The sequence below is a fragment of the Centropristis striata genome, chromosome 13 (genome assembly GCF_030273125.1).
Source record: "Centropristis striata isolate RG_2023a ecotype Rhode Island chromosome 13, C.striata_1.0, whole genome shotgun sequence".
Lineage (NCBI taxonomy): Eukaryota > Metazoa > Chordata > Actinopteri > Perciformes > Serranidae > Centropristis > Centropristis striata.
Window position 1 is genome coordinate 21,160,456 of NC_081529.1, and position 129,889 is coordinate 21,290,344.

A 129,889-nucleotide genomic window follows, 5' to 3' on the forward strand; every position below is an offset into this window, starting at 1 on the left:
GAAGTTAAGAGATGTTTGAATCACATACTTTGGTTTCACATGGACACCAAAACTGCCCAAAACTTAATTTTTACATTTTTTTTGCTCTTTTATTACTTAAAATAATTTTGTGTCTTTTTGGTAATTATGTGTTTTTGTAATTTTTACATATTTTTGTTCATTTTGTGTTTCTTTCATTCTTTCTTTTATTATGTTTTTAGGTAAATTTGCTTTTTTGGTAATCTATTCATTGTGTGTCTCTTTTGGTCTTTTTTTGGTTATTTGTCTTTTTTTTGTCTTTCATTTTGTGTCTTTTTATTTGTCATTTTGTGCCATGTTTCATTTTTTTTTTTACGTCTCCTGGGTTTGTTTGACCCTGACACCCTAAATGACACTTCTGTGCTTTATACTTCACTTCACCGTCATTCACCACATCCTCCTCAAACATTAAACATACTGTAGCAGACATGCAAAACACAAACTCTGCTCTGCCTTTCATTCCCCTCCACCTGCTTCTGTTTCTGCTTGCATTAACTTCAAGTCAGTGATGTTGAGGGGCCGCCAGCCTCCACACACTCAACTGAGCTAACTCATTCAGGTTTATGAGCCTCCTCCTGCAGCAGCTGCAGCATCAGGGCTGAGGCTCAGAGAATCTGATTTCTCTGCATAATAAATCATTTTGGGATGATTGGTGTCATTTCAAACCATTTTATTTCCTACTGAAGGTAAAGCTGTGAGTACATTTAGTCTGCTTTCTGGTCAGATGCACTGTAAAAAAAAAAATCATAAAATAACAGTGAACAATAACAATAATGACTTATTTTACAGATCATTTCTTCAAAAATCTGGATAATATACAATAAATATCTGCATTTAATCATCTATATATCTTTAGATTAACTAAAGATTTTTTTCTTTTCTAGAATGGTAAGTGTTTGGAAATTTTTGCTGCCACTTTTTACCGTTTGGTGGTTATTTGCATTAAAATTAAATATGAAAATATTTATTTTTTCATAGAATTTACTGTAATATGTCCTTCAAGAAATTAAACATTTTTACTGTAAAAATAATTTACATCCAGCAATATGTTGTGTATTTTTTTAAATGGAATTCACTGTAATGTATTAAGTAATTGAATAATACTGTAAAAAAATAATAAATAATAAATAATAAATAATAAAAAATAATAATTCACAGATTTTATATAGACATGAAATATCTGTAAATATCTGTATTTAATATATATATGTTTAATAAATAAAGTTGTTTTTAATTGGTAACTTTTGCTGCCAGACTGTTTTTTTGTTGTTGTTTTTTACATTAAATTTAAAGCTTTACTATAAAAAACACCAAATTGCCTTAATTTTACATTCAGCAATATGATTCACTGTAATTTAACATTCAAGACCATTAAACAATTAAATAATACTGGAAAAAAATCTTTAAACTAGAAAAACCCTGTAAAATCTTCCAGTAAATGTCTGTAAACAGTGTGGATAGAAATGTTGCTCCTCATCTCTTGGACTGTCTTCTTTCTTTCTGCTGCATCATCCGGCGTCTCCGTGATTCATCTCGTCTCGGCTGACAGTGAGCCAACTCGTTTACCTAGTTTAACAGGAAAGTTAGCAATTAGCTGGTCTGAGCTGCTGCAGCACCTTCTGCTGCTTGAGACTCACATCCAAGAGACTGCAGAGGCTCCAACAAATTAACAAGACACGCCCCCCATCCAGCTGTTAACAAACAAAATCTCTCTGAGTGTCTGTCTGTGTGTTTGTGTGTGCGTGTGTGTGTCTGTGTGTGTCTGTACTGAACGACCAGACCAACACATACACACACACGGAGACACACACAGAGTTGGCTGAGGAGCCCGGGGCATCTGGGACTTGGATTAGAAACCATGACAGGGAGATGGAGGGGGGATTACTCTGCCTGCCTCGTTTCAGCTTCCCTGCCTCCGTTTGTTTGCATGAGTAAGAAAGAAGAAAAAGAAGAAGAGAAAGAAGAGAAAGACTGAGAGAGGCTGAGTGTTCTGGCCTGAACGTCTGCTCCACTCGTGGAAACATAACAGACGAGAAAACCTAAACTAAAGCTGAGAAAGTGTCTGAAAGCAGAAGTTACTGTAGATGATTTGCTGGTGAGTCAGTGTTTGTAGAGGAGAGAAGCAACAGTTAGCTTCAATGCTTCCTGAATTATGTATGTTATCCTGCCTGACAGAAACATCGATATCGGGCAGTTCTCTATCGTATTGAGACTCTGTCCTCACAGCTACATATTCCATCTGTAATGTCCCCATCTGCCATATGACGAGGATCATTGTTTAAGGCCCAGGTGTGTGTGATCATACTGATCTTCACCGATCGATTCTGAGCGACTTCAGGGTGGAGAGATGGTCTCTTCACTCAGAGAACCGTGGTTAAACTGTAGACCTTCAGTTCTGCAAAAAATGCATTAAATTTAAACATAAAAACATTTATTTTTCCATAGAATTCACTGCAATTTAACCTTCAAGATCATCAAGCAAATTAATATAACTGTAAAAAAAAAAAAGATGAAAGAGATGAAAATGACCGATCCATGAAAACAATAGCACACGGATAATTTAGTATAAACTAGATGTTCTCCTCATTTTACCTCTAAGTTGTTAGATTTGGAACCAACATTTAAAACTCTTAACTAAGCATGATTGTGTTCTGAAGGTAACATTTTCAAGATCAGATTTTGTTTTTTTGATTGTTTTTGGGGGTTTGAAATGTTGATCCAGTAAATCAAAGTAAAATAAATAATGATCAGGTCATATATGTGAGGCTGTGCTGAAAAAAGAGACAAAATACCCTAAAGATCATAATAACTTTATTTATATAGCACCTTTATAAACAGTGCTTACAAAAGGCAAATTTGCATCAAGGGGCTAAATAGTGCAAAAAATAAAGAGTAAAAGTATACAACAAGAAATCAAAGACGCAAAAGTTGACCGAAGGCAAATTAAATAAGCATGAATTATCAGGAAAAAAATACATAAACGCAAATCAATTGCAATTTAGACAATAAAACAGTAAAAAGATTATTTTTTAAAAAAGGAAATGAAATGAAATCTTTTTTGTTTATTGTTATGTTCACTGACTTGTTGAATTGGCACAAAAATGTTATTTGTGGTGTAAAAATGTCCAACAGCTGTTGATTGTGATGAAATGTTGCTCATCGTTTCTGTTCCCTCGTGGATGAATGAATGACTTATCATCGTGTACCATTATCAAGATTTTAATGGGTCCAAAAACTGTGGTTTTATGACCAAATAACTGCAGAACGAATATACGAACAGAAAGTAAACTGTTTTCTTATTATTACTGATTTATCTCATTACTATAAAAACACTTAGTAATCAAATTAATTTGCCTGTAACATGTGTAAACATACTGTAAAATCCACTTCATTATCAAATATATGCCATAGAAGTCATATGATACATTTACAGACTTACTGTTAGAAAATTATTTATTTTCTGCATTCTTTGTTCATGATTTTGACTCTTTCGCAGCATATTACATGACTCTCATGTCTCCACTTGATCAGGTTTAATAACTATCCAAACAGGATTCCTTTAGGATGCTTAGCTCCAGAGTATTTAAGTGAATAATGAGAGAAAGAGTGAAAGAGGCCGCCAACATTTAATTACTTCATGGCAGATAAATATTTAGTTGTCTGCAGGGTGCCACTGTGATTTTATCGCTGCTGATCAGAAGTCGTTGCCCTTTAATAACCATCGCCAGCCACACAATGCTCATCATTTATTATAATTATTATTATTCAGCGGAGCAACAGATGCCGAAACAGACTGCACAAGCAGCTCTGGGCTGTTTCCATGTTTCCTCATGACAGTGAAAACAGCAGACACACAAAGGAAATAAAATGCACATTAAATATTAAACTTTGTGAAAGTGTTCCAAAAAGTCACATTTCAGCCTAAATGTGTCTTAAATACATCCATGCACAACCCTCACAAACAGTTGGTGCAGACATGTCATTAAAATAGAAAAAAGTTGAATTTCTGTGATGAATTATTGTTTAAAAATTGGAATACATTTATATATAAACACTTTTCCAAGTTCCCTCAAGTGTCCTGAATGTTGTAAAACCAGTTTTCTCCACATATTGAAGTATTGTCATGTTTCCAGCCTCTCCTGTCCTCTCCTCTCTGCTCTGTGTAAACAGATTTTCAGTGAAAATTTGTCGCGTGACCATTGGTCTCAGCAGAATCAATCATGTCTTCATGTCCCCGAGGAGCAGAATTTAATGTTTTTAGCAGGATCTGGTTAGTGCAAACGCTTTATTTTAAATGACACATGTAGAATAAAGAGATTCTGACACAAATTTCAACATTTTAACACAAGTTTTGGTCACTTTTTATAACAGAAACTTTTGTAACTGATGGTCGGAAAGCTAAAATTCTGCTGATCATGCCTGTTTCTTTACAGTTTCTTTCTATGATAAACAGTATATTTGGTAATCTTACAAAAAAAAACATACTTTCAAACCCATCAAGTTGGTGGGCTTCAGAGTGTTAAAGTTATTTTAATACAAATAACTTAAAATACAGTCTTGGAACCAATGGCTGGAGAAGAGCTTAGACTCTTGATTTAAATAAAAGTAGATGTGCTCTGTAAAAGTCAAGTCAAGTCAAATCAAATCATACACAAATATAGTATTGAATAAAAACAATGAAAACAATAAAATACTAAAAACAGTAAAACAATAAAATAGTAATACAAAAATAAAATAAAATAAAAAGACTGTGACACATTTTTGTGCATTGGGAAGCTAGAAGAACAGCAGCTAAACCGGCGGAGATGTCAACAAATAATCTCTCTGTGCTCAGGTCAGTTACACTAATGGAGTTATTAAAACTGTCTTTTTACACAGTTTCTTGTATTCCGCTTCATCGATTAATTCATGTTTCATCACTATGCATGAGCATGCATGGAGAAACACTTTGAACCCTGAGTTGAGTGAATTCAGACGATAAAGAGGTGTGATGATCTGCACCTGATCATATGAATTCAGAGCAGGAAACTGATGTCTGAACAGAGCTGAGGACACTTCATAACGTTTTATTGAGAAAAGCAGCTAAAACTCAAAACTGTGATTTTTTTAAAGGTAAAAATTGTAATAACAGAGTAGATTCTGTGTGATCTGACTCCTGCAGCGATGAACGGAGCAAACACTTGATCCTGAGTGAAACTCTCTCTGACTGCAGCGAATGCAAACGAAGCCTTTGATGCTGTGCAGCTGCTGCCTGGAAAGTTGCAGTAAAATGACATCAGAGAAGTGAAGAAGAAGAAGAAGAAGAAGAAGAAGAAGAAACACTTTGGAGCTCAGTGGAACGAACCTCAGCACAGGTGGAAGAAAAGAGTGCATCCAGAGGATCAGAGCAGACGGGCTGAGACGTTATCACACTGTTGAACGGACGTTTATCAGCGATTAACATGCGAATGAGAGCCTCCTCCACCTGCTGGTAGGTGCAGCAGGTTGTTACACACTGTGACCTCAGAAAATATGTTTTGGGCTCTAGCTCAAGGATTAATTAATAGATATTCTGAGCTGCAGGGTGGTCGGTCTTTGAGTTTGAAGCATTTTCTTCTGTCATGGCTTCATGAGTCTGCACAGACATGGACATAAACTAAATATTATGCTCATGTAAACAGCATGAACAGATATTCTTTAACAGAGTAAACCTGCTATCCCAGCTAACTTTTTATACAATAATCAGTTTTCTTCGCCGTATGTTTACCAATAATCAGGTTTCTTTTGTTCTTTCACATCTGTGCATGTGTAATTTCACTGAGGGGACACAGGCAGGGCTCATGACATCCTTCATCAGATCACAGCTTCACAAATGATCCCTGCAACATTCTGAAATCCTCCCTCCATCTGATCTGAGAAGTCCTTGAGGAGCACTCTCTGCTGCTAATGTGCATCCAGCAAGCGCAAGTTTGGGGTTGGGGAGGAGGAAGAAAGTGGCAGATGCTTGAAGAAGAAGGGCATTCTGCATGTTTTGCAAAACTGACAACTCCTACATGCAAGATCTCCAACCTAAATGACAGAATAGACTGTAGACAGCACCACCCATAGACTCATTTGAGCATTTGGCGGCTCATATACAGAGCCGAGCGTTCTAAAAACACGCCATTGGTGGTGGTACATTTACTCAATGACTAACTTAACTAAAATAAAAAATTGAGGTACTTGTACTTTACTTGAGAACTTCCATTTTTTGTAACTTTATACTTCTACTCCACTACATTTTGAGACAAATATTGTACTTTTTACTCCACTACATTTAGCTGACAGCTTTAGTTACATTTCAGGTCGAAATTTAACATTAAAAACATGATACATTTAAAATGATTCAGCGTGTTTATAAATTAAACCACATGAAAGTATATTAAGTACTTAAAATGAGCTCCTTGAGAAAATTAAAACGCTGCTTACATAAATGCATCAATAATAATAATAATACAGTTTTATATTTAGAATATATTTAATAATCTTAGTTGTTCCATTCTGCTGAACGAGTACTTTTACTTTTGATACTTTTTGATGGTGATACTTTTGTACTTTTAGTTAAGTATGTTTTGAATGCAGGATTTTTACTGTAGTGGAGTCATTCTGCAGTGTGGTAATAGTACTTTTACTTCTGATCGGATCTGAAAACTTCTTCCACCACTGTAAGCTGCAGTTTCTGTGGATTTAGGCTACAAAACCATTGACCTATAGGTTAAGGACAACAAACCTCCTGGTTAGGCATTGTGAAACAGTTTAAACAGTACATTTTTAAAACGTAAGCTATGTAAAAAGTAATTTACTTGTTTTCACACTGGACATGAACCCGTTCTCCTCCTGAAATTCCTCCGTTTGTTCAACCCTCCCTCCCGGAGTGTGACATCTACCATTTAAACTCGGCTGCACCGTCAATCATTCCTACGACGTCAGCAAGATAATGGCGGAGGAAAATCCAAAACATAAATATGAGTCGTATTTTGCTGCCTGTACAAACCTATATTGATGTTTACATAAGAACAGCCCTGACCGACAGAAACAACATGATGCTGCTGACAAAAAAAAAGTGTTTTAAGTCATGCACTTGGAAATAAATCCAACTGGTCTGACTGAATCATGTTACTGGATTTTTTTTTCAGTTAACTCATTTAACAACTTAAATTGTATCTAAACATGTGAAATCAGATAATGACCTAATCATTAGAGTTAAGGTTAAACTTTATTGTCCCCAACATAAAAGAGAAACATCACTTTACATTGACAATTTGACAAGAACTTGAGAAGCATTAACATGGTACTACTTCACAAGACAAAAAAACATAAAAACAAAAGAAAAAAGGACGTTGCTGACAGCATGTTACTTAATTATCTGTAAGTTTAAGTGCAACTTTTAAAGTGGTTGTTTCACATTGCTATATTTAGCTATGGTTTGAAAGCTCTAGAAAGTGTATTGAACATTGCTCTATTGCACAAAGATTACAAGTAAGGTGCAGAGTGATCCTATATTTATTGCACATTGCTCAATTGCACATTGTGGATTGTGGAGTGCATGTCCATATATTGTCAATATTGAAGTTTGATTCAGATGAAGGAGAGAAATCTGGTTTATGACGCTCACTTTTCTCATTTTGGTTGCATTTGAAAGAGCAGCGATGTCCAGTTTAAGTCAGTGTGGACTGGAGAGTGTTGGACGGTCGCTCTGCAAACAGTTTGAAAAGCGTCTTCCAACACACACAGATTAAAACCTTAAAATGAAGCAGGGGAGGGTCTGTCACATCCCTCCCTGTCTCTCTCCCCGGGCAGGGCCGCAGATTTAAATGTTATCCGAACACGAGCCAAGAGCTGCAGCTTCTCAAACGATTTTCCTACCTCTCACTACAAATAACACAGGAAACACATCGAGGCATCTACAGAAGAGACAAAAACTAGGTGCCGGCTCCTGTTTTCCATCCAAGTTTAATTTATTCATGTAAGACGCAGCTGAAATTGAACCTTCCAGAAGAGAAAAGATGTTTTTGTGGACTCTTACAGCTGACAGATCCACCTGCAGTGCAATGTTCCCGATCCACTCTCATCTCTCACACCGCCATCCAGCAATATCTAATAAAAGTCTGTTTACTTTATCGGCCAGGCGTCTGTTCTTGATTGCAGGGAATGCAAACGTCAGCAGGAGAAATGATGCAATCTCCACTTTTTTTCTGGCCGACAGGTGAGACTGAGAGCTGCTGAGTTTTACAGCCGGTCGTACAAACTGTTTACATCATCAGATCACCTTCGGACAGCGACTTCCTGCTCCTGGAGACGAACAAGCTCATGGACATGGAGATATTATAGAGCTCTGAGCTGTAAAAATATTTGTTCCTCAAAGTATTTATCAAGTCCTGTGATATTTTTCCTATCCAAAAGACTAAACAAACACTGATAGAGCTTCTTCCTCTGCTCCATTTTTGTCCAAAAAAATATTAAAGACAGCCATTCATCAGCATGAACACACATGCTTAGTTTATTTACAATCAGTCACATACACACACACACACAGTTTGTACCATAGACTGTATAGATAATGAACGTAGTGATGTCATCCATTGGTCTGTGGCCCGTTTGAGGCATCGAGTTCAGCATTTCACTCGTCGCCATATTGTTTCTGAGACGGAATGCTCTTCATGGAGGAGCAGCATAGTTTGGTAGACTTTGCTCTGGGAAGGCTGCTGGTCCAGCTCACAGAGATGGGAGTGGATCTTTCCTTCATCTCCTGGATCACAGATTACCTGACAGGAAGACCACAGTATGTCAGGTTGGGGAACTGTGGTTCTGGGACATTAATGAGCAGCACAGGGGCTCCACAAGGCACTGTTCTGGCTCCATTCCTGTTCACACTGTACACCTCGGACTTCAAATACAACTCTGAGTCCTGCCACATCCAGAAGTACTCGGACGACACTGCTATTGTGGCGTGTATGATGCTGATACTTCTTACTTTTACTTCAGTAAGTTTTGAATGCAGGACTTTTACTTGTATTGGAGTCATTTCACAGTGTGGTATTAGTTCTTTTGATTAATTAAGGGATCTGAATACTTCTTTCACCTCTGCTCCTCACTCACTGGTGGCAGCTGAATGTAGTGGAATTGAAGTACAAGGTTACATAATGTGGACATACTCAATTAAAGTACAAGTACCTATAAATTGTACTTAAGCACTGTACTGTACGGTATTAAAAATCATATGTTCTGGATTTCTAAATGCCGTACTTTAATGTAATGCTGCCAAGCCTAGCAGTAAGTTTTAAAAATGGTCTTTAAATGAGTTATTGACAGCATCATTTAGTGTCCGGCTCCAGCAGCAGTTTGAAGGTCAGTTAAAAAGACTGGTGGCTTCATTAGGACGAGGGCAGCCTCTCAGATGGAGGTGATGCCTCCCATTGACCTCCAGATCCAGAGGAGGCCAGCTGATGCGCTGTAAAATCAATAACCACACCTGATTGGTTGAGCCCTGTGATTTACGTGACACCCGGTGATGAAGGGTCAGGGGTCACAGAGAACAAGATCGACGAGATGTTTTTTATCGCTGTCGGATGAAAAGAAGAAGAAAAATGAGCTTCAGAGAATATTATAATGCCTCAGCGGGACGATCGGAGACAGCAGAAAGTTTCAAAGTGGTTCTTCTTCAGTGAGAGAGCATGAAATGTGTTATTGATCAGAGCTCCTCTCCGACACAGGGATGTGACGAGGACAGCTGAAGCCGCAGCCGCTGATCCACTCCTGAACTGGTGGAGTGAAGCGAACCAATAACACCGTGTGTGACCATGAATTATGGCGTGAAAGTGAGTCCCCCCGCTCTCTTTTTTCTCTTTCTTTTTCCACTGCCGGCCGTCATGTTGTATTCATCACATGATTTACTGTACGGTCAGTCCATCAGCGCACACAGAAAGGCTGCACCTCATGCTTCAGTTTGGAGCCGTCACGCACAAAAAAAGCAACAAAAACATCTCGACAGGTGCAATTTGTACCTGGATCAGCCACTTACTGCAAACTGTATTTATTCTCAACACTGTTTGCTCGATACCACAAATGCACATTTAATTTTTCTAATAATAGCAGTGGTGGAGGAAGTATTTACATCCCTTACTTAAGTAAAAGTACTACTACCACAATATGAAAATACTCCACTACAAATAAAAGTCCTGCATTCAAAACTTACTGAAGTAAAAGTACAAAAGTATCAGCATCAAAATGTACTGAAAGCATCAAAAGCAAAAGTACTCGTTATGCAGAATGTTTTACATATTCCACATATATTATTGGATTATTGTTATTGATGCATATATGTAATTAGTGGTTTAATTTTCTCAAGAAAGGGCTACTTCATACACTGTTATGAGGTTTAATTTTAAAAAATGTTGAATCACAAATGTATCATGCTTTTTATGTTAAATCTCAACCTGAAAAGTAACTAAAGCAATAGCCTCAAAATTGTAGTTAAGTATAGTACTTGAGTAAATGTATTTAGATACAGGGGATATCATCTGATTTATGCAGTTCCTCCTGTTCCTCATTTAGAACACATGATAAAAAAAATATAATTTCAAACAAGTGTAATCGGAAATGCATCCCCACGCTGAACTGCTTTTCTATATGTTGAGTATATATTTAAAAAAAACATTTAGTTTGAGAACAATGAAACTTCCCTGCCACCTTCTTTGACTTCTCACCTCAGACGCTCAGCCTCGCTCACATTAAATATGCTAATTTCTGTTTGAAGTAAACGGATAAAGGTGGATTACTGCGGTGTTTGTAGAGCTCTGTGAAGAGACACATGAAATGTTTGATGTGTGATTAAAAATCAACTAAAGGGATAAAATTCATGATAGTATATTTGATAATTTATTCATTTATAAAGAATTACATCATCAACTTTATATCATCAGTTATAAAAGCATTTTATGTATATTTCATCCAAATTTTCTTATTATTTTTATGTATTCTTATAATACTTATCTGTTATTAATCACAATTTGATTTCCACTTTTGTTTAAAGCTACAATCATGTTCTCTATTATGTCGAGATGATCTCTCCACTCCGTTACATATTCCATATATACGGTAGCTGGAGAGTCTCTTCACTCAGAGAACCAAGTTACAATGTAAATATATGCTGTTGTCTTTTTATATTAACAATGGATTAAACTTCACCGGTTGTTTTCTCTGCATTATCTTATTTATAACTCTGCATCATAATTTATAAACTCGTCACATTTTGTATGTACATTTTTAATCACAGAGTAATACTAGTAACCAGTGAAAAGTAACTAAGTACATTGTACTTAAGTAAAGTTTTGAGGTACTTGAATATTTTCCATTTTATGCTACTTTGTACTTCTATTTCACTATATTTTGGCAGTATTTCAGTGTTATTGCATGACATTTTTGGCAGCTTTTAAATTTTGCAGATTATAAATACAAAATATAAATCATCCAATAAAATATGATGAAATGTCATATATTAATCTACCCAGAAGTGTATAAACTCATTAAAACAAGCTTCATATATACCAGCTGCAACATGAATGTGATGAAAAAATTGATATATTCAAATTATAATAAAATATATATTAATCTATATTATAAATTCTGTAACTACTGGTACTTTAAGTAGATTTTGTAAAAAATGTTCTAGTTTCACTGAGGTAAAACAGGTTTAAGTATTTTTACATTGTAGTATTGCTACTTTTACTCAGAAGGGAGATTTCTGAAAACAGCTTAAGTTTAAATTCAATAACTTTTGCTCTCCTGTGTGTTTTCAATGATCAGAATATTGCACATCCAGTTGTCTCTGGATTTTCCTGCGTGACATTTTAATAAAAGTGCGAGCTCTCACTGACACTTTCCTCTCCACCTCCTGCAGCGTTCTTCCTGTTTCAGCTCCTCTGCAGGACGGTTCTCACATGTGCTCCTGCAGCCAGTCAGAATTGAGAGCATCGCCAGATTACACGCAGTGTGTTACAGTATATGTGGGATTACTGATATTTCTCTCAGTGGCTCTGATGTAATACAAACTGGGTCACAGCTCAGAGACCCAGATACAGTAGAGTCTGGATGGTGCAGTATATTTAGAAGTGAAGTGACAGATTATATTTCATGCACTCAAATCTTTACTTATTCTTTGGCAATCTTCTCATTTTCGGTCGACAAAACCAACTCAAATGTCTAACAAAAGTGTCAAACAAACTTTGACTTAAGAGTCAAAAAGTTACAAACGCTGCAGGAAACTTTTCTAAGAGGTGGTGGATGTGACGTAAAAATGCTCTAGTTCTTACCTGATAAAAGGACTTTTACATTATTATCAGCCCAATCTCACCAATCTGTGTCCAAAAAACATGACTTAAGACCTTCAAATTTCCTGCAATGCAGATGTCAAAATCCAGTCCTGCGTGCATATGATCCGCCAATCCCTCCTTCAAACAAACCCAGGACTTTTGCCAGGACACATAAGAAAATAAAAATTATACAAAATGACCAAAAAAGGTGTAAAAATGACCAAAAATCCACAAAATGGCCCAACAAGCCAACACAAAATTACAAAAGTACACATTAATACTAAAAAATGACAAAAAAGTTCATAAAAGAGTAACAAAAAAACATATTATGACCAAAAATACAAAAAATTAACAGACCAGCCATGAAAGAGCATCAAAAGACATAACATAAAAATACCAAGAAAGGAGAAAAAATTTGAAAATGACCAAAAAAAGAATTTAAAAAGATCAACAGAAAGCCATAAAATGACCCAAAAAAAGACCCTAAATGAGAGGAGAGCAGCGTTGGTGTCCCATGTTAAACCAAAGTGCAGCATGTGATTCCTGCATCACGTTTTTACTGAGCTATTTCACTTCCAGCAGTGACATCGTCCTCCTAAATACTTCACTTCCAGCATTTACATTATTTATTTCCTGTTTAAACTGTCCGACCTTGCCAACCAGGAACTGTCCCTAACCTTAGAGTTGTGCTGACGGAGCACAAACTCAACCAAACTGAAGCTTATTTTTTTTCACCAACAAACCTCACATTTAAGCATAATGACTTGACCTTCTTGCAGACAGTCCTGAGGGTAAACTCCTCCCATATGAGATGAAAGAGCGCTCAGATAAAGACTTTAGACTCTAACAAACACTACAGGCTGAAAAAGATGAGACAGTGGAGTAATACTCGTTGTTGCCGATCAAACATTGTTCAGATGTTTCTTTGCAATAATAAGTCTGATTAATATTTCCTCATTTGCTAGAGACAGACCGTTAATGGACATGGAAACAAAATCTCCATCTGGTTCGTCCTCCTCATAACCACGGTGCAGCTTTTGGCACCCAACCGGGACAGTTTTAAGGATGGGAACATGACGTCACCGTGCGACCAATGTTTGCTCAACGAGAATGAGAACAAACCACAGATTCCCTCTTGTTTTGGAACCAGCTTTTCTTCACAAACACAAAAAAACGGAAAGAAAAGCGAGTGGAGCATCTCTGCAGATACAGACTCCATTAAACACTTCTAGGGAATTATTAGTGATGAGTGAGAGGGATTACTTTTGTATGAGTCGATACATTGTTGTTGTTTTTTCACGAAAATCCTGCTCATGGTAACCCTTTAACCTTCTTCAGCTGCTCTGTGAGGAAACAGTAACTGAAATGGTGAATGAATGCAAGAAGTGAGTTTATTTGAAGCTTGTGTAATTCAGCAGTAAGCCCAACCAACAAGCTTGTTTGTCCAAAAAGTATCCAGAATAAACAGTGCTAACAAGAGCTTTCTGAGCATCTCAGCTGTGCTACAAAATACAAGTTATGACTCAGCTCTTAAACTACAACAAACAGGAAGTCTTTCATGTCAAATCCCTGAAAATGTTCCTTTATGAGGAAACTGGGTGCTTCTTTTTATACATGTTCTTTATTTGTGGTCCACATAATATATGAGGGACATCTTTTATTTGCCGTAGATTTTAGATTTGTGATATTAAACTGTGTTACATATTTAAATTTTAGGTTTTTGTGTTTTATATTGGGAGAGTCTTGGTACAAGAATAGAGGATTAGCTTTAGCACTGTCAGATAAGGCAAACAGAGATATAAACAGCCTGAGAAGAAGAGGAAACATGAGGAAAGAAGGAGCAGATCTTAGGACGCGGTGGCCTTCTTCTTCACTAGCCTCCTCCCAGCCTGCCTGGGGACGGGGGGCGCGGCTGGGACGGGGGCCGGGCCGGCGTTGGCGTTGTTGGCCTTGAACTCGTCAATGAAAGTTTCTATGGCGGAGAACTTCTCGGTCAGGTCGCCCAGATGAGCTTTGAGGGCGTTGAACTCCTTATAGAGGTCATCTAAAGCCTCAGACAGCGGCTGGATCCTGGAAGGACACAGAGACGTTAGTTCTGACTGACCTAATTACTTACTTACTGACTTATTTACTTACTTACTCAATACCTTACCTCAATACCTCAATATCTCAATTACTTACTTACTTACTTACTTACTTACTTACTTACTTTCTTACTTACTTACTTACTTACTTCCCTACTCACTTATTTGTTTACTTACTTTCTTAATGACTTAATAGCTTACTAACTTACTTGCTTACTCACTGACTTGTTTACTTACTTACTAACTTACTGACTTACTTACTTACTTACTTACTTACTTACTAACTTACTGACTTACTTACTAACTTACTTACTTACTTACTTACTTAGTTACTTACTTTTTTACTTATTTACTTACTTACTTTCTTACTTATTTACTTTCTTACTGACCTACTTAATAGCTTGCTTACTTGTTTACTTACTTTCTTACCTACTTACTTACTTATTTACTTACTGACTTTCTTACTTACTTCCTCGCCTATTTATTAAGTTACTTACATTCTTACTTTCTTAATGACTTACTTACTTGCTTGCTTACTTGCTTACTTAATTTACTTACTTAATTAATTAATTAATTACGTACTTACTTATTTGTTTACTTACTTTCTTAATAACTTAATAGCTTGCTTACTTACTTACTGACTGACTGACTGACTTACTTACTTACTGACTGACTGACTGACTTACTGACTTACTGACTGACTGACTGACTGACTGACTGATTGACTGACTTACTTACTTACTGACTGACTTGCTGTCATCCTAGTAATCTGGTTTGGTCCCAGAACACCACAAGTTTTACTGTCATTCACCCAAACCTTCCTTCCTCTCTGATGAAAACCTTATTTTTATTCATTCATTTATTTTGTGGTGATTCACCAATTTGATCAGATAGAGACTCTTCTGAACTTTACTTTAATTTAAACCACATGCGTTTAGGTGTGTCCTTATGTTATGAGTGTCTGGATTTTTGATACACGGTATATCAGAGACTTATTATAGGAGCTTAGGTTGTGCTTTCAAAATTCAAAAGAGAAAAAAGAACTGTCCCCAGTGAGTTTAGCTCAGTAGCTCTTGTCACCTCTGACAGTCTCCTGTGTGTTTTGAGTGAGCAGAATATTCCACATGAGTGAAATAAAACAGTAGCGAGTCCCCACAGGAATGTGGTTTATCCTTCAGACTGAGAATAAATCCAGGAGTGTGGTGGGTCTGTTCTGCGGCCGATGCCGTCATAAGAGACTGCAGCTGAAACTGCAATTTAAAAGTCAAAATAGAAACGTGCTGTTATTCAGAGTGAAAGAAAAACCGGCTCGAGTTTTCCACAAGGAAGTCTGGGGTTTCCTGCCTCTTGCCACAGACGTCATTATGGTCCAGAAGTTACATAAACAGTGATGGAGGATACATGTTTATGTTCTCTGCCTTACTTTATTCTCATTTGGCCTCTCAGCTTCGCCTTTTCTCACATTTTTATTCTTCTGTTTCTGCTGCAAATTTTGCTTATTTTACACATTTGAGATTATTGAGGATTTTTTAGGGGCCCCAGTATACAGCAATATAAAATACAATATGTGAAAATAACATGTTTTACTGCATGGATTATTATAAAGTGGGCGTGTCTGTAAAGAGGAGACTTGTGGGTACCTAGCCCATTTTCATTCAGATATCTTGAGGTCAGAGGTAAATCAACCACTTAAAAAACGTTAAAATTTAACATAACTTTGGAGCATTTTTTCACCCACTTCCCGACAATATATTGTTGTCGAGTTGGACCAATGGATTCCTCATATCTTTGAAAAAAAAATTAGCTACTACAGCCTCTGAAAGTTGGAGAGTCAGCAGAGGGCACAGACGGTCTCAAGGGGTCGAAGAGGTTTTCATTTTGCAGTTAAAGTTAAAGTAAGAACTGATCAAGTGACAAAGGATTTCTCTGACAAACTCATCTGAACTGATTTTAATATGTGAAGAACACAGTGTTAGTAACAGTCCTTGGACACCATTGTGCTTCAAACCAAACGTTTTTTGCAGACTTCACTGAAACTGATCTTTTGAACTGCAGGGAGCCTGAAAACATCCAAAACCCAAATTACAACCTCGCGCTGCGGATGGGCAAGGAGACTACAGACAGAACGCACTCTTTAGTCACAGAGCATAAAAAGGAACTCAATCGAGAGTCCCATCACGGCTTAGATGAAGCTGATAAAGATGATGTGACGTGACTGAAAGCACCATAACCTTTGTGAAGCCTTTGTTCAGGATCTAGAAGTGTTTACAAGGCGTCTGCCTCCGTACCTGGCGTAGTCGGGCAGCAGAGACTGGTGGTCATTCTGCAGGAGCCCTCTCATCTGGCTCAGGATGTCGAACCTCCAGTTGTCCAGAATCTGAGTCAGGTTGGCCACGCCGCGCATGTTCACCTTCTCAGCTGGGACAAGAAATCACAATTATTCACAACTAAAGAAGTCCCTAAAGTCACTCTGAGTTCATGTTTCCTGCTCTACCCAACTGAGAAAGAGTTTAAAGATGATTCAAAACATTTTGGTAAATTGACAAACCAAGAGTCCCATGACAAACTGCAGCCTGGTATCACCAAATTGCATTAAAACAACACTTCAATGTCTTAATTTCACATGCTTTTATGACACAGTTTTTGCTTTTTGTATGTCATGTCACAGCAATATTGGAACTCAAAACAAAGTGTTACCGAAGTTGGGTGACTTAGTATAAAAAGCGATAAAGTCTGCATAAAGAAGAGGTTGGGCTGAAACACACATTCAGTCCGTCAGTATAAAACCAAAAGTTATCGACTTATTTGCATTGACTACTAACTTACTTAACTTATTTTACATAACAATCACATATATTTAGTCCAAACCATGATCTTTTCCAAAACATAGAACATGATAATCATTTGTGTTTCCTTCAGCTGCCACGTGACAAGGGAACGTGCTGTGTGAAAATGAACCAATCACTCATGAAGACTACTTATTATTAGTCATATAAAAGATTTTAAAAAGTTTGTAATTGGTAATAGCACCTTGAAGGCTAATGCTTCAAACCTGTTTGAATAAGACTCAACTTTACGAAGTTCAAACAAATATTGAATTCTGTCAAATTTCTGTCAATGATCCCTTTTCATGACCCTTTTCTGACTTTTTTGGTATGCCCCTTTTCTGTTGATATAAATCAAGGTTAGAACATGGAAACATCCATTCACACACGGACAGACAGCTTTGCCTTCACCTATAAAGCTCTGACATCACCATGATGAGCCCTGATCTTGACCTTTGACCCCGAACAAAAAACACAGAGTTAATCTGGGTGCTTACAGCCGTCTCTGAAGTTCCACTCGTTGGTGGACGTCGACACGGACGGCTTGCGCCTCTGGGCCAGGACGCTCACGGTGGCACCGGCCAGCAGCAGCAGCAGCACGCTCAGTTTGGAGGCCATGATCAGACCGGCACCTGGAGGGGACGAGGGAGCGGGAGGACACTTTCTGAACATGAAAATATTTCATCATCTCAGCTATCATACTAAAGGTTCTGTACCAGCAAGAGATGCTCAGAAACCTGGATCAGTACTTAGCAGATCCAGGTTCCTGAAACCAGACTATTTATCTTTAGCGATTTTATGACCAAACCAAAATGTTATTTTGGTGTTTTTTGTTGGGTTTTAATGAAATTGCTTTTACTTGAACCACATGTCTGGATCAAATTACCATAAGTATTTTTATATCTTTTATATCACATTGTGGTTCATTTATATGTTGACTTAATCTTTGGTTCTCCCAAGGAACAATTTAGTTTTTTTAATTTGGCTGAGACAATGCATCATGGGATATGGGCAGGTTTTGGAAAGGGTGTGAGGTTTTTTGTTTTATTTAGTTGGTGAAACCTGAGCTCGATAATAAACTGAGTAGCCATTACGTCATAAAGTCGTGCGATCGGATACATCAGGCTTTTTATGTGATTTTTTTCCCCATAAAAACCTCAGTAGCATTATGTAAAGAAACAAAAGTTTAGTAAAATGTATAAATATGACATGGTTATGATCAGAACTGAAGTTGATTTAAAACTCAAATGCAGTTAAATTGTAAATAATGTTAAAAATATATTATTTGACCTCTTTAAAAGAGTTAAACAAGGGTTTTTTTAGACATTTTAGACCATTTTTTTGCTTTTTATGTTTTTTTAATTTTACGTCTTTTTTTTAGCCATTATGTGTTTGTTTTTTTATTTATTCTGCTCAGCTTGTGTCTGTTTTGTGTCGTTTTGTGTCTTTTTGAGGGGTAATTTTATGTATTTTTGTGTCTTTTTTTGGTGATTTTATATTTTTTCTTTTGGTAATTTTCTTTTCTATTTTTTTTACAACATTTGTGAAAAGTGTTTATATATAAATTCAATTTTATTAAAAAATATGAAATGTTTGTCAGAGAAATTCAATTTGTGTTTTTTGTTTTTTATGATTTCTGTCTGTGTTGTTCTGCACAAAGACATGTTTGAGTTGTTCGCACTTCGAGCCATGATTGTGCTGATTCCATAGAGCTGCAGGACTCATAGATTTATAGAGATTTTATATATTTTTATATATTCTAGTGTAATAAAAGGCCAAAGTGAGTAAAATTGCCCTGAAACTGCTTGTTGGGGCTCAAAGGTTTAATATCTAATCAAATCATGTATCAGTGCTTCTTTTCTGGTTTCAGTCTTCTTGAAGTTTCCTCTTCTGTACTTGAGGTGCATGATGTCCTCTGCCTCCTGTGTGCCAATCTTTATTCTAGTCTCTCTGAGTCAGCACGCTGCAGGAATTACACGACTCCTCGGCTCGGAGTTAAACCTTGTACAGCTGGCTATCAATTCTGATAAAGGTGAGAGAAAAAAGGAAATCTAACTTTTGTGAGAACAAACTTCTAAGTCTTCCAGGCGTGTCAGAGGGTGGAACAGGAAAAGATGCCCCGGGGCTAAACTCTCAGCTCCCGCAGTCAGCTCACATTAAGGAATGAGTCCGAGCAGCAGTCAGAGAGTGGAGGCACTAAACTGTACTGACAGAGAGAGCTGCAGAGACATGTCGAGAACAAACCACCTCAGCAACTTCATGTTTATTCCTCTAACACACACACACACACACACACACACACAGAACTCCAATAACATACACAGGCTCAGGTAGACTATACAACTGAGCTTGAGTCGGGAACTGATGGTGACAAATTTCAGATTATTTTTCTAAGTATGATAACTTGGAGAGCACAGCTTAGTTTCAGGAGTTTAGAATGGATTAAAAACATATTTACAAACTTTTCAAACCTCTTGTGCAGCACAAAACACTCCTCTGTTTATCTGTACTAATAGTTTGTTCCAACAAGTCACAAAATGTGAACGTCTACATGTGGATTTTCCAATTACTAATTACAACTAATTTTTCAGTGACCAAAAACACAGTTTGCATGTTGAAAAATCTTTAAAACAACACATCCTCTTGACAGGGTTTGTATGGTTTCCTAAATGGTAAATGGACCTGCACTTATATATCAATTTTCTAGTCGTTTTGCGACCACTCAAACAGCTTTACACTACAGTCTGCGCTCATTCACCCATTCACACAGGTGGCAGAGGCTACCCTAAACGGTGCCACCTGCCACCATTGGGAATTAATTCACACACCGATGAACACAGCACCAGGAGCAATTTGGGGTTCAGTATCTTGCTCAAGGATACTTTGACATGTAGGCTGCCATGGTCAGGGATCGAACCACCAACCATCCAATCAGTGGGAAACCACTCTACTGAGCCACAGCCGCCCCCCTAAGACAGTGCATTGTGAAAACGTGGTTTTCAACATGTTGTTGAAACGTGACATCACCTGCTGTAACCTATACGTCATAAACACTGTCTCTGCGTACACGTGGACTTAAAAAGATCATAGTCGGATTGTTTTGAGCATCATCTAGTGGTCAGTAAACTAACTGCGGCATAAAAAATAAAAATAAAAAATAAAAACTTTTCAACATAGCTGTAGAATTTGTACCACATATGAATAATGAAAATTTAAAGCTCAGTCCAGAGTCCCAGGACAGTTTTGCATTGCGATTTGCATGATCAAATTGTGACGTGAACATCTCGTTGACACGTGACGTCAGCTGCACTTAAATAGATCATATTCGGATTGTTTGGAGCACCATCTAGTGGTCAGTAAATTTCATATTTGATTGCAACATAGCTGCAGAATTTGCACCACATGTGACTACATGGTCAGTCTGCTGACTTTAACCTCAGGATAACGCTGGTGATATTTATTTTTGTCAACAAATCACATGAAAAACAACAAAACATGCATTATTTTGACTCAATCCCACTTACACCGTCCGGCTCCAACAAATAATTAGTGCGTTCCACACTGCATTCTTTCTCTTTATACTTTTAGTACATACAGTATGAGTAATATGGGTTCATACTAGGGGTGCGTACATCAGAGCCCCAAATGTGGATTAATCCCCTGCCGAAAATAGTCCCCAATAACTGCACTATATTCTCCTGTTTGTTTGATAAAAATTACAGTGACCAGCTGTTTGAGGTAATAACTGAGAACTTTTTTTTAATGTAAATATGTATTTGTGTTTTTGAAGATTTAAGTGGTTGGTATGAGCCAGTGAGCTCAGACAGGAAGTCACAAAGTACTTAAAGACAGATTAATATGTGCTTATGTTGCATTTGGTCTTTTCATCTTTTCACCAAGATGATTTTGATGTCATCACTTAATTCATGAATTAACTATCCCCCCCAAAAAAGCTAGTGGTGTTCCATGAAACACCATAAACCCAGACTGACCCTGCAGGTTTGCACACACACACACACACAAACAACCACAACTATTTGAAACACTCTCTGCTGCAGGTTTTCTCGAACCCTTTCTCACTTTTTTCAAGCAACCAAAAATCTCATCAGCTCTAACCATGCTCAATCTGGCAACCATGAAATAAGCTTCTCCCCGCGGTGAAAGAAGGATCATGGAAGAGTTACAGAGTTTCCTAAATTCATTCAATATTTAAACGGCAGATGCCTTATTCAAATTCATGCTCAGCATTAATAAAGAGTCCCATTCGGTTTCATCTTAAGCAAGCGTCACACTTACAACACAGTCATGATTTCTTTAGAAGCAGCAGCGTTGCTCGACTACATTGCATCTCTGTTTCTTTATTATAAATTACTGAAATCACGTTTTTTATATAAAAAAGATCAACATCTTCAGTGGGAACCAATTCATTTAAGATTATATTTTTCAAATATCTTTTTAATGTTGTTTGTTTTATTTACAATTCAATTAAATAATTATTTTCACAAGAAGAGCCAAAAAAATCAAGCTGAAAACATAAAGTAGTTTTAAAAAAAAAGTTTGTGTCTTAAACATCTACATCTTCAGTAGGAACCAATAAGCTTGGAGAAAAAAATATTTTGAAGATTTTATTCTATAATAATTATTCAACAAGAAAAAAAATCAAGTTGAAAACATAAAGTATTGCCATTGACACCCCTCCCTTATGGCAGGCTACAAAAAACATAATGGAATCATTAATAAACATGATGCATATGTAAATAAAGTCCTGCTGTCTGCACATACCTGCTTATCGATAGTGTGTACCTGTTGTTTCGACGCTCCTCTTCTGCAAAGCTTCCTACAGTCCCAACAGAAGGCAGTGACAGGCATGCAGAAAGTGCAAAAAGAGACAGAGAGAAAACATACACACCCACGCTGCACACAAGCATGCATGCACATGCATATAAAAAAACACACTCTCACTCTCACTAACCCACACACAGACACACACACACACACACACACACACTCTTTCCCCCTCATTATGGAGGCCTGGTGGTCAGAACAGTGTGGTTTTGGTTTGAGGCGAAACTCCAGCACCTTGGACAATTTCATCTGTTTTGGCCACAGTGTGTGTGTGTGTGTGTGTGTGTGTGTGTGTGTGTGTGTGTGTGTGTGTCTGAGTCTGACCCATCACAGTCCTGGATCCTTCAACAATGACATCATGGTGGTTTTTACCAGCCTGTGCTTGTACTCAAAGAGAAAGAAAGAGAGAGAGGAAATTTAATGATAGCAGAGTCGTTGCAGGTCTAGATCATTTTCATTATTTTCATCAGACTTTATGAGTGTGAAAAGGGTTTCAGTGTGTAAACTTTGGGGCTGATGAAGGTTGATATCAAACAGATTACAGCTTTAGCATCTTTTAAATCCCTGCTTAAAAGCACAGACTCTATAAAATAAAATAAAAAGTTTATTAAGCTTAAACCTTTATTTTATCGTACAGTGTTTATGAATATTTACTTTGTTGCCAGGTGTTATCAAAATTAGTTTTTTCTCATACATTTCAACTTCAGCTCCACTTACAGACACTAAACTTAACCAGTTTTATTCCTATCTATATTCTGAATGTTTTTACAGAGGGGTTTGTCTACACATCATTCATACCCTGATTTATACAACATTTTGTTTCTAAAAACATGATGAAAATAGATTTTTTAAAAATCCTTTTGACAGTGTTTTCTGATTTATGAAATGATAAAAGGAGATACCCCAATTTCATTTTGTAAAAAACTTTGAATCTAATACAATAACACAATAAAATAATAACTTTGAAATTTGCTTTATACAATGTTCAGATTTATGTCCTGGGAAAATATGCTAATTAGCACATGTTTAATGAGTTTACATCTCATTTGCATATCTAAGCATAACATTTCAGTAAAACTTGTAAAGCAAAAAAATATTGTCTTAATGTAAATAACAAAATGGGGGAGTTTCATGATGAGATCTATACGTTTTAAAAGTTACCCTGTTCACCTGGAGTGTCTCCTCTAATTTAAAGGATTTGGGGGGAAATGGAGGGTTGGCCAAGCAAATTCTTACTCCTTTCTCATTGGATGTTACAAACGTCTGTCAAAATATCCCTTTCCGGTCTGTTCCGTTGCTAAGTAACAGCTGCTATGCGCTGCGTCCGTCCGCTAAACAGAAGCTAGTCGGATGACACACAGATGGATGTTTTATTTAAGATTTTATGAACACACAAAGTTAAAAGCTATTTATTTTTCCTTGACACATATCGTGTGAAGCCATGACAGCCATAAAAGACGGAGAGTACACGGCTACAATCTACAAACTGGTGAGAATATTGTTGAGTTGAGGATAGCTGTTCAGCTCGGAGCTAAGCTAGCGCTACCAAACTTCATTCAGAAATCGTTTATTTTAGTGTTTATAGATTATTGAAAAACAAACCCCCGACACATTAAAATTTTCCGGAATTGCCATGGACGTAACGTAAATTCTGCATACATTTGATATAGCAAATACCAAATCATATAGTAAAAAATGTAACTTTTGTGGTGTTAAAGTCCGTTAACATAACTATCGCACCTCTAAATAATCTCAAACTAACGTTATCATTGCCGCAGTTCAGTTTAACGTTACATAGTTACAACGCCGTAACATTATTTTTTACAGCTTCTTTCAGTAGCGGTATCGTAGTTATGTAACGCTATTGTTAATAATGTATATCGTCACACTGTTAAAGTAATCGTATAAGTCATTATTTGTCAAAATTGGTTGTTTTTTTTGCCTAAATCATCTCCTCATGACGCCGGCCACCTATGGTAAAATCGCCTACATCCTCAGTTGATCAGATCATGATTTTACCCCTTTAAGATCATCACTTCTTTGACAATTTGCCACATTCATAGGCATCAGATAAGAACCCAGCAAAGAAGAGCTAGACTCGAGGGAGATTGTTTAGTTATCAGTTTAGTTTATCAGTGTTTTATTGTAGACATTAAAATTGGTAACACTTTACTCTAAGGTGTCTACATAAGAGTGACATGAGCGTGTCATAAACATGACATGGGATGTGTCATGAACATTAATGACACTTTGAAGTAACATTAATGTTCATGATACTTGTCATGTCATGTTTCTGACAGGCTTGAGACTCTATGACTCTTATGTAGACACCTTCAAAATAAATTGTTACCATATCTTGCTTAAGTCACAAAGGCATGTTAAAAAAATTGCCTAAGTCATTTATTTCTCTTAAGTTATATAGTTTACACCCAGTGTTATAACTATGCCAATGGTCATCCTTTGTTACATCCTTTTTGAGTGAAAAAATCAATAAATGTCATATGTTACACTTTTGGTGAAGTTTTATGTGTTTCCTGCAAAACTCGAAAAAATTAGTTAGGCGATTATTTCAACAGGGTGACGATATTTAAAATGAATGCTGTATATCAATCCATTACAGTTCATTTTCTGTCTTTTAGATTAAAGATGGCCAGTATGTGGAAGCAATTCACATCCTCAACGGCCAACTGCAAAAACACACCAAGGTAAGTATATATAGTGTTTATTTTCAGCATGTCTGCAGGTCTTTTAGAAGTATTTTATGACAAATTTTGGGCCCAAAATGTACTTGATTTGTTCTAAATTCATATCATATTTTAATATTAACAACAGTTTAAACAATTAAACAATCAGTATAACATTAAACTTCAACTTTTTTGATGATCAGTTAACTGTTTTAGTCACTCATCAAGCAAAAATTCAAATCATTTACTGAGAGGATTTGCTGCTATTCTGTGTCGAGAAACTGTTAATATAATACTAAATTAATTTTTACTATTATGAGTTATTTTCAAAGCAATGACATTATATTTATGACATTTTATTGACAGAACAAAATAATCAATTGACAAAACAATTGGCATATTAATGGATAATGAAAATATTTGTTGTTTTCTGAATATCTTTGGGATTTTAACCGTTAGTCGGACAAAACAAAATATTTAAAGACATCATGTTGGGCTTCAGGACATATAATTGACCAAATTATTTATCAATTACTCAAATTACCAAATGAATCGGTAATACAAGATTAGCTATATTTGCAGCCCTGTTGGCAATTATGTGAATTAGTCTTTATTCGAAATAATAATTCGAAGAAAAACAGGCTTACCCGATTTATATTCATCACTTATTTATGATTTATGGGTAGTTTTAAGCCTACATTTCATGCAGTAATACTTGCAGACATCCTGGTTTATACTTCACTGTTGCTGTGTCTTTGATACTTAGAGACTGGTGTCATTATTTTTTATCCGCACAGATTTATGTTTAAACTGCAGACATCAACAGTTTAAGTCACTCTCATTTTCCTTTGTGTCACAGTCCAGGGCGGCACTGTCGCTGTTGGGTTACTGCTACTACCATATCCAGGATTTCACCAACTCTGCAGAGTGCTACGAGCAGCTCACCCAGCTGCACCCGGAGGTGGAGGAGTACAAGGTGTACTACGCTCAGTCCCTTTACAAAGCTGGTGCTTATCCTGAGGCCACAAAGGCCTCCTTCGTGCTCGACAACCCCAGCAGTCATCTCAAGGTACTGCATGGACACTCTGTCGATCTCAAAAAGCAGGATGATGTGGAAACTTGTATTACCAAGATGCCGACATTTTCGGACTTTTTATCAGCACCTGAAGGAGTTTGGCTCCAGGTGTTCCATCACTGCTTCAAATTTGTTATTTAAGAACAACTCCAACTTATTTACATGGAATTGTTTCACTCTGTTCCCTCCATCTGTTACACACTTTATATCACTGGGAGCTGTTGTTCAACAGAAGTGCTCTAACAAATGCATATGGGCCATAAATTCACAGCGAATGAAATAACACAGGCAAACATGTGTATAGCTCAGCAAAAGGAAACACATATTTATTACCAGTAAGTCAAAATAATGCTGTCGTCAATGGAACTTAAGTCTATTTGATGTTTATAAGAGGACATATTGAAACATTATGTACAACCCCAATTTCAAAAGAGTTAATAAAAACAGAAGGCATCACATTCAGAATTTTGAGTTGATCATAACAGGAAATATATTGTTGCTATGCAGGTGTAAAGTGAATATATCTCAGAAAGGATCAGCAAAATATCACATTGATTGATTGATTGATTGATTGATTGATTGATTGATTGATTGATTGATTGATTGATTGATTGATTGATTGATTGATTGATTGATTTTATTTGACCATTCTTGATATAAAAAATATGAAACAGCAACCTGTGTCATACGTAATATAAATAGATAAAAAATAGTCAGGTATAACACAATAAAGCCCTAAGGCTTATTTCCATTGTGGTCCCCATTCTGTTTTATTCACCTGTTGGACATTTTATTGGGAACTTAGGATCAGAATTCTTGCAGAAAGTATCTGAATTAATGGCAAAAAAAAAAGTTTGGATGATGAAAATGAATTATAAATGTTTGGATCAGAGTCTAAGGTTTCATGTTATTGCTTAACATTTTTTGCCCCGAAGTCAAACCAGCACTAAGATTTACCTTTATCTTTGATACCTCTCTCTCTCTCTCTCTCTCTCTCTCTCTCTCTCTCTCTCTCTCTCTGGCACAGATGGTCAAGCTGCAGGCTTGTATCAAATATTGTGAGGAAGATTACTCTGCTGCCAAGGTGACAAGCCTCCTCAAATTATCTGTTAATGCATACAAATTGTACCATTTCGGTTAAAAATGGTGGCAGTGTGAATCATAATTATCTGCAGCCAAACATACACATCCATTCATATTTAACTAAGTGTGTGTGTGTGTGTGTGTGTGTGTGTGTGTGTGTGTGTTTACAGTCGCTGCTGGAGCAGCTGCCCCAGGAAGACCCAGACTACGTCTACAACATGGGCTGTTTGCTTTACCAGGATGGCAAGTATGAGGAGGCCTGCAAGAAGTTCATGTCTGCCATGCAAGTGCTGGGATACGTGCCAGGTAGCTATCAAGGACACACACATGAATATACCTGCAGTGGCTCTTCTACATAATACTGCACATTTTTATATTGAGACAACACTGACTTTCACGGACATGAAATGACAAAGGCTGCATTCACCATCTTCTTGTATCTAAAAATGATCACAAGAATATCTGATTCAGATGAAGTCACGATAATTGACTGATGTTTGCATCCTATTCTTTTTTGGGGTCAATAATTAGAGTAGCCAATATTTAAGAAAAAGGAAAATCTTCTTTACAAACTGGCAAAAGTGGCAGCAAAACTACCAATTATTTTATCACAAATTTTAAGGAGTTTGGTCAGGTTGAGATTAGATTAAGAATCATCCCTACAGGCGCCATTTAATGTTTTATTATCTGTCTTTCTGCCCCTCTTCTCTCTCAGCGCTGTCATACAACATCTCCCTGTGTTACTACAGCCTGAAGAACTACGCTCAGGCCCTGAAATACATTGGGGAGATCATCGAGCGAGGCATCAGGGAACATCCAGGTAGAACCGCCATAATCTCACCTGTGTTAATCAACAAACCGACTCACTCTTGTTTACAGCATTTAGAATGACATTTTGATTGAAAGTTTTTAAGTTATAAAAGTTTCTGTGCACCAGAGCTGAGCGTCGGGATGACGACTGAGGGCATCGATGTTCACAGCGTGGGCAACACGCTGGTGCTGCACCAGACAGCCCTGATCGAAGCCTTCAACCTCAAAGCTGCCATTGAGTACCAGCTGAAGAACTGTAAGAACCTCACTCACCTCACTTCAGTCCTCCGAAGAGGGAGAGATAAAAGAGCCTCATACAAAATAACCCGGCCATAAAAAACACAAGTCTTTGACTACTCTCCAAAACTAATACAGCCCAACAGGGATTTCACCTGTTCCAGCCTTCATCTTTTTAATTGCTTTGTGAATTAATGTATTATATTGTTTGTTCTACTTAAAGTAACACCAACGTTAAGGTTCCTTGTGGAATTTCCTTTTTACCATAAAGACATAGAATATATTTTTACACAGCACAGACTAAAAGCTGTCAAACATCAATGTAAACAATGTAAACCTTCAGGACTTGAGTGGGTTCCAAGTCTTGAAAGTTAGTATGTTTTCGAGGTTAGGAATGTGTTTGAATTTGAATTAAGTCCTTGAAAAAAATCTTAATTTTCAACATAACCTGGTGTTGTATCAACACAATCACTCATGTAAACTAAAAACTTTTAATATTTGACAAATTTGGCGCCTCACAGCACACAGTCTCAGCTATAGTAGTCCTCTGTTGATCCCTTATTCTGGAAGTTTTCAAGCATCAAAACTTGCAATGAAAATTAATATACACAGGCGGTAACATAAACAGTGACCGTTGTACGTATAAACTAGTTCTGTAAATGTTATTTTTTGCAATAACAGCATTAGTAACTATTGAAATGATAAAGGCTCGTAGAGTCTGTACATTTTTGGTCTTGTTACCTTGAAAGTGCTAAGAAGTTTTACTCTTATTAAGGTGTTCAAACCCTTGGTTCTGACATTTAGTTCATCATAGATCGGTAAAACGTAAGTAACATAACCTGCCTACTCATCAATACCACCAGGTGTTTTATTCTGCCTTCATTTGCACATGTTTCAATTGAATATATGTCAAAAATGATATAAAAAATCCTCACATTCTATTTTATTTACGATTTAAACTCTAGACATCTTTTTTGGAGTTGAGTACAAGATTGAGTGTTGATTAATAAGAAAAGTGTTTATGCTAATCATGTATTCAAACTAAATCTAACTGATTTCTATTCTGTTTTGTGTTCATGTTTTTCCTGCAGTAAAAGGAGCTCAGGAGGCTTTGACAGACATGCCTCCCCGATCAGAGGAGGTAACTCTTACACACATTGTTCTCTGCCTGTGTGTGTGTGTGTGTGTGTGTGTGTGTGTGTGTGTGTGTGTGTGTGTGTGTGTGTGTGCCTGCCTGCCTGCCTGCCTGCCTGCCTGTCTGTCTGTCTGTCTGTCTGTCTGTCTGTCTGTCTGTCTGTCTGTCTGTCTGTCTGTCTGTGTGTGTGTGTGTGTGTGTGTGTGTGTGTGTGTGTGTATTCTGCACACCCTTTGGCGAGGTGTGATTATTCAGATATAATCTGAATTAGGGCTGTCTGGACCTGCCCCGCTAACAGCCTGGAGATAACAGAGATTAATAGAATATTAGAACAGAGACATAGGTGTGTGAAGGCTTACATGGAGGTAATGATGATAGTTTTATCGTCTTGAAACTGCTTCATTAAAATTAATGTACAGATGGGGCACTGTCCTTGGTCCAGTCTGTAAGTGCCACTGAGTCATGACTGCCTGTTTTACCTGGGAGAAGTGAACAACTAGTTCCACCTAGTGGAATTTAAGACCTACTACATTTACATACTTTGTTTATAAACAAACTACAATTTCATATTTTAGAGTCATGTACCGAAAAATGTCAAGCTTATCAAACTGCCTCTCTTTCTCTAGAATATTCTTTACTAAATACTGTGCTTTGTGTGTGTTTATGCAGGAGCTGGACCCAGTGACACTCCACAACCAGGCTCTGGTGAACATGGACACGAAGCCGTCGGAGGGTTTTGAGAAGCTGGCCTTCCTGCTGCAGCAGCCCTCCTTCCCCCCCGTCACCTTTGGAAACCTGCTGCTGCTCTACTGCAAACACGAGGTAAGAAACAGGCTCCAGGTTACTGTCCCGCACCTGGAAGGTCCCACTCTGGATCCACTGTGGCACACTGGAGCACTGAATCCTAACATCCTAAAATCTTCCTAAAAATTTGGTTTATAACCAATTTCACTCTATGTTTTGGATCTCAAATATATCTACATTCACACAAATACTTTTATCTGTAAAATAGGTGATTGCTGACCATGATCAAGCCAAAAGGTTTCCCCTGTCCTCCTTACTTTGTTTTTTTGTAATCTTCCTGCCAACAAAATATAGGGCCTCTTTGAGCTGGAGCCTCTTTGCAGCTCACTGAAATGAAAAGCTTCTCACACTCCCCGACGTCTTTAAGGACTTGCAGAATTACAAAACATTAATTTGCAATTCTACAGCGAAAGAAACCTTTGTTTGAAATGAAGGAACTTGCCAAGCATTAAAAAGCAGTGTATAAAAAGACATGGACATAGCCACGTGAAATAGCCCAGTGATTTGTGGTTGTTTTCCATATTGACCATCACCATCTTGCTTTTTTTGGGGCTAGAAGTGACCATATTTGGACACAAGAGGGGGGAGCCAAGTTATCAACTAATGCTATTGCTATCTAGCAAGCTTGGTTAACTTTACATTAACTGTGATATTAATTGGGAAACTAATTTTGTCTAAAGAAAAACAGACCTGAACAGACCTGTTCAGGAAAAATAAACAGCTGAGCCCTTAGAGTGTCTTTCAGAGCAACAGAACACTGAACGAGGCGACCATACTGTTTCATTTAACTTTGAACTCTGTGAAACGGTCAAAGTTCAAATACTAGCAATACACGAAAAAAGAGTTTAAGAGCTTTTTGAATGTACACAGTGTTATGGATAAGCTTTGTTACACTTCTGTCCTGATTGACAGGTTGCTGTGATTGTGACAATCAAAAGGAAGTCCCGCCCTAAAGCACATCATGTTTCATCGTCCATTTACTGTAAATGGGATCAAAATAATAGTAATAGTAAATTAACATCATGCTGTTTTGAAGAAAACTTGAAACTAACAACCGAGATCATAAACTTATTATGAGAACATTTAGTGAGATAATAAATCATGTGAGAAGTAGGCTTTATTTTCTTATACACACTTACAGTTGAAACCAGAAGTTTACATACACTATATAAAAAGACACGTATGCTTTTTTTCTCACTGTCCCACATGAAATCAGACAATCACTTTTCCTTTTTTAGGTCCGTTAGGATTACCAAAATTATTTCTATCTGCTAAATGCCAGAATAATGAGAGAAGGATTTTTTAAGACATTTTTTTATTACTTTCTTCAAAGTCAGAAGTTTACATACACAAACATTATCATGCCTTGAAACAATTTGGGAAAGCCCAGATGATGCTGTCATGTCTTTGGAAGCTTCTGATAGGTTTATATTATAGAGAAAGTCAAAAGAAATCAGCCAAGATATCAGGAAGAGAATTGTGCACTTGCACAAGTCTGGTTCATCCTTGGGTGCAATTTCCAGATGCCTGAAGGTGCCACATTCATCTGTTCAAATAATTATACCCAAGTATAAACACCATGGGAATGTCCAGCCATCATACTGCTCTGGAAGGAAACGAGTTCTGTGTCCCAGAGATGAACATGCTTTGGTCCAAAATGTGCATATCAACCCAAGAACAAAAGCAAAAGACCTTGTGAAGATGCTGGCTGAAGCTGGTAAGAGTGTGTCATTATCCACAGTGAAACGAGTACTGTACCGACATGGGCTGAAAGGCCACTCTGCCAGGAAGAAGCCATCACTCCAAAAGAAACATAAAAAAGCCACATTACAGTTTTCAAATGCACACAAAGACCTTAATTTTTGGAGACATGTCCTGTGGTCTGACAAAACTGTAATCTGGCTTTTTTATGTTTCTTTTGGAGATTGAGCAGCCTGCCGCCTGTGGAGCTCACTTCATTATTCAGAGAGTTATTGTTCACAAACATGACTCCCCTCTGTTTTACAGAGGGACTGTGTCAGCATTTTCCACCATATGGAGCCAGTGAGGGTCCATGCAGGGAGTAGCAGTGTTTTGAAAAGGGTTTGGACTCATGTGGTGTGAGACTTAGTGGAAAGAGCTCCAAACACACAGAGAGCTGCAGAGAGGCGTGGGTCTTTCATTAAAATGGTATTAATGTCACTGCTGGACTCTCTCTCTCTCTCTCTCTCAGTACTTTGACCTGGCAGCTGACGTCCTGGCAGAGAACGCACATCTCACTTACAAGTTCCTCTCACCTGTAAGTTACTGGACTGATTCCTGTAGTTAATAAACATCACACCAGGTCTTGATGCTCCCTGCAGCCACTCTCTGTGTCTGTTTACCTGCAGAAACAACTGAATAATCATGACAGGTTTCATATGGCAGGATCCATATTTAAATTGTGTTTTTGTCCTTTTCAGTACATGTATGAGTTTCTTGATGCCTTGTTGACCTGCCAGACAGCACCAGAGGAGGTACTGAAGAACATTTTATTATTACAGCCACATTTATCAATGTTTTTTTACTAACAGTGGATTAAATGACTTGTGTATTATCATCAACGCTGCAATTGTTTAGCATCTTTCAGCTCATTCTTTTGTGTAGTGATGCCCAAAAAAGTATCAGTCGATAATAGGGAAATTTATATTTTTATGTTTTATTATTATCTGATAAATTATGATTGATAATACAAAACCAAATTGCCCACATGCACAGCATCTTCATACTCAGATACAGCAGGTAGCAACTGCTGAGTATTTACTAAATTCAGAAGTCTGATTTGTCAAAGTATTTCATTTTAACTCTTGTGCAAAATACTACATAAACACTTGTGTTTGTCAAGTCTGTGAAGAATCAGAATTCTCTGTTTATGTTTGTTAATGATAGTGATTTCACTTATATCTGGTTAGGTCAGAGCTGTGAGATATTAAATCATCCATCTTTGCTTACTTTATCTCAGACTTTCTTACCCTCAGCTGTGCATAAACAACAAGTTATAAACTTATTTTTAAAATATGAAAATGTGAAATTATTGCTTATCTTATCCGTATCAACCATGCAAAGCAGTTCATTATCTGTTATCGTGCCAGTGGGAAAAAATCCATATCATGCATCCCTGCTTTTGTGTTTTTATTTAATGTTTTTTACACTGTGTGTGATTCAGTCTCAGTGCTCTCATCTCATCTCATCTCTTCAGCTTCAAGAAGCAGAGTTTTATTACCAAACTATTGTGAAGCTTGTGTTACTGTAGGCAACATAATATGTTTGTTTTATTTTCACAGTGCAGCCTGAAGTTCATTATGTTAAGTTTTGTGGCTGTTTAGTTGTGTTTTTCATTCATGAATAAAATCATGTTTATACTCTGTTTGTTTGTTCCACAGGCTTTTAGGAAGTTTGACGAGATGAACGGCAAACTGACAGAGCAATTACGCAAGCTGGCCAAGCAGGTTATTTACCTCTTTGTCTTCCACTCTGCACCTTTTATAGAGCTTTCTTTCTTATTTGTTGTGTATTTTACTATTTTACTATTTTTTGCCTGTTTATTATTTATTATTTTGGCTTTACCTTTGACTTGCTTTCAACTTAAACACTGACATCCTGAGTTGCAGTATTTTAATGAGATTGTTAAAAAATGTAAATATTTAAAAGGGAGTTGTTTTAAATTACATTGCATTTATTTAGCTGACAGCTTTATCCAAAGTAACTCACAATAAGTGTGTTCAACCATGTAGGTAAAACCCTCAAAAATGCCAGAATAGGCATTATTTATAATTGGCTGATTTACTTCAAGTGCAAAATGTTCACCATAGAGACAATAGGGAATGGAGAAAAAGGTTTTTGGTTTTATTCTCAAAATGTTGCGATTGTAAATAAACATTAGGTTTTAATGTAAAGAGACTCGAAGAGTTTCGTCTGAATGTGTTTTTGTCCATTTTCCCTAAGCTGCAGGAAGCCAGGCTGGCTCGAGACGATGAAGTCCAGAAGAAAGCTCTGCAGGACTACGACCTGATGCAGGAGAAGTGAGGACACACACGCATGCATGCACACACACACACACACTATATCAAAATTTGTCTAATCCTTACTTTCTAAACATCGACATATTATGCTTTACTGTTTTAACCAAAGGCATCAATCCAGTTAATTCAATTTCATCCAAAACTATGTTGCAATCAGAATAACATGAAAGCCATGTAACTGGCCCGGTCATGTCTCAGGTACATCGTGGTCCTGATGGCTCAAGCCAAGATCTACTGGAACCGGGAGAACTTCCAGATGGTGGAGAAGATTTTCCGTAAGTCTGTGGAGGTCTGTAACGAGGACGACACCTGGAAGCTGAACGTCGCCCACGTGCTCTTCATGCAGAACAAGTACAAGGAGGCCATCGGCTTCTACGAGCCCATCGTCAAGAAGCACTACGATAACGTGAGTGCTCCGGGCGGCTGGTCACAGTCATATGAAAACTAATGTGTGGAGGGGTGAGAAGATTACAGAATATAGACACTTTAATACTTTATTATATACTCAGATACAGTGCTGTTAACCCTCTGAACACCAAGCAGTTTCAGGTTCCGTCACATTTTACTTACTGTGGCATAATTTTTCACTGCAATAAATAAAATGTATATAGGTATAAATATATACCTCTATTGAAACAACACAAGCATGACTAGAAGTAAGGATAAATACCTTTTTGGTCCAGTATTACACACTTCTATTTCTTCTGGGAAAAAATAGAATCTATATATTAACAACATTCTTCCAAGTGTCCACAAGTGCTACAGATATTCGGAAAAGTGTTTGCTCCACGTACTATACATGTACAAACTATTAATTAATCATTTTTACGACTTCTACTGCCAACCTCTCTCGTCCTCTCCTCTGCTCTGTGTAAACCACCCCCATTTCAAGTTTTACTGAAGTTTTGTCAAGTGACTAATGGTCTCTGCCACATCTTTCAGAGTGCTAAATTTGAAGATTTTATGTTTTTTTTACTTTAAGCTTTATTTTTGGACAAAATTGTGCTGAAATATCACTATTTTTGCTAGATTTGTTTTTTGTTTGTTTTTTATTACAGAAGTGCCCGTCACACATGGCTCATTAAAGGACAGTTGTAAATTCAAATATCCAATATTGTTTTTCTATTTTTACAGTTCCTGTTTCATAAATGGTGTAACTATGAGGGATCAGAGGGTTAATTGGCCCACTGACAGTCTCAAACGTTGACAGTTTGCCTTTCTGTCCAGGTGGAGCAGTGTAACATTCAGGAGTGTCCCTGCAAGTGCAAACCTTCGGTAAAAACAGAGACCAAACAGCTCTGTACTGATTCCTCTGCAGTGTCTTCACATCTGTGCATGATTCCTACCTCGATGATTTTATGCTGCTGCTGTTTTTTTTGTTTGTTTGTTTGTTTGCAGTGGTGTTCCTATCATTCTCTGGCATATGGAGATTTTTACTTTTGTCCAATTTGAAAAAATGAAGTCACGATAAATTGTGTTACTATTCCTCACTGAAAAATTTAAAGTTTCAATTTCTTACATCAATGATTTTCATTGAAGACATTTTAATTATTTTCTGTTCTGAATAACAATAATAATAATAATAATAATAATTAAGAAGCCTAAAATCAGTTTGAGGAAACTTGCACGCACCCTGGGTTGGTTTCAATAAAGGTTTCTTAAAGGTCCGAGTGCCGGCTGAAAATGATCTGTGAAATGAGCCAAAATGTGTGTGTTTGTGTGTGTTTCACTGTAGATCCTGAATGTGAGCGCTGTGGTCCTGGCCAACCTGTGTGTGTCCTACATCCTGACCAGCCAGAATGAGGAGGTACTGTACAGAGAGGTTAAACACAGAGCAGCAGTGTTTCTGTCACTTTAACACTGGAAGAGGTCATTCTTTTATACTTTTATAGTTGTGGAAAGTAGTGCACTGTACTGTCTTGATTACACAATTTTATACTATGCCTAATAACTTCAAAACATTTCCCTTTTATTTTTTTTAAATTAAATTACATTTCATTTTATTAAATTACATTATTTTGTTTATGTGTCATTTTTGACTGTAGATATTCTCTCTGTGTCTTCGTATAGAGATGCATTTTGTAGGATTGTTATCCGTTTTGCACGCTATGAATCTGTCCCTCCCGTTTCCTCCTCGTGCCATCTAACAGGCTGAAGAGCTGATGAGGAAGATCGAGAAAGAAGAGGAGCAGATTTCTTACGACGACCCCGACAAGAAAGTCTTCCACCTCTGCATCGTGAACCTGGTCATTGGGTGAGTTCCTGGTGCTGCATTTCACTGATCCTGCTGCAAAAACTGACTCAGGGCCTCACTACACTTCTGCTGCAGCAGTGTTGGAGTGAAGCGTTTTATGATCTGGAACCTCATGCATTTAGAAATCTTTCTGTGAAATTACTTATTTACTTTATTACTACAAGTAATAGTCCTGCATTAAAGCTTATCTAAGTAAAGTACAAAAGTATCAGCATCAAAATGAACTTAAAGTATCAAAAGTAAAACAACTCATTATGCAGAATGGACCCACTGAGATTGTTAAATATATTCTAAATATAATATTAGATTATTTGTATAGATGCATTTATTTAAGCAGCATCATTATACTATAATGAGGTAAAAAAAAAAAACAACAACAAGAAAAAACATCTAATCACTTTAAATCGATCATATTTCTCATGTTAAATCTCGACCTGAAAAGTAATTTAACTGTAAACTGTGTGCCTGTGTGACTACATGCTCATTGTCTGTATCTGTGTGTTTTTCATGCCACACACAAAAACATCAGTATCCATCTGTTTATTTACAAGCCTTTACCATTACGTGCTCAGTGTGTTTTCTATAAAATAAACAAATCACACAATATTACATACATTGTAATCAAAATAATAAAGTTGGAGTTGTTAAAGCTCAACTCATTATTAGAAAAAGAAAGGTATTTCAATCTTGTTTATTGCAGGTATTTTAATTATTTAGATTTTCAGCAGTTTATATTTCTAAATTTCCCTTTTCCAAAGTCTTTTTATTTTTTATTTCAAGGCAGCACTTTTCTTCATAGTCTTTGTGTAACACAAGACAAAAAGCAAAGCCAGTTATGTGATCGGCTGAATGAGCAAATGAGCATGCTGTTTGTTTTTATCATATTTATTATTTTTGGTCCCAAGGAGACTTAATGGAAGTTATTTAAAAACAAAATCAAATTTTGACACTTGGAGCAAATTCCATCCACTAAAAACAGAAGCTGGTACAATACGGTCAAAAGCTCTGGAAAAACCTGAGTTTGGAGTATTTAATTGGACATATTTGTCTTCTCAAGGTCAAGAATAAATCTCCACTCTCAACACTTTTGCAGGACACTGTACTGCGCAAAGGGAAACTACGACTTTGGCATCTCTCGAGTCATCAAGAGCCTGGAGCCGTACAACAAGAAGGTCAGACTTTTCCTTTTCCATTGTCGTCTTGCAACCAGGGTTAAAAATGCATTTCAATACATATTACATTACATTACATGTCATTTAGCAGATGCTTTTGTCCAAAGCGACTTACAATAAGTGCATTCAACATATACTAACTAACCCTAGTATCACAATAGTATCATTATTATTACTTTCCATTACAGTTGGAATATCTCCTCATGAGCTCATTGACTGTTAACTATTCAGCTTAGAGAAAATGTTCAGCATCAAAATGTCAAATCTGAAAGACAAGCATCAAATCCTGAACCAAAAATATCCATCTGAGCCCTGCAGGGCTCTTCTCTCAGGCTAAGCTGCTGCTCTTTTTTAAGACCTTTTGAACCGGTCCAGTCACAACTGCAGACTGTGGCTGCAGCTGAGTCCACTAATCTCCAGCTGAGAACACAAGCCGTCATCCTGGGTGTTTCCCTCCACAGAGTCACATTCACAGTGAGAGCAGAGACGGGTTCAGGAATGTGAAGCCTGGCCAGTCACACCAGCCTCACAACCTGAACGTGTCTGAAGTCTGATTCCCTCAAACAAACAAAAAAATCATTGTCACACCAGCCTATAAATTTAAACCAGAACTACAACTGAACAAAGTGTGTGTGTGTGTGTGTGTGTGTGTGTGTGTGTGTGTGTGTGTGTGTGTGTGTCTGTGTCTGTGTGTGTCTGTGTCTGTGTGTAGCTGGGGACGGACACATGGTTCTACGCCAAGCGCTGTTTCCTCTCCCTGCTGGAGAACATGTCCAAACACATGGTCATGCTGAGGGATGCTGTGGTACAGGAGTGTATCCAGTTCCTGGAGCACTGCGAGGGTGAGCAGCAGCCACTCACACACACACACAGACACACACACACATACACACACACACAAACACACACTTGCAAAAATGCTGCACTGTGACAACAATTGATGTGTGCAGAGCACTTGTGTTCTTATTCCCGTGAAACAGATTTCACTCATTAGTTTTTAAATCATTATTTGAATTTTGTTTTTAAATGTACATATTTAGCATCCAATGATTCTCTGAGGTTTCCTGTAGTGTCACCACCAGATGAAAACAATTCACTAATAAAAAATCACTTCAATAGTGATATAGTCATGCTGCTGTTTTTTCATTAGTACACCTCCATGTGTAACACTCCCACACATCTATTATACAGACTGTGGACATAGTCATTGTGACTTCACCCATCGGTTTATGGACTCTGGTTTTGAAGCCTCAAGCTAGAGGTTTTGTACGGTGGCCCTGTAGTGCAAACCACACACACGTGTTGTGATGAATTGCTGGTGTTTCGTGTGAATTGCTGGTGTGTTGTGATGAATTGCTGGTGTGTTGTGGTGAATTGTTGTCGTGTTGTGATGAATTGCTGGTGTGTTGTGTGAATTGCTGGCGTATTGTGGTGAATTGTTGGCGTGTTGTTATGAATTGCTGGTGTGTTGTGTGAATTGCTGGCGTGTTGTGGTGAATTGCTGGCATGTTGTGTGAATTGCAGTCGTGTTGTGGGAATTGTTGACGTGTTGTGATGAATTGCTGACGTGTTGTGGTGAATTGTTGGTGTGTTGTGATGAATTGCTGGTGTGTTGTGTGAATTGCTGGCGTGTTGTGGTGAATTGTTGGCGTGTTGTGGTGAATTGCTGGCGTGTTGTGTGAATTGCTGGCGTATTGTGGTGAATTGTTGGCATGTTGTGATGAATTGCTGGTGTGTTGTGGTGAATTGCTGGCATGTTGTGTGAATTGCAGTCGTGTTGTGGGAATTGTTGACGTGTTGTGATGAATTGCTAGCGCGTTGTGTGAATCGCTGGTGTTGTGTGAATTGCTGGTGTGTTGTGTGAATTGCTGGCGTGTTGTGGTGAATTGTTGGCGTGTTGTGATGAATTGCTGGTGTGTTGTGGTGAATTGTTGGCGTGTTGTGATGAATTGCTGGTGTGTTGTGTGAATTGCTGGCGTGTTGTGGTGAATTGTTGGCGTGTTGTGATGAATTGCTGGCGTGTTGTGTGAATTGCTGGTGTGGTTTGCACTTCAGGACCACCGTAGTTTTGGCCATCACCATCTTGGTCTTTTTCACCAGCTAACACTTTGGCATTGGCTTGTTAGCTTGGTTAGCTAGGGACAATCCAGCCGACTCTTCAGAGTGTCTCATAGTCCAACTGAACACTGAATGAGATATTTTTAAACAGCCAAAATGTTCCAGTTAACGTTGATGAAGTGAAATCACACCGTAAATGGGTCAAAGTTCTGAGTCTGTCTTATGATATTTGACTCCAAATTGGACCATAATTTTAAAAAGAAGGAACATCATGTTTTTCTGAAGAAGACTTGAAACTAACAATTGAGACTATAAACTCATTATGAGAATGTTTACTGAAGTTAAATTAAGGTATGGTAAAATAACAATATAGTATCTATTTATGTATTTATCTTTGGACTTGTTCAGTTTGAGTTGACCTTAATTCGTCTCCCTGCAGCGTACGGCTCAGAGGTCACCGCCATCATCGAGCAGCCACTGGAGGAGACCCGCACTCACATCGGTAAGAACACTGTCACCTACGAGGCTCGGCTGCTCAAGGCGCTTTTCTACGAGGTCATCGGCTGGAATAAGTGACGTCATCATACGACAGAACTCGACCGGACTCAAGAGACGGTCAGAACACATGATAAGGCCCGCTGTGCAAGCTTTATATTTCTGGGAATTCAAACTATTTCCAGGCCATGACTTCCTTCAGGCAGCTGTTGGACTCACTCCGTCTTTCTCTGTGACACACACACACACACACACACACACACACACACACAGTAGAGACAGCTTTAATTCTGAAGTTGAGCTTGGGAAGTTTTGGCAGAAAGATCCAACTGATGTTACATAATCAGTTTGTGTTCCTTCTCACTTTATGGCCTCTTGCTCCACTTCACAGACTCTTACAGCCAGAGATGATTTTACATTTATTATCAGTGCTACTTCTATTGTAGAGGATAGCTTGTGTAGAAATACAGCCTACAGACTTTGTTTTATTGGTTGACATGAAATACATGATAACATTTTGTATGTAAGTTCATCTACAGACATTCATAGTTCATGCATAAATCCTCTTTGGTCAGTGCTGGTTGTACAGCTACCTTCTGTCCCTTTTTATTCAGTACATAAACATAATATAAAATAAAGATGTTATTTTTTGAAAGAAAAACTGTTTCGCAGGATGCTTTTCTTTCTATATGCCTTTCATATAGGGATGCTCCAATCAGGATTTTAATGGCTCATATCATTAACTGATGGCTGTTTTTAAGCATTTTTACTGACAGATTTGGCAGAAACGACCCTGTTAGATCCACAACTGTTTTCTTCTCACCCAGACTTTATGTTTGTTGTATTTGCTGAATCTCTATGACATGATGTGTGAAGTTATTAAAACCCAGAGGCAGAAAAAACGATGCTCCTTTAACTCTGTTATACTCTCATGCATGCTCTAAAAGTCCTGGCCTCTCTCCTCTGCAAACTTTTTCTCTGCAAATGCAGTAGCCCCTGTGGCCCTTTCAGAATTTCCCCAGAGGAAATTTTCTAGTGATAATATGTAATTTTGCACATAGTTTGTTTTGAAGAGTTTCAGCTAACAAGGAAAAAAACGCCTATAAATATACATGTTTTTATGGGACATTTTTGTATATAGTTTTATTATATTTAAATTTTACCTTTTTTATATGTTCATATTTGTATCCTATGTTCCAAAACAGTTCATTTAGCATATTTATGGTTTTTATTGTAGTAAATAGTACAATTTTTCAACCCGGATTTCATGATTTTTGTGTATTTTTGGGCTCAATATGTTGATAAAGTAGGTTATATCGAAAAAAATAATTGTCAGATTGTCATATAGGTGAAGAAAAAATGGATAGCAAATATGGGTATAGTAAACATTTGTTATGTGGTACATGAAGGGCAAAATCAAGTGTTCAAAAACAGCCAGAATAGGCTCATACCCCAGAGGGTTAATGTTCATGACACTTGTCATGTCATGTTTCTGACAGGCTTGTGTCACTCTTATGTAGACACCTTCAAAATAAAGTGTCAACATATCTTGCTTAAGTCACAAAGGCATGTTGGAAAAATTGCCTAAGTCATTTATTTCTCACACAGTGTTATTACTATGCCAATAGCCATCCTTTGCTACATCCTTTTTGAGTGAAATGATGAATAAATGTCATATTTCCTGTAAAACTTGAAAAAAATGAGTTATTTTAACAGGGTGACGACATTTTGTGTTGCTTCAGACTCCCCTGTAAAAATTAAAAAAAGGACACTGATAATGACGTTCAGAGACCTATCACAAACTTTGCTATCCTGCAGGTGTGTTGAGCCTCATTTAGAGAATCATTTTGTTTTTAAGGACCAGTAGACACATTTAGAGACCAGCTGGTGAATAGTGGAGCACTGAGCAGCAAAACAGACAGATATACCTGTCAGGAGTTGGTAGAGACCAAAAAGAGTTTTTCTTCAACTCAAAACATGCAAATAAATGTATTTTTGAATAACTTAATAAATGTTTTGCTGTAGCGCAGAGCATCCTGTTTACTCTGGTCCTGTTTTTTGTTTCTTACCAAACATGGCACTTCCTCTTTTAACTTAACCACTCAAATTACAGAATAGAAATGACAACATTTCCAGTACTTCAGTACTGTGAAGAAACCTCTTCAGCAGTTACTGAGAAATACTGCAACGCTCCTCATCAACACAGTGTAGAAATTTCCAAAAGTGTATTTACTGAATCATGAAAAAGGTTACAATTGTATGCCCTGTGTTACTGTACTATGATATCATGATATCTCTATTGGGCCTTGGGCTAAATTTATTTATTTCATTTTAACCCTCTGGAGTCCACAAAAGTGCCGGAGCATGAAACCTCATGACGTTTAATAATTGTTTCACCATCATCATCATCCATTATGTACTTTTCCCTCTAGTGAACCACTATGGGTGTGGCTTGGGAGAGGTTCCGCCCAACTTCACCAGTTAGCAGCTCAGTAGCAGCTCAGAAAGTACCTGCCTCGGGTCGGGAGATTCATTTGCAGACTGGTGCAAACTGGAATCTGAGGGGTTAACATCTCCTGCTCTTACTGCAGCTGGGAGAGACTGCTGCAGGAGGACTGGACCTTGTAAGTGTTTTGGGACGGCGCCTGCTACTCGTTAAGAAGAGTAGGAACGAGTCTCCAAAAGCCTCCAATAACACCAGAAAAAGACGCTAGATTTGTCGCTAGTCACTTTTTTGAAAAAAGTCACTAGAGGGGTCTGAATAGTCGCTGAATATAGAGACAAAGTCTCTAAGTTGGCAACACTGATGCCGCGTCGGTCTGTTGTCACATTAACTCCATTGGTTAGTTGCTACAAAAGTACTTGTATGGGAACAGAGGCCGAGGGGAACTAACTAGTGGGTGGAGCCAAAACACTCAGCCGCTTTTCAAAAAGTACTCAGTGGAAACACGCTAATGTGGCTGTCCAATGTCAGCTGGAATCGGGTCCAGCGCTCCCGCAAACTGAGTTCGGATAAGCAGTTCAGGATAAGAAATGAATGAATGAATAAGATAAAACTTATTTTTAGTCCTATTTCCTTCTGTAAACACAGCTGTTTGCAGGAGCCAGAGTGGTGAGGTTATGTATCTTTTTGTTGCGATGTAAGATTTATAACTGTAATATGATGATGGTGAAACAAAGTAAACATTGTTTTAACCACTAATGTAAATTTATGTTGACATAAAACCACGTCTCAACATGTTATGTACCTGTCTAGGAGAAGGACGGCTGTGTTTTCATGTACTACTCGCTGCCTGCTGGGAAAACGTAAACATAAAATCTTCAACGTACCATAAATAAGATTGTTTGATTTTGTGGGGATTCAGACCCTGGTTATACAGAAATAGCTGATGTTTGCTGAAGTCCGTCATACAGAGGCATCAGTATTAAACTCAGACTTTCATAACCAGTTAAAACTCCTTGTACCTGCTTTAATCTGACCCACTGATTTATTCTGTGATTTTTCTCTCTCAAAAAAGAATCCCTAAAAAACATCTTGAACCCTGATTTCATTGAGAAAAAATAGAGAAATTCTTGAGCCAGCTGATGGACTGCCTGAAGATCAGATTTACCATTTTTTTTAACCACTCAGGTTATCTGTAAAGACTAACTGTGAACTCTGCTGGATTGGAGCATCACTACCTCTAAAATAAAGACATCTTGTTTGGGATTAATTCGATCCATAGCTGTAGGTCGGATTCAGCTCGAGGAATAAAGCATACAATATGAAAAATATAAAAGTCTGCCAAACAGCCACATCCCAGAGATTTATTAGGATTATTCATCATCTTACGACTGACTATGTTCATAAAGTAACATATAGTGTCTCTGCCTGATGAGCTACAATGCTTTGCGTGTGTGTGTGTGTGTGTGTGTGTGTGTGTGTGTGTGTGTCCGTGTGTGTCCGTGTGTGTGTGTGGCGTTCAGGAGAGCGGCCTCTTCGTTATGTCCTGTTCTGTCAGGTAGTAGTTCAGGTATCCGCCCAGAGCGCCAACAGCCACCGCCGTCATGTGACTGGAGCAGCCGTCTGACAGATGAGACACAAAAGAGAGAAAAGTTACAAACCAAGAAAAAACACTAAATTAAAATATTCTTTAGAAGTCAAACTTCTGCACTCAAACTTTTACTTAAAGTCGACAGATATTAGGACTTCAATGATCGGATTCAAAAGTCTAGATAAAGTACAGATAAAAATAAAGCCAATTTTTAATTATATAGCACCAAATAACAACAGAAGTTATCGCATTATACTTTCCATATAGATCATACTTGGAATTAAACATAAGAGGGAAGGTCAAACAAAAACTATTATCATTATTACACATTATTATAAAAATTGATTTAAATACATTTGATTTAATTAGCTAAATTAACACTATTTATTTATATACTAGAATTTTTTGAATGAAAGAGGAAAGGTCAGAAGGAAAGAAACAGAAACTATTAATTATGGTATGCCATTATAGTCATAGTTAAATAAAATAAATTAAAATAAATATCGCTTTGAATAAAATAAATCCTGAAATAACTAAATAAGGCAGCATGGTGAAAGAAATGAATATTTTTATTGTTAAAAGGCTGTTTTTTTTTTCAAAGAATTACTTCAATTTAGTTCAGTGGAATTTTTATTAAATAGTTCATTTTAAGAACTTTTAAGGCCTGACTTTTAAAGGATTACTTAAAAGACTTTTAAAGGATTACTTAAAAGACTTTTAAAGGATTACTTAAAAGACTCCTTAAAAGACTTATTTTAACTTATATATATATATATATATATATATATATATATATATATATATATATATATATATATATATATATATATATATATATATATATATATAGTGTCATACCAGTAAATCCTTTAAAAATATGTCTCTTTAAAAACAACAACTTATCTACTCTGAATGAACTACACTGCCTGGTTTCTGTATTTATATTTCCATGTGTTCCTCTAACACCTGGCAGTATCTTCTCCCTCCTCTTCACTCTCCTGAGCGGCTGCAGCTGCTCCAGCAGCTCGTCCCCGATGATCTGAGAGATGATGCTCTCTGAGGAAACAAACAGCACAGAACAAGATAAACTGCCCGTCTGTCTCCTGCAGGTGAAAACCTCACTGTATTCAGACTGTAAGTAAAAATATTAACTAACTTGTACAACACAGATTTTTGTGGCTCTTGTTATTAAAAGAACCTGGAACCTGATATTTTTCAGAGCTGATTAATTTATAAATATACATAAATGTGATAGTTATTACTACTAATACAGTGTTAATACAGAGTTTTACCTCATACTACACTGTATACTATACTATGTCATTATGTTTTACTGTTTTACTACATTATATACTATATTACGCTACAATAACACAAACGTTTCATTAAACAATCAGAATACATATTATTCTGGAGTGCACTGTTTACATGTATTACATTAATCATACCGTGTCACCTTACCTTGTAACTTTATCTTTAAATAGTTTATATTTTTATACTTCTACTCTTACACTGGTTATTCATACCTCTTATGTTATTCATCCTTGTTTTATTTGAACTTTAACCTTATTTCTGCTGCTGCAACACCTGAATTTCCCCTTTCATGATCAATAAAAGTTTATCTTATCTGACGGGTTTTGATTCAAACAAACAAGGAAGACTGGGAACCGGGAATCCGTGTAAACACTCAGAGTCGATACGAGGTGAGGTCATTTTTACAGGTTGCAAATAATTCAGCTCTGACGGCGTTAGCCCACCAAATGATTTTCAGTTCAAACACTCACTGTCTCTCCCGAAGCAGCCCACCTCCTCGTCCTGCAGCCGGAGGATGTGCTGCAGCCAGTCGGCTTTGTAGAAGTCGGAGAAACCGGCCAGTCCACAAATCAGGACTGTAGACGGAGAGCACAGGAACTCAAGTCAGTCACTGACATAACACAATATTCACTAAAAAAACACTAAACTTCTAAACATGCATCCCCACTGACTCAATTAAAATAATACTACTTGATGTTTTGATATCTTTGGTCAATTTTTATGGAATATTACTTATTTGATATAAACTTATTTAGTCCTATTGGTGGATTTCTTTTCCAGATTTTTTCTAAACTTGTTAAAGCAAATCTCTGGCACCTATTTTGTGTTACATTAATCCTTTAAATCACTTTTTAAATAAATTTTAAAAAGCCAACTATTCAGATTTCAGCGTCTCTAAAGCTGCTTTTCACACCATCAACATCCAAAGGCTTATTTGTTGCAGTTTTACTCATTAACTTAACAAACATTTATAAATATAAAAAAAAACAACCTCTTCCAGTAACACAAACATCCTCTGCAAAAAGTAAATAAACAAAAATGTATTAAAAAGTAGTAAAAACGCAATTAACATTACAAACGGTGAATCATATACCCAGAATATTCAGAAGAAAATATCAAATTAATTAATTTAAATAAATATTTATACAAACAAAGATAAAAAGAACAGTAACATAGAAGCAATATGTGTTTATATGTATTTGTACATTTTTTTTTTACATTTTTTTTGAATAACTTTTTTGTTATTTTTGATAATTCATATTCGTATTCTGTATTTTTTTTACGAGAGAGAGACAAATTACATTACCTGGCCAGTAAAGCTGATCAAGTATTAAATTTGGTCATCGTCCCACTGCCTCTCATTATTTAAACCAACCGCCGACCTTTTCTCTCTTTTATATCTCTGTAAACTGACTGTTGGTTGGACAAAAAAATCATTTTTTCACAATTTTTTGGCATCTCATAAACAGAATGATTAACTGATGAATCGAGAATATATTTAAAGATTAACACAGAATAATCATTAGTTGCAGCCCAAACTGGTTAATGACAGTTTAATCTTCTGAGACGTAGATATCAAAATATCCAAAGGGTTTTATTAGCTTAATATTACATTATATTTTTATTTAGAAAAAGGTCATAAAAGATTAAAAAAAATAAAACACGTTTTTTTTACCCTTTTGAAAGCATGATTACATTAGAAATGATCATGCAAGTTTCTGACCTGACATAGCCTGGGTATACCCATACTGCCCTGCGCGCTCGATTTCATTTCGAACTGCGAGAGGGTCTGGTGTCTGTGGCCGTTTCTTAGCCCTGTTTTAGGGATCCAATCACAGAATAGGGAGGGACGGCAAGACGAGGCGTACTACTCGACAGACGGACACTTGTAGTTTTGTAGTTTTCTTACGGATCTCTTTGGATCTAGCTGTAGACAGTGTTCTAGATTGTTTAGAGCCAAAGTTTATTTTAAAAGCAGAACAACGTTTGACTTTACACTCCTTTATCACCACCAAAATTGATATTTTAGCCTTGCTTCCGACAGGATTTGGCCAAAGCCTAATCTACCAACTAGCCCCGCTACCGCTCACTGCTGTAACGCCGGTGATCTCGCTACGAGCCGGGGGAGACCGGAGCCGCCGAGGGACCCGCAGCAGCTCGTCTATTGACCATAAAATCAGTGGATGTGTGTGGCTGAATGACATGAGGGGGAATAAGGCGTAAAAATAAAAAATCTTGTAGAAAGCGAGAACTGGAGAAGCAAAGCAGCAAGCAACACTCTCTCACAGACACACACACACACTGCCAGTAGACTGTGAGCAGCCAGAGCCACAATATGCTGCAAAAAAATGTTGCAGAAGCAGAATTGAGCATTTTAGTCTCAAAGTAGAGATGGGCTAGTCTGGCTATGTAAACATCAGTCATGTTCATGCTCGAGGCTTCCTCGAATTTATGTCGCTCTATATACGTCATCTGGTATAACTGATACAATTGGCTAAGAGCTACGTACAGACGCTTTTGATAGACATTCGTAGCGCGCAATAAACGGCTCTGGAGGATCGTTTACCACGCCTCCTCTACGGAGAAATGAATGGCTGGTAACCAGACTATATCTCATTTGTGATATAGTCTGGCGTTAGCCAGGCTAGACCTGACAGGCAATAATATGCAAAATATAATAAAGAAAAGAAAAGAAAGAAAAAGATGTAGAACTAGCGACGCTCCTAGCGCTGATGGAGCAGAAAGCTGTTAAACTGACTGTTTTCGATGAAGATGTCGACCGTCTGCTCCGTCAGGCCATCTCTGATGATGTCCTGGTTCGTCTTCATCATGTTGGAGCAGAAGATCTTCTGGTAGCTGAGTTCGGTCATGTTGGCTCGGGATGCTCGAGTGTCACCTTTCAGCAGGTTGGTGCAGCCGCGCTGACACAAACACAAATAGGAGTCCAGGTTATAAACAGAGCAAGGGTTCGTCTCTTTTCTGCTCAATTATTCATCTCTTTTTACCTCCTGCTGAGAATTCAGGGCATGTGCGGGTGTTTTTTAAGGTAACTACATATTAAAAGATGTATGCTGTTCCTCTTTAGGATGTCTTTCACTTGTTTTGGTCTCGAAAACGACAAACCATTCCTGCTCTCCAACCTCCAGACATGTCCTCTAACCCGAATATTCTGCCCTACAGAGTCTAACTGCAGTAACCACGCAAAGGGTAAAACTGAGAAAAACTGCTTTAAAGTTTTTTAAATATTTTTGTCTACTGGCAAGCCAAATGGGTTATGGTAGGTAAGTAATATGACACTTATTTCTACATGTATTGACCTTTGACCCCAAAAATGTAGTTACTGCCCTCTGGTTTTGAATTGCTGGAAAAGGTTTAATAGTAATGCAAAAACAGAGTACAGTAACTACAATGTTGTTGTCTTATTTCTGCTTTTATACTTTGTTTTCAGTGAATAAACGTTTTCAAATTATTTTTGTTATAAGTGTATTTAAAGTGTTTAATAACTCTATTCAAAGATTTGTGTATTTTAGACTTAATGTTATATTTTAGTATTTATATAATTTTATCTCACTTTTTTATTTAATCACTATCTAGATAATAATTTCTCTATCAAAAAAACGTATAATTTCCATTCTTCTTGTCTTCACTATTCAACACAATGAAGAAATACAAGACTACATTGTATCACAGTCGAACTTACAGCTGTCTGCTTTGGTTTTGAGTTGGATTTTGTAGTTCCTGCAATTTTTATATAATTATTTCTCTGAAATAAAGCAACATTGAAATCTAAAGCTTTGTAACTATATAAAACAGACATCAAGGAGTTCATTCATTCATTTTTTAGTTATAACTCAATTTTGACCAAAAATGTAGTTACTGCAGTTAGGCTTTGTAGGGCAGTATAGATAAGGCCTTTGTTTACAAACAAATTTAAGGAAATAGTTTGTCTTTTTATTTGTTTTTCTTTCCAAGAATTACAAGAGAAGCTTGATACTGCTCTTCCATCTTTGCATAAACTACAGTCATGGAAAAAACGATTAGACCTATGATCTAGACATTTTCCATGGTTTTCTTGATAAAAACCAAAATCATTATCAAGAAAACCATGGAAAATGTCTAGATATCAGCTATTTTTGTATTATATTTAGCTATTATATTTAGCTATTATATTTGTCCAAACAAATGTACCTTTAGTTTGTACCAGGCATTAAAATGAAAGAAATTGAAGAAAACAATGGTTGTCTAATAATTTTTTTCCATGACTGTATGCCTCTGGAGTTTGGAGGCAATTAGCTTAACAAAAACATAAAGAACAGGGAAACTGCCTGGCAGAATGTAAAAAAAAAAATAAAAAAAAAAAGCATCTTCCAGCACCTTTCTACACACAATAAACAGACCAGATGCATCACGTTAAAGGGACCTGGTGCTTTCAGTGACTAACTTATTTAAACGTCTCACCATCTTCCCGATCATGAAGTAGAGCAGCTGGTGGGACAGAGAGTAGTGAGGACAGCCGAAGCGAGTCATGGTGTCCCTGCAGGGTTTGGTGACGATGCAGGGCGTCCCATTCATCTTCCTGCTCAGACACACACACACACACACACACACACACTCGTCAGTTACCTCACACTCACACATTCACTCAAGTCAGTGAAGAAGTGCAGATTGCACGGTTACATTTTTTGCAGCAGAAAACTACAAAAAGATCAAAATAAACTGATTTTTGGCCACGCCCTCATCTAAAACATGCACATTTTAAAAGATTAACAGGTTGACAGTGGAAAAAAGAATATTTAGATGCTGCTCACTTACAAAACTGGTACCAAAGTACTTGTTGTTCACTCATAAAAGACAATCATAACTCTACAAGGGGCAGGTTTACAGACTTCATTCATTTTTCGATTGAACCCTCTGAAACCACGAACCTGCCGAGTTGAACGGTATGTTTTCTTTTAAATATCCTCAAAAATAAACAGTTTATCATAGGATAACTGTAAAAAACAGGCTTTATGGTGGGGAAAAAATCAACTTTTGAATGGTTATGAATGTTTCCGTCATAAAAAGTGACCAAAACGAAACTTAAAATGTTGACATTTGTGTCAGAATCTCTTTATTCTACATGCGTCATTTAAAATAAATGTGCACTAACCAGATCCTGTTAAAAACATTAAATTCTGTTCCTCAGAGACATAACTGTGTTATTCTGCACAAAGTCATGTTGTGTTGTTCCCACTTCTTGCCATGATTATGCTGATTCCATAGAGCTGCACGACTTAGAGATTTATAGAGATGTTGGGGCTAAGTGGGTTAATAGTGTAATGGTCAAAAACACATGTCAGAACACATTTGAATTGGCTTTAAATAAATTGTTGCAACGTAGCATGAAGCATATTGAATTTTAATTGTTTAAACTATTTTGTTTTTCAAAATAAAAGCATGTTGTCTCAGCTATCCTGCCGCCAGCCAGCTGTTTACTGTGTTGAGTGTTTGTCTGCGCTCCTTGTGCTCTTTATTTTGTGATGTTTAAAATGTTTTACCAGAGAGCCACAGTGGATAGAAGCCTTTCAGCTTCAGTCTCTTTGTCCTCTGTGATTTTTAACGTACGTAATGACTGTATACAAATAAATTAAATCAGTCAATCAATGACAAACAGCAGAAAATCCTAATTTTGAAGCGGGAATGTTCCCATTTAAACTCTTTTGGCCACGGGTTATTAAAAGTCACCTCATATTTACTGTAAATCAAAATATACTCTCAACAGCTACTTGAAAAACGTGCAGAGGACAGGTCAAACTATTTTTAGGCCTGAGCAACATCTGCAGATCCTCTCGGGCTGAATACGACCTTAACAGGCTCGACCAATCAGAGCACAGAGCAGAACTGTCAAAACTGAGGGCACAGTGATAACTGAAGGCGACAGACATAAACAAATCAACATTTATAATGTGTCAGAGCTCCTCTTGAGCAGACAGGACACCCTTAGTTCTCTCCAAAGTGACACATATGATCAGTGAAAGACTGTTGATGACCGTGTTGTTACTGTGTGTTCGTACCAGGTTCCTAGCAGCAGCGTGAGACATTTGTCACTGAGTTGCTCGTCGTAGCATTCGGTGGTCATGGTGGAGGGATACACCAGGCTGGGGTCTGTGGAGCTCCACTCCTGAGGAACCAGGTAGAAACTCCACGACAGCAGCGGCTCAAACTCTGCAGGACACACAGCAGGTTCAGTGTTCAGATCCTTAATACCACACCATGAAAATACTCATTCACTTTACTGAAGTTCAAACAGCTCAGTGTGAATGGCCCATTAGAACATAAATACACAAACTTTTCTCCAATCTATGCTTCTCTTTTCTGCAGTTTTATCTCTTCAAGCATCAAATGAAACAAGCTGAAAAGAGGAAATCACTCTTCCTGTGATGAGGTGTCACAGAGATATATTACTGGTTTTACTAAAGCAGAAAGTGGTTTGGAAACACTCATTACAGGGAAATTCCCCATGACATTGTTGACATTGTATGACTGAAAACAGGCGACTAAATGTGACTTCAGTTGGACTTTAACCTTCAATTCTTCTGCCAAGGTTATGTTTTCGGCTTGCTCTGTGTATCTGTTTGTCAGCAGGATTAATGACTCAATTTTCATGAAACTTGGCGGAAATTTTAGCATTGCTCAAGAAAGAACCTGTTACAATTTGCAGCAGATGCAAATCACTTCAGACAAACATTATTTTAACTTCTGTTAACATTAAGTGACGGCACGGCCTCGACACAGGTCTGTGTGTCTCCTGGTTATTCATTATTATCATTAACTAATGCTTATTTACATGTGCTAAACTTTTATTTCATCAACACCAGTGGTGGAAGATTGGTGGACTGTGAAATTACTCCAGTACAGTAAGAGTATCAGAATATCAAAATGTACTGAAAGTGTCAAAAGTAAAAGTTGTCATTATGTAGAATGTTTTATATATTCAAAAAAACATTATCAGATTATTTGTATTTATGCATTTATGTAAGCAGCATTTTAATTTTGTCTCATTTTAACTACTTAATTTACTTTTATGAGGTTTAATTTTTTTTTAAATGTCTAACCATTTAAAACTGATCGTGTTTTTTATGTTAAATCTCAACCTGAAAAGTAACTAAAACTAAATTAATTAAATTTTAAAAAAGTCATGGAAAAAATGATTAGACCACCCTTTTTCTACAATTTCTTGTTCATTTTAATGCCTGGTACAACTAAAGGTACATTTGTTTGGACAAATATAATGATAACAATAAAAATAGCTGATAAGAGTTTAATTTAAGAGCTGATATCTAGGCATTTTCCATGATGTTCTTGATAATCAAAATCATTATCAAGAAAAACATGGAAAATGTCTAGATATCAGCTCTTAAATTAAACTCGTATCATCTATTTTTGTTGTTATCAGTTGTACCAGCCAATAAAATTAACAATAAATTGAAGAAAACATGGGTCTAATAATTATTTCCATGACTGTATTTCCATTTCTTGCATCACATTTGAGTTGATTTTACTGCTAACGTGTTCATGTAACGTTCTTTATTTGTAAGAAGTATCTATCATTTGGTGTAGTTGAGCGGTTTGTTTCCTGGACTTCTGGCAGCTGGAGCATCTCTCACCTCGGTAGTATTTGGGGTCGTTCTGCTGCAGCGCCGCGACGGCCTTGGCGAAGGTTTGGTCGAGACGTTTGACCAGAGCAACAGCGGACGTCCTTTGAGCCCAGCTGACCGGGTCGCTGTGAGGCCATGTCCGCACCGCCTCCTTCAGCTCGGCTGGGACACAAAACAGCAGAAAACACAAATAATGTCCCTCTGAGGAAGAGGTTTGTGCAGATGGAAACCACAGAACAAATTATTAACCTTAACATTCAACAATTATTATGTTTACTATGTTCCTGTTAATTAACAATGTTAGCAGTTATAATACGAATTGCATTTTTTTTTTTTTACACACATTCATGTTCCCCAGAGGATGAACCCTCAGACTCCTCCTGCAGCGCCACCATGAGGTTTGCATTTAAGGTGTTGAGTGAAATATCTCCACATTTGTGCCTTTATGAAAACTTTTTTTGCACAATATATAATGCAGAAAATGTAGCTTGGCATGATTTAGAAATGGTGTTCACTATACATTTTTTAATTTATATTTATACTTTTAATAAATGTTTTGTAATGGGAAGCATTTAACTATAAATATCCTTTTAAAATGTATATAACATAACATAGTTTTATTTTTCTAAAAATAATAATATATATAAAATGCAGTTGGAGTAACAGTTGTATTTGGAGGTCTAAAAAGTAATTATATTGATCATTATATCCTTAAATGATCATTTTCAACTTGAATTTCCTTTGGGATAATAAAGTATCTATCTGTCTGTCTGTCAAGCTATTATATTATAATGTATACTGTAAAAAAGCACTGGGTTTTCCTCACTAAAGACACTAAAATCATCAGTCAGTTGATTTCATCGACAGACGTAAAACCGAGTTTCTCCACAAACAATCATGCAAAAGCACCACTTTCAATATTTTGTGTTTCTTGAAAAGAAATCATTCAGCATGAAAAAACATAAACATGACTAATTGACTAAATAAATCTTTATCGTCCGCAGGGGGCAGTCCGAAAAAGTACTTTTTATCAGTGTCCCACTAAACCATACAAACTAAAATAAGAGGGTGTGTGAGTCTGTTTGGTTTGTCTTTGACGCTTTTGACGTTTCCATAAAAGCCTTTTCCTTTTCACCATTTGTTATTGTTTACTGATCTGATCTTGTTTTGTTAACCACTTACTTCTGCATCTTTGCATCTATAAATAAAGTTATTATTGTTGGTAGTGGGCTAGTTGTGCCTGAAGCTTATTTGTTAAAAAGTGAGCCGCTCTCTGAGCCCCCCAGATAAACAAACTGCAGATCTGTTCCAGATGTGTCCTGCAGCTGAGAGGACACGGAGAGGACACTCCTTCTGCATGCAGCAGAGTGTTTACTTACCCTGCAGCATGAGGAACCCGACCACCCCGTCCAGGTTGATGTGTTCGTGCTGCCGCTCCAGGAAGGATGCTCCCCTGGAGAGGCTGCCCAGGACGTCATCGATCATCTCCGCCTGCGAGCCGCCAAACACTGCGGCAAACACAGCCAGCACCGCGGCCAGCCGCTGCCCCGCTGCCCGCATGTTCTCCGTCCGATAGTCCCGGTTTGAGGCTCCGGGACAGAAATACACAGAGGAAAGGAGGGGAGTAGGAGGGGAGGAGAGTAAGGGAGGAGAGGAGAGGAGGAGGAGGTAACAGCAGTGACGTCAGACAGGCTTCATTACAAAATCCCCAAAAGTGTTTTGGGGATTTTGCACAATGCCTGTGTGTGTGTCCCAGAATCATATTATATAACGTGTGTGTGTATATATATATATATATATATATATATATATATATATATATATATTGTCAAGTGAGTTGAGATCTCTACTCGCCACACACCAGCTAAGTGGTATGAGACTGTGGAAATCAGGGACTTTCCAGCAGGGTAACAACAGTTGATGACAGTTGGGCACTTTCCTAATAAATGATGTGATGCACGAATGGCACTGTAATGATTGATGTTGATCCAGTATGATTATTGTGAAAAAGATGCTAATGAAAAGTTGATGATGATTGTATGTAAAATGATGAGTTACAATGCTGATGTGACTTGATGAAATAACTGTTGAAATGAATGCAATATTGGTCAGTTTGTATCAGTATGTGTGGTGACTGGATTGATTGTTAGAAATTTTGTAATAAAGTGATTGAGACAGGGCAACGTCAGTAGTTTTTCTACTGATTTCGCCTGTCTCAATCACTTTATTACAAAATTTCTAACTCCAACAGGTAGAGCGTGCTTTAGACCCACGTCATTACTATTTCTCAAGAAAGTGACTGGAGACAAATCCAGCGACTCCTTCTTACTCTCTTTTTAACGACCCGCTAACGAGCCGGAGGCCGGCTCGTTAAGAAGAGCCGCTGCAGTTAGCTCTGTAGCAGTACAGTGTGTATGTGCTGCTGCTGCAGGAGAAACAGTGATCTGTTTGTTTACAACAAGCACCGGACACTCTGTGCGCAGTTAGCGCGTACCGTTAATTCACGATCACTATGTTTATGATATGGGGGGGCAGGAGGGGCGACCGCCCCCCTTCATGCCTCCATGGTTGAAAAATCATGCTAAAGTGCCTATAGAGTGGTGAAAACAAGAGGAAGTGCCTTATTGGCTGCCCTTTACACGTGCAAATTTGGTGCCCTCTAGGGTGCCCCTTCATACAATAAATTATGATGATGATCCCTCTAGCGCAAGAAAATTCAATAACGTGTCTTAATCAGTGCCCTTCTAGTGCCCTTTTTCCTGTTTGGTGCCTCCGTGGTTGAAAAAGCGCACGAAAGTGCCCTCTAGAGTGGTGAAAATGAGAGAAAGTGCCTTATTGGCTGCCCTTTACACATGAAAAAACTTGCCCTCTACAGTTCCCCTTTATACAATAAATTATGATGTGCTCTCTAGAGATTCTATAATACAGTATCACCGAACTGTGAAAAATGTTATGTGAGATGTTTGCTCTCATTTAGCTCTCAAAGTGCACAAAATAGATGCATTTTACTTAAAAATGTACAAATTTTCTCCCGGGGGGGCATGCCCCCGGACCCCCCTAGATGGTTTGGTTCCATACTTTTAATTGTCAGTACCATATCGTTAATGACTTTGATCTGGATCTCCTTTTAACTTATTGCTAATATTTCATCTTACATGATGCATCAGAGCTTTTTGCGTGCTTGTGGGGCCCCATGTTGTGCAGAATGGGCCCTTTTTATTTTTTCGCCCCTGCCCCTACCACAGTTTGAGTCCGCCACTGTCATAAATGATTGATGCTGTTCCACTTCAACAATCCGACTCTTGTTGTCCATGTCTCCAACCCTCCGAGACCCTTTGATTGAGTGACTGATTGATTGATTGATTGATTGTTGATCTGGTGCCAAGACGTAATGTTGATGTGAAGTTGTTTTAGGCTGCATGAACCACAGCAGGGACAAGCCACCGCTATTCGTGTGAAGTGACCCAGGAGAAAGAGAGAGGCTTACGGCAGCGAAGACGCACCCTAACCCTAACCCAAAAAGAAGCAGCCTGCAGGAAAGCAGTGCTGTCTGGTGATCAGCTAAGGAGAGCCAGAGCTCCGCGAGTAAACCCGAAGCAGGGAAGCGGAGGGAGGAGCGACCGAGGAAACAGAGGATCGAGTCCCTGAGAGCGGCGCTGAGTAACCCATAGTCTGAAATTCATCCCTACCCGAGGTGCAAAGGGAGGCTTTGAAGAGCAGACGACTTGAGACGACGAAGAGACCCAGAGCACCGCGAGATGGCGGCAGCAGCGGGGGCAGAAGCCCAAGAACCAAATCTGTGAGGAAAAAGTGATCCAGAGGCCAGGAGGGTGGCCAGAATTCCACATCGAGTATATTTGATCGGAGACGGATTCTCCACTTGGAAGCGAAGACGTCATGCAGCACTTCCTGAAACATGTGAAGGGAGGTTTAGAAGGAATTGAAGAACAGATACACGACATGCTGGACAAGAGGGGGTTCTACTATGCAGGCACATGCCTAGATGGCCAAGCGCTAATAATACTGAAAAATCCCCAAGAGGTGAAAACTAAAGAAGGAGACCTGAATGTGAAGTCTGCCAAGAAATTGATCTGGACAGCTACGGACCAAGATAACCTAGAAAAACTGCAGAAGGCCATACTGGAGGCGGTAAGGCTGGAGCCGAGAAGCATTAACACCAGGCTGGTGGTAGAGGTGAGCTGTGATGGCAATGATGCAATGGTGAAGGTCAGCAACGAAGGAGGGGGACTGATGAGCTTGTGGAGCTACACTTTGTCCTCAGTGGAGAAGTATCCCCAGGAAGAGAAAGAGTTAGCGGTCCTGGCAAGGTACTGGGGAGCAACAAAGGAGCTGGCCCAAGGCCAGGGATTCAAAGTCATCACCCAGAGCCAAGTACATCGATACTTGCGAAAAGGAACAGTGGAAAGTACCAAAGCCACGAACGCAAGATGGGGAAGATGGGAGGATATCCTGCTGGACCCTGACCTCGAGATTGGCCCAGCACAACCAGTGAAGAAACCAGCCTTGAAACCAGAACAAACAGAAGAGAAACCCTACGAATGGGTTTTGTACACAGATGGGTCAAGAAAAGGATGGACGGAAGATGGGGTGCACTGAAAAGGAAATGATGAAGTGGATCGCTATGTTCAGCAACGAAGAGTTGTTTTCGTCGGGATCGAGAAGTGGAACGAGACACCCAAAGGAAGGATAGTCCCAGAAGAGTCCGTGGAGGAGGTAGTGTGAGCCGTGCATGAAGATTTAGGACAACTGTTATTCTGTAATTACCATGCACATTATTTTTAAAAAACCTGAACTTGATATATACAAAAAAGTACAATATATAGGAGAAAGACACAGTAAGAACCTTTCTTTTAAAAAAAAACCCCACACTAACTTAACTAATTTTGTCAGATATTGATAGAAGTCGAATATCTATAAATTATTTTAAGGGAAATCTTTTTTATTGTGTGATGACCGGACTTTTTTCTTTGCTGCACTTGAACCGACTTGAACACACCATGAAGTGTGCGGTCCCTTTAAATCTGAAGCTCCTCCCCTTCCGCTGAGCCACGTCATCAAAAACTACAAACAAACATGGCGACGTGCGGCACCTGCACGGTTCCTCTCGCTGTATTTGCACTAATTGCGGCGCTTTTAGCGGCTCTTTGTGCCGCGGGTTGCGGTGTTCCGTGTCCGGCTGTGTCCCTGCCGGTCGGCGGCGGGCTGCTGGGCCTGTGGGTGTGGAGGCTGCGGCGGCGGGACGGTGGCACGGCGCGCCGGGTGTGTGTGCTGGTGCTCGGGGACATCGGCCGCAGCCCGCGGATGCAGTACCACGCGCTGTCCCTCAGCAAACACCGATATGACGTCACTTTTGTCGGGTTTTTAGGTGAGAATAAAGTTTAATATTTCCACTCAAACATTCATCCGTTTTACATAGATCAGAAAAACTATAAAAGCCCGTTTTACCCCCATTTCCTCTCTGTGTCCTTGTGTTTCACTGCAACATATAAAATCTGTATAAACCTGTAAGTCCTGCAGCTCTATCAGCACAATCAGAAACACTCAAGCATGTCTTTGTGCAGAATAACACAGTTAGATGACAGAAATAACAAACAAATAAAAACAAGTTGAATTTAGTAGTTTTAAAAATTGGAATTTATTTATAAACATTTTTCCAAGTGCCCACAAGTGTCCACTCCTCTCTGCTCTGTGTAAACAGTCTCGCCTGTCCTCTCCTCTCTGCTCTGTGTAAACAGCCTCTCCTGTCCTTTCCTCTCTGCTCTGTGTAAACAGATTTTCAGTGAATATTTGTCATGTGACTGTTCTTCTCAGCAGAATCAATCACAGTATTAAAAGATTATTAATGCATATTAAAGTCCACAAAGATCTAGCAGCAGTTGAGCTGTAAATGTGACTCTTTCTCTCCTTTAGACACTAAACCTCATCAGGACGTGCTGACGGAAGAGAACATAAAGATCATTCCCATTGCAGAAGTGAAAGGTGTTCAAGGTAACTGGAAGCTGATTTATTTTTCCTGAGAAAAATGTCTTTTTAACAAAGTGCTTTCTTTGTTGTCGTTGTTGTTGTTCAGTGGGACCTAAACTCCTGACGTATGTGACGAAGGTGATCCTGCAGTGTGTGCAGCTGCTTCATGTGCTGCTTCAGATGGAAACACAGTCTCACTTACTGATGCAGGTATTTAATCTATATAATATGTATATATTCCTATGGAAATGTTGATTAATCATGTCCTTATAACAAAGAAAATACATGTTTTACACTGTTTAATTTTAAACCGCCTCTCCTGTCCTCTCCTCTCTGCTCTGTGTAAACAGCCTCTCCTGTCCTCCCCTTTCTGCTCTGTGTAAAGAGATTTTCAGTGAATATTTGTTATCAGTTACTCCTGTGTGTGTCCCAGAACCCCCCGGGGCTGCCCAGCATTGCCATGGCCTGGCTGGTGTGCTTCCTGCGCGGCAGCAGGTTCGTCATTGACTGGCACAACTACGGCTTCACCATCATGGCCCTGAGCCACGGAGAGAAGCACCCGCTGGTCCGCCTAGCCAAGTGGTGAGGAGGATGCTGACAGTTTACTGTTAGATCCATTAATAAACGATTAATGACTGACGACTGCAGGAGCCGATATCTGATATAATTTGGTCTGGGTCGTCCCATACATGTTCCTGCAGGCCTCCCAGGACATGTCATGGATTTTGTATTTTCGGATTTCCTGAACAGGCTCAATAGGTTTTTATACAGTTTATTTCTAATAATTTTCCTATTGCAAAATATTCTGCAACAACTGTTTGCATTAATACATGCTGCAAATTTTTCTTAAATTTACACAGATGTTCAGTAAAAAAAATTCAACTCAGTGAAAAATAAGCAGTTAGTTATGTTGTGTGATTTCTGGATTTGTGAAGTGTCACATAATCTTTTTTTTCTTCTTCTTCCAGGTACGAGCACTTCTTCGGCCCTCTGGCTGCTCATAGCCTGTGTGTCACCAACGCCATGAAGGACGACTTACAGAAGAACTGGGGCATCAAGTAAGATTTCTTTTACACTTTTCATGTTCTATAATATAACAAAATACAGCTCTGACGCCTTGAAATTATAATAACCAAAGCATTTTCTTAAGGAACATCATTGAGTCATTTTATAGCAGATTGCATACATAAATACATCCAAATATGTAACTTTCCTCTCTATATCAAATAAAGTGGAAATGTATATTTATATTTTGAATTGTGGTGGACAGACTGCATGCAGTGCATCATAAAATGATGCAGTGCATCATCAAATGTTGAGCGATTTCAATATAAAATTTGATACAATTTCAACATGTTATTACATTAAATAAGCTACAGAATACTAAGTAATTATAAGCTGATCTAAGTAATAAATATAAGTAACATTCTAAGTGTTATTCTTATTTTTATTTTTATTTTTATTTTTATTTTATTTTTATTTTTATTTTTATTTTTATTTTTATTTTTATTTTTATTTTTATTTTTTTAAATTAGCAAAGATTTCTGTGGAGAAAATCGGCAGCTCTGTAAATGAGCCCAGTCGGGCCTGCAGTGCATGAATCATCCACCAGGGGGCAGATAACATTTATCAGATAGATAGTATACAACAGGTGTACAGGAAGATGTTGATCATTGGGATGAAATAGAGGCTGCAGGAAGTGTTTATGATGGAAATAGAGTAAAGAGCATGTTTGACTGTTTGCAGGGCGACCACTCTGTACGACCGGCCGGCCTCCATCTTCAGAGAGACTCCACTGAAGCTGCAGCACGAGCTCTTCAGCAGGCTGGCCGACACCTACCCCCAGTTCCAGAGCAGAGAGTGAGAAACGCTGCAGAGCATTAACATGAACATGACGTGTTTCTTAAAGAGCTGCAGAGGGAAGCATCATAACATGATCAGGATGAAACCTTCCAGCTGGTTTACAGCCTGACTCACCTGTCGTTTGTCTCCAGGTGTGACGATGTGCAGCTGGAGCGGACAGTTTTCTCAGTTCGTGACCTTACTGATGACACGGTGGCGTTGAGGGTGGATCGACCGGCGCTACTGCTCAGCAGCACCAGCTGGACGGGTGAGAGGAGGAGACTCAACACAGAGTGATAAAATCATTTATCATGATGAATACTTTGTCTCTCATATAACATAAGATAACTGAATAAATGATACCGCTGATTCTCACAGTAAGAGAGCTCTGAAGATGATTTTTTGCAGTAATAAATTAAACGTAAAGCAACAGTGAAACTTAATTAAAGCTTTGAAAGTAGATGAATAGCAACACAGGAGGAAGAACTCTGTTCCTGCAGAGAGGAACTGAAGTTTTCATTATTTTTTTGTCGGGAACGAGTGAATCAGTTCGTCAGGCAACAGGAGCAGCGAAAAAAAGCAGATTCAAACGTTTACATTTTCACTTTAACTCTCTGAAAAAGAGGCTGATATTTTGTGCTGCTGTGCTGATTTTGAACTACTTTGATAATAATTTTATACATTTTCAGCTTCTTGAAACACTTCTCTTTGTCCTATATGAAAAAACACATTTAGGGGTTTTGGACTGTGTGAATAAAACAAGATGTTTCAGCTATTCTGTGATATTTTTGTAAAGAAATGATAAAAAATATAATAGTAAATAACAGGATTATAGTTTTTTTTTTTTTTTAAAGTCTGTTTCCTCTGAACAAAAACTAAACTGCAGCTTCACTTAGAGTCAGAACTTTTTGTAGAACATCAACACAGGTTTGTTATTTAAACGATAAGTTACTCAATATCTTTCTTTTGATACTCAACGTCAAACACAGAACCTGACGCTGTGCTTTAAATTACAACGTTTTTTAAACTTTTCTGTGTCCGTATGTTTGTAAATAAACGTGTTGTTTCTGTCCACAGAGGACGAAGACTTCTCTGTCCTGCTGCAGGCGCTTCGAGGTACGAGCTGCTGTGTTTCAGCACTTCTCTCAGCGGTTAAAAAAAGTACTTTTACTGAAGTAAAATTTTGAAAATCCAGCTAATTCACTCCATTATCAGGGTTTCCGCATGCAATCAAGTGTGTTGTATTAAGGACATCCATATGCACACACAAAGAGATGCATCATTGGTTATTACACACTCACTCACTAACACAAGTCTAGACATTTTTCGGAAAGTGTTAGTGGTTTTTGACCTGTGCACAGAGGCGTCATGCTCTCGTACCACAGTGTAGTTTATAACTACTCAGTAAAAATACTCTTCTTACACAGTGACTGGTTTCTGAATAACATGCATTATATTGTTGGATTAAAATGACTGTTCATGACTTTAATGCAGATAGGGAGCTTAATCTTTAGTAATGTGTCATCATTTATTAGTTTACTTACATTTTATATAAATCTAAATCTGTAAAGCTGTAAAATAAATGTAGTTCAGTAAAAAGTATAATATTTCCCTCTGAGATGTGTTAAAGTGTAAATATAAAGTTCCTTTCTGTGGCTGATTCTGTCTGTTTGTTCTCAGAGTACGAAGGTTTCATCAAAGCAGGAGCTGCGTTACCGTCTGTCGTCTGTGTGATCACAGGTAACTTTCTGTGCACTGTCTGTTCACAGTTCTCACTTTAATAAAGTTTTTTTATTAAAGTGTGTGTGTGTGCGTGCAGGTAAAGGTCCTCAGAAGCAGCACTACATGAAGCTGATCGACTCTCTGCAGCTAGAGCATGTGCAGTTCTGTACGCCGTGGCTGGAGGCAGAAGATTATCCTCTTTTATTAGGTAACATAACATAAATATAAATATTAAGTACTGTACCTTATTATTCTGCCCTAGAATAAGAATAATAATACTGTGTGTGTGTGTGTGTGTGTGTGTGTGTGTGTGTGGGTGTGGGTGGTCAGGTTCAGCAGATCTGGGTGTTTGTCTCCATAAGTCGTCCAGTGGTTTGGATCTGCCCATGAAGGTGGTGGACATGTTTGGCTGCTGTCTGCCCGTCTGTGCCATCAGCTTCAACTGGTGAGATAATTCACCAATAATTGTTGTTCTTGTCGCTATCGCAATTATATGACATCTGACGCCGTTACTACAGCAACCTGTCAGATCAGTCAATAATGTGGCCCAGTCTGAACAGAGCCATATCCGATTTGGACACTTGCTAAAAACAGTGTGGACAGTCAGACCTAAAAATCTGATTTGAGTAGGAATCTGATTTGAATCAGATTTGCCTGCAGTCTGAACGCGGCCTAAGTGTTCCCTTTATTTTTTGAGCAGTGTATATAGATTGCAATGTAAAAGAGGCCATAGTGGGTAAAATGTGTATAAAAGCTGACTCGGTTTCTTATTCTTCAGTTTACACGAGCTGGTGAAGCACAAGGAGAACGGACTGATCTTCAGAGACTCTCAGGAACTCGCAGAGCAGCTCAAGGTGAGAAAAACCCCAAATACTCACATGAACATGTGACATGCATGAAGAAGTCAAAGAGTCAGAGCTTCAGGCCCTCACTTACATTTCTGTTGTTTAAATTCTCTTTAGGTCCTTTAAAATCATTCAGAGACGAGCTCTCTCTTCACTGTTGAAGCTTCTTTGTAAATAATCTGTTTCTGTGTGTTTCAGTCTCTCCTGTCAGAGTTCCTCAGCTCAGACAGCAGACTGGGAGCGTTCAGGAGGAACCTCCGCACCAGCAGGGGGCAGCGCTGGGACGACAACTGGGACCAGAACGTCCTGCCGCTGATCACCGCTCCCTGACGGCACAGGTTCAACCACAGAGGGACTTTTAATGACCAAATACCAACATTTTCAGACTTTAAGACATCTAAACTTGACCCAGTCAGTCTGGGAGGTGAAGTCACGTTTGAATATTCTGGGTTTAAAAACAGAAGATGCAGCTTTTGGTTTGTTGTTTTTTGTTACAAGAGGTTAGAGGATTATTTGGATAAATATAGTCCGTTAAACAAAGGTGAGAAATGTCTCATTCCAGTCGGGGTTTTCCTTCTTCAGAGCACTTGAATGTATAAAAGGACACTTTGATACGATGTACATTTGTAAATAAAATCTTTATTGTGCTACAGTTTGTGTCACCTGTACAGTTTAATCATCTCTATAGTGGAAACTCTGTTGTAGGGAAACACGTGGCTGACAGCTGCTGTCATCACATCGTGGCTGATTCCTGCAGATTCTGTCAAAACAAAATGTGTTCAGTCACGTAACCGGGGTCAATAAGTATGAAAGAGTACTTAAAATAAGCGTCTGATCCTCTCACCGAGCTGCTGCTTGAAGCCGCCGTACGTCTCTGGGTTTCTCACGGTGGAGCAGATGAAGACGTCAGGAGACGAACAGCTCAGGATCAGAGAGAGAAGTTCCACCAAACTCTCCACAACATCTGGGTCATACACCACATCTGCACCACAAGGACCATTCAAGTTAACCGTCTGAACCCCAACAAATCATTTCAGCAATATATCCTCTCTATGTCCTCTCCTCTCTGCTCTGTGTAAACAGCCTCTCCTGTCCTCTCCTCTCTGGTCTGTGTAAACAGATTTTCAGTGAATATTTGTCACGTGACCGTTGGTCTCTGCAGAATCAATCATGTCTTCACAGTGTCTCTGAGGAGCAGAATTAAATGTTTTTAACAGGATCTGGTTAGTGCAAACACTTTATTTTAAATGACACATGTAGAATAAAGAGATTCTGACACATATCAACATTTTAAGAGAAGTTTTGGTCACGTCTGATGGAAACATTGGTAACCTATGATTTGTTCATGAACTGTCTGAAAGTTCAAATTATGACAATAATGCCTGTTCTTACAGTTTCTATGATAAACGGCGTATCTTAGGCGATCTTTTAAAAAAAATTCAGAGGGTTGTTTTCCTTCCTGATTAACTCTGACCTGCAGCGATGACCGTGTCCACCCCGATCCGTCTGATCTGTTCCTCCGTCGTGCTCGTCCAGTCCATCTCCTGCACGCTGACCATGGGAGACGTGTCCTCGGTGAGGCCGTTCAGCCGGACGTTGTCTCTGAGTGTCTGCAGGACTCTGGGATGACAGTCGCTGAACACGTATCTGTCCGGGCTGCAGGAGCGACAGATGGTGATGCCGCTGAGCCCCACACCGCTGCCCAGCTCCAGAACCGTCCTGCAGGCCCCAGGAGTCAAGGGACAAGTTTAAAAACAGGGACTTTAAATGTTTCCTCTCCCAGCTGAGGTTCCTACCTGCCAGTGAAGGTGTGCCGGTGGTCCAGAGCCCACTCTGCCAGGTAGAGAGCGGCCTCCCAGGTCACCAGGCCGGTGGTCCCCTCTGAGATCAGAGCCACGCTCTCCTGCAGGCTGACGGCGTCCCCACAGGGCTGCAGGACCAAAACACCAAGTGTTAAAGTACAGCTTTCAACTCTGGTGTGCTTTTTACATTTTCAAACTTTATTTAATGACGTTTTTAATCTTCAGAAAAGCTCAGTATCATGTTAAAGCTTTAACCCTCTGAGCCCTAACAGTTTATTTTGTTGTTGTGGCTCCTGTTACATTTTATTCATTTTTCTTGTTATTCACAGTAATATACAACATGTAGAAGTCCTGCAGCTCTATGGGAACAGCACAGTCATAGCTAGAAGTAGGAAAAAAATGTTTAAAAAGTCTTGAAACAGGATCTAGAATAAAGTGATTCTGATAAATAATCACTATTTTAATCTTAGATTTGGTGATTTTTCCTGACAGAAATGTTTTCTCACACATGATACGTTCAAGGACATTCACAGAAATGTGAAAATCTGAAGAATATTTCTGTTTCTGCAGGTTCTCTCTATGATAAAATGTGTAATTTTTGGGTCAGAGGATTAATAACGTCCAGAGACTGGTGGAGAGTCTGCAGCAGGTCGGTACCAGTAAGTAGCTCTTGTAGCACTCAGTCGTGTCTTCAGCTCCGACCACTTCAGCCAGAGCGTCGTACAGTTCGTCCAGAGGCTCGCAGCCGGCCGCCTCCTGCTGCAGACACACACATTATTCATGTGTTACTGCTGTGAACACGTTTAGAACAAATGTTGGTCCAACACTTCAGTCCAGAGTGAGAAATCTCAGAAACTATTTTAAGGATTATCATGATGTTTTCTACAGATATTCATGTTTAATCTACAGATTTACAGACTCTCCAGCACCATCTACAGGTCACAGCTGCACAGGATACCTCCAAAAAAATGAGGACTAAATTCTATGGCTGCAACTAACAATTATTTTTCATGATTGATTAATCTCCAGGTTATTATCAACCAACTGATTAATCGTTTGGTCTATAAAATGTCAGAAAATACTAAAAAAAAATGTCCAATGTGGTGTCTTTAAGTGCCTTAATTTATTTGTCAAAAACCAAAAGATATTCTGTTTATTTTGATGTATAACAGAGATAAACAGGAATTTTCATGTTTAAGGGGCAGAAAATAGCATTTTATTTAAAGTTATTTTTGCATGAAAGAAACTGAATTAAACTAAATATTTCAGCTCTAATTTTAATGTCGAAGGCTTTTACACATAAGTGAAAGTTAAAAGAATAGTTTGCTTTTGCTTTCTTCAGTTGGTTTTATACATTTAACAAACAAAACATCAATCAATCAAGAGCATGATTAGGAGATTAACTGATAATGAAAGTAGCTGTTAGTTGAAGCCATAAAATTCTGAAAATGGTGAATTCAGATATGTTCTTTAAGGAAGTTTCTCAAGAATTTATCTACTTTTAAATCAAACTAAACTCCATAATTTGTCCCAAATGTGATCCTAACTTTATAGACATTATTTGAAATGATCAGAATAGTAAAATAAATCATATTAAGACAAACCCGTTTGATGAGCTCAGAGAGAAACAGCTTCCTGTAACGGACTGATGGTGGAAACTTCTGGCTCAGAGAGTGAAGACAAGTCTGTCACAAACACAAAAACACATTATTGATTTATATTATTGATAACTGATCAGAGGAGCTGAACTGTTTGTGTGCAGACTGACTCACCTGTTTCAGGATGTCAGATATCAGCTCTGAAGATTTGTTGCTTTCAAGATCTTTTTCTAAAAACTGTAAAGTAGAAAAATCTGTTAAATTATTAAGTGGCTTAAAATGAGGTGTATTCACTAATTTATTAAGTTTATATATATATATATATATATATATATATATATATAGTAGAATAGTATAGAAGTATAGTAAATATAGTTTCCAGAATTTACATTTTTCTCTGAATTATGAACTTAAACTCCCTAATTGAACTTTCTGGCAGGCTTCCACGTTTTATTATTCGCAATTTTTGGTTCTGATATTAAAATTAAAATAAAAAATGCTATAATTGCATAAAAGAGTCATTCAAAATTTTCACATCAAGATTAAATAATATATAGAATTTTATAGTTATATTATTACATATTTATATTTTTTTTATCTTTGGATTTGTATCCATTATTTTAAATATATACTCTTCTCTTATTCTAAATTTAAAAAAAATATGCACTTAAAATGTTTTAAATTCAAATTTTAAATTCAAATTATTAAATGCATATTCAAGCCACAATTATTTGACATTTTAAATGTCAACCTTTGGTGTCTTATGTGAAAGTTTTACTTGCCAATTTAGTGAAAATTTCCAGAAATCAGAAGAGATAATAAATCTGGGGTAAATAAAGAGTTGATATTGTTTCTTTAAATTCCGACCTGCTGGTGGATCATATTCGTGTTGAATTATACAGAAGAATCCGCTGATTTGTTAAATAAAGTCAGTCCGAATCTGACACTGAGCATGTTTACAAGTGAGCAGGAAAGCACAAATAGAGACATTTCTGAATGGAGTTTGGCGTGACGCTCGTTTTGCTCTTTATGTGGAGACGTGATTAAAGCTCGCAGAAACACTCACAGTCCAGGGAAATGAAACCAGACGACTCATCGCGAAGAAAGACGCCTGAAAGTCCCGTAAAATATCCGTCTTTTGCTTCTGCTCTGAAAGCTCCATGTTTTGTTCTCCGTGTTCAACGTGTTTGTGTTTACTTCCCACTTACCCAGAAAGCATCGCGCTCCTTTCTCGCTAGGCCTGCTGGGTAGTGAAGTTTATTTAAATTAATGTTTTTTGTTTTTTTTAAATAAATTAAAAGCAGTATACAGACTTTTCATCGTGCAACAATGAACCATTAAAATAGACAATAACACAAAACATTAATATAATAAATATATAATATAAAGTATTAAATAAAATAATAGAATATAAGAACCATATTTATAGAAAGCAGCGGTACCCCATTATATAGAAATAATAATAATAACTAGAAAATTTCCTCTCGTGAAATTCTGAAAGGGCCACGGGGGCTACTGCCGGTGTGTGTACACTATGTTGAGATTCTTCAGAGATTTCAAACAATTAATACTAGTAATGTTATGATACTATATTATATACAAGCAGCACACCTACAACAAGCATTCCTTTTCAAGTATTTATTAATACAGCAACCTATGCCCTTTAACCTCAAAATGCATGTGTGTGAAACGTTTATCTGGAGGAGTGTGCGCGCTTACGCGCACATGTGTATGTGCATGCGTGCGTGTATCTGTAACTGTAATCACAGTATAACAATAGTGCTCAGTGCGATTTCCCCGTGGACCTAATAATTTTAAATGCATTTATCAATTAAATATGATTTACATATAAATAAGCTCAATATGCAAGTTTAGTATAATAAGATAAATGTATGTACCTAATATATTTACAGTTATGATTACAATTACTTACAATAGATATTTTTCTTTTTATAAAGTAAAGATTTATAAAGTTCAAAATAATTTTAAAATGTTGAAGAAATGCTTGAATATTTATTTATGTATTTCTATTTAAAATAAAACCCTAATGCACGAACACATACTCATGGAGTGCTTTAAACATTTCTATTTTTTAAAAAAATACATTCCAAAACATACTGACAGCTGATGTAAGGACATTTAAAGCAGAATAACATGTTCCCTTTTCATACAGAAGGATACAAATGGACTATATGTGTTTAAATCCTGTTTTGCTTTAACACACAAACCTACAATAGATATTTTTTAGCTCCCAACACTATCTGCCATTGTGGCAAAATATTTTAGCTTTAAGGGTTGTGATATTAATAAACAGTTCAGCATATTTTTTTATATTTTTAGTCTGTTGGAGGTTTTTGTCCCGCCCTTTTCTTGCTGTGTCACTGCAGGACGAGATAAGTGGCTCTACAGTTGGGCCAACTCCTCATTCACCAACAACTCTGACAGCAGCAGCACACACACAGACTGGGCATTTAGTGGTCAGTAACATAATTATTTATTTAATTATTATATTATATTATATTATATTATATTATATTATATTATATTATATTATATTATATTATATTATATTATATTATATTATATTATATTGATTTGTCTACAGTTCTCATTATTGCAGCTGTAACAATAATTGCTAGAATGTAAATAATTAATGATTTTTTGTTAATTCAATTAGGGAGATTCAAACTTAAATATTTATTTTGCAACGTATTTATTTATTTTTTAAGTATTTTTAACATTATTCAAAAGGGTCTAAGTATGTTTGGGTTTTTTTCGTTCCTATCTTAAAGGTAAATTTAGAGATACATTTCAAGGTTGAACGTCAATTTGAAGCGGTTTTGATCGTTTTATTGTGAAATGTTAAATAAAACTTCCGGTACATACTTTAAAATCAAAGTGATCAAACTGAAGTAACACATTGGAGAGACGTTTGCAAAAATAATAATCATAATAATAATAACAATAATTAAATGCACAAACAATAGTCAAAGTGAAATTAGCTTATAACGTAACATTTTAAAAGGAATAGGAACAAAAGTGAGCGCTGTGTTTCTCAACGGAGCTTTTAATGTATTGGACTGTCAACAAGGAATATGGCGTCGCCATCTACTTAACTGAACTCGACTCGACGTTACAGATGGAAGGTGAAAGCTTTTGTCGGTGTTAAAAAAAAAGGTAAATAATGAAATGTTTACACATATATAATGTGTCCATACTGCCGATACATCATTTAACCTCTCTGATATTTAATGTAGCTTCATTATGACAATTAAATCTGATTTTTGAACTATTTTACTTAAAATAGAGTTGTCAACTTTGAACTGGAGGGAGGAATTAATCGGCGTTAACTTCATACAAATGTTTTGTAAATTCGTCTTGTTTTATTGGTATTTTTCGCACATTTGTTTTTCGTTGCTAACAGTACAGCTAACCTAGTGAGTTCACTAACTGACATCAATATCTGCTCCGGGCTCTCCGTTGCCACAACAACGCGCTAGAAAGTCAATATTTCAAGGGCATAAACGAGGTCAACTGTCTGGTTCCGTTCGTTCACCAAACTCCATACAAAAATATGGAGATTTAAAATGTTGCCCACCGTCGCGGTTATCAATTAAACACTCCAAACAGCAGGAATATCTTTGATGAACAATAAGGATCCACCATCAATTCGGCATTCATCAAGTATCATTGTAATTGTTTGCTGCGTTTGTTAACCAAACTCTATACTAAAAATAGAAAATGTAATAACTGACTGCCGTTGCGCTCCTCAGTGAAACGTTTTAAAAATAGGAATATCTTTTATCAAAGATAGGGATCCACTTCTCGATTCGACAACACATCAGGTATCATTATACCTTTATTGTTGCGGTAGTCAACCAAATTCTATACAAAAATCTGAACATTTATATTTTTTCCCACTCTCGTGCTTATCAATAGCATACTCAAAACAACAATATATTTTGTGAATAATAAGGATCCACTCTTCGATTCGGCATAATCAGGAGTCATTTTACATTTTTGTTGCTTTTGTTGACCAAACTCCATACAAAAATTTGGAAATTAAGTATATTTCCTGCCGTTGTGCTTATCTATGAAACTGTTGAAAAAGCAGGAATATCTTAAGTGAATATTAAGGATCCACTTTTCGATTTTTTTGCATACATCAGGTATCATTATACTTTTGTGTTAAGTTTGTTAACCAAACTATCAAAAAAAGGACATTCTATATTTTCACTACTGTTGCGCTTATTTATATGATACGTTTTAAACACATGAGTGTATCTCATGAATTATAAGGATCCACTCTTCAATTCGGCACACATCAAGTATCATACTTTTTTGTTGCGTTTTTAACCAAATTCTATACAATAATCTGGAAATTTACGTTTTTGCCCACTGTCGTGCTTATCAATAGAATACTTGGAAACAACGATATATTTTATGAATAATAAGGACCCACTCTTCGATTCGGCATACATCATGTATCATTTTACATTTTTGTTTCGTTTCTTAACCAAACTGTACAAAAATTATGAAATGTAATATTTTGCCTGCTGTTGTGCTTATCTATATAATATGTTTTAACAACATCAGTATCTTTCATGAATTATAAGGAGCTACTCTTCAAATCGGCATACATCAGATATTATATATTTTTGCTGTTAAATGAACCTTCTTTCTCTCAGGAAAACACTCTCAAAATACATGTATTCGTGTCAAAATGTATAGTGCTGTCAAAATAAACTTGTTAATTTCTGCAACTAATTTGAAATATTTAACATTATAGAAATGCATGTAATTGAAGCAAAAGGAAAGTGTCTAGCTTTTGCGGTCTTAGCTTTAAAGATAGAAAGAAGATATTGGTGTCATATAAAACTAGACCTGAGGAATCAACTGGTACCAAACATGTTTTCCATGGGTTTTATGGACAACAATAGCAGCATGTGCAGCGGAGGTAGAAGTCACCTGGTTGTTTTTGCTTCAGATCGTCAGAGCAGCTGGAGGCCGAACACAGAGCTGCAGTGACGTCATGGTGCTGAAGGTCTTCTTCCCGCAGTGCTGTAACCGTGCCGACAGCGGCCTGCTGGTCGGCTGCTGGATCTCCGGCCATGACTCCGCCGTGGTGCTGGCTGTCATCCACTACCCGTTCATCCCCGGGCAGGTCAAACAGTACATCCAGCAGGTCAGTGCAGCACGGAGCAGACCTCTGCGTCCTCTCAGCTCTGGATGAGGGTTCAGTTTAGCCTCTTGTGTCATGACCTTTGAGTGACTTGAGAGTGAAGCATCAGATTCTAAAAGATAAATACCTGGTGATATTTTTTAAACTTAGAAGGTTGTTTAAACATTCTTACTGCTGTTCTCCCTGAGGACTCTTTTAACCATCTGAATGAAAAGAATCTGAACAATAAAAGCTGACTTCTAACCAGAGTCTCTCCTCCATCTGTTCCGCCCAGATGCAGGCGCAGAGTGGGGTGGAGCTGTCCGTGCTGGGCTCGTGGAGTCTACCCAAAGAGGGTCAGGAGGGCATGGAGAGCTTCCTCAGAGACCTGAGCACCATCTTTCCCCAAGAACGCTGGCTGCAGATTAACCGTGAGCTGGGCAAGACCGGCTTCACCTGCCAGCTCCTCCACCGGGACCAGAGTAAGACCTTCACACTGAGTTCCCATTACTAGTCTCAGTGAATGTCTCATTGCAGAGGCTTTTGTAACTTAGCTAATGATTTGGACTGATTTAATAAATAGCTGTTTTTAGGTTGCTTTGCATTAAACCAATTTTGAAATATTACAAATCAAAGTAATAAACCTCAGGAAGACCATCAGGATGACTATCAGGAGTTGATAATGAACATATCTTTTTTTCTGGCCAGATGGACGAGTCATTCAGCCGAAGAAGAAGGTTGAGAAGCGTGACGGAGGGGCTGGAGGTAATGGAGAAGAGCAGCAGAAGGAGGAGGTGGAGGAGGAGAAGGTGATCTTCGTCCACTACGAGCAACGGAAGGTGATGCTGTCTCAGCTTCACCCTGTCCAGAACGGAGTCCCCGACCCCAAAACTGATCCACCGTCTGAGCTGAGACAGGTACGAGACCGAACAAGAGCTGCGTCACATTTTGAATCCTGTCTGATGATTTTTGTCAATCAAGGAACATGAATGAAACTTGGAAATTCAGGATTTTAGAATGCAGTTTTATGATTTAGTTTTTCTCTGAAGCAAAAGTTCCTGAAGGAAAGAATAAGAATTCAGCATGACATCTATCAGAAGTTTGGTGTTGCAGATAACAGAGTACGTACAGAGTGAAATGTATGTGTGAAAATAACTCAAGCTGCAGAAGCCACAAGCTGTGAGCCTGACATCACACTGCAGCAACTATCATGTAACCCAGATGTGGGCATTTTGGCGGCCTGGGGGCCACATCCGGCCTGTTGGCTGTCCCTGTCTGTCTGCGTGAGGTTACCCCGAGATTAGAAATCAATACAACCCCAGTGCTTTTATTTTGAAGGCGGCTTATGTATTTGCATGCATGATTTACATATGTGCGTGTGCGTGCATGCTCTATATTGTGTTTGTGGTTTGAATGTATGTTGTGTTTAAAATAGATGGAAAAGTGAGATAATGATTGGAGCTTTTACAATTACAATTTATAGTTTGATACATTTTATAAAGCGATTTATAACAACCCCTGAGTGTGACATGAAATGCGTGCATTGTATGTATTCCACAGTCCATTTAAATAGCTCACAACTAGTGATTCAATATGGCGATCTAAGTGGAAGTTTAAGGTGACACAATAAAAAGAACTTTGAAGAAGAAGAAGTTTTAGGTCAAAATGAGACGAAAAAGCCACCAGAGGGGGAAAAGTGCTGTATGGTTGAGGAGAAAAGGAGGTTTTAGGAAAAACTGATTGAGTCTTACTTCGTCTGACCTCAGAAGAAGATAAACTGAGAGGACTCTACAGGATCTGTAAACAAGGTAAAACTAAACTAGCTATTTCATGTTAAGCTTCACAAACCCTACAACAAATTAATGGGTGATGAGCACAAACATGGGCTTTACCAGAGTCAACAGGGGCCCAAAATAACTTTGGTACTGTTCGGTAAAATCAAGTTTAAAACAATTATGAGGGTAGAAAACACAAGCACTTACCTAACTTACCACTTACCACACAGTCCTCGATTTCTTTCTCTCGCTGCTGTGAAGTTAATGAAGCTGCTTGAAGTGCAGTTGAAAATGTCAATGTCATAAAAACAAATTTAGTTAGAAAGTTAGAGTTAACAACACAAAGGAGCCATTTTTTTAGTTTTGTGACACATACTGCACAACCCGCTGGTTTATCTGTGTTTTGCCTGATCTCATTTAACATCTTCCCCCTTCTCTCCTCCTCTTTCCTCCACCTCCTGCTCCTCTTCCTCCTCCTCCTCCTCCTGCTCCTCTGGTCCAGATGTTCCAGACGGTGGCCGGCAGCCAGCCTCTGTTCTTCCTGGACCGGTACGACGACGGGCCGCTGAAGTCGACTCACTGGCAGACTGAAGGTCGGGAGGCCAGCATCATCGTGGAGCTGTTCAAACAGGCCTCCGTACCGCTCTGCATGCTCATCAGCTGGCTGCTCTCCATCTGGACCTGGATTTGTAACATCCGGTAAGAAAAGACGAAACCAGCACTAATATAAATATGTTTCTTATCGTCAACAAAAACTGTCATTCACGCTGCTGTGTTTTTTCTAGAGAGTGATAAAATAATCTGTTATATTTGTGTTAAATCGACATTGATCAGTTTATACGATAGATGTAGAAACTAACTGTATCCTTCATGATCATATTTTCTCTCCAGGCTCTTCAGTCTCTACCCGATACGCTTCCTGTCCAGTAAGCTGTCCACCTGCGTCCAGCTCAGCTACAGAACCGAACACATGAGAACGCTGAGCTCGCCCAAACCCGCTGCCGGACACACTCAGTTCATGAGGTGACTTTTTGTAAGAGAAAGAAACTCTCTGTGCTGCAAGTGAAGCTGCAGCTGCTGTTGTCACTTCCGTGTTCCTCTGTCTGTCTGCAGGAAAGCAAACATCGTGGTGTCGTTCCTGGTGGACGTGGCTCTCGGCATGCTGCTCATCTGGTGGCTCTACAGAGACAACCACATCAGCATGCTGGCCAACACACTGGTGCCTGCAGCCGATGTGAGTGTTGCAAAAACATCTCATTCTCTCAGAAAAACTCTCTCAAAATATAATTATTAGATGAACAAAACTGTAATTTAAAGTGCTGTCAAAAATAAAGAAATGCAGGAAATTAATGCAAAATGATAGTTTTTCGGTTTTAAAGATACTAGTGAAGATATTGGTATTGTATGAAAAAAAGACCAACTAGAGGAATCCACTGGTACCAAACATGTCATGATATCTCATTGGAAAGGGGGCGAAATATCGTACCAAAGTTGGAACACATTTTGATGAGGGAAAACAGTGTAAACGTGTAACCTCCAGTATTTGGGGTATAAATTAATATTCTTTATAGAATATTTCCTTCTAATGATGTTTTATGGGGAGTTTTATGATTATGATATAGTGCTTTTTGCCTTTCTGGCTCTTTATGATCTCATTGATTTTTGTTATTTAGGTCCTTCTAGACATGGCACATGTTTAAGATTGATTTTCATTTTAAGAAACCTTTGTTTGATGAAGCTCTAGCACCCAGAATGTTGTGATAAATATATATATTGCAAATTAGACAGTGTTTAGCAGTCTTGTTTGTATTTTTGGTAGGGAAAAAACTGGGGGTCCGTGACCTCTGACCTGAAGATATCTGAATCAAAATGAGTTCTATGGGTAGCTACAAGTCTCCTATTTGCAGACAAATATCTATTATTACAAGCTGATTTCTTTAACATTTGACAGCCTTAATAATTTCCAGACTCAAGACACAATGAGATATTTGAATTTTGGTCTTGAGATAATGAGTCTGAAGCTATTGTCATTTTGGGTTTCCATTCAAAAGACTGCATGCAATTTGTAAACAATGTTGCTGTTTGCAAGTTACTGCCAGAAAGTTTAGATTTGGCTTCAGTAAATGATGACCTTGATGTTTCATTATTATCATTTGGAAATCTTTGCACACAGTCTCCTGACAACTGAGCATACTACATCCACAGATTTGTCTAAAAACTCCTAAAAGCTGAACTGGTGTTGTCACATTTCTTTCCCCTCCATTAACCTCATGTTGTCTCCCTCAGCATGTGGCTAAAGAGCTGGAGCAGCTGCTGCAGTGGCTGATGGGAGCTCCTGCAGGGCTGAAGATGAATCGGGCTCTGGACCAGGTCCTGGGCCGCTTCTTCCTCTACCACATCCACCTCTGGATCAGTAAGTCGCAGCTGGGATATTTTCTGTTTATATCTGATCAGTTTCATGCTAAAGAACTATAGAAATCAGGACTAAAAGCTCATCTCAAGGCTCGATTCACCTTCATTTATCATGTTCTTTTGCCCAGGCTACATCCACCTGATGTCTCCCTTCATCGAGGGGATCCTGTGGTACGGAGGCCTGTCTGCATGCTTCGGCCTGACCTTTGCCCTCTCACTGCTCTCTGACATGGTTGCGCTGCTCACCTTCCACATCTACTGCTTCTACGTCTACGGAGCCAGGTGAGAGCTCGGCGCGGCTGGGGTTTTTCATCTCTTGGATTAAATTCAGCAGAAAATTCAGTGTTTTTAGTGTGCACGCTGCTAATTTTCTTACTGTGAACTTTCTTACTGAATGCTGTAAATTAACACTCAAAAATGCTTAGAATTAGTATGTAGTATTGAATTGGGACGTACTGCCCTTTGATAACCTGCAGGGGGCGTAATTTTCCAACCTTTTTCCTCCTCTGTTGTTTCAGTAAAGACGTTTTAATCTCAGTTGTGTTGAGTCTTGGTTGAACCTCTCTGAGGGTCACTGTGGCGGTCACATCTGCACGAAGAGAGGAACACAGAGAACAGTTGTCCTCTCGGGTTTCATCCTGCTTTAAGATTTTAACATTTGTTCTGCACCCTGCTGTTAATTGTGACTGAAATCAGATCTGATCAGTCAGAGCAACAAGTCTTAAAATGAACAATGACTCTGTTCAATCGCTTCCATAAAACAGATCCATGGTTTAGTATTTGAACCAAATAATTAATAACTGCAGAAAATCCAATTTATGCAGCAGCACATCCACTACATTCAAATATTTATGAAGTTATGACATTAAAAGTAGCCGTGTTGTGTTTTCTCTGCAGATGAACACATTGTTATTATCCCATTTTATTGTAACTGAGATGATTTAGAAAAATCACCTGAATCCGACTCGCAGAACAGGATGTTTTTGTTTTACGTCACTGTTGCATAACTGGGTCGCCCGTTGCAAAACATAAAGTGGTGCTCCAAGTTGTTTCCTTCAGTCTGCACACTCTCTGCTGCTCTTCTGCTTAGGTTGTTTGCTTCTCCTGTCGTATCTGTGCGCAAAAATATGGAAATGAATCTCCCTGATTTTTGCAGACAAGAAGCGATAGTTTAAAAATAGATGCAGCATTCCTTGATTTTATCTGCCATCAGTTTCTATTCTGAAATAGTTCCAGCTCTAGCACCATGTATTAATATCAATATATATGTTTATCCATTGAGCTTTTGTATGTGGAGGTTTCTAACATGCAGCCAGTATCTTTTTGCTCCATATGTCTGTTAAAACTAGTCTGACATGGGGATGGATTTCCCCTCCTGACAGAGTAAACATAAAACTTCTGTCCCAGCTGGTGTTTAGTCCTAAAATGCCTTTTCTACAGAGCACTAGAGCCTGGACAATTTTTATGTGGATTGTGCAGCGATTTTTCACCACTCTGAAAATGCACCCAGAGAGCTACTTTCTCGAACATACAGCCATGGAAAAATTGATTAGACCACCCTTGTTTTCTTCAATGTCTTGTTCATTTTAATGCCTGGTACAACTAAAGGTACATTTGTTTGGACAAATATAATGATAACAACAAAAATAGTTGATAAGAGTTAAATTTAGGAGCTGATATCTAGACATTTTCCATGTTTTTTCTTGATAATAACCAAAATCATTATCAAGAAAACCATGGAAAATGTCTAGATATCAGCTCTATAAATCACTTGGTGTGATTTATAAATCACACCAAGATACGTTTTCTGCATTATATATATTGTTTAAGTTGGTCATGACTGCACATATCAGACAGTATATACACCGATACTGATATGCCTTTAGTAGGTTAATATCGGCTATGGTTGTCAAAAGTATCGATACTAAAACGTTGCATCCGGATACAATACTCATTTTCAAAAGTATCGAGTATCTGAAGCTTGTTATCATAGTTGCAGTTTCTTTTTGCACAACTGTTTTTTATTATAAATATTTAACCTGTGGTTCTTTCTTACATGTTGCATTTTTCTTGTTGTTAAAAATATTTCTGTTAAATTTTGGGGTTGATTCCAGTACCACCTGCTCCCATTGTGCTTTTTTTATTTATTTATTTAATTATTTTCTGTCCCTTCACAGTCCCATGATGAATTGTAAGACTGAATTCAAATATGTTAATTTTAATGAAGAGGTGTCATACAGTGGAACATCTTCTGTCATCTCATTAAGACTCAAAGATCTAAATATAGTTTGTTATTGTTTCCTCATGTCTTTAGTGTGATAACATGTTGAGACATGTTAAGACTTGTCGGGACATGTCCGCAGCACTAAATCCTGTTCAGATCAGAGTTTAAGTCTCAGATGATTTCACCTTTATTAGAGTAATTGTGTGCAGATGTGCTGCGTGGTGTGATGGAGGCTGAGCGCTGTGATAATAGTCCTGCATGTTGGAGGAGAGAGGATTGACTAAATGATGCATTTGCTCTAAAGATAGCTTGGCTCCCTCGCCTGTGGTGCATAATGAAATATTACCCACTTTCCTCGTTGCATATTTATGCTCCAGCAGCCTTTTGGAATCTGGAATATAAGAGTGTGTTTTAGTTTCAGTCTGAGAAGCTTTGTCAGAGGAACTTATTAAATCTGTATGGACCTAAAAATACCTCCTGCTGTGATCACGGTGCACTTTCTAGCCTGGAGAGGAAGAATCAGATCTGTCCCTTCAGAATGAAGCCGTCTTTTAGGACGGCTAATGTACAACCGAGTCGATTTATTGGTTATTTTAGTCTTTAAATTTCACATACTTTAATTTGATTCTTTCGCATGATTCATTAAGGAGAAACTTAGTTGGTCGACTAATGGATTAAACGTTGCTGCCCTCACTAGTCCGCACCAGAAATACTAATTAATTCAGTTTATTATAATTTTATTAAGGCGAGAATCTACAAGCAAACACATTATTTTTAATGCACTATTCAATTTAGAGGTTTTGGGCTATTTTCCTCATATAACATGTTTTCTATCAGAAAAGTGGAAAGAAAACATCCAAAGCAAACATTTTGGTGTATATTTGACTATATTTTGTAGATTCCTCCTAAAAGTTTGCGTTGCTTTGCAGAGCTCCCACTCTCCTGCACAATATTAGGTGTTTAAATAATATATAGTTGCTGCTATGACTGTTCTGAGTGTTACTCTTAGATTAGTAAACTGGTCCGAGTTTAAACTTCTCTTTAAACAAGTCTAGTTAGTCCTTAAGAACACACTTATTTTCTATGGACAATCTATTAAATCTGGTTATATCTATTTTCTGTTCTTCCATTCACAGTGGAACACACTATTGAACATAAAACACTGTTACTGATCAATATTAAATGTGGTATCAGCCGCTTTGTTCAATAACTGAGCTCTCATATTAAAGTTTGTAAAACGCCCAAACCCACTCTCCCTTTTCTGAAGCCTCTCTCCTCTTTTCTTCTGTCTGTGTAAACTATATATGACAGTATTATTGTTTGCATGAGGATAATTCTAACTGCTGTGTCTGTTCCCTGTCAGGTTGTACTGTCTGAAGATCTACGGCCTCTCGTCTCTCTGGAGGCTCTTCAGAGGGAAGAAGTGGAACGTCCTGCGGCAGAGGGTGGACTCCTGCTCCTACGACCTGGACCAGGTAACACACACACACACACACAAACACACACACATACACACACACACACACACACACAAATACAGATGTTTACTGTGTGTGTGTGTGTTTTGTGACGTTTCAGCTCTTCATCGGGACGCTGCTGTTCACCGTCCTGTTGTTCCTGCTGCCTACCACGGCGCTCTACTACCTGGTCTTCACTCTGGTAAAATGAGCCACAAGTGAAGAAAATTACATTTTTTAAAGTTAAATAAACACTTAGATAAGATCTTCTTTCATTAGTCCTACAACAGGGACATTAAGAGCCTTAGTGTTAGGTTAATTATTATTTTTGCTGTGTATATATTATTTTATCCCTGGTATTGAATTTATTTAATTGTATTGACTTTAAAAATATATATTTTTAAAAAGTGTTTTACTGTTACTGTAGTTTTAAATGTTCAAATATTATTATTTTATCATGTATTTCTTTAAATTTTATTTTTATTCATATATATATATTAATATTTTATCACATTTATTTATATATATATATATATTGTTTGTATTATTTTATCATCTATTTTTAAATGGTATTTTATATATATTTATAAATTAAATTAAAAGAAATATGATAAAATAATAATTGCAACACCTAAAACTACAACAATATCAAATAAATTAAAATATATAGATATAGATATATAGTAAAAAAAGAAATAAAATGTTGAGTTCAGTTCAGTTATTGATCACAGTAGCTTAATAATTGTTAGAACAGCTTCAGTGGCGCCTGTTTGATGATGGAAGAAAATTAAGAAAGTCGTCTCACTTCTGCAGCTTCTTCAGACCTCTGACTCACCTCAGACATCTGTAGCCAGACAGACAGGAATACTAAAGACATGAATCAAACTGGACACTGAGACACCAAAAAGACACAAACAAGTTTGAATGATTTGCATGTATCTAAGTTGTTTTCTCTGTAATATATTTCTTTATGTGTTGTTAAAATGAAGAAGTTATTTTTAGGAAAGGTTATTAGAAAGGATAAGACACACTGAATGCTGTTTGCAGGAATGAGACTGTGGTGGAGAAACACTGAATCATTATTTCGTTACTAGGTTCATATAAGTAGACCACCTTTGTTTTTTTCAATTCCTTGTTCATTTTAATGCCTGGTACAACTTAAGGTACATTTGTTTAGACAAATATAATGATAACAAAAATAGTTCATAAGAGTTTAATTTAACAGATGATATCTAGACATTTTCCATGGTTTTCTTGATAATCATTTTGGTTATTATGTGTCCCTGTGTTGTGCAGCTGCGGCTGGTGGTGGTGCTGTTCCAGGGCGTGCTCCACCTCAGCGTGGACTTCATCAACTCCTTCCCTCTGTTCGCTGTGGGGCTCCGCATCGCTCGCTCCTACAGACTGGCAGGTACGTCACCTTTTATGATTAATTATCCACTTTATATGTGAAAAACTAATCAGAACAGAGACACGGAGATGAAAACTGAGTGCACTGCTGCAGGTTAAATCAAGGTAAACAGGCTCTTTAAAACAGAAGAATAGAATAAATGAGAACAAATGTATGATATTAAAATGTAAATTTCCTGCTTTGTCCATCATTCATCCACCTTCATTAGATGTTCAGACAACATGCTGCAGGACATTTAGTCTTACAACAAAAGTGCTATTTTTATGGGAGTATGAAGAGATGATTGACGCATTTAAGTCTGAACTTCTCTCGTTGATGAACCTTGCAGAGGGAGTGAAGTTCAGGGTGCTGTGTGAGGAGCCTGGAACGGCTCTGCACCTGATGATGGAGGTAACGGCTCACATTTTGTTTCTGTTATTATCTTTTGTGCATCACTTTTTTAAAAAGTTGCTTTAATGTCCTTAAAATGTATGTAATTGAATATAATATAATTTTAATATATTAACCAACTTTAGTCCTGATCATAACACAAAATATTTCTTTTTTTATATTTTTTCAGAATTTTAACCATTTAAATGCCAATTGTTTACTAAATTAAACTTATGTTAATGAAAAATTGCACATAAAAAGCTTATTTTTTCCTGTAAAGTAAATCCTATGTATTTTTTTTTAATAGTGTGAGAGATGATAATGATTAGCAACACTGATGTTGATGCATGTCATAAAATACTGCAGAGCTCCATAAAATATATCAGAGACGTCTTTAAATCCAGCATTTAAACTTCTAAAATTTAAATATTTGCAAATTCAAAGATTTGGGATTTTTCAACGAGAGACAATAAGTAGATTTTCCTTTTTCTTTTTAACTGCTGTGGAAAAATACACAAATAATTAGTGAAAGCACTATTTTTAAACGTATTTCTGGAGGGGGATTTAGGTATTTTTAGTCAGTTAATGTTTGTGGAATGATGCTTTTATTTTGAAGGAGGTAAACAAAAGCAGATTTTAGTTTATGGAGAACCCTTTCACTGTAGTTTTGGTACTTTTACTCTAAAGTAAATGATTTAATACCTTCTCATCCACACAAAACATGTGCACACTTTATTTTAGTTTCTTTCTCTTTTGAATTTGTTCATGTGATGTGACTCCTGTCTTCCTGCTCAGATTAACCCTCTGAAGTGCAGCACAGTGGTGCAGACCTACCGCACACCGACATACAGCTGTTACCCCAAAGACTCGTGGGCCGCACTGGTCAAGAAGCTGTTTGTCGGGGAGCTGATTTACCCCTGGAGACACAAAACCACCAAGACGGACTGAGAGGAGAGGAGAGGAGAGGAGAGGAGAGGAGAGGAGAGGAGAGGGAAGTGACTGAATGAGCTTGAAGAAGAACAAAAAATGAGTCTTAGAAATGAGTGAACATGCTGCAATGTAAGCCACAAATCTGAACACCAGCAAGTAGTCACGTCCTGTTGAAACCGATCATAAACTTTCTATTCTTTATTTCAAATCATTTTATTAAGGAAAACTACTTGAGATTAAGTGTTTTCTTTTGTTGAAGAGCACTTAAAAGAGAAACTTTACCAGTACTCATTTTTTGTCATTGCAGTGAAGATGTGTGCAGATGAGTGGTGTTTGCCTCTTTTGCAGACTTTTTGCAGATCCTGCCACTGTTCATGTGCAAACGCTGCGCACACTGCACAAACACAACACAACACTGAAAGTCTGCAGTTTCCTTTTTAAGCTGCAGTAAGTTACGTCTATGCATCATGTTTTCCAAAAGGAAACTAAACACCAAAGGACCAAAACAAATTATCTTAAGTGTGTTTGAATGTGGGACACAAAGAGTTCACACCATAAAAATAAGATTAATCTCAAATCCTCAGATGAGACAAGAAAGTGATTCCACGCTTTGACATTATTTTTAAAAGCTCAGTGACTTTGTTTTTCGGTGAAATCTTCACTGTTACAGTATGAAACTGTTGTCCCACTGACTGATTATGAACAGAACGTGACTCTGTCTCGACAGTTAAAAGTTCTTACTGATATACAGGTGCATCTCAATAAATATGAATATCATAGAAAAGTTTATTTATGTCAGTAATTCAATTCAAAAAGTGGAAATAACACATTATATAGATCCATTACACACAGAATGAAACATTTCATCTCTTCATTTATTTAATTTCTTCTAATTATAATGATTATGGCTCACATTTAATGAAGACCTAAAATTCAGTGTCTCAAAAATGTTAATATTACAAAGGACCAATTTTAAAAAGTATGTTTAATATGGAAATGTTGGCCTCTGAAAAGTATGTCCATCCATATGTCTCAATACTTGGTTGGGGCTATTTGACTTGAACTACTGGAAGTGGACTTTTCCATCATATTCTAATTTAATGAGATTCACCTATATACAGCTCAAGTAGGTAATTTATATATTTTTTAATAATTTATAATTCAGTATGTGCCATAAAGAATCCATATGTGGCAGCAGAACAAATAATGACCATTTTTGCAGCCCTGAGTTCAGAAACATCGGGAAAGCAACGACTTGCAATTTCTTTTTTCGACCAACATGCAACTGAACACAGAATAGGAACAAGGCCCGTAATGCTCAAACTGGTAAACTTGTTTTTTGCAAATATTTACTCTCATTCCGAGTGAATCCGGCCTGCAGCTCTTCTGTGTGGAGTTTGCATGTTTCTCTCCTCTGGTTTCCTCCTTGCAGTCTAGGTTTAACTGGTGACTCTAAATTGCCCGTAGGAGTGAATGAGAGCATGAATGGTTGTAAGGAGACCTGAGACCAGGGTTTCCCCCTCCTCTCGCCCCCCATGACACAAATTCAGATAAGCAGTTAAGGAGAAATAATGCATATTGTTATTGACATCCCAGTGTTTTAGGAATCAGGGTTGCAAGTTCCATAAACCAACAGAACAGCAGCAGTGACATCACACTCACTATAATAAAAATTACAAAGTCATCCCATTTTAAACACTCCCTGAGCGTTCCTCTAACGCCACCTTTAGGTCAAAATGGCATTTTTTTACACAGTAAATCACATGATATAATCTGTATTTTGTCATGAATTATGATTCATGCTCTCCAGAGGATAAACATTTTGTTTTAATAACCCCATGAACTTTACTGTAGCACTTCAAAACAAACTCTAAGATATGAATCTGGTTCCATCCTTTTTTTCTGAACTACAATTATGGGATAATGCTACAGTAATGGCAGTAACAAAAAGAGTCCTCGATTCACTGATATGAAGTGTAAAGATTTAATTTGAGCATAACCAGAACTGGTAGTTTATTTTGAAAGTCTTGATCTACTAACAAAGGAGCAAACTTCCTCCAATAAATCAGGTATTTCTGCATTAACTGCACTGATCATGTAGATAGTTTTAATATTTTATATGATTAAAGTCAAGAGTCTACTTCAAATGAAACTAACTGGATTTCTTTTTTTAATTTCTTTTTCATACATTGTGTATTTCATCTTTAAGAGTTTAAATTAAGTGATTAGTTTTTATTAGTTAAGTTTATTTCAGGTTTATTTGTTGCCATATTTCCTCCACACACTGGAAGAGGGAGATGAAACAAGTTTCTCAGCATTTGACTCTATTCATGTGCCTAATCTTGCCATTTTTCATTAAATATTCTCTGTTCAACCTGAACCCACTCAGCACCAACTGTTCAGAAGAACCATACAGAAGTGGTTGAAAGTGTAACATCTCCCCCTGCTTCAGTCTTTGTGCTCAGCTAGAATAAAAACACGTCGTGGTGAATCTGTGTAGCGACACACAAAGATGAAACAGATTAACTTTGTGATTGGACTCTGTGAAGCAGCGAGCAAAATTATTTCCAGTATTTTCCAATATTTTCACAGTAAGTCTTTACTGTGAATTATTGCTGTTTGTGTGACACTTTCTGTGACGTCCATGTCTTTAATGCAATATTAACAATAATGCATTTTAATCTGCTTATTGCGATCTAAAAAAATATATTTATATCTTATATATCTTTATAAAAATAGTTTTATAATATACTTAATGCTTTATAGCAATTGTCATAGTTATTATGCATTATGATTTTATTATAATGAATTATAATCACTATTATAATGCTTTATAGTGCAAATATAGGGTTAAAATATTGATTTTTTTTCTAATTCTAACCCTATAAAGCTACTTTATAAGTCATAACATGCTTTATAATGTGCTATTACTGTTATAAAGCCTTATGAAAATGTATGAGTGGTTATAACTATAATTATACAGCACTTTTAGCAGATTATAACGCATTATTACGCATACAAGTATGTTTATGATGCATTATAGACACAAGCTTGCAAAAACAAGTGAGTGACCATCACTTATAAGTCATTATAAAACCGTCTATAATGTGTCATTGTTATAAGGCATTATAAATATTAATGAGAGCCTATAACTATAATTAAGAGTATATTATAATGCATTATAAGTATGTTTATGATGTATTTTTGGACACAGGAGTCATAGAAACCTTTTTACAGCCTCTTTATTGTTTCTAATACTTTGTCAGTTAAACTGTTCAATTTGCTTTTGTTTTTTGTTAACCTTTTATTTCTTCTTTATTGATTTGTACTAAATGTTCCGTTGCCGTTTAATAAAAGTCATGCATATATAATATTCTGGTTTCTCTTCTTGTCAGAGGAGGCTTATCTGTTCACAAGCAGCTAATGAAATAATTGGAATAGAAATCAGTGCAGAATAAAGAATGATTTTAATCTCATCTGAAATGTCAATAAGAGATGAGACCCGAAGCAGCTGCAGGAATAATGAACTCCAAACAGAACTGACGTGATTTCATTTAATGGGATTTATTTTGAGCAGCATGCACGTTCCACGACTAATGGTAATCCTGTGATTGGTCTCTTATATTCACATTATTAGGGCCATGGGGCAATCGCACTGTGCACTGGCCCCTACAGCTATTCCTGTAAAAAATTAAAAATTAAAAAAATTAAAAATTAAGTTAAAAAAAAAGGCAAGAAAAGTAAAAAAAAAAAAATTAGTCATAAAAAGTAACAAAAAAAAGGAAAGAAGTAAAAAGGACAGTGGTGTATTCAGATCCTTATCTTCAGTAAAAGTACTAATACCACACTGTGAAATGACTCCACTCCGCTCATTTTAACTACCTAATAAACTTTTAAGTGGCTAATTTATAAAAATGGGTAATCATTTTAAATGTATCATGTTTTTCATTTTAAATCTTGACCTGAAAAGTAACTAAAGCTGTCAGCTAAATGTAGAGGAGTAAAAAGTACAATATATGTCTCAAAATGTAGTGGAGTAGAAGTATAAAGTTACATAAAATGTACATAAAAGTACCTCAAAATTTTACTTTAAGTCCAGTACTTGAGTAAATGTACATAGTTACTTTCCACCATTGCTACCTGCCTCTTCTAACTTATACATATCAGTTAAGAGTCCTCCTTCAGACACTGTATGAGGATTAAAGGAATAGTTTGTGCATTATTATACAAAACTTGGTACAATTATTGTCAATGCCCTCCTGAGGATAACCCTTTAAGGTTTTATTGATCGGCCCCTAGGTGGCACTGTGGGGGCAGTCTAATTTCATATTTGGTACCGTGGCCACACTATAACACTTAAGGCAATGAAATTCATAGGGTTGGTATAGACTGGCCCCTGTAACGCACACACCCTGACGGCAGCATGCCCCGACACGCGTGTACTGCGAATGCCCGTTCAGTACTGCTTGTGTGTTACGTAATTACACAGAATATCTTTTATACAGCATTAAATAGAATTAAATGTTTTTTTTAATGCTTATAATTGCTTATTTTAACAGGTTTTATGGTACAAATATTAATTGTTTTAGGCTTTAATGTACTTATTAAGTGTCTTATAATGGCTGAGAAAGCAATTAAAAGGGCTAAACACTACGCTTTAAAACTCTCTAATAAACAGTAGCTTTAACTTGCAGAGCCTGTGCTGTAATGGGTTCACATTTGTGTACAAACATTTATTTTTTATTTATTTTTTTATTATAGTGTCAGATACATTATTACTAGCCGGGTACTATGTGGAGGAATTATTAATTTATTTATTTATTTATTCATTTAGAAGCACTAAAACAGCATATGGTTTTAGATTAGAATAGCTTTTTTATTATATATAAATATATATATATTTATTATATAAAATATAAACAAGTAATTAGACTAAACATGAATTACCAGTGAATATATAATCTCAATAAACAACATTGTTATGTATTTTTAATGTCTGAAAAGGATGTCTGAGAAGTTAACTTTAAGTCCTATATTAGCTTTTTAATATTTTAATAATAATCGTAATGTTCGTCATATATATTCGCCAATGTGTTCATTATACACACCTTGATCAATTGAATGAATCAAATAAAAATCAAACAGCCAAAACTATTCTAATTTTAAGTACTGTGTGATAAAGAGACAATGCAGCATTTTTATATTTATATTTTCCTCTTTCTTTCATTGAAATGGTTGTTAATGGCTCTCTTAAAAGGTTTAACTTTAATTAATGAAATATCACATGTAAACATATGAAGCAGAGATCTCCTATGTTACTTTACAGGAAGATCATAAGTTTCTATAACCAAAGGATATTGATATTTTAGGGGCAATAACTATCTTTTTACCCAAACAATCGATCAATCAGTGCTTGATTTTAAACGCATGTGCAGCAGTAATTTCTAGAGGGATTAAAGGAGAAAGTTATGATATATTCCAAACCTGTCACCTCTCTGAATTACTCATCATGTTATCTTTAATGATTTCATTCAAGCTGCTTCAGCCAACGCAAGTGTGTATTTGCTTCATTCACCGTGTGTGTGTGTGTGTGTGTGTGTGTGTGTGTGTGTGTGTGTGTGTGTGTGTGTGTAGGTGTCCATGCTCAGGAGATTGTTCTGGCAAAGCTTAAAAGTGATGAGTCATGATGTTATGAAAACAGATTTGACACAGTTAGAATCAAACAGCCTGCGACCGTACATCACATTTCATAATATTATTCATATTAACATGCAGTCTGTATATTATCTATAACATTTTAACAGGGAAAGTAAAACTGAATCTTTATTTAATCTTAATTATTCCTGTTAGTCACCAGGATATTCTTTGTGCTAAAAAAAAAACCCAGAATTATAAAGGAACAGTTCAATATTTCAGTTTTTTCAGAGTTTACCTGATGACAGGCTTCAAATGAAAGCCCCTCATTCACATAATGAAGGAGAAAATAAAAATAATAAAGAAATGTATGGAGGAAGTATCTAAGAAATTAAGGAGTTTGGGGGGGGAAATAGAGGGGAAAATGCAGTGAAATATAACAAACAAATATATATGTAAATAAATTAAAAAATCATAGTGAATAAATGTAGGGATAAAAAATAAATGTGTTTATATATATATACAGAATCTATAAGTATATATATATATATATATATATATATATATATATATATACTTATAGATTTATAGATTCTGTGTGCATGAAACTGATATTATGTTCTTTTATTGACTAAATTTTGTATCTCCTAAAATAACATACAAAAAATTATACAAACTCAAAATTAAAGGGCCTACAGTTATAGAATTCATTGAATATAAATCTTCTTGCCAGCCTTCAGGACACTGGTTTAATAAATGTCTCATTTTGTCTTGAAACCTTATGACAGGATGCTTCTGTTGGTTGCCAATATCCATTTACTGTGGGTTTATTTTATGTATTTATTTTCTTGGACTGTTTGGTTGTGTATAAAAATATTATTTGTGCTATGTGTTCGTTTATTGGCTTCTGTTGTTTCGTTTTAGATGAGTATTATATTTTTTTAATGTATTTAAATAGGGAGGACTTCTTTTCTCCCTTGCACTGAAATTACTGTATTTTCTATTGTATGTATTTTGTATCTTCATTATTGTGCAAATCAACTAAAACAAAAAAGACATTTCTGAGCTTTGATTAAATCCTGTTTTATCCACATGATTGCCATTGTTCCTTTTATTCAGTGAGAAATGAATCATCTTTGTTGTCCACATTCCCCACACCATCTGCGTGTTGTTGACAGGAGTGTTTGATGGACGTTTTACTTAGCCAATGGTTACTACTCGCGTAAGTAACTTTCCAATCATGTTATCAGGGAGGCGGGGTTTGTAGAGAGAGGGCGGGAACCGGAGCCTGTGGCGAGCAGCCGATCTGTCAGCGGCGCGTTCAGTGTTGTTGTGCGGTACCGAGGAGACACAGCTGTGATTATGATTCAATATAATGGCGAAAAATGGAAAAATCACGGACTGAGATAACTGAGTACACCTACAGAGATTTGGACTGGACGTAAAGCTGCCATGGGCTTCTGACCCCGCTGTGGATCTCGCTGTTTTTAGGATATAACACAGTGAAGTTACGGCAATCTTTGTCCCCCGGACTAAAGAAAGACCAGGGGGCCTGAAATTACACGGACGTCGGTTGAAGTTGAGCTACGGGCTGCGCTAGCTAAGTTAGCATTTAGCTCGCTGTGAACTGTCTTTCTCTCTATCCAGTTGGAAGTATACCTATAAATGGCAACGCTGTATGTGGCTATGTGTAGCGTAAAACATTATCAGTGACAGCGTCTTTTTAAAACTATCGTTTCTGATAACTGCTTTTGCAACGTTAGCACCAGTGCTAATAGCTAAGCTAGCTGGCTAGCTCTCTGGCAGGGCTAGCTTGTTGTTCCCCTGCTAACTTAGCCAGAGAGCTTCTGTTAAACGGGAACAAAGGGGCAGATTTAAGCTTAGGTAGTTTATTTGCTTACTATAAAACATATCTCAGCAGAGATTTGAGATAAAATTTGAGATTTATTCTATTAACCATTACAGCATGTTTTTCTTCCTTGCATAGACCACCAATCACACAAAAGTCATCCCGTCCGGATATAGTTTAAGTTGCACTTTCATTGCTTTTTAAATATGTTAGTTTGTCGCTAAGATAATGTTTTTGGCTCGAGAAGGAATCTCAGTGTGAGGATGTGTTATTTATAAGCTGCCAGTCATCAGTTTGAAAGACAGTACCAGTTGTTTACATTAGCTAAAGCTACTTTTCCTTGTTCAGCAAAGCCTATTATTTTTCTTCCCGTTACTTTGAGACGTGAGGATGTTTTGCTTTTCGGAACCACATTTTTGGCACCCACCTTGTTTTTCAAGTAGGACATTCCTGTGAGACTGGCCCTTTTTTGGTCTGAAATTGCACACAATTTGGAAGACTGTGAAAGCTGCAAGGCAAAGCAGGGACTTTAAAGTTGGTGGACCCCTATTCACCAGGTTCATGGCATAACAAGCCTTTTGTTTTTGTTCAAGTGATTAGAATAACACACAAGGGGGTAACCCATCCTTGTGTCAACGCGGGAGCTTACAGTTACTCATCTTCAGCCCCTGGGCTCAGATGTGAGGCACGATGGGCAGCCAGGGCAGCCCAGTGAAAAGCTATGACTACCTGCTCAAGTTCCTCCTGGTCGGAGACAGCGATGTGGGCAAAGGAGAGATCCTGGACAGCCTGCAGGATGGATCAGCGGAGTCCCCATATGCCTACAGTAGTGGTGAGTCACTTTTCTTTCAGCTGGCTTTGTTTTGGCCTCTTGTGATGATCATGATGAGCTCCTTGTGTTAAGTCATGCTTGCTTGCTCATCAGAAAAGTCTTGAACATACTAGCTGTGCATTTTGCTGTGTGGGCTGTAGAGAATACACAATGAGCTCTCTGACGCTCATAACACAGAGCATTTAGATGGAAGTGAGTCAGACAGCCATCACTGTATGTGCATTGTTGTTCAAATGCACTTGCCAGACAATAGTTTTCACAACCTCTTAGTCTAAGAACCAGATAATAGATTTAAACCTACATTAAACACTGAGTAGTTTCTAATCAACATCCTCTGCAGTATTTCCCTCAAAGGTATATTATGTAACTTTTGATTTAAACTTACAAAAACAACCAGATTTATCATATATATCTCTGAGCTGTGTACTTACATTATCTTAACAATAGTCAAACCAAGGTAAATATATAATTTTATTTGGTCGCCTGTCATTGGTGTCATATCCCCTTTGCACATGCGTCAGCGTCGTGGTTGGCTCATAAATCTATTTTTAATCCAGTTTTAAGCCACATTTTTAGATATTGGTGATTCTTAACTCTATATTTTTAACTGGATGAAGGATTTTAGTCATCGAGCTATCAAGTTATCAACGAAGCAAGCTGAGCAAACATTAAGGGCTTGCTGCACATCCAGGACGTCCTGTCTCCGCCACACAACTTTGGAGAAACATAGATTTTGATGTGATGTTTATTGTGGAAAGGAAGAGAGCACTGCAGATAATTTGGCTCCTGGTAAAAACCTCTTGAAGGATAATAAGGGCGATGGTGGTGAACACAACAACACTCACGATCCCGCGCTACTTCACAGCGTCCCCAAACTCCATTTATTGTCCACAGAAAACTGCATTTCGAGCATGTAAAGGAAGCAATGTTTTCAGGTACTTGTGTCTACATGAGTTAAATGGAGGCTGCTCAGCGATTTCTACCCAGACCCAAAATAAATCTACTGTACGTTTGATTTGAACAACACTGAAGCCAAGTGCATTAGATCACAGTTTGTAAGTCCTCTGTATTTGTTGCTTTAGAGTAGTTACACTCAAGCACACAAGCTTGTTTGACTCCATAGACCCTGCTGTGATGGAGCCGTGCCCAGTCAGATGATCCCTCTCTGGGTGCAGCAGCTCCGATCACCTGGCTCTCGCACTGCTATTGCTCCGGGGCTGACAGCAACTATCTGATCACTGCCTGCTGCTGTTCTTAAAGGGTCATTGCAATGTTTTTGTATGTTTCAGTTCATTAATTACAAATCATACATACATTACTTTTTCCTTGTTTTTTCAAATAATTGGCAGCTTTAACTGCATTTCTCTGGAGGAAAGGAGGAAATAATACATGTTAGCGTGCAAACAAAAAAAGGTAAATCTATTTTGGTGGGTCCCCACAGTAAACATCCTGTTATTGTTGCAATAAAAGCTGCATTAGAATACCAGCAGTAAAGGCAGACATGAAGTTCACTGTGATGATTACCTCTACATGGACAACAAGATGAAGTAATGGCACACATTTAAATCACTAATGTATGTCTGGAAAATAGTGAACAGTATTTAGATAAAACATATATTTTGTTGATCGGCTTTAATATGCAAAAACTGGCATGGTCCATAAAGATGTAGTGAATAAATCCTGCATCACTAGAATCACTTTGATGCAAAATATGTTGTTTGATTTTGTCCTGGAACAGCAATAAGGTGCACAGCAGGACAGAAAGGAAGAGAGTCCATCCACCACATGCCATAGACTCTCTGATCTTAGAATAAAAGCTGCTCAGTTACTGGTTGCTAAAATGTGAAACATGCACGTGAAGCACATTTGTAAAGATATTTGCTCCAGAAACTGACGTCGCCAGAGATGCTTTCATAGATGTTTCCCTGAATAGTTTTTCAGATGAAAAAGATTTTCATCTCCTCCCCTCAGGATGACAGCAACTGTTCATGAAATATACATCAGTCAGCAGAATGAGCCCTTTCACCAGCGCTTATCTAATGAATTCTGCCAAAGGGAGATGCTGCCTGTTGGCATTTGGAAGCCGTGTGAACACCTTCGCAGGTCATGTGTGTTTTCAGACACCCACATCCGCTGAAGGCCAAACCGTTTCACTGCAGCGGGTGATGGTGATCTTAGAGGTCATCATTATAAATAAGTAATAACTCCTTGGTGATCAAAGGAGTTGATGTATTGCTCTCTTCTGATTGTTGGAAGCTCTAACTGAACTTACTGTATACTACAGGGTTTTTACCCCTTAAATTTGCAGTTAGAGTTTGTTCATTTAATATGTCAGCAACACTTTGGCCAACACGATGTTTGACAAACAGCACGTTTAACGGACTGTTATAAGACCTGAGCGCAGCGCCTGAGCATATTTTCACAGAGAACAGAAATAAAACATAATTTCTGCTCTCTTCTTTAATTTATTGAGGAGATTTCAATATATTTTCCTCACTGCTCTTTGAATTGGTGTACTCACGTTATAATCCTATTATATTATTATTATATCAGCGGTATAAATTGGTCTCAAAATTACAATCATATCATTTATAGCAATCATTTCTGGGACAATCTAACAATATAAAAATATAATTTTTGTAAAAATAAAAATTTTCACTGGATGTAGACTGTTGGTATGAGCCAGTCACTGTGTGCTTATTTCAGGTGGAAGTCACCTTCCTTTCCGCTTGCACCACTGTATATTTTGCCAGGGCACTGTCACTGCATCCTGGGCTGTGATTGGTTTAAAGTCATACACACAAATCAGAGCGTTATTTCACCCTATACCAGAATCATAATGTGTGCTGACACAGCGATTTGGCTGTGTGAGATCTGTATGTTGATGATCAATTAATGGTTTAAACCATTTTTCAAGAAAGGAAACTAAACCCTTCTCTTGTAGCAGCCTATTAAACATGAAGCTTTGCATCTGTTATAACATTATTAACTGAAAAGCTTTAGGTTTTTGCACTGTTGTTTGTACAAAAGAAAGTATTTATAGATGTTGCCTTAAGGAAAGTGTGATGGGCATTTTTCACTATTCTCACATTTTATAGATTCAATTTATTATTCAAGATGACAGTCATGAGATTAATCAAATATTAAAATAATTGTTAGTTGTTGTTAGTCAGCTAACAAATTATAATACAATTGTATTTCTTGTTGTGGCTCCTCAGTTGTGAGAATGTGTTTCTCTTCATTTTGTGTGACAATAAATTGAATATATTTGAGTTTTTGAGTGGTAGTAAGATAACAGCCCACCTTGTGAAACTGCAGATCAGTCAATAAGGAAAATCCTTCTAATTTGCAGCCCTAGACTATAACAGTACATTACTGCCCAGCCCTATGTGGAACTCTGTTTGACACATAAACAGCGTTTTAATATTTATCTGCATTAGTGTGATCCAGAGATAAGTGGACGTCACCTCTGACTTGAGGTTTCTGAACAGCAGGCCTGCGGAGAACCCGCTATTCCTCTAAGACAAACTGCGAGCCCGGCCAGCTTCTAAAGAGTCCCTCAAAGAGGAAGATGTCCTAATTGATGCAGGCGAGATCAAAAGCCTTCAAACAGCTTCATTAAATATGGAGGGCAGAGTGGAACGCAGCTGAACACGATTCAGCTGGGATGTTTGTGCAGACAGAAGCTCTGTTATTGATTTTCATCCCTCTGGCAAACCGAGGTTAGCGTGGAGGGAAGGGGGACGCTTGTGAGGAACCTAAATATTTTAAGAGGAGAAAATCAGGACAGAAAAACAGATTCTGATTGGATGGCTCTGTCCTCAGGCTGTGATTGGCTCCCTGCCTGATTTTGGGCAGCCAGTTGGTCTGTCACATTTCCTCCTCAGGGATTGAGAGATTTATTGATCTGAAATGGGTGGTGACTACTAATCAGAAAAGTGATATAATGACAAATTGATCATGCACAGTTATTTTTAAAGATGTTAGTCAAGTTTTAATTGACTTTGTCAAGTTTTTTTGGCCCTTGGGTGTTCAGCATGATGCACTTCTGCATGACTTTTGGTTGTGTAGTGTGTAGTTTTGCATGTTTGTTGCTCATTTTAATCACTTCAGTAATTTTAAAAACAAACATGTCTTTTTCCAGCTTCTCAAATATGTAGATTTTGAGCTTTATTTTGTCATACATGTCTGCATATTTAATATCTTTGGGTTTTGGACAGTTACAACGAGAAGACGGCAGCTTTGGCTTTGAAAAATTGTTCATTTTTGGGGTTGAGTAACACAGACAATATATTACCTTTTGTAAATTGTAAGTGCAATTTTCAGGCATTTATGGACAAAAACAATGATTCACGCAGTTAATTCACGCAGTTAATCACAATTTATCAGAGCACAAACTGACATATTTAACTGGAAAAAAATTCCACAAGAATCACTATCATAGAAGACTGGAACCAGTTAATTGTATTTACAATTTAAGTTACTAAATATATTAAATGATTGACCAATTTACAGTTGATGGACTAATCGATAAACCAACAAATGATTTTAGCTAAAGCACGAATGATGAAGCTTACTTCATGTTGATGAAAAAAGCATCTAGAAAAGTACTTCTTTTTTTTAAATCCAAGGAATGAAACACCTGATAAATCAAAGTTCTTCATCTCCAATCTCAGAACCTGACAGTGATTAACTTGGATATCTGCATATGAGTGTTGATACATTGGTTCCAAGATTGCATTTTGGCTAAAAAGTTCTGCCTCTTTTGCTCTCCACACGGAAAGTTTACCTGCATGCAAGAAGAACCTGTTCAAAAGTGACAGGTCAATATCACTCAGACTGCCAACAGACTGCAGACTGAAACCAGAACGCTTCCCATACCAAAAAACAAACCAAATATCTGTTTATGGTTATTATTATCTCAAACCTTTAAGTCCCAATTTAGCATAAAGTATTCCTGTGGATTAATTTCCAATGTTGCCCACAGTGGCTCCTACTACGTCCAGAGATATTAAAGGGATATCTTTCTCTTTAATAGCGTTATGACAGAATCTCTGTCATGTTGCTCTTTGATCATAATATTAACAAACCCTCACTGATACAGGCGGACTTTGGGACGGGGATATTGGTGTGTTTGGGTTTGAAATTATTTCTGAGCAGATTCATTTTTCACACAGCGATAAGGTGAATTTCACAGTCTGTTGTTCGCAATCAGATAGCACCTGCCCTGGAGGGGGGAGGCAATTAACATGCATAAGCAGGTTGAGAAGACGCCTTTCAGTGCAGCTGCGAGACTCCAAAATCTGTATTTCATTGAGCACACACTAACAATGGGATATTCCCCAGGGGTCACGCAGGCACGGCGGCCCATTGTTTCTCTGCAGCAGCGACTGGCTGCTTCCACAGACAGCAGCTACCGCTTGAGGCAGGCCAGCTCACAGATATAAGGAGAGACGGCTTTACAGTGTGTGTGAGAGAATGAATATGAAGGTAAATGAAAAGCCGAAGCTGCTCTAATCCTCCTGAAAGATGCAGAGACACGGCTGTTGAGCATTACTGCAGAGTTCACATGTAAATGCAGTCACACTGATGTCACATCAGCTCTACTGCTCTTTGTATTCCTTCTCCAACCCCATTTCATTTCTTCCTTCACAACCTGCTCCTGCTAGTTATTGCTGCAAATGTAGGGCGATCATTTAATATGATTAATTTTTGTCTTTTAATTGAATATTATTAAGATAAAATCCAATATACACTATTATGTCGTTTGAATTCATAATACCAAGCAAATGCTGCTCACATTTCTCACAGAATGCCTGTCAAAATAACTACAATATCGACTTATAAAGCTCAGCAAAAGTTATAAAGGTCATGTGTGTATGTTTTACCATATTACATGTTGTGTTCACATGTATTTTTATGTAACTGCATAAAAAATGCAGTTTTTCTGACATTTTAAAGACTTGGCCGTGACGTCATTTGCTGTCATTTCTTCACACACACACACACACACACACACACACACACACACACACACACACACACACACACACACACACACACACACACACACACACACACTCGCTGTAGGTTAGGGTTTTAGCCCTGTTGCTCACTCCCAGGCGTACAGTGTCATACTCTCAAACATCATTACGTAGTTAATGCAGCACCTCTCTGACAGCCTGAACAAAAGCTGAACATTATGAGCCTCACACAGCTTTCCAAAGAACAAACAAAGTATGCTGACTCCCAGAATAGAAGCAGCAGTTTTCAGCGGAGACGTCAGAGACATCAGAGAAGCTATTGATTATCTGGGATATCTAAGTGAGCCCTGGCAACGAGAGGAGAGGAAGCACTTGGTACAAAGTCCCGCACTCACTCCAATTCAATTATCTTAGCCTGAGCTCAGCACTTTAGCTCGGCAGCAGCTTTATGCTGCCTGGAAAATTGGAAGATATTGCTAATTTCGTTAGCCAACAGCTGCTACCTGCCAGAGGCTGATGCAGTCATGTGTGAGAGTCTGGGAGCTGGGAAGGATTGCTCATCGCTGTTTTCTCAAAGATTACTGTTCATGTTAGTGTTTTCCCAGGAGTCTGCATTTCACTGTTTAAAGCTGATAGTTTCCAGTAAAACTTACCTTGCACAATCACACATTAAACTGCTGAGTAAAAAGATAAACATCTAAGAGGAAGTGAAAACACTGATTATCCAGTGGCTCACCAGGTTGGCCTCAGGTGGTACCAGACAAAACCACAGGAGCCTGGTGAGCGGGCTCAGGTGAACATGTCGAGACACGGAGCAGCAGGCAACAGGTGTAGCAGTCGGACAGGTTTGTCAGAAATTACCGAAACAACGTGCTAAAACAGAGAGATGTGATCTCTGCCTGAGGCCGATCGCTGATGTTGCTGCCGTGACGGTTAAACAGTAAAATATCAGCTTTAGAATTCACAATGGAAGTTTACAATAGGGTTATGTTTCGTTTTTGTCATGTTTTTTATTTAAATAATTACAGGGCTCAACAATAACGGTTCCTAGGTTCCAGTTCTTGACCTCTTATGTGCTCATTTCTAACATAAAAAACAGGAACAGTAAGCTGCAAAACATGAAACCCGAAGTCAACAAAAATGAACATTTCTTGCATTAGTGACATTAAAATATTCCTGTTAGAGTCAAAACTGGAACTAAACAACGCTGCATTTGTGTTCATTTGTTCATGCACACAGCCATTCTTTTTTTTAGAGACAAAGTTGTTTGACTATGGAGTAAAAAAAGTTCAACTCAGCCGTCCAACCCACAGATTCATGTGCACATTGATTAAAATGACAAAGAACCAGATGAACAGAAACACATGAATGAGATTTATATTCAAATTGCTGTAGCCTTGGAGGGAATGATGATAATGATGTGATTTTATTTCTTTTCTGCAAGGATCTCTTTCAAAGAAAGTCTGTGGAATTAAATTTGTTCTTGATTCAGAAGGTTATTTGACACATATTTAACAAATATTGCGCCTCCTGTGATTTGGACATTTCACGAGTCCGTATTACTAACACAGGTATTTACTAATTAAGAATCAATTAAAATATACAAAGGAGGACACAGAGCAGGACACACACATTTAAAGGAAGTGATTATTGGTGAAAAGCAGGAATGAGAAGGGACTCGGCCTGATGAAACCAGCCAAAAACACATTAAAACATAATTTTTAGAGCAAGCTGAAAGCTCTCCACTTTGATGTCTTTTGTGTTGTAACCTGTAAATGCTCTGTCATATTTTTGAAGCTAATCACAGTTCTCTGTGGTGGGTTGTGGGTAAATTTACACTTTAATTCAGTTTAAGTGGCTCAAACAGATGAGTCATTGTCTGACTGCGGTATTGTAATCTTGATTGAGGCTTGATGCATCCATTTGCCTAATGCCTCTCTCTCTCTCTCTCTCTCTCTCTCTCTCTCTCTCTCTCTCTCTCTCTCTCTCTCTCTCTCCAGGTATCGACTATAAAACGACGACCATCCTTCTGGACGGGAGGAGAGTAAAGCTGGAGCTTTGGTAAGTGCACTGCTGAACCAATAACCTGTTGTTGTGTGAACAATAGAGAGCGTGACTGCTGCTCGTTTTCTGGAATGCACTCTTGCATCTAAAACCAATACAGTACTCTTCCAGACCTCCTGGACCAGGGGTAGGCGACCTGTGGCTGCAGAGCCTCGTGGCTTTTCTCCCTGTGGCTGTGTCAAAAAAATAATATCAAATTAATTTTAGTCAACTAAAATGTGCATCATAGTTCATGATAGTCTACAACCAGGTGACCTGAACCTCCTAATTTCACTAACTTAAAGTCTAATTTTGATCATTCTTCAGTGTCGAGCCTCTCATTTGTAGTTGGGTCCTCGCTGCATTCTTACAAAATCATATCAATCAGCCTGGCCCAACTAACCTGCATGAAAGGTGCTGTACAAATAAGTGATTTATTCACCTCAGTCTGCGTCAGGTTGAGCCCGTTCCTGTCTATGAGCCCGTCGTTCCAAAATCACGCTGTGTGACCAAACATTGTTCAAACCCACAAAACTTTAACATTTTAAATTGTTCTTGAGATCCCTAAAGGGTCGGGCAGAACTTTCTGGAAACGTGTATAAAAGGATACACAGTGCATCTTAAATATTTTAGTTTGATGGAAGGTTGCAGCCATAATAAACATCAAGTCCTTGGTCTGAATATTTGGCTCAGTGTAAACATCAGAGAGCTTCTGGAAAAGCATGATACAGAATATATCTGATACCAGCAGGCATTGAAAGCTACTTCAGGGAAAATACTATGTCAAGAAGTTAGATTTACATAACCATTTTTTAAAATAGGCGGGGGAAATATGCATGCATAGAGCAAAATACACTAAGTAGGAAGGTTTATATAATGGCTGCATACTTGTGCGGAAAGATACAAAAAATGTTTACTTTTCTCTATTATATAACAAGAGGGTATAAACCAGAGTGTTAGACGTCTAAAATTGGCATCCGGAAGAAATAGCAACATACCCAGCTGCAAGGTACCTGGACTTTACCGCAGATGTTGTGTGTCTTATCCTCTGCATATAGTTACATGCCTCACAAATATTCTTGCATCAGTAGAGATGCAGTAGATGCGTGTAATTGTCAGTTAAGACACTGCAGTGCAAGGCGAGGCCTGTTTGGTGGAAGTAGGCCAAGGAATTCAACTCCTCAGGGGAGAAGCAACGCCTTGTCTTCCCTGTGGAGGGAAAAGTTTAAAGGCAGAATCTCCTTAACGTTCCCTGCCTCGGTCTCTTTCTCCACTGCTTTCTGTCTAAATGGTGTTTTGTCTTCTTACTCGTCCTCTTCTTCCTTTCTATTTCTGCCTCTGTTGCCATCTGTGTCTCATGGCAGAGTGCAGAAACCCAAACGTTAAATGGTGCTGTTATATATATATATATATATATATATATATATATATATATATATATATTTTTTTTTTTTTTTTTTTTTTTTTTTTGGTCAACAAATCCCATAAACAGAGCCAAACAAAATATAAATGTTTCTGTTCTATAATTATTATAAGCCTGATATATATTCTTCCTCTGTGCTAATGAGCCCCACTGTTGCTCTGGGTGACGTGTTCCTTCACACACACACACACACACACACACACACACACACACACACACGCACACACTGTAGTTTATTTTGACTCAGTCCCACACACACCGTCCTGCTGCTACAAATACTGACTATAGCACCACATGTGGATTAATCCGCCACTGAAGATAGTCCCCTACAAATGCACCATTTCTCCTCTTTGTTTGATATAGACAACAGTGATAAGCTGACTAAGCTTATACTGAAATAACTGAGCCTTTTTTTAAATGAAACTTGCTTCATCATTGACTTTCTGCCAGTGGAGGACTGACTGAGCTACGTCTCTATTTATTTTTAGTTTCTTTGACCATTGTATGCCTTTATTAGAAGGCTGATAGTTGAGGGGATGTGGAGTGAAATGCAACAAAAGTTAGGCTCAAACTGAGGATGTTGGCGTTCACAGTCAGGGCACCTCGCTTAGATCGTCTTTAAACGGGGATGGCATAAAAATGATTACTATCAATATATTCATCAGGGTATCCTTAACCTCTATGGAAACAACACACTCGTGTCTAAAAGTAAGGGAGAACTCAAAATGTCTTTTGTGCAGAATAACACAGTTATAAAGACATAAATCATTAAAAAAAGAAAAAAAAAACACAAGTTGAATTTCTTCGATAATTCACATGGAATCGATTTATACATCATTTTCCAAGTGTCCTCAAGCGTTAACAACATTGATAAAAAAATAAGGGTTTTACATGCTATACAGGCATACTATTTACACAGAGCAGAGAGGAGAGGACAAGAAAGGTTGTAAGCATTTTGTTCTGTCAGATTTTCAGTGAATATTTGTCATGTGACCGTTCGTCTTGGCAAAATCGATAATGTCTTCACACTTTCTCTGAGAAATGCAGAATTTAATGTTTTAACAGGATCTGGTTAGTGCAAACGGTTTATTGTTGATGAAATGTTAAATGAGGTGTGTAGAAAGAAGGGAAGTTGATGAAAAATCTGAATTTTATTTGGTTATATTAAATCTATTTTACTGTCGGAAGTGTTCGTCACACAAAATCATTTTTTACGGTTTCTGTCTAAGATAAAAGGTGTATTTTGTTTAGTTACGTTTTTTAGATGGGGGGGGGGGGGGTTCTGACGGTTAAACACCATCATGCCTAAAGACCAAGAATATATTGCTTTCTGTTTTCTAAGGCTGATTGCACCTTTTATTATAAAGCTAATAAAGGCCTGTCAGTTTTATCCAACATCAATAAGAGAGGAGAGCATGATTTAACTTTTTTGATTTTCATTCATGAAGCTGCACCTGTCTGAAAACATGTCGTATTCTGCACAATAGATGATTGACATGCAATTGTCTGTGAGTGTTTGAACACTCAACTTGTGTCTGCTCTTCATTTCCAGGCTGTAAAAGCAAAGAAGCTGGTCTGAAACTGGACTCTCTGACAGAAATAGTTTCTCAGCCTGAGATACCAAACAAGCTGTGAAGTTGTTAAATGACGATTTCTTTCATATCTGTGAGACGCGTTTTTAAATAGCTGTTGGGAGTGGAGAGAGAGAGACTTGTCAGGATTCGTTAGGCTCAGTTAATCCTTAGTTCTTCTCTTTGTACAAACTGAAATAACAAGATGTAGACGTGCTCCGCCAGGCTCAGTGTGTGAGATAAATGTTGTAAAATTAATGAATTAGGATTTTATAAGTAGGCCACAAAAGCATGTGAGACGAAAACTAGTCGCAGCAGTAAAGAGTGAAGAACATGCCGTGAAAGTGCACAAAACACATTCATGTTAATGCACATTAAGACAGACCTACCTCTCACATTTCCATTTCTGAAACATGCCCATTGAATAAACAAAAATGTTCTGCTACTCTGAGCCGATACATAAAAGTTTAATGACCGCTGAAACTAAAGAACAGTTTTTTGTGTTTTAAAAAAAAGGCAGACAAGTTGAATTTCAGTCCTCAGTGCTGCAGCGAGAGACATCTCTCAGAAAAGGTTTTTGCTTCCTGGCAGCTGAACAAACCTATCTCAATCTTTCTTTCTGTCTTCCTTTTCTTCCTCTTCTCAGGGACACGTCAGGACAGGGGAGGTTCTGCACCATCTTCCGCTCGTATTCCCGTGGGGCTCAGGTGAGAAACAAACAACATACACACACTAAGTTGAGCTCCACTCTGCTCTGAATTCACCTGGAGGTCCAACATGTCTGACCTGCTGCTGATGTTGCCGTGTGTCTCTGCAGGGGATCCTGCTGGTGTATGACATAACCAACCGGTGGTCTTTTGACGGGATCGACAGGTGGATCAGAGAGATCGATGAGGTGAGTCCACCAGGCTGATCCATTGATGAGGTTTGATGGATGTTGGCAGCGTTGTCCAGCTGTCTTTGAGCTTAAAGGAATGCTTGACCAATAAAATATAAAACTTGTATCTTGCAGTCACCTCCCAAGGCTACATTATAGATTTCAATCAGTCAACCAACCAATTTTTTTATATAGCACCTTTCAAACAAATGTTATTCAACAACTTAGGATATTTAATAAAAGGACATGGAGACTAATGCAAGCTGATTAATAAAATTAGAGTAGGTAAAATTATAAAAGATAATATATATATATGAATACATGTATACAAGAATTAGAATTAAAATAAACATTTAATATAAACAGTAAAATATAGGTAAACCAGATAAGAGCTAATAAATAAAACGAGTATCAACCATAAAATTGTGTTAATAAGACAACAAGACACTACATAAAAGCCAGATTAAAAAGATAGAGAAGAGAAATACAAATTAAACACGTTTCCAAATCAATAATATAATATCAAGAAACCTGGCTTATATTGGATCTGAAACAGGTGTTGACAAAGTGTCCATGGTGAGATCTTTTTCTAGTGGTGTTGTGGCGAAAGGAACGCCCCTAAATGTTTATGTATATCAGTTGATTGAAGCCGAATATAAAAAAACTGTAAAAAAAGGTTATTAAATGAACAAAGTAACACTCCGTGCAGCAGTGTCCAAGTGTCTTGCATCTATTTGTCACAAATCTGTTCCCTAAACACATCACCTCCTGATTATCCTCCTGTGAAAGAATCAGTTGTGCTTCGAATTAACGACCCACTGACGACATGACTCAAAGCACCAGTAAGTTAACTCTCTGTCTTTGAGGTCCTATATTGCAAAAAAAGTGAGTCTTTTTTAATTATAAAGCCAGTCTACGTGCTCTATAAATGCTGTGAAAGTATAAAAACACTCGACAGAGAATCACTCACAGCTCATATTCACTAAAGATGATACAGGTTTGTGGAGAGACTTCTGGTTCAGTTTTACTTTACAGACGGTGAAATGATCTTTTACAGTGAATAGATATAGATGACGGCACTATAGAAATGTTAATTTCTGATTGCTCCTTGTTTTTTTTCTGTTTTTTTTTTTTCGTATTTTTACTGCTGCAACAGTTCAGCCGGACTTTGTAATGAAGCTGCAGGAATCATTTGATTTGAACTTTTAGCTTTCAGGCTTAAGATGGGAGAAAAGAAAGAATCACTTGGTAACCCAGAGCTACTCTCATCATGTCCTTCCTGCTGACTGAGGAACAAAGAGGATGTGTGTGTGTGTGTGTGTGTGTGTGTGTGTGTCTGTGTGTGTCTGTGTGTGCGCGCACGCGCCTGTGTGTCTGTGTGTGTGTGTGTGTGTGTGTGTGTGTGTGTGTGTGTGTGTGTGTGTGTGTGTGTGTGTCTGTGGATATTTTTGGCCTGTGGAATGTGTGTTTCAGTTTGTCTTTTCCTGCTCCACCTCCAGGGCCGTGTGGTCGTCGTTCACTCTTGCAGGCAGGAATAAAGTAGAGATGGAGAGATGAAAGATCTCTGCCAGTTAAACAGTTTTTATCTTTAATTACTGCTAATGTTCTCTATAGATCTGATTACCTCATCGTCCTAAACTGCATGAGTTTTACTCATGGTAACTTTATTTCTACTTTCTCTCAGTTTTCCTGATTCTAATAACGTTTTTCTTTAATATTTGATGAGTCAGTTTTAGAAGTGAGTCTGTAGAATGTGAGTGGTGGGGCCGGGACGAGCCTGACCTCGGTGCAGAGACTCTGAGCAGGAAAAGGCAGTACGGAGGAAAGTGAGGAGAGGCTGATGAGTGGTGACAGAGTGGAGAAGTGGAGGAGGAGAGAGGTTGGCCGCTCGCTGCCGTCATCTTTCACTCAGTTTGTCAGAACAGACGGGGAAGAGTTAGAGAGACCTGAGTAGATCCATGCTGCTTCCTGGAGCTCGTTGAATTAATAACAAGCTTCCTCTGGTCACCTTGTCTCTCCATCACTTCTTATCTCTGTCTGGTGCTTTCAAGCTGAGATTCTTTGAATGCCATCCACTTTCATGTTCAGATAACTTTAGAAAAAGTTGTGAAAAACAAAGAGATGCAGCCTGTATTTACTCTGACACCTGATTTCTAACCAATACATTGTTTTATTTCATCAGATATTCAACTTGTTTTATCCTTGAAGTCATTGGGACATTGACTTGTCTTATTCAAAACTCTAGCATTCAAAAGTTTAAATTCATGTTTAGATATTTAGAAGGAAGGTTAGCTGAGCTAACATGCTCTTTTTTTTAAAAAAACTTTATTTTTTTACAGCATATAACGTATACATACATTCGCAAACATACATACAGACAAACATTGGGAACATGAGGTCAGGAGAGGACAAAAACATCAAAACAATATATGCACATACCTATTTGTTCATATGCATATACATGCAATTACACACAGCATGTGGTACAATTGCTTGAGTGGAATATTTGCAACGTTGGTTAATGGGCTAAAAAAAAGGGTCCATTTTACCCCAATGTCTTTCCCCCACAGTCTTTTGTAGCCTCAGGTTATAGGTAGTCTGTTCCATATGGTGTAACAGCTTACATGCTCTTTTAAAGCAGCGATTCATTAAGAGTTCAGCAGAGACAGACCGAGCCGGTCAATTATTAAAAGAGGAAACTGTAAAGAAAGAAAGAAAACACAGACGGGCAGAAAAAAGCTATAATGTAATGGAGGAATTTCTTTAATATAAAACAGAACAAAATAAACATGTTTTTTAGGGTCTTAGGTTTATAAGTGAACGAAGGTTAATCCTGTCTGTTCCTGCCTCCCAGCATGCTCCGGGCGTGCCTCGAATCCTCGTCGGGAACCGTCTACATCTGGCCTTCAAGCGGCAGGTCCCCACGGAGCAGGCGAGAGCGTACGCCGAGAAGAACGGCATGACCTTCTTCGAGGTGAGCCCGCTGTGCAACTTCAACGTCATCGAGTCGTTCACGGAGCTGTCGCGCATCGTCCTGATGAGGCACGGCATGGAGAAGTTCTGGAAGCCCAACAGAGGTGAGGGGACGGGCAGAGGGAGACACAAGAGATAAATAAGACAGTTTCTGGAGTTAACTGAACAACTTGTCGAGCATCTGATTACAGAAGTGTGCTTTAATATTGTGGAGTTTATGAAGCTCCCACAATTTCTCATAAAGAAATGGATGTTAAAATGTTGTCATAGTCTGCAGCAAGAAGATATAAAGGCAGAGAGAATACAGTTAATTTCCTCAGCAGTCATTCAGTCAGTTTAACACAACAATACTGTTTCATTCATTCACCATTTTCCTCATAATATTATCCATTATCCAAGTTTATGCCATAAGCATTAACAGACAAAACAAAAACTAAGGGAACTTGTAAGTTAATAGTTAAAACACCACATTTTCAGAAAAGGCTCATGTATACTGCCCTACAAAGCCTAACTGCAGTAACTACATTTTTATTTAGTTATAACTAAATATTAACTCCTTGATCTCTGTTTTATCTTGTGACAGAGTTTTAGATTTCAATTTTGCTTTATTGCAGAGAAATAATTATATAAAAACCACAAAATCCAACTCAAAACCAAGCAATTGCACTAACTGTGCAATTACTGCTTGTAATTATGTAATGTACGGTCTGCTTTGGATATATATACTAATTTAAACATAAAAATAATATAAATTATACGTTTATTTGAAAGGGAAATTATTATCTAGATAATGATAAAAAAGTGGGATAAAATGATATTAAGACTAAAATATAACATTTCTTTATAATATTGAGAATTTTATACACAAGATACACAAATCTTTGAATAGAGTTGTTAAACACTTTTAAATACACTTATAACAAATCAATTTGAAAATGTTTATTCACTAAAAACAAAATATAAAAGCTGAAAGAAGACAACAACATTTAGTTACTCCACGCTGTTTTTGCACTACTATTAGAACCTTTTACAGCGATGCAGTAACTACATTTTAGGGGTCAAAGGTCAAATACATCATGACTTTTGAGCATAAAAATGACATCATCAATACATGTAGAAATAAGTGTCATATTACTAACCTACCTATTACCCATTTGGCTGGTCAGTTAAAACACTTTAAAAAACTTTAAAGCAGTTTTTCTCAGTTTACCCTTTGCGTAGTTACTGCATTTAGGATTTGTAGGGCAGTATAATTAGACTTTGTTTTCTAAAGCTTCTGCAAAATTTACAGACTCAGTTTCTGGTCTAACTGCCGTCTCCTCCCCGCAGTCTTCAGTCTGCAGGACCTCTGCTGCAGAGCCATCGTGTCGTGCACGCCGGTCCACCTCATCGACAAGCTCCCGCTGCCTGTCGCTATCAAGTCCCACCTCAAGTCCTTCTCCATGGCCAACGGCATGAACGCCGTCATGATGCACGGACGCTCGTACTCGCTGGCCAACCCGGCCGGCGGCACCAAGGGCAACAGCTTGAAGCGCTCCAAGTCCATCCGTCCACCGCAGAGCCCGCCGCAGAACTGCACCCGCAACAACTGTAAGATCTCCTAATAAACGGCTTCCTCTGGAGCTGGGGGGGTCAGGATCAGAGCACGGAGTCAGGAGTGTACAGGACGGAGGGAGGTGGTGAACAGAGCTCATCCCTGAACCTGAAGAGCTGAAGAGCAGGAATGATGGATAAAGGGATGAACGAGTGCTACCTCTCACCTTCATATTGCACAGTATGAATTAGTTTCCAGCGCAGGGAGCGAGCGGTGCCTCCAGATACCAGAGGAGGGGCACCGGGTCTCCACAGACCTGATTCTCACTACGAGAGAGAGAGACTCCACATCCACTGCTGGAGTTTTAACTACATGTACAGAAATCCCTCACCAACTCAAACATATTTAGCTCCTCTACATGACGCACGCCTCCATGTGCATCACAGAAATCACCTCAAGACCAATTCTTCACTTTTATGTCTCACATTTCTTTCTCTCTCTTTCTGTCCACACCTCTGCGGTTTATTTGCTGTTTTATTGACGAATAAGCTAACCATCGAGACACTACTCCCCAGTCCCTCCGGCTGGCTGTGTGTTCGAACACTCATTGTGCTTTGGGAGACAGAGTATCTCATCCAGTGACACTCTGAGGGGAAATCTTGGTGACAAGATGAGTGACTGTTCCCATCTGGTGCTGTAGTTGACGTGAAGGTCTTCAGGCAGACCCAACCCCCCGACAGGCTCTGATCAGACAACACGCATGGTGCAGACACTTCTTTTTCATTATTGTTGCTAGAGATCTGTACCTTTTTAATATTCATCATGATAATTGGACAGGTGGAGGGCTGTTCTTAAACACTTTGTTGGACTTAGATCTGATTGGGTCCATAAGGCCTCAGCTGGATCATTTCAAAGCATATTTAAGTTAAAAAAAAGAGACTCTCAATTCATCCCACTGGACAACGTTCGGCAGCAGAAAAGCAGCGACTAAAACACTTCAAACTCAATTCAAAAAGCCGCCCCAGGCTGCTAAAACTCAGCCCTAAAAGACGCAACCAGACTCGATGCTGTACTGGGTCTGTAAAAACACGCTGCTTGTTTAATGTTCACCTGCGACCAACCGGCTTAAAGCACAAAAAAAAAAAACACGACTGTGAAACTGCAGTAACCAGCTCTCACATTTCTCTTATAATTCTGTTTTTAACTCTTCCTTTTCACATGATGAAGAGAGACAGAACAGATCAGATAAGGCTGGAGATATTCTATTCTAAATCCTCTTGGCTTTTCTTTTTGGCCCAGGAGCTTCTGGGAGTCGTAGTCTGAATCCCGTTCCTCCGCTGTGTCCTGCTGTGTTCTCCAAACATTAACCTCAGTGTCAGAGAGGAGAGAGCAGAAGATGTGATGATGGTGCGATGTAAACACAAACCGGTCAGAGGAGCTGAGCTGGTCAGGACGGAGTCAGGTGAAGAGGAACGTGTTGACAGTAAATAGCGCCGCGTGTTTACCACTTCAACCGTCTCACACAGTCTTGACTTAAAGCTTTATATCACACCTGGATTGACTCATTCATCCTTTTTAGTTTTTTTTTATTATTTGCCAATTTTTACTTTTTTTTTCAATTAACCGTAAAACCCTCTGAACCCTAACAAGCAGTTTTAGAGTGCTTTTATAACTCACTGCAGCCACGTTTTTCACTACAATATAAAAAATATGTAAGTCCTGCAGTTCTGTGAAATCAGCATAATCCTGGCTAGAAGTGGAAACAACTAAAACAAAAATTCTTCAATAATTTATGGAAGAAATATTGGAATAAAATCTGTTACTATTAAATCTGTAACCAGTATTGTCAGCTCCACATATTATTTATATATTTCCATGTTTCCAGCCTGTCTCGTCCTTTCCTCTCTGCAAAAATACTTTTTAAAGGAAAATCTGTGTTCAACATTAGAAATTGAGAGTACTTACAGCTTGTGCCAGTAAATCAAATATTTTATGCCTTTGATTGGTTTTAGGACATTTTGATGACCATTTCTCACTATTTTGTGAAATTTTACAGACCAGGCAAAAATGAATTACATTAGATTAATTAACATTAAAACGCTCATGGGCTACAGCTTATTACCTTCCGAATGGTTTCAACAAACAGGAGGAAACTCGTTTTTTCATTCATTTCATTCTGTTTGTTTTAAAGAACAAAGGTCAGGCTTTAAACACAAACAATACTTGTTAGGATTGAGTTAAAACACAGAATATCACCAGCCTTGTTTTTAAATATGAGCATTATTTATCAGCCATCACTCGCTGCTGCTGCGTTCAGGTCCAGTGGGAAACGGCAGACACGAGTGGACGAGTAAACAGGCTATAGTGTCTCAGTGAGTCGTCCCTCCTGAGAATCTCCCACAGGAACCAGTGCAGCACGTCTTCTTCCCCTTCTTCGCCTTCTTCTTCTCCTTCTCCTCCTTCTGATCTGTGCCCCCGCTCCGCATGCCATCCCATGATTCATAGCTGCTGAATAATAGATGCTCTCTTCACAGATCCTCATCAGTACGCCCCGGCTCCGTCTCTCCCTCGCCGCTCTTTCATCCTCCGCTCCATTTGTTTCTCTCTGTGATTTAAAGAATCAGCTGCTGCTTGTTTTACATTTGAGATGACACTTTTCTTCCTGTGTTTCCTCCTAAACCTGCTGATCAGCGGTCACTGCTGGAAAGTAACATTTACTCGAGTATTGAACAACTTTGAGGTGCTTTACTTGGGTATTTCTATTTTATGCTACTTTATACTTTCACTCCAGTAAATCTCAACGAAAAATATTCTACTGTTATTGCACTACAGTGATTTTTTTATTTCCTTTCTGTCCAGTTAAAACCAAACACAGCCCTGATTCCACAACAGTTGGGACGCTGTGTAAATAAAACAAGTATATTTACTAAAAACATACAAAAAATGTATTATCTTTGTACAGTTTTAACTGAATATATATTTCTAGCCCATTCTGTTTTATTTACATTTTTAGACAATGTCCAAAATTTTTTGGAATCCAGGTTTGTATCTTCAGAAGTGTTTATGAATCAAGTTTGTGATAAACTAAAATAATATGATGGAAATATCACAGAATATTATTATTATTATTATTATTATAATCATAGAAATACAAAAAAAAGTTGGGACATTGAGAAGAATCTTCATTTTTGACATATATTCAATTAAAAACTGTACAAAGAAAATATATTTCATGTTCAAACTCATAATTTTTCTGTGTACCCAACAATGCAGAAAGGTTCATTTTAGAATAATAATAATTAATAATTATAATTATTGATGCATTAATGTGTTCAACACTTTAATTTGATTACACTATATTCTGCTGTGTAGTTCAACCTTTAATACATCATCGTTTATTTTATATTTCCCATTAATAATTGAATCTGAAAAGTAACTGAAGTGCAGAGAAAAGTTGAAGATTTCCCAGGAGTAACAGGAGAAAGTTGCATAAAAAAAGTACAATTTAAAAACTTCACTTGAGTAAAAGTACTTTCCAGCAGCAGCTGCAGAATAATCCACAGTAATGTTTATCAGTTTCAGGGTGAAACAGAGAAATAGACACAGCTGACGCTTGTTTGTTCCGTCAGAAAAAGTTTTTTTAAAGAAAGAAAAGAAGAATTTATTTGACTCGAGCTTGTTGCCAAGATTTGTCTGCAGAGTTTCTGAACTGGAAACGCTGATGTTGTTTTGTGTTATTTTATTCATCCAACACACACACACACACACACACACACACACACACACTCCATGGTTCTGTTGGTTCATGGACTTCCTCAGTGTTGACTTTTTGCAGGATTGTGTTTCTCCTGAACTTCACATTTTGGACATTTCTTTTTAAAAAGATGGAAACGTGTGTAGAGGACTGGTGGAGCTTCAGGGACGCCCTGTTTGTATAAAGGAGCTGACTGTTGTGATGATTTAGACAAAAAAAACAAAAAAAACGTGTAAAACACTATTCTGGTTTTTGGCTGCTGAATAATCTGGTGTGTGTGTGTGTGTGTGTGTGTGTGTGTGTGTGTGTGTGTGTGTGTGTGTGTGTGTGTGTGTGTGTGTGTGTGTGTGTGTGTGTGTGTGTGTGTGTGTGTGTGTGTGTGTGTGTGTGTGTGTGTGTGTGTTTCAAATTCAAAGCTGAACATTTTTCTTTTTTTAAATTATTGATTGTACAGTTTCAAGGCAAATGTATGAAGAGAGACTTTTTCACAATAAAACTATTGAATGTTGGAGTCAAGATCATTTTCATGTGATTTTTGTTGGTTTTCTGCTTTTAAGGAGTTTGGTGTCATTTATTTTGGAGACGCTGCCACCTAGTGGAAGTTACTCATAACAACACCACAAGTTAACTGTCTACAGGGTATGTATTTATTTTGCTATCTTAACAACACAAGACTGTTTTTAACACAATTTTAACAAAGTTCAAGCTTCAGCTTTCTTGTAAATTGTTCAGTAACTCAAGAAACACTATGGTCATAATAGCAGTAAAGGAAGACACAAAGAAACTAACGTCTACAAATAAAATAAACATGTTTATACACACTGTACAATATCACTCATTTGAAGCGCAAATAATGAGTACAAGTGGAGCAGCATTGAGGAATGAACATTAACAAAGACAGAATACATAATAAAAATATCGCAAAAATAATATATTTTTTAGCCTTTGCACAGAAAAAAATACACTTTTTTAAATCCTAAAGGGGAAACAGCTGAAGAGATAAATACAGATAAATAGAGAAAGGTAAAATAAATAAATGTAATCTTTATTTATTTATAAACATCATTCAATGAATGAAATTTATTTATACAGCACATGCATAGAAAGTAGCCCAAAGTGCTTTATAATTAGCAGATAAATAAAATAAATACACTAAATAATGAATTATTTAATTAAATATGCATCAATTATTATTAAATTAATAATAATCGCAGTAGTAGTAGAAGTTTTAAATAAAAGTATATAAATAAGGTAAAATAAGAATAGAATTAACACAGAAATTATAAAAGATTGACTCAAAATTATAATGCATATATGTTTTCATCTTTAATATTTAATTTGGTTTTTTTTTAAATAGGGGAGAAAGTTTTTAACCAATGTTTTAGAAAAATTACGCTTTTATTTTTGAAAAATAGCAACTATGACCGGAAGTATTTTGTGCTGGCCGAACACAAGCGCCAACTTGATAACGGTCAAACGTTGCACGTCAACCTGCCGTTTTCACAACAAAAACACCGTATAAAAGCACCGAGTGTCGCTCCGCTGCGGCCCGGGAACACTGCCGAGGCTCCGCCGCTGTCATGTCCAGCATCCAGCTGCTCAGAGTGCTCGTTAACGAGCGGCTGTCTGCGGCCGCGGAGGAGATCTTCGAGGCGGTTAAAAAAACCATCGCGGGCTACGAGGAGGAGATCTTGCTCTCCAAACGGGAGATCCACCGGCAGCGCAGGATGCTGCGGACAGTTTTACAACCTGAAATAAAGATAAACAAACACTCAGGTTTGTGGGTTTTTAGCATGCATCCATTCCTGCACCATGTCTGGCCCCGGCTCCGACTATGCACTGAATCGCAATCACCATGAGCCTCGTCAACGCCCACTTCTCCGGTGAAAATTAAGTGGAGTCAGAAGTGTTTAGTCATGTTTAACTGACTAAGTTTATGTCCTCTATTATTCTATAATAAACACACTGGTAGCTAAACATGAGGGATGCTAAAACAGCTTCATTAGCAGGTTAACATGCCTCAGATTAGCCAGGCCTTTCCGGTGTAAGATGATACCTACTTAATGGAAAGAACGCCACGGCGCCAAACTCCATTGAAATATAAACTAATTAAGTCTTTTCCCGTTTGTCTGTAAATGTTTCAACCTAATAGGCCGCGATTTTTATACCTAGTCGATTACAAGTGACTACCTTTACATTCGGCACACAAGTTATCCAGCCAGCGGCTCTAAGTTTAAAGAAAAATAAACTTTAATTGTGTCTGATCACCATCAGCAGTAAGTTGTGGAGCAGGTGTCAAATAAAACATAACGTGTGTCGGTTGGCTCATTTTTCTAATGCCGAATTGGAGATTTAACCGGAATGATTTGGAAAAAAGTAAATTCTCATGACTTGGACTCACTATCTGCGCAGGTAATTTAAATAAAGAATAATGAATCATATTGAGTGGTGTCTGGCGTCACTTTGTAACTGTACTCCGATTCAATAATATATTTTTAAAAACTTACAGTTTCAAAGCGGTTTTTTTTTTCATTTAACATATTTACATTTTTGAAGGATTACAATTTAATTAAATTTAAACAAATATGTTGTTAACCTTATACCAGAAGTTTGACTCCTATATTCAGTTTCACCCTGTCAAATCATTGTAATTATATGTTTTTTCAAACTATATGAGTTTAGTCTGACTGGTTCTGATAGTATATGTACTATTTGCTTGTGAGTGAGATCAAAATGTGAAACATAGAGTTTCTGGTGACTGTGTTCCTCTGCACCTTCTAATCAGTCATTTCTTGGCCAGCTGAGAACTGATATTTTAATGCACCCTGTTTTGGAACGGCAGCACTTTCAGTAAAGCAAGAATGAAAGAATAAAATTGGGCTCATTGAATCCACAAGAGTCTCAGCTTTCCAGTCAGACGCGATTTAAGCAGCTCACAGACTGTTTAGGGACTCCAGGATGCACAGAGATTCATAGTGCAATAGGTGAAAATAACATATTTACTGCAGGAGAAAAACTGCATAAAGTGGACATGCAAAGAGGAGAATATTGGGTACACAGAGCCAATTTTCATTCAGATATCTTGAGGTCAGAGGTCAAATAGACATGTCAGTTTCTGGTTTCATATGACATTAATTGTATCACTGTGGCTTTATAAGCCTGCTACATCCTCTGAAAGACAGAAAGTCAGCCGAGGACGTTGACTTCCACAAGCAGTGGAGGTTGATGGTTTATTTCTATTTCCTAAAAGTTTCTTACTTTTTGTTTTCACTCAGACCAGCCACAGCTGGCTCTCTCCGTCTGGGACGAGGACTTCACATCAGACCAGCAGGAACACTGTGATCAGGACTGGAGCTCCGGTCTCGACCATGACGACCAGGAGCATCTACACACTGCCAAGAGCCAGGAGGAACCGGCCAGCGGTCCAGAGGAGGAGGAGGAAGAGGAGGACAACACCATCAGGTACATTTTTACTCCTCCATACGTGAAGAGTGAGCTGGACCAGCCGCCCTCCGGTCCTCAGAGCACCGAGGGAGATCCTGTGCCGAGCACTTCGGCCGAGCAGGACCAGACGAAGGTGGAGGACGATGACGCAGTGTCCTTCAGCTCCTCTATAGCCGAACATGACGAGGACAGTGGCGAGGAGTGGAGGGGCAGCGTGGGGTCTCAGAGCGACGACAGCGACCGCAAGTGGAAGAAGAAGAAGAGGAAGGGGCCTCGTCTGCCAATGGCCCCGAAACTGCCCCTCACCAAAAAAAGTAAATCAAGAATCTGCTGTAAAGTGTGCGGGAAGGCCTTCCACGCTAACGTCTCGCTGGTGAATCACATGGAGATCCATCCGAAGGACGTCTGCGGCGTGTGTGGCGAACATTTTCAGACAGAGGAGAGCTTTCAAGTTCACCTGAAGACGCACGTGAAAGCTGAAGTCTGCAGCGTTTGCGGGAAATGTTTCGGCGCCTCAAGCTCTCTGGAAATGCACATGAGGATCCACACGGGGGAGAAGCCGTTCAACTGCAGCGAGTGTGGCAAGTCCTTCAACTGCCGCCACAACATGATGCGACACATCCGGATACATACGGGTGAGAAGCCGTATCCCTGCACCATCTGCGGGAAATGCTTCAACGACTACTCCACGCTGAAACGCCACCTGCTGGTCCACATGCACAAGAAGAACCACGAACCCAACGACGCCAACGACAATGAGAACGGCGACGACGCCGAGAAGAAGATGAAGACTTCATCATCGCCGAAGAAGCAGCAGACTCGGACCATCTGCGAAGTGTGCGGAAAGATGTTCCACTCCATGGTTTCTCTTGTGAATCACGCCAAAAGTCACGCCACAGACCTCTGCGGCGTGTGCGGGACACATTTCGACTCCGAGGAAAACTTAAAAGTTCACCTGAAAACTCACAAAAACGGGAAGATCTGTGAGGTGTGCGGTAAGTGTTTCGACAGCCAGGGAAGCCTGGAGATGCACATGAGGATCCACACGGGGGAGAAACCATTCCTCTGCAGCGAGTGCGGCAAGTCCTTCAACTGCCGCCACAACATGATGCGACACATCCGGACGCACACGGGGGAGAAACCGTATCTGTGCAACATCTGTGGCCGCTGCTTCAGCGACCACTCCACACTGAAGCAGCACAGCAGCACGCACACCGGAGAGAAACCGCACCGCTGCGACGTCTGCGGTAAAGGCTTCCACAGAAAGACGTACGTCAGGCTGCACATGAAGAGCCACACCACCGAGAAGTGACTGTGGACATGCTGCAGTGTAAATAAAAACTTTGAAATGAAAATGGTTTTATTTTAATGTGCTGACATACAAACGGAAGCTGACAACAGACTGTTATCTTTTAATGCCGTTAATAATGAACACATCAACTCCAGATAAAAACAAACCGTCTTTAGTCGTGTTCCATCAGTGAATTTCTCTGATGATTTGAAGATTCTCATGATAAATTCTTGATGGAAACTTTCACAAATGCACAAAAAAGTTTTTACACTTGAGATGTTTTTGTCTTTTTGTAAAAATAGTTAATGCTCTAAACAGGAGATGGAAGCACTTTTTTCTGACGTAGCAAACATTTAATCACATGACTGATCAGCTGTTTCCTCTGACAGGAAAGAACAATTAGAAGTTTAATCTAAGCCCTGAAGACTTCTCTCTATTTTCTCTCTTTTTGTTGTTGTTTTCTCTCTTCTTCTTCTTCTGTTTGACGGATTGGCCTGCAGCAACACATTACTACAGCACGTTACTGCAGCTTTGTTTATTTGATTGAAACTTTTCTTTAATACTACATTTCAAAAATTGATTCGACTTTATTTGAAACACGGCTACGGCAGAAATCTGAAGGCTGTCCGTCAGTTTGACAGATAACAAAACCGTAACTTTAAGTACTTCACACTTGTTGATCACATCAATAAACACAGTGTGGAAGGTGTTGAGGCGTCACAATGAGACATGAGAAGTGACCTCATGTTCATCTTTTCTCTCCGTGACCTTAACCTTACAATGCACCATCTATAAGCTTGCTCTTTATATTCAAACATTCATTCATTCATTATCCTTGACCGCTTATCCGCACTCGGGTCACGGGGCCGTTCCCAGCTGACATTGGGCAAGAGGTGGGATACACACTATCACAGGGCAGACACATAGACAGACAACCATTCACGCTCTCATACACTCCTACGGGCAATTCAGAGTCACCAATTAAACCTAATGCATGGTTTTGGACTGTGGGAGGAAGCTGGAGTACCTGGTCAGAACCCACGCTGACACAAGAACACGCAAACTCCACACAGAAGAGCTGCAGGCCGGAGTCGAACCATGAAGCCCCCCATATTCAGACTTGACAATAAATGAACATTCATTCATTCATTTATCTTTGACCGCTTATCCGCACTCGGGTCACGGGGGCTGGAGCCAATCCCAACCGACACTGGGCGAGAGGCGGGGCACACCCTGGACAGGTCTCCAGACTATCACAGGGCTAACACTTAGTGACAGACAATCATGCTCTCATTCACCCTTACAGGCACTTTAGAGTCACCAATTAAACCTAAGTTGCATGTTTTTGGACTGTGGGATGAAGCCAGAGGACTTGGAGAGAACCCACACTGACACAGGGAGAACATGCACAACGCAACTTCTAGATAATTAAGCTCATTTTCTTCCGATAATGAGTTAACAAAAGACATTAGATATTTTAAGACCTTTGATCAGTGAAGCGACAGGGAGCAGTTTCTCTTCTGCAAAGTGTGGTGTGTTGAGTGATTTCTGAACTGGTGTTTCCACATTAAATCACTTGCTGCGGCTGCTGTTTGACATTTTGGGATTTTTTCAGTTTTTTTGTTTACTGGCAAAAAACTACAAGATAATTATAATAACTTGTGATCTTGAGATAACGGCATTAAAATAAATAACCAAACAGCTGTTCTCTGCTTCCGTTTCCGATGTTACCTTTTGGACTTTCTAACTAAAAGTGAATCTGTTACATCAGACATATGACTGTGACCTCACATTTAGAAAATAACTCAAACATGAAGGTGAGAATGTTTCAATCACAACCGGACTGAAGTTAGAACATTAGATAAGTAACAGGATGTCTGTCTGTCGGCTCCTGGTTCTCACTGGAGACGTAAATCTTTAAAAACACAAAAAGTTTCTCTGCAGTTTTTATCAGGCAGGAGGCAGTCGTGCATCTGTTGGGGACTTTTTTCTTTGGCGGATGAATCCACATTTCTCCTGAGTGTTTATAGCAGCAGGACGCTCAGAGGCTCCTGATCTGTGAAGGGAAAAAAAGTGATTTAAATGCTTTCAAATTTAAATGTTGAAGAGATGAAGTGCCAACTTTTTTATTTACTTACATGCTGCATATTTTTATATTTTCCTAATTTCACTCAGATTTTTTACTGCATATGTTTCATATTTTCATCTCAGACATGTTTCACTGTCAGCTCCTTCCCACTGTTGTTTCTGTATAAACCTTTATAACGACGTATTAATCCGTTTCTAGACACTTTGAGTCACAGACAGAATGTTCTAGAAATAAAACTGTGTTTCCTGCAACAGCACGTGGCCTGACTGATGTTTGAATAGCAACATTTTTCTTCTCATTGATGCCGTTTATCAGCTGTTTTAATAAACTTTCACTTCATGATTTATTCACAAGTCCATTCATATTTAGAACATATAGGAAGCAGAAAGTGAGTAAAAATGACCCTAAAAATCCATAAACATATTTTTCCTCTTTTTTTTTAGTGCTGTATATTTATTAATCAAGATCATTTTAGTGAGTTGCAGAGATATCTGTGGTCTCTTTAATATTATATATATATATATATCAAATATATTTTAAAAAATACTCAAACGTTTTTTTTGAAATCATAATAATTTAATGAATACATTTAATTAATAATAATTACACAAGGTGAACACACATTAGAGGACAAAGTCCTTATGAAACATGCACATTTTTTTTAACAAACTCTTAAAACTACAGACTTACTCAGTGATCCAATAAACCAGCTGAAATCAAAGAAAATGTGAAAATGAATTCCTGAAGTGTCTTCAGTCTGCATTCTTTCAAACCTCCAGCAGGGGTCTCCACTGTCCGGTCCTCTCCATCTCAATACAAACTGACGACTTCTCATCTGATATATTACCTCCAAAGAAATTCTGGTGGCAACATTACGGTCTCAATCTCTAGTTTCAAGTCTTCTTCAAGACAATCTGATGGTAATGTGTAAATAATGGTCCCCTTTAGAAGAAAATAGATGATAAAACAGGGTATGATTCTGGCCATGGCTACCTTTGATTGACAGGTGGCTAACACCCCAAGCTGTCATCATAGCCATCTTTTAATATTGTAACTTCAATTTAAGAAAAGTTTTTATTGTAATATTTCAAAGTGTTTGAAACCTGCTGAATTTCTCTCTTCATTAATTCATTCGTCTCAGGGCGAAGACACAAAACTGGAGCGTGACTGTTCAGAGAGAAACAACTTGGAGCAGAAAATGAAAAGAGTTCTTTGTGTTTGTTTCTGGGTGAGTCACAGCTGATGAAAACTGTCAACCACACAAAAACATGAGTTAATAATGCATCTGCAAACACATTGAAAATAAGGTGAGTCATAAGAACAGGGAGGATTTCTGACTTGATTTAACATGAAACTGATGCACATGAGCTCAGATCTCTGCAGGCTGCAGGTGATGCATTAACTCACAGCTCTAGCTCTGGTCTGCTTCACTTTGACAAGATTGTGATATCTTGTTGAACATACTCTATCAGGCGTGTAGCCTATTAGCACTGTGCTATTGTTCAGCACTGCTGCTGCTCTGTCGCACGTCACTATCGTCTCCTCCCGCTATCCTCCCACCTCGTTCCATGACGTCTGATTGCACTATGAAAGGGCACGAATATCACACCTTCGCAGGATCACTATGAACGCCCTAAGGTGAAAAGCTGGCACAGATCTGTCTGGCAATATAGTGACATATTTGTGGGATGGCACTTTGAAAAGGGCTAGTATCTCTTTTGGGTCAGTTTTGCCGGTCCCAAGGCCGGATAAAGGAGGAGAGTTGGAGTTGTAATAGAAGACAGTGCATTTGGAGTTCTAAATATATTTAGGGTGTTTTTTACAAACTGTCTTTCCCACAGCGTCATTCCTCTCTCCTACAGTACATTACAAGTACATGCACATGGTTAATTTTGCAAATTAGGTGATCTCATTTAGCAACTTTAAGGACAGCCAATAGCTACTTTCCTTACTGAGGAATTGCAATACTGTTTCCAATGTCAAAGAACCAGCTCCCAGCTGGGAAAACTGGTTCCACAGCAGCACAAAGTCTCTGCTGGTCTTGAACCGCAAACCGCTAAGTCAGGGGCCAGAGCCGGGTCTATCAGACCAACAAGAACAACTCGGTGCCGCTGAGAGAGACCAACTAAAACTTGTATCATTCATTTATTTGATTTGTTTAACTGCAATGTGATTGACACAGGCGAGCTAGCGTGCTAACGTTGGCCGGCGATCAATACAAGCTAGCGTTAGTGGGCTAGCGTTAGCTTACAACAAAGTCCATCTTACATTCAGTGTTAATAAGAATGTATTCAGCATCCATAGTGATCAAGATGAGCAGCACAGATCTGTTGTAGAGACATGTAGTCTGCTGTTGTGAGACTGTATCCCAAATCGGACACATCTGCAATGTCACCACCAGTGTAGGTATAATTGATTTATACATATTTAACAATCTACATGTGAAATTTAATTTATGTACATAGAGATTTACATGTTTAATTACAATACTGTTAGAGCCGGAGCTCTTAAAGCCTCCTGCCCCAGTTCTTTTGTGTTAACTCTGCTGTGTCAGGGTCACCACAACCAAGTAGTTTGAATGGCTTATCATACCTCCTTCAAGGCATGTCCATCATTGTTTCAATCCTTCTCACCTCAGGATCAAGTCCCCCACTTTAACAGGGGTGGGTTTTATGTCATCTGGATCCTGGAGCAGACTCCTGCCCCTCAATTCACATTTATCTTCTGGGTGTGGGCCCCACCCCGACAATAGGTTGGACTTTGTCGCGATTGGTCAATTTAGGATGGTGACACAGCAGCCAACCCATACCGGTCACCTTGTGGTTTATGTCTTTTCAAAACTATGGTGTCATGTATGTATGTATGTTTGATGTGTGTGTTTCTTACTGAAATAGCTGCACCCTGACCTATTTCTAACTGGTTTTCAGGAAAGGTTCAGTAAGAGGGCACAATGTGGTCTCTTAACCTATAGCCAAATAGAAGAAGTGCTCTCTTTAACCTATAGCCAAATAGAAAAAATGAGCCTTGCTCAGGATGAGGGCAGGATGTGCCCCCTTGACCTGTAGTTCAATAGGGAAACAAAACCTTAAATGTTCGTTGAGCACTCTTCTGCAAAGTCACTGAAGTTTTTTTTAGCAAATACTAGTTTTAACACTTCAGTCACAGCTAAGCTAATCTAAGCAAAATATCCCCATCCTTCAATAACAAAGTAGCTCTGATGAGAGAAAGCAGTAAGACAATCGAGCGACAATCGAGCGACACTCAGCGGACGATCTTAAAAGAACATCTGTACTTATACTGTAATGTATTTTACTGTGACGGACAGAAGCACGGTCCGGGAGTGTTGATAACAATGGCTGATAACATTTATTTATTTATTATTTATTTGGCTTAGGCTTGGCTTACCCAGAAACATTCCCCCATGTGGCAACTTCCGGGTCTGAGCAGGGTGCCAAACCACCTGCCTTAACTTGCATTCTTCCGAAAATTCCAGCAGGGGGTGCTAAGTGTGGCTGCAAAAACATTAACTTCCAATAATTTCAATAAAAAATGAGAAAACTTCTTACTTGATTTGTTACCTCTGAATTTTTTAGGACAACACTATGGTCTCAATCGCTAGTAAAAAATCTTCTTCAAGACAATTTGATGTTAATAGTTCAAATAATGCCCCCATTTAGAAAAAAAATAGAAGATAAAGAATCGTGTGATTTGGGGCGTGGCTACCTTTGATTGACAGGTCACTAACAAGGCGAGCCTTCACCAGGAGAGAAGAACAATGTGTATCCATGGCAACATGTCAATATAGTTATATATAACATTATATAGATATAGGAAAAAAAGGATGTTTAGCGTTTTTGGTCTCATAACTTTGACCCTTTGACTGTATTTTCACTTAATTACAGTTTATTTGAACGTTGTGTTCATTAAAATGTCTTGTTCAGTGTTTGGTTGGACTAACAGACACTCCAAGGAGTCGCTGCTCAGTTTTCTGAGGTCAGTAACATAAGTTTCGTTTTTGTTTTTTGCAAGCCAAAACTAACATCCCAGTTAATGCTACAGTAAATGCTGACATGGATTAGTAGTGGCCCGCTCAGTCAGGTTGAGGTGTAGAGAGGCGTGTAGTCTGTGTCATCAGATCCCTCTCGCTCCTCCACAGTCCAAATATGGTCTGCTCCCCATATCCGAAACAAGATGCTTCCAACGGGTGGTCCACAAACCAATGGGTGACGTCACGGTCACTACGTCCATTATTTATATACAGTCTATGATTTCCCCCAAAATAATCAGCAGCCCCCATTGTTTTACAGTGAGGGGATCCAAGTGTCCGATTTGGGATACAGCTAGCGCCTGGCTATTTCACCAGCGTTAGCATCCTTTAGCCGACTCTGGTAAACGCAAGCCTAATGTACACTGTTAAAACAATATACGGTTAGAAAGATAAGAAGTTACACTTTAGTTTCACATCATTTAATTAATTGGAAGCATAACATGATCATTTTTATTAGTAGTTAATGTGAATTCTTGATAGAATCGTAGCCAAACGGTGTCCGATTTGGGATACAGTTACGCTTCTTGCCGAGAGGGCGGAGACATATACAGACGTTAGCAGTGACGTAATGAACTGGCTCTCTGTAGAAAAGCAAAATGATTAGACGAATATATTTTTTTAAATATGGAGATGCAAGATGTCTACAAAGAGGTACAAAAGAACTGCCAAAGACACGAAACAACAAAAAAAGATTCAAAACAACCACAACAAGATGCAAAATATCACAAATAGATGCAACATGACCATTTAAGAGACACAAAAAAACTACGTAGAAATACTAAGCAACAAAAACAGATGCAAATCAACAAAAAGAGGTACAAAAGAACCCCAAAAGACACAAAGCAACAACAAAAAGATGCAAAACATTAACAAAATGATGTAATATAAAAACGAGGAGTTGCAAAACAACCACAAAGACACACAAAAAGAATCCAAGAGACAAACAACAACTGCGTAGAGCTACAAAGCAACAAAAAGATACAAAAGAACCCCAAAAGGACACAAAACAACTAAAAAAGTGTAAAAAAGACACAAATAGATGCAAAAGACTATAAAGAGACACATAACAACTACACAGAGCAACAAAATTACGTCAATATATGAGGGCCGTATAGGCCATAATTCATAATTCATATCTTAAGATATGAATTATGGCCTATACGGCCCCTCATACCTATACGGCCCCTCATACCAATAGATGCTAAACAACCATGAAGAGATGCAAAAAAATGACAGAGACCCAAAACAATTAGAGACACACACACAAAACAACAACCACAAAGACAGAAAACATATAAACAGTGTGTTTGTGTAGTTTGTAAGGTTTTTATGTCTTTCAATTTCTTGTATCTGCATCCAGTCCAATAATCTCACTCTTTAAATCAGTGTGCAGTTCACTTCCACTGAGCTTCTCCATGTTCACTTTGACTCTCAGATAATCCCAATGACACAAATAATGTGTCTGTGGAAATCTTAAGTTGGCAGGCTTTCTGAATGAGTCACAGTTGCATATTTACAGGAAATACCCTTTGTTTATTTGTGTAACAGCTACAAGCGGTTTCGTTTTCATGAAGATAAAGAAGCAGGTTGACAAGAACAAAGAAGCAGATATGTCAGGAATGTGAATCTGAAGATGCCAAACTTGTTTCCTCTTGATTTTCTTTGATTGTTTGTCTCTGGGCATAATTACATTCACATCATCACAATTTTTATCTTTCTTGCAGCAGTAAAAAAATAAATGTGTGCCCTAATAGAGAACATGTGTAAAGTCAATCTGGAGACAGATCATATGCTGCTGGCATGACGGGAAACACCAGTTCAGAGAGGACCACACCCCAACGAAACTTTAAACACAGCACCAGAGGTGAAACGAAAGTGAAAGACGAATGCACAATTACATAATTTCCTCCCAAAACTTTATAAAAAGCAGAGAGAACTGGCAGCCGGCACTCCTGAAGGAACCTGGAGAGAGGTAACACACACTCTGTTTGTTTCATTAAACTGTGTTAAAGTTAGAGACGCTGCAGCAAAAACTGTTTGAGTAAGGTCAGGGCTGGAAAAGTGTGACGTTTAGCAGAACACTTTGTAAATGATGTAGATTGATAGTATAACAGTAAAAGACAGCTAGAGATTAAAAAAAATAATAATAATGTTTTACCAGTTGAAGGTGTTATCAGGGTCTGAACTAAGGGACTAAAGACAGATTGTAAAATAATTTAGTGGCTTATTTATGATTTATAATATTCACCTGTTTTATAAAACAGGGGAAAACGACTTGACTACTGAAGCGTTAAACATTCACATTATTATTTTTTAATTATCCCAGTATTTTAAGAAAAGTTTTCATGCAAATAAATCTGGTCTTGTTTCTCTGATGACTTTTTGAGATAATGATCTTGTAAGCAGATTTATTTTGCTGTAAAAGCCTTTCTCAGAACTCTGAGATAAAAATCTTGTTTATTCAGAAAATAGTTTTTTTTCTCACGTGAAGGCATGGTGCTTCTGTACAATGTTTTGTTGAATCATTTCTTAAATTTCTAGTTTAATTCTTGTGTTGTTTTATTTGCAGTGATGTTTAGTTTAGTTTTTTTTTTCTCTCAGAATCCTTCTGAAGTCTTTCCATCCATACTCTTCTTTCCAGATACAGACACCAACATGTCTTATCAGTGGGCTGAAGATGACTTCGACCTGCCCGAGGGCGTCGGCCGACTGGGCCTCACTGAACCAGTTAGTGGTAGAAAATACGTCATGTATCACGGCACCACCAGCAGTAATGCCAAACTGATTCAACAAAGCGGCTTTCGCCAGTCTTCAGGTGGGATGCTCGGCCCCGGTGTCTACCTCAGCAGAGACCTGCAGAAAGCCAGCCGCTATCCCATTAAGCACCCTGAGCACGACAAGGTTGTTATTAAGGTGAAGGTCAATGTGGGGAAGGTGATCGCCATCAATAGTCAAGACCACCCAAAGCAGAAGACCTGGCACAACTACGGCTTCGACACCGCCTGGGTGCCACCCAACTGTGGGATGGTGAAGAGCGGCCTGGAGGAGGATTGTGTCTGGGATCCAAATCGGATCCAGATCCTCAATTGCATCAAACCGCAGCCGCTCCGGGGCCCTGCTGGATGTGGATGTGGTGCACGGGGCTACATGTGAGCTCTGCAAGATGTTACCAATTTATTTTTGTATGTTCAAATGTATTTTTATATATTTGGATAAAAAGTAAATGACATTTGCATTTTGTTACTGTGTCTTTGCAACCTGGAAAATAAATGGTTCATATAAAATCTGAGTTTTTCTCTGGTTTTGTTCACAGCAGAGTGTGATTGGTGTCTCAGCTGTGACCTGTGACCTGACTGATGTTTGTATAGTAACAGACTTTTGGTTTTCTTCTCATTGATGCCATAAGACAGAAAATATCTGAAGTGTTCATCCAAAGAGCTGAGACACACTGCTGACCCTAGCTGTTTCAATCTTTTTAATCTTCACTTTATGATTTATTCATGAGTCCGTTCATATTTAGAATATATAAGAAGCAGAAATGGAGTAAAAACCTAAATTCAACTTTCTTAAAGGCACAGTTTGCCCTAAAATCCATAAACATATTTTTCCTCGTGTACTGTTGTTTATATATTAATCTAGATTGTTTTGATGAGTTGCAGAGATCTCTGCTTTCTTTTGAATATATATATATATGAGATTGCACTTCACTTGCAGAGCGTCAAAAAACTCAACAATTCTTTTTTTAGAAAACATAATAATTTAATGAATAATAATTACAGAAGGTGAACAAACATTAAAGGTGGAGGACAAAGTGCTAATAAAAGAGGTGATTTTTTAACAAACTCCACACAACAGACTGACTCAGTGAACCAATAAATCAGCAGAAATCAAAGAAAATTTGAAAATTAATTTTTGTAGTGCCTTCAGTCTGCATTCTTTCAAAAATCCAGCAGCATCCACTGTCCAGTACTCTCTATCTCAATACAAACGGACGACTTCTCACCTGATTTATTACCTCAGAAAACATTAAGGTGGCAACATTCTGGTCATTCTGGTCTCAATCTCTAGTTTCAAGTGAATTTCTTTCTTTCTCTTTTCATTCATTAATTCGTCTCAGGACGCAGACACAAAACTATTTAGAGACAAACAACTTGAGATTAGTTCTTTGTGTTTGTTTCCGTGTGAGTCATAGCTGATGAGCAGCAATGTTTTATTAACCAACATGAGTAAATAATGCATCTGCACACACACTGCAAATAAGGTGAGTCATAGGAACAGAAGAGGGATTTCTTTAAAAAGTAAATGACATTTGCATTTTGTTACTGTGTCTTTGAAACCTAGAAAATAAATGGTTTGTATAAAAACATCTGAGTTGTTCTCTGGTTTGTTCACAGTAGAGTGTGATGGGTGTATTTTTATTTTGACATGTTTAAAGTATATGCATATGCTTCCCCCACACATAAACTGGTTTTATAAAGGAAGAATGTGCACAACTCACGCATTCCTCCTCCAGGCGTGCACATGGTTTCAGCTGAGAAAGCTGCTGGTGATATGAGAGTGAACTTTAAATATCAGGTGACAGATTAACCTTATAATAAAACATTATTTTCACTGGTTGCATTATTTTTCAGGCTGCAAAGTGTCAATCAAATTAAACTTCAATTATTTATGACTTACAGTACTGGTCAAAATTCCAAAATTATTTATTTTTAATCTACAATGCTGAAAATAATAAAAATGAAGAAGACCATTGAATGAGAGGGTCTGTCCAAACTTTTCACTGGTACTGTATCTTACCTTTTTATTTACATTTGAGCCACCGCGTCTCTGTCAATGATTGTTTGACTTGCTCCTGAATTATGAAGCACTTTGTAAAGCTGTGATTGAACCATCGATCATCCCCCTGACTCTTTAATATTAATGGTGATAGAGATTTTACTGTGTTGATGGTTTGCAGAAATGTGATTATTTAGTGGTGTTGACACCAAAAAATACAGTAGTCTTACTTCATGACAGCTACTCTGTTGAAGCTCACTGCTGAGACACAGTGGGTGATCTTTCACTTCTTCATTGTAATATTTATTTATAAAATAAGTGAAACTGAGTGAAGTGGGCACAAGTATTGACTGGAAACGCTGCTGGATACTCCTGCACCTGATGGCATAAATTAAGATTAAGTTTCCTTATTAGTCCCACAATGGGGAAATTCAAACTCTGCATTTAACCTATCCTTTTTTACAGACCAGTGAACACACCATGTTTAGAGGCAGTGGGTGACACATTTCTGACAGGGCGGGTCGGCTGTGGTCCTCTGGGCTGACTGCTCCACCCGCTGCAGAGCCCTCCTGTCTGCAGCAGAGCAGCTGTGATGCAGGAGGAGAGACGCTCTCACACCTCACCTGCAGAAGGATTTTAGGGCTGAGTTTTTTCCTCCAGCAGAGGTTTTCTGAGATTTGCACTCCCAGGTACCTGAAGCTGCAAAACTGAAATGTCAAGTGTGTGAGTACTCACTCATACTCTCTTTGGGCTGAAGATGACTTTGCCCATTTTAAAATCTGTGCAGCTTATAACCTCAGACCCTCGAGTCAGGCAATAAAAAACCTCCACAACATGTAAACACAGTGGAAGAATATGGATCAGAGAAAACTTCCATCAACTTCCAAGTTCAGCCAAATGTGTAGCACCTGAGCCACACGAACCAGAGAGAGGACAAACTGAGAGAGAGAGAGAGAGGGAGAGAGAGAGAGAGAGAGCGAGAGAGAGAGAGAGAGAGAGGGAGGGAGAGAGACGGAGGGAGAGGGCAAAGAGTGAAAAGGGGAAGAAATCTATTTTTAGATGTTCATTCAATTAGATCTCTGGCATTTTTCTGCAATATGCATGAAATCAGACTAATCTGGTGGAAAGTGTATTAGAAGGAGAGCAGAGATGAACCGCTGGAGCGTGTGTGTGTGTGTGTGTGTGTGTGTGTGTTTACTGCTTGACTGAAGTTACATGATGTATACATACAGAGGTAATAATTTGTTTTAAAAAAGCTTTTTCTGTGTGATCTTCTAAAATATTTCTTATCTCCTGTGAGTTGGACACACAGGGCTCACTGTGTCTATCGATGGTCCATCGTGTTTACTCGACTACTGTACTCAACATCAAATTCAAGGCCCTTGTACTTTACTGGAGTGTTCCATTTTATGCGTCTTTATATTTTTACTCCACTACATCTCAGAGTTAATGTATACCAGTTAATTAAACAGTAGAAAAACAGTGGTGTAGGTCTTCTTTTCACTTTCTGCAAGGCCAAAGATCACATCTATTTTTAGATGTCCATTCAATTAGATTTCTGACACTTTTCTGCAATATGCATGAAATCTGATTAATCTGGTGGAAAGTGTATTAGAAGGAGAGCAAAGATGAACTGCTAGAGTGTGTGTGTGTGTGTGTGTGTGTGTGTGTGTGTGTGTGTGTGTGTGTGTGTGTGTGTGTGTGTGTGATTAATATTTATTTATTTAATATATCTCAGAGCTACCATAGATATTGTACTTAGGTTACTTGTTACTTTACTCTTTATTAGACTGTTTATTATTATTATTATTATTATTATTATTATTATTATTAAAATTCCTATTGTTGGAGGTAAAGCATTTTGCTGAGGCTGTAGATTTCAGACAAAAGACATTATCATTCTTATTATTATTATTATTATTATGGGAGGTAATGCATGCTGCCAAGGGCCATAGCGATGTTGGACAAATTACATTATTATTGGGGTTTTTGGCATATCATTATTATTATATATTTTGTGTCTTGTTATTATTATTATTATTATTATTATTATTATTATTATTATTATTATTATTGGGGGGTAAGGCATGCTGCCCGGGCCGTAGAGATGCTGGCTCCAGCCCTGGCAGTGCCTCCTGATGCTTCTCTTCCTCACTGGTTCACAAACTGCAGCGACGTCATTTGCTCAAAATGACAAAATAAATGCTTTTGCTAAACTGTTGACTCTGTATCGGCCACATGAGGGCCTCTGTGTCCTCTCTCTACAGCCTCCAAACTCCCAAACATCTCTCCTCATTTCAAGCCTTTGCCAAATTCCCTCCTCCCTTCTTCTCCTCCTCCTCCTCCTCCTCCTCCTCTCTGCCTGCCAGTAGCCCCTCTCAGGCCGCGGAGGGGAGCATTCACACCCCGCTGTCGGCGTTTAGCGGATGGGGCTCTCGGTTTGAGCCGGAGGGAGGAGGAGGAGAAAGATGAACGGTAACCCGTGTGCCCGCAGGCTGGCCCGGCGCTCCAAGTCCGCCCTGCTGGTCGCGGCTCTGGCCGTCCTGCTGGTCCAGACTCTCATCGTGTGGAACTTCAGCAGCCTGGACTCCGCCGGCGGGGACGGAGGCGCCAGGAGCCGGGAGAAGAGAGAGGACCGAGCCGCGGGGCTCAACAAAGCCGACTGGGAGCACCCGAGGAGGGGGCTGCAGAAGAAGGGCGACCCGCCGCCGCCGCTCTTTGGGAAGGCGGCCGTTCGGCACAAGCTGCAGGCGGTAGGTTTGAATGATATCTGTGCACGGTGAATTGGGCTGTGTGAGTTTAATTAGGTTTTTACACCTGTGTTTCCTCCACCGACTGGAAAATGAGCGTTTGTCCCCGAGGGAAACCGCATGGCAGCTTCGGAGAAGATGCTACTGAGCGGCTGCAGCTGCTCGCCTGTTGTTTTGGCATTTGCATCAACACAGTTTGGCCGCTTCAGTCTCTTGTATGGAGGGACGTGTCAGCAGGCCAAACTTAATACCAAAATCAGCTGATTTAAGGTACCCAATAATAGCCAGGTAAAACGGAACTGGCTTACCTTTCCGTGTGGTTTTAGCTAATGTTTAATTGACTGTAATCACACCCGATGAACAAGCAGCATTTAAGCAATTTTAGAACTTAAAGCCTAAATCAACTTGTTTGTTTCACCCAGTTCCCCTCAGTGCCCAGTAGTGCTAGCTAACAGCCAGCCTGGGCACAAGAAAATACTGCTGTTTTCTGACAGTAACTGCCTTTTTATTGATAATACATACGCCGAATATGAGAATAGTGCAGATATTGT

General features: G+C 38.2%; 9 protein-coding genes across 11 annotated transcripts in view; 6 read left to right on the forward strand and 3 right to left on the reverse strand.

Annotated features, from left to right (window-relative positions):
• Window positions 1-14,009: 14,009 nt before the first annotated feature.
• Window positions 14,010-16,903, reverse strand: si:ch211-76l23.4 (uncharacterized). Its single transcript, XM_059348963.1, has 2 exons — window positions 16,720-16,903; window positions 14,010-14,417 (listed from the first exon to the last, which is right to left on the reverse strand). The coding sequence occupies exons 1-2, from the start codon at window positions 16,833-16,835 to the stop codon at window positions 14,195-14,197; spliced, it is 339 nt and encodes a 112-aa protein (XP_059204946.1). The 5' UTR covers window positions 16,836-16,903; the 3' UTR covers window positions 14,010-14,194.
• Window positions 16,904-23,399: 6,496 nt separating this feature from the next.
• On the forward strand, window positions 23,400-40,609 carry ift70 (intraflagellar transport 70). Of its 2 annotated transcripts, XM_059347890.1 has the most exons (19): window positions 23,407-23,590; window positions 24,741-24,806; window positions 25,645-25,854; window positions 26,888-26,944; window positions 27,114-27,249; window positions 27,659-27,763; window positions 27,881-28,009; window positions 29,082-29,131; window positions 29,795-29,947; window positions 32,142-32,207; window positions 32,371-32,424; window positions 33,331-33,396; window positions 33,893-33,969; window positions 34,168-34,375; window positions 35,705-35,776; window positions 36,120-36,223; window positions 37,317-37,395; window positions 38,108-38,237; window positions 39,893-40,609. In XM_059347890.1, the coding sequence occupies exons 1-19, from the start codon at window positions 23,543-23,545 to the stop codon at window positions 40,027-40,029; spliced, it is 1,947 nt and encodes a 648-aa protein (XP_059203873.1). In that variant the 5' UTR covers window positions 23,407-23,542; the 3' UTR covers window positions 40,030-40,609. The 2 variants fall into 2 exon arrangements, with proteins under 2 accessions (XP_059203875.1, XP_059203873.1); XM_059347892.1 differs by lacking the exons at window positions 35,705-35,776; window positions 36,120-36,223; window positions 37,317-37,395; window positions 38,108-38,237; window positions 39,893-40,609 and adding an exon at window positions 35,197-35,687 and having other exon boundaries at window positions 23,400-23,590.
• A 3,101-nt stretch (window positions 40,610-43,710) lies between these two features.
• Window positions 43,711-54,543, reverse strand: c13h16orf89 (chromosome 13 C16orf89 homolog). Its single transcript, XM_059347893.1, has 8 exons — window positions 54,313-54,543; window positions 52,943-53,095; window positions 51,350-51,500; window positions 49,755-49,872; window positions 48,055-48,217; window positions 45,767-45,871; window positions 44,949-45,038; window positions 43,711-44,014 (listed from the first exon to the last, which is right to left on the reverse strand). Exons 1-8 carry the CDS (start codon window positions 54,491-54,493, stop codon window positions 43,911-43,913), a joined length of 1,065 nt encoding a protein of 354 aa, XP_059203876.1. The 5' UTR covers window positions 54,494-54,543; the 3' UTR covers window positions 43,711-43,910.
• Window positions 54,544-57,894: 3,351 nt separating this feature from the next.
• Window positions 57,895-63,979, forward strand: alg1 (ALG1 chitobiosyldiphosphodolichol beta-mannosyltransferase). Its single transcript, XM_059348974.1, has 13 exons — window positions 57,895-58,319; window positions 58,865-58,942; window positions 59,025-59,128; window positions 59,352-59,500; window positions 59,887-59,976; window positions 60,665-60,778; window positions 60,913-61,028; window positions 61,838-61,876; window positions 62,441-62,500; window positions 62,580-62,690; window positions 62,813-62,927; window positions 63,261-63,336; window positions 63,526-63,979. Exons 1-13 carry the CDS (start codon window positions 58,028-58,030, stop codon window positions 63,655-63,657), a joined length of 1,476 nt encoding a protein of 491 aa, XP_059204957.1. The 5' UTR covers window positions 57,895-58,027; the 3' UTR covers window positions 63,658-63,979.
• On the reverse strand, window positions 63,947-67,928 carry eef2kmt (eukaryotic elongation factor 2 lysine methyltransferase). 2 transcript variants are annotated; one of them, XM_059348976.1, is made up of 8 exons: window positions 67,794-67,928; window positions 66,902-66,964; window positions 66,734-66,814; window positions 65,787-65,885; window positions 65,124-65,257; window positions 64,802-65,046; window positions 64,172-64,309; window positions 63,947-64,087 (listed from the first exon to the last, which is right to left on the reverse strand). In XM_059348976.1, exons 1-8 carry the CDS (start codon window positions 67,887-67,889, stop codon window positions 63,987-63,989), a joined length of 957 nt encoding a protein of 318 aa, XP_059204959.1. In that variant the 5' UTR covers window positions 67,890-67,928; the 3' UTR covers window positions 63,947-63,986. The 2 variants fall into 2 exon arrangements, with proteins under 2 accessions (XP_059204959.1, XP_059204958.1); XM_059348975.1 differs by having other exon boundaries at window positions 65,787-65,888.
• Window positions 67,929-69,760: 1,832 nt separating this feature from the next.
• Window positions 69,761-84,485, forward strand: pigq (phosphatidylinositol glycan anchor biosynthesis, class Q). Its single transcript, XM_059348789.1, has 14 exons — window positions 69,761-69,904; window positions 71,715-71,912; window positions 72,184-72,370; window positions 72,597-72,805; window positions 74,166-74,362; window positions 74,555-74,686; window positions 74,777-74,897; window positions 75,950-76,076; window positions 76,204-76,357; window positions 79,663-79,774; window positions 79,878-79,958; window positions 81,053-81,167; window positions 81,496-81,557; window positions 82,332-84,485. The coding sequence occupies exons 2-14, from the start codon at window positions 71,760-71,762 to the stop codon at window positions 82,482-82,484; spliced, it is 1,803 nt and encodes a 600-aa protein (XP_059204772.1). The 5' UTR covers window positions 69,761-69,904; window positions 71,715-71,759; the 3' UTR covers window positions 82,485-84,485.
• Window positions 84,486-89,433: 4,948 nt separating this feature from the next.
• LOC131983350 (ras-related protein Rab-40C) lies at window positions 89,434-110,939 on the forward strand. Its single transcript, XM_059348073.1, has 6 exons — window positions 89,434-90,781; window positions 98,766-98,826; window positions 102,449-102,509; window positions 102,620-102,697; window positions 105,534-105,756; window positions 106,982-110,939. Exons 1-6 carry the CDS (start codon window positions 90,640-90,642, stop codon window positions 107,254-107,256), a joined length of 840 nt encoding a protein of 279 aa, XP_059204056.1. The 5' UTR covers window positions 89,434-90,639; the 3' UTR covers window positions 107,257-110,939.
• Window positions 110,940-112,433: 1,494 nt separating this feature from the next.
• Window positions 112,434-115,739, forward strand: LOC131982564 (gastrula zinc finger protein XlCGF57.1-like). Its single transcript, XM_059347051.1, has 2 exons — window positions 112,434-112,716; window positions 114,216-115,739. Exons 1-2 carry the CDS (start codon window positions 112,521-112,523, stop codon window positions 115,694-115,696), a joined length of 1,677 nt encoding a protein of 558 aa, XP_059203034.1. The 5' UTR covers window positions 112,434-112,520; the 3' UTR covers window positions 115,697-115,739.
• A 13,314-nt stretch (window positions 115,740-129,053) lies between these two features.
• Window positions 129,054-129,889, forward strand: part of LOC131984137 (xylosyltransferase 1-like) — a 30,255-nt gene continuing 29,419 nt past the window's right edge. Inside the window, exon 1 of the mRNA XM_059349023.1 lies at window positions 129,054-129,341. Coding sequence (XP_059205006.1) covers window positions 129,057-129,341 — 285 coding nt within the window. The 5' untranslated portion in view covers window positions 129,054-129,056. The remainder of the gene's footprint in view (window positions 129,342-129,889) is intronic.

Excerpts from the sequence above, each read along its gene's own strand:
- si:ch211-76l23.4 (XM_059348963.1), bottom strand. The coding sequence starts at position 16,835 with ATGCGCGGCGTGGCCAACCTGACTCAGATTCTGGACAACTGGAGGTTC. Across the intron at positions 14,418-16,719 it reads CTGCTGCCCGACTACGCCAG|GATCCAGCCGCTGTCTGAGG; the intron begins GTACGGAGGCAG and ends GTGTCCTTCCAG.
- ift70 (XM_059347890.1), top strand. The coding sequence starts at position 23,543 with ATGACAGCCATAAAAGACGGAGAGTACACGGCTACAATCTACAAACTG. Across the intron at positions 28,010-29,081 it reads TGAGTACCAGCTGAAGAACT|TAAAAGGAGCTCAGGAGGCT; the intron begins GTAAGAACCTCA and ends TTTTTCCTGCAG. Across the intron at positions 33,970-34,167 it reads TACGACCTGATGCAGGAGAA|GTACATCGTGGTCCTGATGG; the intron begins GTGAGGACACAC and ends GTCATGTCTCAG.
- c13h16orf89 (XM_059347893.1), bottom strand. The coding sequence starts at position 54,493 with ATGCGGGCAGCGGGGCAGCGGCTGGCCGCGGTGCTGGCTGTGTTTGCC. Across the intron at positions 51,501-52,942 it reads CGACCCCAAATACTACCGAG|AGTTTGAGCCGCTGCTGTCG; the intron begins GTGAGAGATGCT and ends TGTGTCCTGCAG. Across the intron at positions 49,873-51,349 it reads ACGCTGCTGCTAGGAACCTG|GAAGATGAATGGGACGCCCT; the intron begins GTACGAACACAC and ends GTGTCTGAGCAG.
- alg1 (XM_059348974.1), top strand. The coding sequence starts at position 58,028 with ATGGCGACGTGCGGCACCTGCACGGTTCCTCTCGCTGTATTTGCACTA. Across the intron at positions 62,501-62,579 it reads TGTCGTCTGTGTGATCACAG|GTAAAGGTCCTCAGAAGCAG; the intron begins GTAACTTTCTGT and ends GTGTGCGTGCAG. Across the intron at positions 62,691-62,812 it reads AGATTATCCTCTTTTATTAG|GTTCAGCAGATCTGGGTGTT; the intron begins GTAACATAACAT and ends GTGGGTGGTCAG.
- eef2kmt (XM_059348975.1), bottom strand. The coding sequence starts at position 67,889 with ATGGAGCTTTCAGAGCAGAAGCAAAAGACGGATATTTTACGGGACTTT. Across the intron at positions 65,889-66,733 it reads TCTCTGAGCTCATCAAACGG|CAGGAGGCGGCCGGCTGCGA; the intron begins GTTTGTCTTAAT and ends GTGTGTCTGCAG. Across the intron at positions 65,258-65,786 it reads GCTACAAGAGCTACTTACTG|CCCTGTGGGGACGCCGTCAG; the intron begins GTACCGACCTGC and ends TTGGTCCTGCAG.
- pigq (XM_059348789.1), top strand. The coding sequence starts at position 71,760 with ATGGTGCTGAAGGTCTTCTTCCCGCAGTGCTGTAACCGTGCCGACAGC. Across the intron at positions 74,687-74,776 it reads GGACACACTCAGTTCATGAG|GAAAGCAAACATCGTGGTGT; the intron begins GTGACTTTTTGT and ends GTCTGTCTGCAG. Across the intron at positions 74,898-75,949 it reads CACTGGTGCCTGCAGCCGAT|CATGTGGCTAAAGAGCTGGA; the intron begins GTGAGTGTTGCA and ends TGTCTCCCTCAG.
- LOC131983350 (XM_059348073.1), top strand. The coding sequence starts at position 90,640 with ATGGGCAGCCAGGGCAGCCCAGTGAAAAGCTATGACTACCTGCTCAAG. Across the intron at positions 90,782-98,765 it reads CCCATATGCCTACAGTAGTG|GTATCGACTATAAAACGACG; the intron begins GTGAGTCACTTT and ends CTCTCTCTCCAG. Across the intron at positions 102,698-105,533 it reads GGATCAGAGAGATCGATGAG|CATGCTCCGGGCGTGCCTCG; the intron begins GTGAGTCCACCA and ends CCTGCCTCCCAG.
- LOC131982564 (XM_059347051.1), top strand. The coding sequence starts at position 112,521 with ATGTCCAGCATCCAGCTGCTCAGAGTGCTCGTTAACGAGCGGCTGTCT. Across the intron at positions 112,717-114,215 it reads AAAGATAAACAAACACTCAG|ACCAGCCACAGCTGGCTCTC; the intron begins GTTTGTGGGTTT and ends GTTTTCACTCAG.